This window comes from Myxocyprinus asiaticus, chromosome 39 (assembly GCF_019703515.2).
Source record: "Myxocyprinus asiaticus isolate MX2 ecotype Aquarium Trade chromosome 39, UBuf_Myxa_2, whole genome shotgun sequence".
NCBI lineage: Eukaryota > Metazoa > Chordata > Actinopteri > Cypriniformes > Catostomidae > Myxocyprinus > Myxocyprinus asiaticus.
The window spans coordinates 41519667-41663845 of NC_059382.1; the positions used below are offsets into that span (position 1 = coordinate 41519667).

A 144179-nucleotide genomic window follows, 5' to 3' on the forward strand; every position below is an offset into this window, starting at 1 on the left:
ATTGAACTATTTACCAAAATAAAAGACATGAACAAAAACACATACAATTATGACACATACACACATGCACAGGCACAATCATCAGTCAACCAATATGCTTGAATGGTACTATAGGGAGAATAATGTATAACATTGATTACAGAGATGGCTGGCACGACTGCCAGTGTGACTTTGGGGTTGCCAAGTGTTCTGTTTGATATGGAATCATCCCGTTGTAACGATTCGACATATCGTACACACAATAAAGAGAGGCTCTGATGTTTTTTGCGAGGAGTATGTGTGAGAATAAGGAAAACCATAAACAAAGACGTGAATGTTAAGGCAATTATATTTTTATAATTACAATATATATACAGTGAACCAGACTTTGAAATATATATAAAGATAACACTCAGTCTGTAACAAGGAGTAGAGGCTCTGGCACTGTACCCCAACAGTCTTTGAGTGTCCAAATGTGAAGTCCAATGCCCAGTGGTGTATACAATCCCAAGTGCAATGATCCAATGTGCAATAGTCCCAACTGCGTTGTATAAGTCCCAGAAAGGTAATTACTACCTAAGTTATAGAGTACTCCACAATCATAAGAACAAACGATGATCATCAACAAACACCAGTCCCTCATGTGTGCCATGCTGCTTCCTTATATATCATAGTTTGTATCAAACACTTCCTACTTCCTGTTAGGTGACCTTGACTGACAAGAAGTTCAACAGTTCCCCCAGACATCACATACACTTTTTAAAGGAGTTAAAGTAGACTAAAAAGGAAACACGTAAAACAATATACTGTATAAAATGCTAGTGCATTGATTTATTTTTTTGTACATAGTGTTAAATATTAAACATTTCCCATATGTGGCTTTGCTACACTGCATTTAAGGAAACAAAACTGTGTTCCGTATTAAAGGGGTCATGTCACGAGGAATCAAATTTTCCTTGATATTTTGACATATAAGAGGTCATTCTACTGAAATAACACTGTAAATTTCAGAACTCAAAACTTAATCCCCAATTCAGTAAAAGCATTTGTTGAAACCAAGCTGCAAAAACGCCTTGTTCTCTACTTCTGTGACTCCCCTCCATCACTACGGGGCTCATTAATTCATAACTTCTTCTACAACAATAACATCAACGCATACTTTAAATCATCGCACCCTTGGCCCCATCCACTGGTGCTTCAGTTCATGAACAGAGAGAGAGCAGGAAAGACAGGAGAAGTGTGGCCTACTAACTGTTCCTCAACACCAAAGGGGACCCATCTGGACTATTATGAATTATTTTTGTAAATTAACATGCACTAGATGGACTTTGATGCATTTCCGGCGATGCAAAACTGAGTATTTCAGACAGAGGGCGAGAGCCAAAGAGAAAATTATCATATATTACTAAATTATCACAATTTTTGTGCAAAAATAGCTTTACTAACATTATAAGTGGACCTCAGGGAAGATTGAAATACTTACAGGAATCAGTTTGTCCTGTATTTTAGCAACTCACGCCCAAACTGCTTCACACCCTTCACGTGAGTTGTGTCAGAAATCAGTGGTTAAACGTTACATGAATGACACATTTGACAGAAGCGGCAGGGAGAAAGATCAATGACAATCAGCGCACATCTTCTGTCATGTTTTCTTTCAGAACCAGGAGAAATTTGTCAAACATATAGCATTCAAGTGCTTAATAATGGTTTCTCACCATTGTGATTCTAATAACACCAGTAAACACGCTTATTCATGAAGTTATAAACTTCAAAAAGTAATTTTGCAGAATGGCTGATGTCCACCTCCAGTGTGTGTGATGTCATTTCCTAACATATACAGTATCTTCAATGAAAGGTCATGGTATCATGACATAAGAGGGTCAAATCAAATCAAATCAAATCAAATCACTTTATTGTCACACAGCCATATACACAAGTGCAATGGTGTATGAAATTCTTGGGTGCAGTTCCGATCAACATAGCAGTCGTGACAGTGATGAGACATATACCAATTTACAATAACATCAAATTAACACAGCACAATTAAACATCTGTTATACACATAATTACACTCAACAGTATACAATACGCACTATATAGATACACATTAATCAATAAAAATAAAAAATAAAAATATATAAAAAAGTATATATATATATATATAGAATGTACAGTATTGTACTGTATTGACATGCAGGCTGTCGGTTGATAGTCAGTTGTTAAGAGAGAATATAATATAATAATAATATAATTTATGACAGTCCGGTGTGAGATATAAGAGTAAGGGTAATAAAGTGCAGTGCTGATGTATTTGATCGTGGGAGATAGCTGTGCTATTGCCGTACCAGGCGGAGATGCAGCCAGTCAGGATGCTCTCTACAGTGCAGGTGAAGAACCGTGTGAGGATGTGGCGGTTCATTCCAAACTTCCTCAGCCGTCTCAGGAAGAAGAGGCGCTGATGGGCCTTCTTCACAACGACTTCAGTGCGGATGGACCATGTGAGTTCCTCAGTGATGTGGACACCCAGGAACTTGAAGCTGCTGACTCTCTCCACTGGTGCTCCATTGATGGTGATAGGGCTGTGTTCTCTGTCTTTTCTTCTGAAGTCCACCACAAGCTCCTTTGTCTTACTGACGTTGAGGGAGAGGTTGTGCTCCTGACACCAGTGTGTCAGAGTGTGCACCTCCTCTCTGTAGGCTGTTTCATCATTGTCAGTGATCAGACCTACCACCGTCGTGTCATCAGCAAACTTAATGATGGCATTGGAGCTATGTGTTGCCACACAGTCATGTGTGTACAGGGAATACAGGAGTGGGCTGAGAACACAGCCCTGTGGGGCTCCAGTGTTGAGGGTCAGTGATGAGGAGATGTTGCTGCCTATTCTAACCACCTGGCATCTGCTTGACAGGAAGTCCAGGATCCAGCTGCACAGCAAGCTGTTTAAGCCCAGAGCCCGGAGTTTCTCATCTAGCTTGGAGGGCACTATGGTGTTGAATGCTGAGCTGTAGTCTACAAACAGCATTCTCACATAAGTGTTCTTTTTTTCCAGGTGGGAGAGAGCAGTGTGTATTGTAGATGCAATGGCATCATCAGTGGAGCGGTTGTTGCGGTAAGCAAACTGCAGCGGGTCAAGAGAGAGAGGCAATACAGAGCAGATGTAATCTCTGATTAGTCTCTCAAAGCATTTGCTGATGATGGGGGTCAGAGCAACAGGACGCCAGTCATTTAAGCAAGTTATTTTTGATTGCTTTGGAACAGGCACAATGGTGGATGTTTTAAAGCATGTGGGGACTACAGACAAAGAGAGGGAAAGGTTGAAAATGTCTGTAAAAACACCAGCCAGCTGGTTCGTGCACACTCTGATGACGCGGCCCGGAATGCCATCTGGGCCCGCGGCTTTGCGGATATTCACCCGTCGGAAGGATCGGGTTACATCCGCTACAGAGACGGAGAATGAACTAACCTCTGTAGCTTCGGCCGCGAGACCTCTGTAGCTTCGGCCGCGAGAGCTCTCTCCACGAAGGCGGTGTTATTTCCCTCAAAACGAGTATAAAAAGTATTTAGCTCATCCGGTAGAGAGGCAGCGGTGTTCATGGCGGAGTTTTTATTCCCTTTAAAGTCCATGATAATGTTAATTCCCTGCCACATGCTTCTAGAGTTGGTGGTGTTAAACTGTCCTTCAATCTTGCTCCTGTACTGGCGTTTTGCGGTTCTGATGGTTTTTCGGAGGGCATAACTGGCTTGTTTATGCTCCTCCGCGTTCCCGGAATTAAAAGCGGAGGCCCGCACATTAAGTGCCGTGCGAACATCGCTATTAATCCATGGTTTCTGATTCGGATAGATCCGTATTGTTCTGGTCGGAACGACGTCCTCTACGCACGTTCTGATGAAACACATTACGCTATCAGTGTAAAGCTCGAGTGTGATCAAAACAGTCTTGTAGCGTAGAATCTGTTTGGTCCGACCAGCACTGGATCGTTCTGAGGGTGTGTGCTTCCTGTTTCAGTTTCTGCCTGTAAGCGGGCAGAAGCAGAATGGAAGAGTGGTCCGATTTGCCAAATGGTGGGTGGGGGAGGGATTTGTAGCCATCCCGGAACGGAGAGTAGCAATGGTCCAAAACCCGGTCCCCTCGTGTGTTGAAACTAATGTGCTGGTGATATTTTGGTGCGACTGATTTTAAACTGGCTTTGTTAAAGTCCCCGGTCACAATGAATGCGGCCTCAGGGTGCGCGGTTTCCTGCTCACTTATAATCCCATACAGTTCCTTGAGTGCCCGGTCTGTGTCGGCTTGTGGGGGAATGTACACAGCTGTGATAATGACCGCTGTGAATTCCCTCTGTAGCCAGAATGGTCAACACAGAAGCATGAGAAATTCCAGATCAGGAGAGCAGAAAGACTTGACAGAATGTACGTTCCTCTGATCACACCAGGATTTGTTGATCATAAAACATACACCACCTCCTCTGCTTTTACCTGAGAGGTCTTTCGCTCTGTCCGCTCGGTGCACGGAGAACCCCGCAGGTTCAATGGCTGAGTCTGGAATCTCTGCAGACATCCAAGTTTCCGTAAGGCAGATAATGCAGCAGTCCCTTGTATCTCGTTGGAAAGAGATCTGCACTTTCAGCTCGCAGAGCTTGTTATCCAGAGACTGAACATTTGCCAGTAGAATAGTGGGTAGCAGGGGTCGATTTGTGCGGCGTCTTAATCTGATGAGAACGCGGCTCTGTTTCCCCTTTTCCTCCTGCGTTTCCACGGCCGTGCTGCCCAGACAAAGGGCTCCGCTTGCGTGTTTGTAAACAGCGGGTCGGCATTGAGGAATGTGAAGTCCGGTTTACGGTGTGAGATTGCTGAACCAATGTCTAAAAGTGTTTGTCTGTCGTAGACAATAAGGCAGACAACATCCAAGACAAAAAACATAAGAATTGTGAACAAAACAAACAAAACACTACTATGTTGTGTCGGAGCTCGCAACGCAGCAGCCATACTCGGCGCCATCTTGAGTCCAATCTCAAGATGCACAATAAATCAAGGGACACACAAAAATCCTCCACTCTAAGTGTTAAAATTACACATTTACCACAAATGAACACATGTTAGTAAGAGAATGTAACACTAAACTCTTAATTGTATGTGGGGGAAATAGAAATCCAATGATTTAGCATTTATTTTTGTCAAAGATGTGTGAGTGCAGTTTTTGGGACATGAGGAAGTGAGAAAAGGATTTCAGTTATTTAAAATTTACATTTTAAGCCCACAGAAGTGTGTAACATTATAAAAAGTCTTTATTATTTTTTAAAAGCCATCAAAATTGTAATCGGGTGAAATTAAACAAAATAAATACCACACACACTTGTAATGGGGACTTAAATGTCACAGAATTGTAGGAATGACCCATATTTACAGGCGTTCCTGTGCGAGACGCTGCTTAACAATGAAAAACAGTGTGGATGGACGCAGAAATACGTTCAGTGTGAATGTCCCCTACTAAACTTAAAATGAAAAATGCTTTAATCCAATGACCAGGAAGAAGAGAGAAAGGGAGAGAAAAGGCTTAACATGAAAAGAGTGTATTTCTCATTGGATTAGTGTCGTTGCTTTGGCAGTAAACAGTGTTTATCATAAGGGAAATGTAAGAAAATCATGTTAAGTGTTTTAACTAAACCTGTACTACTGTACTTTTATTTTGAATTAATGCAGTAATGCAGTTTTTCTTACCTCTCTCTCTGTCTTCCAGAACGAGCTCTGACATATGAGGTGCATTTACTGGTATTTTAAAATCCCAGTGGAGGGAAACAATTAACATGCACTCAAATGCTATATGATTTTGACAAAATTATCTTGCTTCTGACAGAAAACGTCCACTGATTGTCACTGATCTTTCCCCAAGCCGTTTCTGTCAAGTGTAGCTGTAACACTTTTCAGTGGAAAGGTGTTACAGCTACACCTCCATAGGACACTGTACGCCTTGTGAATCATAAGCAAGCCAAATGGCATCGACAACCTAGTGAGAAAGCAGACAAACAGCTGATCTGTCAGCCTGAATTGACTCGTATGGTCGATATACATGCGTTACACCCTCACAGGGCAGAGCATGTGAAGTTTACATGCCTTGTCCGAATCAATGGAGGAGGGGAGAAAGCATACAAGGTCACTACCTGAACTCAAAAGAGGGTGGCCAAAATCTTGGGCACATGACCATCCCTAGACTTGAAAATGGCTTTTGACAAGCCAAGTCACGGGTTCCTGTAGCTCAACTGCTAGAGCATGACGCTAGCAACACCAGGGCCATGGGTTTGATTCCCAGGGAACATACAATCTGATAAAACATGTATGTATACCTTGAATGCACTGTAAGTTGCTTTGGAAAAAAGCATCTGCAAACTGCATAAATAAATTCTAATTTTAGATTCTAACCTGATTCTAAGAATCATAGATTATCAGGGCCTGAAGTTCCCCAAACACTTCTAACCTAAGACAAAGCAAGTGACAGCGCCGTCTTCAAAGAGAGCACACGCAAACTTACCACACCAAGTGTTTTGAAAGAGAAAACATGAGCACATTTAATGAAAGCACCAGGTCCCAAACTGGGACGATAGCAGGGCGAGAGGGTCTGAGTAGTCTTGCTCCAAAGGTTGCATACCTACCCACAAATCTACCAGAGGGGTGTGACCTGCTGCTATAGCTGTGACATATACTCTGAGCATGGATGGAGTAAGTCCTGCAAAAAAGTGCTAATGCAAAAGATTAACCATCATATGAACAAGGCAATGTGCTGGGTCCTCACCCAGAAGGGTATACAAGTCTGCAAAAACAAGCCATTTTAAGGCATATACTGTAGCCTCCTCATCTAAGGACTCTGGCTTGTAATATGGTATTGAGCACAGGCTGTGACAACCCGTCTGTGTAAACAAGCCCCATTCCGGGGCCAAACATGATGTTTCCACAGCTCTGGCTGAGCAAGCACAGTCTCCACTCCCTCTGGCTAATTCTCTGACTGGAGAGAAAATCCACTCAACAGTACAGTTGACCGGGGACTTGCACTGCACATATTGACAGGAGATGCTTCTCGCTCCAAAGAAGCTGGTGCACAAAGCTCAACATTGGCCATGACCACACTCTTACCTGGTGGTTTATGTATGCCACCACTGCAATATTGAAGTGATCAGTGATACAGTCTGGATCAGTGCATGAAAGCCCTTCATAACTGACCGGAACGCTCCAAAAAGCTAGGAAGACTGCAAACAGTTCCAGGCGATTTATATATGATGGCACTCGCACACAACACCCTTCTGAAAAAATTCAGGGTTTTTTCTAAATCGCTAGTGATGGGCCCTCTGGTACTCTCCCAGCTTGTAACTCGTCAGCATTTTAGAATAGAGTTAGCGCGCTCTTCAGTGAGACATCGCTGCACATTTAAAGTTCATCTCTGCTCAGATTTGCAATATTGTAACTCACTTAAATAATTAATGACTTCCGATTGCTTTTGTTGTTGTAAATATCCATTAGGGTGAATGTACCTGTAATCTGTGTTTTTGTCCTAAGCAGCCACGACCGCATCAAGCAATGAGTGACATTTTGTAGGTTGCTTGGTTTGTATTTCTGCAATGTTGCGCTGGTTCGCCCCTCTCACAGTGACATCTCATTGGTCCAAAACCCTGCTCCACATAGCACTGTATTAATATCAAGGATGCATCATATGTTGACTTGTGGCCAAGAACCCACTTGAAGTCCCAGATGTCATAGCGGTACTATTTGGCATACAAAAGACATTTGTTGTTTTTCCTGAAGAGTTTCCAGCTGTAAACTTTCGAAAGTCTGGCGGCTCGTGGGTAACCATAATTGTCAACATTTGTTGTTTTGTTGGGCATCATTTTAATAAAGTAATAAACAGACGTTATTCTTTTAATGTGTCATAGTACTGCAAAAGATCACTGGTGTGATTTTAATAATGCTGTCACTGATGTGATACTGCCAGTAGTTCTCTCACTGGCTATAAATGTGATGGGCAATTGGTGTTCTACATCCACATTCTTCCAAGGTAGCTGGCAAGAGTGGTCTTTATAAGAATGCAAGTCCATTCTCTGTGTTCTTAGCATTGAGAAACACCCAACATTTAAAAGAATTATGTGCATTTTGTTTGTCAAAGTCATTTGGGTGAAACACAGAAAAAACAAAAAGAGAATCTACATACAACCCCATTGATGTAGATAGGGGTGTGTGCATGATTCCTCATGGTCTGCTGGTAGTCCACAATGAGCTCCTTGGTCTTCAGGGTGTTGAGGATTATTATCAGCACAGAATACTGCCAAATACTGGATTTCATCCCTGTAGGCCGTTTCATCATCATTGCTGATCAGGCCAACCACCGTGGTGTCATCTAAGAACTTGATTATGGAGTTAGAGCAATGCGCATGTACACAGTCGTAGGTGAAGAGAAAGTAAAGGAGAGGGCTCAGCATGCAGCCTTGTGGTACACCAGTGCTCAGTGTAAGGGTGGAGGAAGTGTGATTATTAAACTTGACAGTTTGTGGTCTGTTGGGGTCCAGTGTTGGGGGTAAACATGATTTCAGATAAGAAAGGACCAGTTTCTCAAAACATTTTGCAGTGATGGAAGTGAGACTGACTGGACGGAAGTCGATGAGGGCCACTGTGGCAGCATGTTTTGGTCCCGGTATAAAGGCCTGTTCACACCAAATCCGTGACGATTTTGCGAGATGAACCTCTAACGGAAGGCCTATTCACACCATAAAAAATTCCATAAACAAATTAACCGAAAAACTATTTCACCCCTGTAAAGTAGGTCATGCTGTTGCTGTTCTACAAACATTTATACAAGTCTTCTCCTGCATCTTCAGCTGTTAAGAGATTAAAGGAATAGTTCATCCAAAAATTAAAATTCCCTCATTATTCACTCGATGCCATCCCAGATGTGCATGACTGTCTTTCTTCAGGAGAACACAAACTAAACATTTTAGAAGATAGAGCTCTGTCAGGTCCTTTTAATGCAAGTACACAGGTGCCAGCACTTTGATATTCCAAAAGTCACATTTAAGCTGCATAAAGGTAATCCATACAACTCCAGTCGATCATTGAATGTCTTCTGAAGCGAATCGATAGGTTTGGTTTATGTAAGAAACAAGTCGATAATTAAAAGTTTTTAACTTTAAACCGGCGCTTCCTTCCAGGGTTCTGATGCTGTTTGAAATGGCCAAACTCTCATGTGACGTTCGTTCTTCTGTTGTAAAGAAAGCGCCACTTCTGAATTCTCGTGTGAACTCGCTGACGCCCTTACATCACACAACAGTTACACGATGCATCAACTGTTTGCAGGAAGCACTTTTTAAAAGTTAATAACATTTTAATTATGGAGTTACACAAACGTATCGATTAGCTTCAGAAGAAATTAATTGATTGACTGGAGTCATGTGGATTACTTTTATGCTGCCTAAATGTGACTTTTGGAGCATCAAATTGCTGGCACCCATTTACTTGCATTATAAGTACCTGACAGAGATCTATCTTCTAAAAATCATCATTTGTGTTCTGCTTAAGAAAGACAGGGTAAGTGAATGAGAGAATTTTCATTTTTTGGTGAACTAGTCCTTTAATATTGAACTCTGTTAATGTCAGAAAGCATGAGACAGAGACCCAATGTAATGGACTCGACATGGAGGCGAAGGTAGAATCCATATGCAAGAAGTTTATTACTATCAGCAGACAAATCCAAGACACAAGGCAGAGACGTAATCGTTGAAGCAGGCAAAGTAGTCGTTACACAGGTAATCAGTCCAACCTGGCAAACACAGCAAAACAGTAATCCAAAATCGGTAATCCAATAAAACAGGCACAATGGTCATAACAAGTAGGCAATAAACAGGCAATGAGAATAATGCTTGGTAAGGCAGTGAAACTGGCAATACTTAGTAACAATGGAAGAGTATGGCTATTTATATGATGCAAACAGGAAGTCACCATAGAGGAAACTGTACAGTGTCAGTATTCAGGAGAGGGCTCCCTCTGGTGGTCGGCTGAAGGGATACCAGCCTCATTTGTTACAGAACCCCCCCCCCCCCCAATGAACAACTCCTGGTGTTCTTCTTCTGGGTCATCCCCTTGGTCGTGGTGCAGGATGATTCGGGTGCGCTCGGTGGAAGTCATGGTTCAATGATGGGTCCAGAATGTCCTTGGCGGCTACCCAAGATCTCAGTCCCAGTCCACCAGGTTCTGCATCTGGCCCCCTCGATGACGTGAGTCTATGATCTCTCTGACCATGTAAGCAGGTGATCCGTCGATCTCCAATGTAGGAGGAGGCTCAGGATCCATGGTTGCGGGGCCAGATGTTGGGTGGACAGGTTTCAAAAATGACACATGAAAGGAAGGAGAGATGCGGTAGTTAGCAGGAAGCTCCAGTCAATAAGTTACAGTATTGATCTGTCCGATAATTCTGAACGGACCAACATACCTGGGGCTGAGATTCCTGCAGGGTAGCCATAACTTGAGGTCACGTGTAGATAGCCAGACTCTCTGACCAGGCTGGTAGTCGGGGTGGGGACGCCTCTGTCGATCAGCTTGGATCCGCTGCAATCTGACGTGCGCACTGTCCCACACCTGCTCGCTCCACCTGATCCAATCATCCACCGCTGGCACCGTAGAGGGTTCACCTGACCAAGGGGACATTGGAGGTTGGTAGCCCAGCACACATTGGAAGGGAGTGAGTCCAGTAGAGGAGTGAGTGAGGGAGTTCTGGGCATATTCCGCCCATGGGAGGAAGTCGCTCCACCTTTGTTGTTCACAACTGCAGTAAGACCTGAGGTATCTGCCTATCTCCTGGTTTAGCCTCTCCACCTGTACATTTACCTGAGGATGATAACCAGATGTGAGGCTGACGTTGATGTCTAGTTGTTTGCAGAAAGTCTGCCAGACTCTGGAGGTAAACTGTGGTCCCCGGTCAGATACTATGTATTCTGGCAGACCATAGATCCTGAAAACTTGGTGGAAAAGAGTGTTAGCGGTCTCCATGGCAGTGGTTAGACCTTTAATGGGGATTAGTCTGCATGACTTAGAAATGATCAATGATAATAAAAATGGTGGTATACCCATTGGAGTTTGGCAGATCTGTGATGAAGTCGATGGACCAGTGGGACCAGGATCTGAGGGATAGGCAGTGGTTGTAGAAGGCCGGCTGGCAGTTCTCTGGGGGTCTTTGTGCACAAACTTGACATGACCTAATATATGCAGTGACATAATTAATGATTGAAGGCCACCAAAATGAGTTACGTACCAGGCTTTTAGTTTACTGGATGCCAGGGTGTCCAGTGCTGAGGGAGGTATGGATCCATTGGATTGTTCTTTGATGTAGAGTGCGTGGTACATACTATTTTGTTGGAGGGCATTCAGGTGGTGCAGGGTCTGCTTGTTGGGCTCTTTGGATCTCTTCCATGATGTCCCAGCTTATGGGTGTGATGACAGATGGTGGGAGTATAGATTCGTTTTGAGGTGTGTTGTGAAGGGGATCATGATGACGGGAGAGAGCATCAGCTTTGCAGTTCTTACTGCCAGGGCGGTAGGTGACTGTGAATTGGAACCTTGTGAAGAAGAGTGACCATCGAGCTTGTTGTGGATTAAGACGTTTTGCTCCCTTGATGTATTCGAGGTTCTTATGGTCAGTGATTACTTGGAATGGATGGACAGAACCTTCAAGCCAGTGGTGCCACTCTTCTAGTGCAGCCTTCGTGGAGTGTAGTTCTTTGTTTCCAACATCATAGTTCCTTTCAGCTGAGTTCAGTTTACGGGAAAAGCACAAGGATAAAGTTTTCCAGGGTTACCATGGCGTTGAGAGAGAATCGCCCCTATGCCACAGTCTGAGGCATCCACTTCCACAATGAACGGTTGGTTAGGATCTGGGTGCTTGAGAATGGGGGCGGTCGTGAAACTTGTCTTGAGGGTGTCGAAGGCTTTTTGAGCAGAGTCACTCCATGGTAGCTTGGATGGTTTTCCTTTGAGCAAAGACGTTAAGGGGGCAGAGATGAGACTGTAGTTGTGGATAAACCTCCTGTAGATGTTCGCCAAACCCAGGAAACGTTGTAGCTCCTTAACAGTGTTGGGTCTTGGCCACACCGTGACTGCCTTGATCTTGCAGTCATCCATCTCAACACCTCTATGGCTAATGATATACCCTAAGAACGTTGTATGGGTAACATGGAACTAACATTTCTCTGCTTTCACATAGAGTTGGTGTTTCAGCAGGTGGGAGAGGACCATTTTAACGTCTTTGTGTTGTGCTTTATCTTGAGTAAATGAGTATGTCATCAATGTAGGCGATGACACATCTGTTGAGGAGGTCCCTGAAGATCTCATTGATGAATGACTGGAACACAGCTGGTGCGTTGGCCAGGTCATAAGGCATCACCTGGTATTCATAGTGCCCCCTAGTGGGGATAAATGCGGTTTTCCACTCGTCTCCCTCTCTGATACGACTCAGGTTGTATGCACTTCTCAAATCCAGTTTTGTGTAGATGCGTGCTTCACACAGTTGTTTCAGGGCAGACGGAACAAGAGGGAGTGGGTACATGTACTTGATTGTAACTGTGTTCAATCCACGGTAGTCAATGCATGGACGGAGCCCTCCATATTTCTTCTCAACGAAGAAGCCTGCTGCAGCAGGTGAGGTGGAAGGATGAATGAACCCCGAAGCTAAAGCCTCTTTGACATAAGTCTCCATGGCCATGGTTTCAGGTCTTGACAATGGATAGACTTTGCTCCTAGGAGGTGCCATGTTGGGTAGTAACTCAACAGCACAGTCCCATGGACGATGAGGGGGTAATTGTGTAGCCTTGATTTTGCTGAATACCTCAGAGAATTCAGAATATTCCCTCAGGATCTGGACTTGAGCTTGATTCCCTGGATTTTCGATGCTGGTAGTCCAACATGGTATGGTGACTGTGACATGAAGACAATTAGACTGACAATAATCTGACCATTGTTTTAACTCACCCTGGTTCCAGGAGATGATGGGATCATGGATTTCCAGCCATGGATGACCTAGGATGAGAGGATACTTGGGTGAGTTGATGATATAAAGAGATGTGATCTCTGTATGAAACAATCCAATCCGTAGTGTCACTGGAACTGTTTGGTGAGTGATGCCTGTGCCTATAGGTGCATTATTCGCAGCAGTAATATTAATGGTGGGTATACAAGGTACTGTAGGGATATGGAGTTCCCGTACTAGACCATGGTGAATTAAATTCAGGGCAGCCCCTGAATCGACGAGTGCAGAAACACATTTCAGTGTATCACCAAAGGAGAGCTCAATGGGAAGAGTGAAACTGTGTTGTGTGGGAGATGAAATATTCATGGTACTCACAATAGTCCTGGAAACTTTTGAGTAGTTCGCTCTGGTGAGCGAATGCAGCCTGGAGCCGAGAAACTTCTGCTGGATTCATTGGTGGCGAAGTATTCTGTAATGGACTCGACATGGAGGCAAAGGTAGAATCCATATACAAGAAGTTTATTACAATCAGCAGACAAATCCAAGACACAAGGCAGAGACGTAATCGTTGAAGTAGGCAAAGTAGTCATTACACAGGTAATCAGTCCAACCAGGCAAACAGAGCAAAACAGTAATCCAAAATCGGTAATTCAATAAAGTAGGCACAATGGTCATAACAAGAAGGCAATAAACAGGCAATGAGAATAAGTAACAATGGAAAAGCATGGCTATTTATATGATGCAAACAGGAAGTCACCATAGAAGAAACGGTACAGTGTCAGTATTCGAGAGAGGGTTCCCTCTGGTGGTCGGCTGAAGGGATACCAACCTCATTCGTTACACCCAATAACAGAAGAACAGTTCAAAGGATTCATTAACAACAATAAATGTCAACTTAAACTGTGCTGACGAGAAATGGCGATCCCAGCACTGGCTGCAGCTACAAGGAATCCTCCACTGGTGATTCGTGGCCAGTGAGAACAGACGTACAGCAAACTGGAAGGTAACCACACTCCCGACATGTGGGCAGAGACAGGCATCCAACAGATACACAAGACAGCACCAACTAGACAAAGAGAGCAAGGTTAGTTGCTTAACAGCACACTTATTCAGCATTAGCTAGGCTACATTCAACATTGAACTACATTAAACAATCCAGCGAAGAACATGACACATGAGGGGATTTAAATAAGCAGGAAACAAACAAGGGACATGTGCCGCTCGCCAGCTAAAAGTTGGCATGATCAGCGTTCCCATGGAAACAATTAAGGTTCCCATGGAAATGCTGACTCTGCATGCCAGCGGCACCTGAAACACATGAGGGCAAAAACGTCAACACGCTTGGAACAAAAACAGTGAACGATGATGCCACGGCCCTCATCAAACAAAAACTCAACCTGCCAAGGTGACAGGACCGTGACATCACCAGAGAGTGCACGGCGGTAACTTGCTCACTGCGGTCACTAACAACTGGACCTGTGCGCTCACACAAAGAACGTAAATGTAAATTAGGCTGATTGTCGATTGCGTTTCATTCACAAAAATTGCCTGGCACAATTTAGATTGCATTATTATCACCAAATAAAAGTAGGCAATAAAATTAATTTTATTTAAAAGAGATTTTTGTGAAAATATTCAAACGATCATATGAGCAGTAATTAATCAAATAATCATCAAATGATGAAGAAGAGCATTATAACCTGGCATTTATCCAGATGTGCGGTGTCATCAAGCACACGTTCTGCATGTTTAAGAGATGATCCAGCTGTCTGGATCAAAGTGATGATGTACAGTCCCAGCAGGGTGTGTCAAATACAATGGTCTGCGGCATCCTCCGCTATATAGCGCTCAGAATTGGGCAGCAAGATTAGAATTGTGCATGCAAATTGCATTCAGCAGGGAATGAAACACCATGTGATATGTTCCTAATAGGCTATTCATAGTAGTTTTAGAGTGGTCTATTCGTAAACTAGTACAATTAATGTTAATTAAAATGTTATTCTCTGTTATGTTTTCAAGGACTCTTATTTTGTAATGGTTTTTGTCCTCTGTCTTTAGTTTCCCCCAAACTACGTTTCCCATGATTCTTTGCTCTCATCACAGCCATTTGTTCCCCATCTTTGTTCCCAGGTGTTCTGTGTTTGGTCATTACCCTAGTTTGTATATATACCCTTTAGCTTCTATCACGCTTGGTCAGTTCTCGAATGTCTATCGGTTCCTGTATGTCTGTCAGTTAACTTGTATAGTGTATAGTCTAGAGTTTATTTGATTCTTTGTGTTCTCCTCGGTGTTTGATATCTTCATCACCTTCATTAAAAGCCTGCGAATAGATCCTTGCCTCTCATCTGTACCACACTACCATGGCAGTTATTCTTTGTTATTAGTGTTATTCTTAGTTTTAGAAATGGCTTTAATAAATCTTAACATGAATATTTATAGTAATAAAATTATGTCATTATATAAAAATGTGTTATGGATATGGGATTGATTATTTTGTACAACTTTATGTTTTGGTTGCTGTATTTGTAAAATATTAAAAAATTAATACAGGAACGTTTCAAGGAGATTTTAATTTGTTCAATGCTTAAGGTTTGTCTCCTACAGCACAAATACCCACAGAGCATGCACGGCAGCAAGCATGATGCATATTGCAACAGAAATGGCAAGAGCTGGTAGAAAAACCATTCTGATTGGCTGGCTGCAATGCCACTCTTAAGGTACAGGGGTGCACAGGTTTTAATCAGTTTACCAGATAACAAAGATTGGTTTATAAATTACCAGTCTGATACAATGAGCACCTTTGAGGAAGAACTAGTCAAAAACTATTAATTTTTTTTTATTAGATTTGCCAAAGTTTGCAAAGTTTATGGCATTGAATCTTTGAAAGAAATTAAAGACTACTGTTTGAAGCAGATTATGTGATTATTTGAATGGGCTTCCACTATGCTGCATGCCAAACCACAATAAATTATAAAAATAAGTTTAAACATTTCGACAATTTAAAAAGTTGGGGAATACATTTGGAATAGTTCACCCTAAAATAATCTTATTATTTTCTTACCCTCTTGCCATCTCAGATGTGTATGACTCTTTCTTCTGCTGAACACAAAGAGTTTTAGAAGAGAATATATATATATATATATATATATACAGGGTTGGGAGGGTTGCTTTTGAAATGTATTCCACTACAAATTACAGAATACATGCTGTAAAATATAATTTGTAACATATTCCGTTAGATTACTCAAGGTCAGTAATGTAATCTAAATACTTTGGATTACTTCTTCAGCACTGGTAGATTTTTTTCACTTGTTTTGACTATAAAAACTCTGTCAGTACAGTAAGACAAAATACACATGTTCAAAATACATTCTCTGAAAAACCGAAATATCTCATGCAGTGTTGTTTCTAAAACAAGATCAATCAAAATTGATCTTGTTTTAAGGATTTTAGATATTTTTATAGGAAAACAATACAAAAATTATTATCAAGAATATGATTTTTGCCCTAATACCAAAGGTCTTACTAGAAAAAAAGAAATTATGATCCAACATGAATTTTCTTGATAAAAATATGATTGTGTCTGGTAACATGTAATAATTAATAATAATAATTAGGGGGCAGTGGTGGCTCAGCAGTTAAGGCTCTGGGTTACTGATCAGAAGGTCAGGGGTCCAAGCCCCAGCACCACCAAGATGCCACTGTTGGGCCCTTGAGCAAGGCCCTTGACCCTATCTGTCTCAGGGGTGCTGTATCATGGCTGACCCTGCACTCTGACCCCAGCCTAGCTGGGATATGTGAAAAAGAAGAATTTCACTGTATATGTGCAAATGTGTGATAAATAAAGAAAATTATTATGTTCAAATGCACTTTGGATCGCATCATTTATATGTATAAATGTTTTCCATTTGAAAGGACAAAATATTAAATGAAACAAATGACAATAAAATGCAAAGTAATCTCTTCAGTAATCAAAATACTTTTTGAATGTAACTGTATTCGAATTACCAATGATTTAAACTGTAACTGTAGTGGAATACAGTTACTTATATTTTGTATTTTAAATACGTAATCCCGTTACATGTATTCCATTACTCCCCAACCCTGTGTGTGTATATATATATATATATATATATATATATATATATATATATATATATATATTAGCTCTGTAGGTCCATACAATGCAAGTGAATGGGTACCAAACTTTTGAAGCTCCAAAATGCACATAAAGTCAGCATAAAAGTAATCCATAAGACTTCAGTGGATTTATCCATGTCTTCAGAAGTGATATGATAGGTATGGGTGAGAAACAGATCAATATTTAAGTCCTATTTTACTATAAATCTCCTCGCTGCCCAATAGGTGGCGATATGCAAAAAGAATACAAATTGCCAAAAAAAAAAAAAAAAAAGAAGTGGAGATTTATAGAATAGACTTAAATATTTATCTGTTTCTCACCCACACATATTATATTGCTTATTATATTATATCGCTATTATAACTTTTCGTGCTTTTAGAGCTTAACATTTTTGAGACACATTCACTTGCATTGTATGGACCTACAGAGCTGAAATATTCTTCTAAAAATCTTCATTTGTGTTCTGCAGAAGAAAGAAAGTCATACACATCTGGGATGGCATGAGAGTGAGTAAATGATGAGAGAATTTTCATTTTTGGGTGAACTATCCCTATAAGCAGTTAGCAGTCAGGCAACGGTGCAAACACACGTGTAGAACTGGCCTTGCTCCAACTTAATGACCGATACATATTCCAATTATATAAATGTAGCACTTGCGTAACACTGTTTATTACTATTAATATTTTTGTGTGTGTGTGTGTGTGTTTGGGGCGGGGGTCACTTGCCTGACTGTTGCCTACCATGAAGTCCTAATATGCCACTGAAAATAACATTAGCAGTATAAAATATTAAAAAATAATATAAAAAGAAAACACTGCCTCACTGTCTTTTCTTTATTTAAATTATTGCAATGCTTTGTCATATTATCCTTGCAGTGAAAATAGCAGTGTGGTTCTGCAATTCTTTTGTCTACAGTAATTGCATGTAGTGAGTCTTTTTCTGGAATATTATACTACAAGCTTAGCGCAAACGAATTGCCGAACCTCACTGCAATTTTTAATGCCATGAGAATATAACAGGCACAGTGATATACATATTAAATTATGTACATTAAGACAAAAAAAACATAAGTAGGCTTTCAAAAACAGACCGGGTTTATGTTTACAGTACAAAGGGTTCATGAATTGAAACTATTTATTTTTAAGTATATAATTTACGAGGGTGTGTATCAGCTGCACATCCAATGCCGGTGTTTGCCAGTTGATTAGCGCCACCAACGTGCTGGACTGAGCAGCTGCAGCGACTCTGGAAAATGACAAAAAGCTCTTATCTCACTGGTAAGTTGAAAGAAAAAAAATTGGACCACTCTCCATAAAAAAACAACTTCGGATTGTCGGCGGACAATTTGCCTGACCCGACTTGGTGTGAACAGGTCTTAATGGTGACTACCAGATGGGGACCACAGCTTGGGCAAGGGACAAGTTAAAAATGTCTGTTAAGTACCTGGCCAGCTGCTCTGAACAGGCCTTTAGTACTCAGCCTAGAATGCCATCAGGGCCAGCACCTTTATGTGCGTTCACCCTGCTAAGGCCGGAGTACACTTTTTGATGACTGCTTTTGTGTTTCCACAGTCAAAGCGGCCATAGAAAGTGTTGAGCTCATCAGGGAGGGAGGAGTCACTGGTTGACACTGGGGACAGAAGACTTCAAAGGACAGTTCAGACTGCTGAGAGGATTACTGGCACTCTCCTACCCACCCTGCTAGAACTGTACACTTCCAAAGTGAGGAAAAGCCCTGTTAAAATCACTCTTGACCCCATTTACCCAGCACACTTCCTCTTCGAAACTGTTGCCCTCTGGCTGGCACTTTAGAGCACTGAGCACCAGAACCGTCAGGCACAAGAACAGTTTTCCCCTCAGGCTATCCATCTCATGAACAGTTAAAACGGCCCCCAAATACTTTCCTTTTTGTCTATACAATGATGAGCAACATTCAATCCATTCCTGCTTATATCCATATTTCATTTATATTCTTTAACATATCCTACTTCTTCTTCAATACATTACATCACCTGCACATAACTGTATATCTATATATATAATATATTCTAACAACATTATTGCGCTACTGTAAATTTCTTTTTTTATGTTATATCATTTTTTTTATTATTTTAATGTCACTATTTATATATATATATATGTATATGTTTGCATGTATGTATATACATTGCATTCTCTTGCACTGGAAGCTTCTGTCACCATGACAAATTCCTTGTGTAAGCATACTTGGCAATAAAGCTCATTCTGATTCTGATTCAACCCGAAGTTTGTATTTATATTTGGCTTCCTTGATACCCTTCCTCTTCCTAGAGCTGGCCGCCTGGCCAAACTGAGCGATCGGGGGAGAAGGGCCTTAGTCAGGGAGGTGACCAAGAACCCGATGGTCATTCTGTCAGAGCTCCAATGTTTCTCTGTGGAGAGAGGAGAACCTTCCAGAAGAACAACCATCTCTGCAGCACTCCACCAATCAGGCCTGTATGGTAGAGTGGCCAGATGGAAGCCACTCCTCAGTAAAAGGCACATGACAGCCCGCCTGGAGCCTGAATGGCAAGCGTCATGTCTGGAGGAAACCAGGCACCGCTCATCAACTGGCCAATACCATCCCTACAGTGAAGCATGGTGGTGGCAGCATCATGCTGTGGGGATGTTTTTCAGCGGCAGGAACTGGGAGACTAGTCAGGATCGAGGGAAAGATGAATGCAGCAATGTACAGAGACATCCTTGATGAAAACCTGCTCCAGAGTGCTCTGGACCTCAGACTGGGACGAAGGTTCGTTGTCCTGTTGGAAGATGAACCTAAGCACACAGCCAAGATAACAAAGGAGTGGCTCCGGGACAACTCTGTGAATGTCCATGAGTGGCCCAGCCAGAGCCCAGACTTGAACCCGATTGAACATCTCTGGAGAGATCTGAAAATGGCTGTGCACCGACGCTCCCCATCCAACCTGATGGAGCTTGAGAGGTCCTGCAAAGAAGAATGGGAGAATCTGCCCAAAAATAGGTGTGCCAAGCTTGTAGCATCATACTCAAAAAGACTTGAGGCTGTAATTGGTGCCAAAGGTGCTTCAACAAAGTATTGAGCAAAGGCTGTGAATACTTATGTACATGTGTGTTTTTTTTTTTTTTTTTTAATAAATTTGCAAAGATTTCAAACAAACTTTTTACGTTGTCATTATGGGGTATTGTTTGTAGAATTTTGAGGAAAATAATGAATTTAATCCATTTTGGAATAAGGCTGTAACATAACAAAATGTGGAAAAAGTGAAGCGCTGTGAATACTTTCCGGATGCACTGTATATAATTTAGAGTTTAAGCAATCACAGCACAGATTTTTTTTTTTTTTAATAGCCTGTAAGATTTATGTTTGAGAAGGCTAATATAAAGCCTTCTTTCTCTTCTGGTGAAATAACATTATTTTGATGAATTGAATCAAAAAACTTATTACAATATCTTGACATATACAAATTATTTAAAAAATTGGAGCAAAAATTCTGTTTCTTTAGGATCAGTTTCAAGAACTCAATATCATTATCATTTAACATCAATATCATTTATTCGAAGGCGGTTAATTGTAGCATTCAAAGCATTGGCTTTTTTCAGTCTAAAAAAGTAGGCTGAATTTTGTTCCCCCTCCTCTAGCAAGTTTTTTTTTTCTAGATCTGACATAGGCTCCATTAACTTTTGATCTACAGTTGCAATCAAAATTATTCAACCCCCCCAAAACAGTAAAGATTTACAAAGGTAAGTGTAGAGCCGAGGAGGGCGGGGCCAGGCTGGAATAACGCACGCCCGGTCCCAATCAGCCTGATGGGGCGCGCGAGGGATAAAGGCGGCCGGGGACGACAGTTACAGAGAGAGAGAATTACAGGCAGCTGCCCTGTGTGTGTTTATGGTTAAGTTGTTCATTAAATTATTATTTAAGTTGTCAAGCTGGTTCTCGCCTCCTCCTTTCCCTCTAACCCCCCTTACAGTAAGCTTTTCTGATGACCCAGAATTTTTAAACATCTATATCAGTTGAGTGATACATTCAACATCATAGTGTGAATATATAACTTAATATTTCTAAATAGCAGGATTTTTAAAAAAATACAGCCATGTCATAATTATTCAACCCCTATTGCATGTATCTGTTTCGTATATATGTAAAGCTACACTGTAAAAAATAATACACTATATCTACTCAATAAAATTGTGGCAACAGATTACAAGCAATGATTTTAATTAAATTCAACAACACTTATGAATTGAGTTAGAATTAATCAGATTAGCTCCTTACAAATCAACCATTCAAAATGAGTAACTGCAAATAGCACACAAAAAAAAATAAAAAATAAGTAAAATTTAAACAAAAATGTTGGTTTCCTTGGACAAAAAAAAAAACAAAACAAAAAAACACTATGCTAATCAATACTACTTAATGGAATTATTTTGATTTAACACAAAAATAAATTGGTATTATTATTTTTAATGAGTGGATTAATTATAATCATTTATCAACAGAATTAACTGCATCTTTTTTTCCAATTACCTTTTAAGGCATATCAATTCACACAGGATGAGAAAAGTGCAAGTTTGCAAAACAAGTCTCTTTTTGTGTTTCTCTCTTTCTAGGCACAAACTGTTCAAAATACACAATGCAGTTGCGTTGTTGTTGTTTAAAATAAAATAGATATAAGAAACAAGGTTTCCACCTTTTCAGGCCATTTTGGCATGAAAAATGTGATGCCTTCAGTGTGTAAATTGAAGCTCGATGATCACTGGACTTTCCAGCAAGACAATAACACCAAGGATACATCCAAGTTGTCCAAAATCTGGTTCAGGGATAGGTCGTGGAATGTCCTTAAATGGCCCTTTCAGTCCATCATTAAAATCCCATTGCAAACCTTTGTTGGGATTTCAAGGAAGCAGTGGCACAGAAACCAGAGAATATCAATGAGCTGGAAGCTTTTGCTCATGAGAAATGTGTAAAAATTCTAATAGAGAGGTGTCCGAAGCCTGAGAACACTTACCCGAAACATTTATTTGCTGTTATTAAGGTTAAAGGATGTTCCACAAATGACTGACTTTGGGAGTTGAATATTTTTGACATGACATTTGTGGAGAGAATTAGTCATTTTTAATTTTTCATTTTGGGTAAACTGAACTCTTTGTTCTCAAAATCACTCAAATGTGTATTAAAAATTAGTTTGACTGTTTACTGAGGTTTTAGTTGATGTGTTTTAATTCACATCACCAGAATGTATTGCTGGTCGGGGGGGTTGAATAATTTTGATTGCAACTGTATACAGCTCATTTAATTTCGTTTGTAGTCTGGATTGTTCACATTTTTCTGTCAGGTAATGGTTCCTTATGAGATAAAGAGGTTAGTTGTGAAAGAACTTCTGCTATCCTATTTTACTTTGCTACATTACTTCCACATTTCCTTAGGAATTTCCCCAATTCATATTTTAAAAGCTCCCTATTCTGTCAATAAGCATTTTGTGTCTCTGTTCTGTTCCAGTAAGATTTGATTAATTCATTAATTTGCTGTTTGACCTGTTCATAGTTGAGGAGAGAACTATTTAGTTCCCAGAGTGATGCTTTTGAAGTAATTGTTAAAAGTATTGTTTTGGGATAAATTTACTGATATATAATTAGCTTTATGGTAAGTTGATGTCAGGGTTGTGTAGGGAAGAGGTGAGAGAGTGAGGACCCAAACGCAGAACTTTTAATCATAAACAAACAGAAGAAAATACAACTATGAAGGAATCTTATGAAGAAGAAGGTAACACAAATAGAACAGCAGTATCCTGGCATTCAAAGTACTACATACAAACAAGAACCAACCAGGAACAAGAGAAACACGAGGAAGAAATATACACAAGGTCTGATAGACTAAACGAGACACAGCTGAAAACAATGAGGAAAGGAAACAGAAAACCAGACATGAATAAGATAGCAGTAATACATTTAAAAAAAATAAGAATCCAAGGAGAAAACACAATAATAAAGTGACAGAGCACCCCCCCTTTAAGGGCAGCTCCTGACAAATGACAATAGTCCAGGTCTCAGAAGAAAAGGAAAAGGCTCAGTGGGTGGAGCCGCAGGAGGCGGAAGCTCAGGGGGTGCAGCCACATGGGGTGGAAGCTCAAGGGGTGGAGCCGCAGGAGACTCATAATGGAGTCTCAGGGGGAGGAGCTGCAGGAGATAGAGCCAAAGGGGGCTCAGGAGGAGGAGCTGCAGGAGGCAGAGCCACAGGAGGCTCAGGAGATGGAGCTACAGGAGGCAAGGGCTCAGGGGGTAGAGCCGCAGGAGGCAGAGGCTCAAGAGGCTGAGCTGCAGGATGTTGGGGGGCAGTGCCGCAGGAGAAGGAGCGGGTGGAGCCACCGGAGGAGGAGCGGGCGGAACAGCAGGAGGAGGAGCGGGCAGAGCTGCATGAAGAAGAGCGGGTGGAGCTGCATGAGGAAGAGCGGGCAGAGCCGATGGAGTCCTGGGGGAGGAGCGGGCGGAACTTATGGAGTCTCAGAGGGAGGAGCGGGCGGAGCCGATGGAGTCTCAGGGGGAGGAGTGGGTGGAGCCACTGGAGGAGGAGCGGATGAAGCCGCTGGAGGAAGAGCGGACAGAGAAGCAGGAGGAAGAATCTTAGGAGCGGGTGAAGCCGTGGAAGGCTCGGAGGGCGGAACCACTGGAGGAGGAGCGGGAAGCGAAAGGGCCTCTGTCGAGGGGGTCTCCAGAACCACCAGAGCTAGGAGCAGAGAAGCCTCCATCAAGGGGGTCTCTGGAACCACCAGAGCTAGGAGCAGAGGGGCCTCTGCCGAAGGGGTCTCCGGAACCACCGGAGCTAGGAGCAGAGGGACCTCCATCAAGGGGGTCTCCGGAACCACCGGAGTAGAGAGCAGAAGGTCAGCCCTTATGATTTCAGTGATGAAATCCTGACTGGCGATCACAGTCCAAAGGGACCAGCTTCCTCACAGGATCATTGAGTCCTAACCAGAGCATGGTTCTCATGCCAGTTCAGTTGAGCGGCCAGTTTCCAAAAAATGGAGCAGTACTCCGCTGCAGGAGTGGACCCTTGGGAGAGTTTCTTAATATAATCTGTTAGATCCATAATGTAGTTTGGTTCTTATTTCAGGGTTGTGTAGGGAAGAGGCGAGTGAGTGAGAATCCAAATTTTTAATCATAAACAAACAGAAGAAAATACAACTATGAAGGAATCTTATGAAGAAGAATGTAACACAAACATAACAGCAGTATGCTGGCTATCAAAGTACTACATACAAACAAGAACTGACCAGGAACATGAGAAACACAAGGACTAAATATACACAAGGACTGGCAGGCTAAATGAGACACAGCTGAAAACAATGAGGAAGGGAACAGAAAACTAGACATGACAAAGAAGGCAGTAATACATTTCAAAATAACAGTCCAAGGAGAAAACACAATAATAACGTGACAAAACTAGTTTTGAGGTCATGAATGCATGAATTAATTTTTTGCCATCAAAAACAAATAGCATGTATTATAATTTAGCAATATTTTGTGGTGGAAGAATGCTAATCTACAAATATTAGAAATTTGTTTTTCAAAGGTTAAATTGCTATCAGATATAACATCTACATTTTCTGCTGTAGAAGTTGACGTTACAGTACATCCATCAAAAGTCTTATTTTGCGCTTGTTTTTTTGTTTTGTTTTTTTAAATAATTAGTACCTCTGGTTTATGGGAATTCAGTAGAAGGACATTTCTAGCCATCCACTCTTAGATATTATTTATACACTCTTAATTTGGAAAATTGTAAAATTTTGTCAGGTTTCAAAGAAATATAAAGTTGGGTATCGTCGGCATAACAGTAAAAACTAATTCCATGGTTCCTGATAATGTCTCCCAGGGGGAGCATATATAGGGAGAAAAGCAGAGGCCCTAAAACTGATCCCTGTGGCACTCCCTACTTAACTTTAATTTGATATGATATTCCTCATTTACAGTTCCTCCTCAAGTGGTAGCGGTCAGAGAAATAGGACCTAAACCAGCCTAATGCCTGTCCACAAATGCCAACATAATTCTCAAGTCTATCCAAGAGAATGTCATGATCTATGGTGTCGAAGGCAGCACTAAAATCTAAGAGCACTAGAAGAGAAATGCAGCCGTGACCAGATAAGAGCAAGTCATTTGCAACTATAATATGTGCAGTCTCTGTACTATGATGGGGCCTAAATCCTGACTGAAATTCTTTATACATACCATTTCTCTGTAAAAATGATCATAGTTGGGAGGACACTACCTTTTCTAGAATTTTCAACATAAATTGAAAATTTTAAATTGGTCTATAATTAGCCAATTCTTCTGTATCAAGCTGTGGTTTCTTGATAAGCAGTTTGATATCTGCCAGGTTAAAGTTTCTTGGGACATGCCCTAAGGATAATGAAGAGTTAATAATATCAAGAAGAGGTTCTGAGATTACAGGAAACACCTATTTTAGGAGTTTAGTCGGTATTGGATCAAACATACATGTTGTTGATTTTTATGTTTTGATCATTTTTGTTAGCTCTTCCTGACCTATATCAGCAAAGGATTGAAGTTGCTTGTAGGGAATCATTTGAGTTTTCTGGGGTGCTGTGGCAGATGGATGCGTAATTCCAATTTTGTTTCTGATGATTTCGATTTTATCAGTAAAGAAATTCATAAAGTCATTACTACTATGTTGTGATGAAATATCTGGTTCAATCGAAGATTTGTTCCTAACCAATTTAGCCACAGTACTGAATAAACACCTAGGATTTTTGTTGTTAATTTCTATGAAAAGACTGTATATATGACCATATACTGACCATATTTTCTGTGACAACATCAAGTTATTCTGAACTTTTTGCCGTACTGAGTATTTGAGACAAATCTGGAAGATTATTGATGAAGCTATCTTTAGTAGTTGAAAGAATAGTTCTACCTGAACGATGACATTGTGTAGATTGAGTTACCTTTGCTAAGCGCAGCATATAAGAGACGAGGTAATGATCTGAGATATCATCGCTCTGCAGCAGAATTTCTATATTAGCAACATCAATTCCATATGAAAAAATTAGATCTAGTTTATGATTTTGGTGATGGGTTGGACCTGCCACATTTTGTCTAACCCCAACAGAGTTTAGAATATCGATAAATGCTAATCCCAGTGTATCCTTTTCATTATCTATGTGGATGTTGAAGTCACAGACGATTAAAGCTCTATCCACAGCAACTACTAGATTTAATAATTGGGGACGCCGAAAGACGGATCGATTATCTGGTGTCATTGGAGAGGGAATTAGCTGCTAATCTACTAGCGACCAAGATAGACTTGCAACGTGTTTTGGAAAAACTGGAGGATTTGGAAAATCATAGCCGGCGAAACAACATCCAGATTGTTTTAATTCCTGAGCATGAAGAAGGTCGAGATATGGTGAAATTCCTAGACGAGCTCTTCCCGAGTCTGCTCAACATAACAGGCCATAATCTGGAAATCAAGCGAGCTCACAGAGTCCCGGCTTGCAGCTCCACTGAGGGAGACAGGCCCCGATCAATTCTGGCCAAATTTCTGAGATCATCCGTTAAAGATCTCATGTTGCGTGAGGCGAGAAGATAAAGGAAAGATTTCTTGGAAGAATCACAGCATTTTCTTTTTCCCAGACTTTGCGAATTCGACAAGAGAGAAACGTGATCAATTCAGGGAATGCAAGAAACTCTTACATCAATGGAAGATCGCTTTTGCACTGATGTTTCCAGCCAAACTGAGAATAGATACTAAGGATGGTTGCAAAATATTTACATGCCCACAGCAAGTATTGCCTTTCATAGAGACAACTGGGTGAGTAAACCAGTTGGTGATTTTCATATGGCCCCCAAGTGAATTGACTCGCTGAGCATACACTCTACTATCTGAGGAAGCTGGTCACCTTTTTGTTTATTTTTGTGTTGGTTACACCTAGCGGTTGGAGTATGTTTTGTGGAATAACACTTTCAAGAAACTTTTGCATCGACAAAGAGTCGCTTTACACTGAAGTTCCCGGCCAAATTGAGAATAGATACAAAGGATGGCCGCAAAATATTTACATGCCCACAACAAGCGATGTCTTTCATAAAATCAGTGGACTGAGTAAGTCATGGTGTGTTTCTCACGTGCCGCCGAGTGAACTGACTCACTGAACATACACTTGACCATCCAAGGAAACTGGTCACCTTTTTTGTTTCTCTTTGTGCTGGTTCCGCCTGGCGGCTGGAGTTTATTTTGTGGAATAACACTCCTTCGGGACAGTTGTGGATGAATCTGCTCGTTCTTTGTGCTTATACCTCCTATTGGATGGAGTTTGTTTAGTGGAGTATTTTTTGCAGGACATTGGAATTATTAGGTCATCTCCTGCACTCATGAACAGCCGGCTCACTGAACATTCGTTTGACTGTCTGAGGAAACTGAATGGCTTTATTATCATTTTTTTGGCGTGCTGGTTCCGCTAGCGGCTGCAATTTGTTTTGTGGAGGGACACACCTTCGAGAATGAATCTACACATTCTTTGTGTTCACTATTGGCTGGAATTTGTTTTATAGATTATCCTCTGTTGTGTAATTCTGTCTCACAAAATTTGTATAGAAGCACCGGACTTGAGCAATCCGATGGCAAAGTTGTCACGGGGGCACTTGTAGGTGTACATGGACTTTTTGAGTTTAGAGGGATGGACGCCGGTTGGCACTGTCGTGCGTGGGGTTAATGCGTACATTTTTCTGTTTGTTTGGTTTGGGGGAAGTTCAGGGTCTGACTGTGGCACTAATGTTGGAATGTGGTCTTTATAATTTTATTTTTGACAATGTATTTTTTCTAATATGTCAAAATGTCAAATGTTAATATGAGTGGATTGTCTCTCTCCACATGGAATGTGAATGGGTTGGGGCACCCCATAAAAAGAAGGAAGGTTATTTATTTTCTTAAACATAAGAAATATGATATAGTGTTTCTTCAAGAAACACATCTTTCCCCACAGGAAGCTGAAAAATTTGGGAAGATATAGGGTGGACAAGTTTTCTTAGGTGCTGGCTCAAGTAAGAGCAGGGGAGACATTACACTGATAAGTAAACATCAAATTAAAGATAAATTAGGAAGAGTAATTATTGTTTTAGCAGAAATTCAGGGGCAAAGGTTGATTTTGACTAACATTTACGCACCTAACACTGATGATCAGGGCTTTTTTATAGATCTTGAAGGGATATTGCACGCTGCTGGCACCCCTCATGATATAATATTGGGAGGAGACTTTAATCTTTTAATGGACTCAGTCCTTGATCATAGTGAAGCAAAAGTGTGTAAGCCCCCTAGAGCAACATTGACGCTTCACAGGATGTGTAAAAATCTTGGTCTTACAGATATTTGGAGACTTTTGAACCCATCTGCTGGGGACTATAAATTTTTTTCCTTAGTCCATTCAATTTATTCTAGAATAGATTTTTTTTTATATCTAAGTCCCTCATTTCATCTGTTGTTGATTGTTCAATTGGAAACATCTTAGTCTCAGATCACGCCCTGGTGAGTTTAGAGATGTTGCCAAATATGGAGAAAAAGAAATCATATAGTTGGCGCTTTAATGTATCCCTTTTGCAAAATCCTGATTTTCAACAAATGTTAAAGGCTGAAATCAATGTTTATATGGAGACCAACTGGTCCTCAGTATCCTCTGTGGGCGTGGCTTGGGAGGCACTTAAGGCGGTTCTTATGGGTCGGATCATACAGAATGCCACATTCATCAAAAAATCCAAAGCACGAGAACTCGTGGAGTTGGAAGGGAATATTAAAAGTGCCGAGGCAGAGCTGAAGCGTCAAATGTCATCTGATGGCCTCAGAGAACTGACCTGATTGAAATACAGATATAATACTATTTTGTCACGGAAGGTGGAGTTTTGGCTATTCAGTGCAAGACAGTCATACTTTGAGTCGGGGGACAAAGCAGGGAAGCTTTTGGTTAGATATATAAAGCAGAGAGAATCTTTTTCTGCCATTCCCTCAGTGAAATCTGCTGGTGGTGAAATTTTACCTTGGCCATTGATATTAATAATGCTTTTGATGATCTTGACATTTACAATTCCACGTCTTCATCTACTGATGAAGATATTAGAAAGTTTGTTGAACCATTAGAACTACCTAAACTGACAACTGAGAAAAAAAAATTTCTTGATTCAAAGAAAACCTTGGAGGAACTCGGCAAGGTAATTAAGGCCTTGCCTACAGACAAGGCTCCGGGGCCAGGTGGTTTTGCCACTTAATTTTTTAGATCTTTTGCTACAGAACTGGCTCCACTTTTGTTAAAGTTTATACAGAATCATTAAAGAATGGAAAGCTTCCACCAACCATGACACAAGCCTGGATCAGTCTGATTCTTATCCAGCTAGATGTAAAAATATTGTCAAAAATTCTGGCTAACCAATTAAGTAAAGTTATGACATCTCTTATACATATAGATCAGGTGGAGTTTATTTGGGGCCGCAGCTCTTCTGATAACATAAGGCGTTTCATCAATATCATGTGGTCAGTGGCGAAAGATCAGACTCCGGTCGCTGTCATCTCACTTGACGCTGAAAAGGCGTTTGATATGGTAGAATGGGATTATCTTTTTAAGATTGTGGAAATATACGGGTTCAGGAATACTTTTATTGGATGGATCAAGTTACTATATAGACACCCGGTAGTGGCGGTACGTACAAATTGATTAATTTCAGAATATTTTACTCTGGATAGGGGCACCCGGCAGGGTTGCCCTCTTTCCCCATTATTGTTCTGTCTTGCCCTGGAACCATTAGCAGCTGGGATAAGAAAGGAGGATGATTTTCCAGGGGTGATGGTGGGAGGTGTGGCGCATAAGCTTTTGCTTTACGCAGATTATATTTTATTATTCTTCTCCGACCCTACTTGATCTATGCCTTGCCTCCATAGAATTATTCATTCCTTTTCTAAGTTCTTGGGATACAGAGTCAATTGGTCTAAATCCAAAGCTTTGGCTCTGACAGCATACTGCCCAGTAACGGCTTTCCAGCCGGGCACCTTCCAGTGGCCCAAACAGGGCATTAAGTATTTGGGCATTTTATTCCCAGCAAATTTGTCTGATTTAGTTAGAGTTAATTTTGACCACTTAATAAAAAGGTTTGAGCGATGTGGGCAGGTGGGCTTCTTTACATTTATCTATGATTGGGAAGGTTAATGTTATTAAAATGAATTGTATTCCAAAATTTAACTACCTGTTACAATCTCTCCCTATAGATGTCCCCCTCTCTTACTTCAAGCAATTTGATAGCATAGCGAAGTCCTTCATTTGGAATGGTAAACGTCCCAGATTACATTTCAGTAAATTGCATAGGCCGATTGACAAAGGTGGGCTAGGCCTACCCAAGATTTTGTTTTATAATTATGCATTCAGTCTCAGACATTTGGCTCATTGGTCATTTCTATCTGAGAGAGCCCCTCCTTGGTTTTGTATTGAACAGGAAGTTCTTGCCTCTATTTCGCCATTGCAAAGCCTTTCTATCAAACTAATCAGAGTTGTTAAATTACACCCCGTTATCTCACATTTGCACTCGGTATGGACAAAAGTGTCCAGAGTGTTTAATTCAGACATTTATTTAAATGTTGCCTGAAGCATATGGCTGAACCCAAAATTATGCATTAATAAGTCCCCTTTCTGCTAGTCAGAGTGGATTGTGAGGGAGGTTAATACACTCTTTGACCTATATGAGAGTAGAGTGTTGAGATCCTTTGAGATTCCCAGATCTCAGTTCTTTAGGTTTTTACAGCTGTGCCACCTGCTCTGTACTATTTTGGGAGTAGCATATACCCCCCTAAAGCAACAGATACTCTGGAAGAGGTGATTACTGCTTTTGGAAAAGGTCATGTGGCATCAGTGTATTACTCCCTGCTAATTCAGTGTCTGGGGGATGGAGCTTTAACTTCTCTAAAGAGATTATGGGAGAAAGATTTAAACTTGGTATTAGAGGAGGGAGTGTGGGCTAGGATTCTAAATAACGTCAAGTCTGCATCTAGAGATGCAATGGTGTGTCTTGTGCAATTTAAGATATTACATTGATTCTATTGGACTCCCTCTAGATTGTATAGGCTTGGCATGAAAGACACACCCACCTGCTGGCGATGCCAGTCAGAAGATGGGGACACAACCCATGTTTTGTGGTGGTGAGGTAAGATCCAAGAATTGTGAAGTATTGGACACTAAAATTTCATTTTGCCCCAGAACCTGTATTTTAGGCGATGGGGCAGTCATTAATATAGGGGATAAACACATAAAAAATTGGGTCCTAGCCAGTGTTATGATCGGCAGACCATTGTTCTAAGATTGTTCACTAAAGAGCCAATTTTTAAATTTTTGGTTGATGCATTTTTTCGAAAGAGCCATATCACAAACGAATAATTTGCTATTTCCAAAAACAAAGTTTTTCAATAAAATAAATTTTTTATATTGCCCATAGACTACTCAAAAACACAAAAACAAACAAATATGCAAAAATTAATAGGTAACGTTGCAATATGGAATTTAGTATACGTGTTTGTTCGGGTCGCCATAAAATTACTTCATTTTACAATTGCTCATTAAAAAACTGTAACTTCCCTTTTGTGCTGGGCGATATGTAAAAAATATTTTAATGATAAACACCTTTAAAATATCGTGATATCCGATTATATGGCCAACCCCCTGCCAAGGGTCGGTGAATATTTTTGCTTTATTGATTTTGCTTTAAAAATGTAATTAATTTATTGAAACACAAAAAACTTAAACAAAAGACATTTCTAAATTCAAATTGCTCTTTAAACAAATCGAAAAAGCAATTAAAATAACGAAGTGATTAAAAAAACCTTATTTAACCACCTCCCCAAATCCAAACATTTACCGTCTCCAACGGCCAAATTTGAAAAATTAAAAATAGCCTACAAATTAAGAACTAAAGACTATTATAAATGTAAGATAATTATAATAATCATCATAATAAATAAGCCTATTAAATTCCCTTGTGTTCCCAAAATAATGCTGCCAAATGTGTCTTCTTATGGAATGTGTTTGTATTGTTTTGGTAATACAGTTAATGCTACTTAAAGAAAAGAAAATAGAACTCAATTTTAGGTTCAAGGTGAACGTGTCTTGTATTACTTTATGATTTAACCACTTTCGTCTTTGTTTCGTTACTACAAAGATACCTGTATATATTAATGAACCTGCAGAGTTGCGTTCACAATGTGTTAGAGCGAACTGCTCTATGCAAATATAGTGAACTAAACTCACAGCACCTCACGAGATGATTGGAGATCATTTGCAGCATTCTCATAGTTGACATTATTGTTGCAAACAGTTTTCAGATGAATAAAACAGAGAAAGAGGAGTGATAACTCTTTACATGCGCTTGTTCCAAAAGACAGACTTGTGCTGCACGCCTCTGAACAAACAGCGAATCAGACACGAGCATTGACGGCTTTTCTTTTGTCTGTTCTTAAAAATATAATAAAGTGTGTTTCTTCAAGCATGTGTCTTTGTGTCTGACAGCATTTCCTATCATGTGTCACTCCGAGATGTCTTACAGGTTACCCGCCTGTTGCAGGTAGATGAGTAAAATTACTCGTGCATGGCATACATTTGAATGAGGAGCTCGCGAACTGGATTGAGCCTCGTCGCATTTGGAGTGTGGCAGGTGCTATTTCACACCCTGGGCACACATAAAAAATAACAAATGTTCATAAAATTGCTCATAGAAAATGCTCTTAACAGCTAAGATCAATAGTTATTGGGAAATGAGGCCCAGAACTCTATGAATGTGCATCTTGGAGAAGCGATTTAATTGCACTCATGAACAGCAGAGCTCACTGCGCACATATTAAATCAGACACGCATCGGCGGCTTTTCTTTCGTCTGTTTTTCAAAATATAATCACGTTTCATCAAACGTGCGTCTTTGTGTCTAATTTCTTGTCATATATCACTCCAAGAAGACTTACAGGTCGCCTTCCACAGTGGCTGGTACATCAGCAAAATACTCCTCATGAAAAATCCACATTTGGCGGGTGTTCATTTCAAACCTTGTTCACCAGGAGTAGGCTGTACGACAAATTCAGGAGAAAGGAAATCAAAACAGTGTCATTGACTTCAAGCTTTACAATCGCACCCACACTTTCTGCAGGAAAATTATCTCTAGAAAGTTTTAAACGATCATGTGTTGGTGAATGGTGAGACACCCCGCGAGCCACTTGATTTTTAACAAAAGCCACTTGTGGCTCACGAGCCATAGGTTCCCGACCCCTGTTCTAAGGGGATGGAAGTCGGCTGGAGCGCCTTCATTTCAAGAGTGGTGCACAGAGATTGGGAGGGTGGCAGCATTTGAGGAAATGTCATGTAGAAGGCCGGGGAACTGGGGATTCATTTGATAGGAAATGGGGCAGCTATTTGGCCTTCTTGGAGGGCTCTCGGGGAGGGGCAGTGGAGAGAGAAGTATAGTTTTAAATGTGCATGATTATTATTATTTTTTAATTTTTTTAATATATTTTTCTTTTTTCTTTCTTTCTTTCTTTTTTCTGTATACTCATGTGTGACCACAGGGATGTTTGTTGAGGGTCAGGGTGGGGTTGGGGATTTGGAGGGGGAGGGGTAATAGCGGGGGTGAAATGTTGATTCTGTGAATATATGTTTTGCTTTGTCAATTGTATGAATCAATAAAAACTGTTAATCAGAAAAAAAAGAAGAAAAAAAAAAAGACTGCAAGCTCATGACTTGGGTATCTTCTTTGCTGTGGTGCTGGAGATTCAGTAGTGGCGGGGCAGGAAACAATGTTGTGAATGGCTTATAAAACTGTCCATTCACCAGCCACTGTGGCTGCTGAGCAAAAAGAGTTAATTTCATACCCTGGAGCAGACTCAATACAAAGTTATCAAGTCATCATCATTTTATTATCAGAGTGTGTTTTTATACTGTCTTTAACGCAGTGCAGTATCCAGGGTTTTTTTCCCCTTCCTGAGCCTTTGCGAGATGGGAGAAATGTGTCTGGAGTTGTTCCTGGCAGGCTACTCAGCCTTACAGGCTCCGATTAGGGTGGGGCAGTGTCAGGGCATCTGCTGCCTGACAGGAACAAACAGAGGCACCTTTGTACAATGGGCAAAACTTCACAGATTTGTTTTTTCCCACTTTCTGTCTAATTGGCATATATACATTTTCTGTTACTATAGACTGTACTTTACTGTTACTGTACACTGTGTAATCTGTGTATAGAAAGCGGAAAAACTGCAACTCTGTACATAATTAATTAATTAATTATAATTATTATATCGTAAATGGGTCATTCCTACAATTCGGTGATATTCCAGCTTTGAAACTTTTGAAAAATAAAACATACTTTTACAAGTTTAAAAAGACGTATTAAAGATTGTATTAGTCATACTGGTCAAGCTAAATTACTAAAAAATTGTCCATCCAGTTAAATGGGCAGCATCAGGGTAGACATTCAGTGGATAAATGAGCCACTACATGGGCTGTGATTGATATCTAGGAAACATATTTGTAAACTAATATTTATGATTTTATTTCAGTTAACATAAATACTGTATATTGACATTTTAAATTATATTAATTTCACATATATCTTCCCATATTAGGGTGGACATGTTATGCTTGACCACATATGACTAACACCACAAAATAAAGGAAAACATAAACAAAACAATAGAGTTATAAACTTCAAATAACTCGAAGTCATTTTGCAGAATGGCTGATGTCCACCTCCAGTGTGTGTGATGTCATTACCTAACATATACAGTATCTTCAATGAAAGGTCATGGTATCATGACATAAGAGGGTGCACAATAAATCAAGGGACACACAAAAATCCTCCAGTATCAGTGTTAAAATTACACATATACCACAAATGAACACATGTTAGTAAGAGAATGAAACACTAAACTCTTAATTGTATATGGGGGAAAAAAAATAGAAATCCAATGATTTAGCATTTATTTTTGTCAAAGATGTTTGAGTGCAAACAAACTCTCTCTCTCTGTGTGTGTGTGTGTGTGTGTGTGTGTGTGTGAGAGAGAGAGAGAGAGAGAGAGTAGTATGTGTGTGTGTGTGTGTGTGTGTGTGTGTGTGTGTGTGAGAGAGAGAGAGAGAGAGAGAGAGAGAGAGAGAGAGAGAGAGAGAGAGAGTAACCCCATCTAACCCCCACCACTACAACACGGAACAATCCGGACAGTACAGTCAACAAAAACGGTAAGGAGTTGGTGCGTCTCTGTCGAGGCCTGGGTCTGTCTATGCTTAATGGTAGGATCCGAGGAGACTCTTTATGTCGATTCACATACTGCTCAGCTCTTGGGGCTAGTGTAGTCGACTATGCCATTACAGACATGGACCCCTCCTACATAGGTGCATTCACTGTCAGACCACAGTCTTCCTTATTAGACCACTGTCAAATTAATGTGTTCCTAAAGAAAATCCAACACCATAGAACAGACCAAGGGCCCAGCAACCTGTTAAACTAAACCCAACATACAAATGGTCCCCAAAACATGAGTCCGAATTCCTTAGTGCAGTTAGCTCCAAAGAAATGTCCAACCTAATCAATAGATTTCAAATAACACAGTTTATGGCTAACAAGATTGACGTAAATTCCACAGTACAACAAATAAATGATATTTATCAAAGGTACTCAATCAAAGCAAACCTACTCCGTACAAACAAGAAAACTAAACTAAAAACTGGGGATGAAATTTGGTTTGATAAAGAATGTAAAATGAAAAGAAAACTACTTAGACAGCTCTCTAACCAAAAACACAGAGAGCCACACAGAGCTGAAACCAGACAAAATTATTGTGAAGCACTCAGGGATTATAAAAATACAATACGCCACAAAAAGCACCAACACCTAAACCACACTCTTAATGAAATTGAAGACTCAATTAATAATAATCAGTTCTGGGAAAAATGGAACAGTCTGAATAAACAACACAGCCAGGACATAGCCATACAAAATGGAGAATTATGGAAAGACTATTTTAAAAACATATTCAAGAAATTTCTCCAGAAAATCTCACACCTGACCAGAAAAACATGCAAAATCAGTCAATTGGAATCTACAATAAAAAAATTACAAAAACCCTTTAGACTATCAGATTAGCAGAGAAGAATTGACAGATGCACTTAAGAAACTAAAACCCAGAAATGCATGTGGTTTAGACAACATTAGAACAGAAATGTTGAAGCACAGCCCTGCAGTAATGCAGGAGGACTTGTTAAAACTGTTCAGTCTGGTTCTGCAAACTGGCTACATTCCTGATACCTGGAGTATGGTCTTAATACATCCATTATATAAGAGTGGAGACAAATTTGACCCCAACAGCTACCGAGGCATTTGTGTGAGCAGTAATCTGGGGAAGACATTTCTGTTGTATCCTGAATGCCCGGATACAGGCCTTTCTTACCAAGCACAATGTCTTGAGTAAGAGTCAGACTGGATTCCTACCAAACCACCGCACCACCGACCACATTCACACGCTACACACCAGTCAACCAGCCCGTTCATCAAAAAAGCAAAGGCAAAATTTATGCATGTTTTGTTGATTTAAAACAAGCATTTGATTCCATTTGGCATGATGGTCTTGTAGGGCTTTACTGGTTGTTTAAATCAGTGTTACTATAAGAAATAATTAATAATTATTTCTTTAGTTATTAATTAATATTTAATTTAATTAATTGAATCTAATTCATTAAAACCTCATATGGGACTCCAGTAAATGTAGTGTGCTACATTTAGGAGCAAGTTTGGTTATTAGCAATAATTAATAATTCTCAAAGATAATTATTAATTATTAAAATCAATAGAACATTGATGAGAATCAATGTTAGCTTTTTTAATCCTTTAAATCAACAATTATCAAAGATAATCGTTAATTGTTAACATCGATGAAACATTAATTAAAATTAACACTAGCTTATTGATCATTCAAATTCAACAATCATCAAAGATAATTATCAATTATCAAAAATCAATAGAATATTAATAAGGATTAACATTGACGGGGCACCACCCTGGAATCAGGGACTCAATATTAGATTGTTTTCTTAGGAAAATCGATATCTGAAGAATATCGATTTTCGGGAAAAAAAAACAATGAATGAAGGCTTGAATCCGAGCACTGACATCCCGTCAGCTTGACACAGGCGTATGCAAAACAAACAAAAACACTTCTCTTTGTAATATAACAAAGTTTATTTATGCAGTAATATCAATTAATAATTAATACAATGCAGTCAATAAACTTCCGACTTACAACTACAAACTAAACATTGATATGATTAGATATGGAAATAAAAATAATTCTATAACACATAAGGTGTGTGTGTGACAGTGTGTGTGTGTGTAAGGAGGGACGCGCACAAAATGGCGGACGTGACTCTCATGGAGAGTATGTCACGCGAGACTTCCGGCCAGGGAATATGACCGCGAATGGTGGCGGCGAGAAACCAGTCAATGGCGTCTACCAGTTACCGCATGTATCCGCTTGTACGATAGCTTAGGGACAAAGCTGGAGCAAAAAATGTGTGCCAAAATGTTTGTGAGGGGTCGCGTGCGTGTGTGTGTGGTTAGTACGAGAGAGAGAGAGAGAAGTGATGGCCCTAAAGCCGATTTCGCGATCGTGGGAGAGAAAGCAGCTGTTAGTTCATCGCTCAGAGACGCGGTGGATGGCTCGTAAACAGTCCCGCGTACTTTGACTCTTTAATGGATGAACTCAGTTTACCTGTCTCACCCGCGATGGCGAAATTGCACAACAGTCCAATTTGGTTGGACCACAGTACAGCAAAACAAATTTGTGAGTATTAATAATGAGCGGACATGGCGGTCCGTAAGCTGTACAAGCAAAAACCTTGAAACACAAGAATAACACACTATAATATTCTATCTCTGTCCAGATGTAAACCTCTTACTTGAATCGCATGAGGATGCAGAATGTGTGTTCATCCGTCCTTTAATTCCGACCCGGTTCCTTGAGGCTCGGGTGATGACGGGAGGCCGTTTCCTCGCTCTGTTGGTGGGCACGGCGGAGGAGAACTCAGAAATGTTGACTTGATTGAAGATGGAAGAGAAATCTTTAATCTCTTCACTTCTGCAGGCAAACGGATGAAGATGCAAATTGCTCGGCGGTCTCCTTCGGATCCGTTAGCGTGTTCGGTTGAACACAGAGTAATCTCAACTCGTCCAGCGAGATGGAGATTGTACGGCCATAGTTTCAAGTCGGACGTTACTTCCTTGTGCCACGAGGTTGCACCTGAGAGCAGCGATGAGCTGTGTCTTCACACTGCAAACAAAGTTGCTGGAAGCAAATCCCAGAAGCATTTCAGAGGTATTTCAACTCCTGATGATGTCATGTTTGAGGGACATTCTGTTGTGTGCCTCATCCAATAGGAGTTGAGAGTTCGATCGTTTAGTGAGCAAGGCTTCATGGGATTTGTAGTCTTTTTTGGACTCCCTTTGTTTGATTTTGGCGTGATTTTTATCAGTATAATTTACGACTTGGAATGTGGGGGCCTGAGTTAGGTTTTTACAACTGTGTTAGGCCTGCCTTTGTCTTCTATCTGAATACATGAGGCCCAACAGTCTTTATTATAAAATTCTTCAATCCGGCATTGGGGGTAAAATGTACGACACTATCAAATATATGTATTCGGACAATAGGTGCGGAGTTAAAATTGGCAATAAAAGAACAGAATTCTTCACTCAAGAGCGTGGAGTGAGACAGGGCTGCAGTTTGAGTCCAACTCTGTTCAACTTTTACATGAATGAGTTAGCAGTGCTACTGGAACAATCTGCAACACCCGGTCTTACTCTAAATAATTCTGAAGTTAAATTTCTTCTCTATGCAGATGATCTGGTGCTACTGTCAGCTACTGCACAAGGGCTACAGCAGCACCTGGACCCGCTGGAGAATGTCATGGTTACTTTCGTAACCTCCGTTCCCTGATGGAGGGAACAACCCGTTGTGTCGATGTAGTGACACTAGGGGTCACTCTTGGGAGCCCCAAACACCTCTGCTTTTTTGAAAAAAGGGCAATGAGAATTGGCGAATGGAATTTGCATGCCACTCTCCCGGACATACGGGTATAAAAGGAGCTGGTATGCAACCACTCATTCAGGTTTTGTGCTGAGGAGCCGAGACCAGGTCCCGGCCATTTTAGCAGGTAGTTCAGCGTTGTGGCAAGAGGGACACAACGTCTTGTTCCCTCCATCAGGGAACGGAGGTTACGAAAGTAACCACAACGTTCCCTATCTGTCACTCACTCGACGTTGTGTCAATGTAGTGACACTAGGGGTCCCTATAAAAAACGCCACAACTATCTGAACTATGTTACGTGAACTGGCAGGGTGTGACGGGCAGACCACTGTGTGCCTCATAGCCAGTGCACTAGGCCATCACATAACCTCCCCCAATGCTCTTATGAGCGTCGAACGGTCCCACAGGAACAAGTCAACTGCCCAAAAATAGGGACAGGCTAGCCCAGCCGAGGCCTCTTTTCATCCAGGGATCATAGTTTGTGAACACTACTGGGAGTCAAGAGAGCACGTCTTCGCCTCAAGGGAGGGTAAAGGTGCTATGCGTAAGTGGTACACCTGGCTAGCTGTCCCGGAACTTACCTGCTCGTGCCTTCCAATACACGGGATGAGACCGGCTCAACCCGGAGATTGTAGAACCTTGCAAAAGTGTTGGGTGTTGCCCAGCTCGCTGCTCTGCAGATGTCTGCCAAAGAGGCGCCACTGGCCAGGGACCAGGAGGTCGCTACACTCCTGGTAGACTGGGCTCGTAACCCCGCAGGGGGTGGCACGTCCTGAGCCTGATATGCCATCACAATGGCGTCAATGACCCAGTGGGTGATCCTCTGTTTGGAGACAGCGCTTACTTTCCGCTGTCCACCAAACAGACAAAGAGCTGCTCGGAGCTTCTAAGGCTCTGCGTGCGATCCAAATAGATGCGTAAAGCTCGCATCTTGGACGGGAGTCTGTGCAAAGCCCAGTTCAGTACTCGCAGGTCCAGGATTGGTCGCAACCCACCGCCTTCGGTACGATGAAGTAAGTGCTGTAGAACCCTTTCTTCATCTCGGCCTGAGGGACAGGCTCTATCGTGCCCTTGCGCAGAAGGGTAGCGATCTCCGCACGCAAGGTTGTGGCGTTCTCACCCATCACCGAGGTGAAGCAGACGCCGCTGAACCTGGGCGGGTGCCTGGCGAACTGAATCACGTAGCCGAGTCGGAAGGTCCGGGTTAGCCATCACGACGGGTTGGAAAGCGCGAGCCATGCGCCCAAACTCTGGGCGAGGGGGACCAAGGGAATGATCATGCTGGACATGATCCGGTGGGTGGGGCCTCGTGGCGGGGAGGAGCTTGAGGTGCCACGTCGAGGGGACTCGAGCCCCGTGGCCATGCTGAGTCCAGGGACATCAAAGCACTTACCTGGCTTCTGCCGCCCACCATTAGATTGGCCGAGGAGGGGGGAGGAGGAATCTCATCCCCGTAGTCCACTGGAACCAATCCCATGTGGGCGTGTTTGTGCCACAGCTGGGTGCACAGGGGCGGGGGGTCTGCCGCTGGAGCGCCATACCTGCCAAAATGGGATGGTGGTCATGACGATGGCCATGCGCACCAGATATGTGACCCAGGAGATGAGGGAACCATTCTTTTGTCAGGCTTTTGGGTGCCGCAGCCTCCTGGGCATGCGGCGACAAAAGATTCTCCTCCCGGCCCTCCACCAGGGGATGGAGTGGTCTGTCAACCAGCCCCAGAGAAGTGGGTCTCCTCGCCCTTGGGTCGCCCGTCTTGGGGGCGCTTCGAAGCCTTCCTTGGGTTCTTTGCGGCCGGCCACGAAACGGGTGGCGTCTGCTTCCTGCGGAGGAAGCCGGTGTTGTTGCTGCAGGAGGACGCACTTGGTGATGAGCAGACAGGGTGAGGCGTCTTAAGCAGCACAGAGGCAGGATATGTTGTAAGGCCTCCGTCTGCTTCTTCACCGCCGAGAACTGCTGGGCAAAGTCCTCGACGGCGTCGCCAAACAGGCCAACCTGGGAAATGGGGATGTCAAGGAACCGTGCCTTGTCCACCTCTCCCATCTCGACCAAGTTGAGCCAAAGGTGGCACTCCTGGACCACCAGGGTGGACATCGCCTGCCTGAGAGACCACGCCGTGACCTTCATCGCCCGGAGAGCGAGGTCGGTCGGCGAGCACAGTTCCTGCATCAATCCCGGGTCAGAACTACCCTCGTGCAGTTCTTTTAGCGCTTTTGCTTGGTGTACTTGCAGGAGAGCCATGGCATGCAGGGCGGAGGCGGAGGCGGCTTGTCCAGCGGCACCGCAGGCCACAGTCGTCAGGGACGACGTAAAGCTACAGGCCAATGAAGAAAGCTTCGGGCGCCCACGTCAGGTGGCGGCGCTCTGTGGACACAAATGCACCACGAGCACCTTATCCACCTGGGGGATCACCGAATACCCCCTGGCCGCTCCACCATCGAGGGTAGTGAGAGCAGGGGTGCTGAAAGACCGGGACCGGGCAGTAAAAGGTGCCTCCCACGATCTTGTCAGCTCCTCATGCACTTCCGGGAAGAAAGGAACGGGGGCCCAGGAACCAATCGTTGAGCTGTGAGGGTTCAGGGGAGAGTGGAGGGTTCCACTCTAGCTGACACTCGTGGCCGCCCGGGAAAGCATGTCCATCATTTCCGCGTCGGCGTGAGACTGGGTGACCGTTCCCGAAGGAGAAAGCCCAGCTGAAGCCTCTGCATCAGACTGGCCGAGCCTGCTCTCCGATGCTGTGCTCAATAACTCATCGTCTTCCTGAGCTCCGAACGAGAAGTCGAACTCGCGCTGAGAAGAGCCGGCGGTCTCGTGCGAGAGGCCGATCGGGGCAAGAAAGCGTGCTGGTGAATGGGAGGTCCGTGGGGGGATACCCGGCAGAGGTGGTCCCATTGATGTCCCCAAATCACCCCCAGTGCTAACTGACGCGGCCTCAAACCCGTAGGTAGAAGGACCGGTGTGGGGAGCCGCTGGGGTGGCTTACTTTCTTACGAATGGCCATGGTCATGTTCTCGCAATAAGGACATGACACTTCCACGAACTACAGTATGTCTCCGCGTGGGCAGTGCCCAGACACGTAAGACAGCGATCGTGGCCGTCGGAAGCGGTGAGATAACGACTGCAACCCGGAATAACACACAAACGGAACATCTTTAAAAAGACGTTCCGTGTGTGCCGCTCTTTTTGTGAATGAAAATATACTTTTAGAATATACTCTCTTATTTTCTCTCTGCCGAAGTGCCCAGGGGCGTTCTCTGGACTCCACGGGTGCAGAGGGGGAGAAGCCGCTGAAATGCGCCGTAAATCCAGCAGTTTTGAGGTGCGTCTTTGGAGGGAATTAAATTCAATGCACTGAATACAACCGCTCAACTCCGAAGAGAAAATCTGAATGAGTGGTTGCATACCAGCTCCTTTTATACCCCTATGTCCGGGGGAGTGGCATGCAAATTCCACTCGCCAATTCTCATTGGCCTTTTTTCATACAAGCAGAGGTGTTTGAGGCTCTCAAGAGTGACCCCTAGTGTCACTACATTGACACAACGTCGAGTGTGTGACAAATAGGGAACATGTTCATCATAGTAGAGGTTTTTTCAAGTCATTGCATTAATGTATTTATTCATAACTGAAAACGAGTTCATCACAGCAGAGGTGTGTTTAAGTCATTGCGTTAATGCATTTATTCATAACTGAAAACGTGTTCATCACAGCAGAGGTGTGTTCAAGTCATTGCGTTAATTCATTTATTCATAACTGAAAACGAGTTCATCACAGCAGAGGTGTGTTCAAGTCATTGCGTTAATTCATTTATTCATAACTGAAAACATGTTCATCACAGCAGAGGTGTGTTCAAGTCATTGCGTTAATTCATTTATTCATAACTGAAAACGTGTTCATCACAGCAGAGGTGTGTTCAAGTCATTGCGTTAATGCATTTATTCATAACTGAAAACGTGTTCATCACAGCAGAGGTGTGTTCAAGTCATTGCGTTAATTCATTTATTCATAACTGAAAACGAGTTCATCACAGCAGAGGTGTGTTCAAGTCATTGCGTTAATTCATTTATTCATAACTGAAAACGTGTTCATCACAGCAGAGCTGTGTTTAAGTCATTGCGTTAATTCATTTATTCATAACTGAAAACGTGTTCATCACAGCAGAGGTGTGTTCAAGTCATTGCGTTAATTCATTTATTCATAACTGAAAACGTGTTCATCACAGCAGAGGTGTGTTCAAGTCATTGCGTTAATTCATTTATTCATAACTGAAAACATGTTCATCACAGCAGAGGTGTGTTCAAGTCATTGCGTTAATTCATTTATTCATAACTGAAAACGTGTTCATCACAGCAGAGGTGTGTTCAAGTCATTGCGTTAATTCATTTATTCATAACTGAAAACGTGTTCATCACAGCAGAGCTGTGTTCAAGTCATTGCGTTAATTCATTTATTCATAACTGAAAACATGTTCATCACAGCAGAGGTGTGTTCAAGTCATTGCGTTAATTCATTTATTCATAACTGAAAACATGTCAACAATATTCCGACTACAAACTGGCCTGTAGCTTTGCCTTTGTTTATTTTGTGACTATTATGTAACTATTATTGTTTAATTAAGTAATAAATTCATGGCACAACAACATGACTCAATAAATGTCATTTTTATGATCATAATCCATTTTTATGTCCATTAAAGTGTTACAGTGTGATTGTCACTCATGAAGAGAACTGATCTAGGAACAGTTTCATCATCAGTCACTGCTGTTAATTCTTTATATAGTTTTGTCTATATTCCTCTGCATGTGTTAGTGTATATTGTGTATATTAGAGAAGTGTTGCTTTATTTCCTCTGATGTAGCTCAGCCCATTTTATTATTAATGATGATCTTCGAGTGTTGAACAAATGTCGGTTCAGATGATGAAACTGAGAGAACACAGATCACAACACTGCAATATAATCAGGGTTGGGGAGTAACGAAATACATGTAACGGGATTACGTATTTAAAATACAAAATATAAGTAACTATTCCACTACAGTTACAATTTAAATAATTGGTATTTAGAATACAGTTACATTCAAAAAGTATTTTGATTACTGAAGAGATTACTTTGCATTTTATTGTCATTTGTTTCATTTAATATTTAGTCCTTTCAGATGGAAAACATTTATACATATAAATGATGCGATCCAAAGTGCATTTGAACAGCGGTGAAACACTTTCTTATGATGTGTTACATTCATACGAGCAGACAGAGAAGTAAGTTTGAAGTAAGTTTGGAGCACAAGAAATAGAAATAAACCTTGTGTCATATATGTATGTATATATATATATATATATGTATGTATATATATATATATATATATATATATATATATATATATATATATTGTTTATTGCGTATCCTATATGTACTTTATTTTCTATTATTTTTTTTTTTATTTTTTTTTTAATTATTATCTATGTGTTGTTGCTGTTTTTGTATTGTTGTGTATTGGAAGCTCCTGTAACAAAGACAAATTCCTTGTAAATGTAAGCATACCTAGCAATAAAGCTCATTCTGATCTCATTGGTCAATACGACGCCGTGTCCTGTCTACTCTGCCTCTGATTGGTCAATACGACGCCGTGTCCTGATTGGTCAATATCACAGTATTGCCGGATGTTGTTACCGGTCGCGCTGCGGTGATAATGGCGGAGGTCAGCTGCTGTGTGAGGACGCGAGCGAACAAACTCAACGCGTTCAAAACACTGTGGATACATTATCAATACCATCATTATCATGGCCGTGTGACGTCACCCAGCAGCTGTACACACATGAGTGACGTCAGTGCTGCAGTGTGTTTGAGTTCAGAGTCAGCGGGATTTTTTATAACTGATCGATCACGTGCTGCGATGAGAATGAATCAACAGACACCGGTCAGATTTCACTGCACACTGACGCAAACACGCGCGTTCAGCTGGCGGAGACACGACGCGCCGCTCTACACGAACAGAAGCGCGTATTACGACGTGCTGAGAGTCTCGCCGAACGCGACGCAAGCGCAGATCAAGAGCGCGTATTATAAACAGTCATTCATCTATCATCCGGACCGGAACGCGGGCAGTGAGGAGGCGTCGCGTCGCTTCGCGCTCATCGCTGAAGCGTACAGTGTGCTCGGGAGCGTCGCGCTCAGGAGGAGATATGACCGCGGTGAACTGTCGCACAGTGACGTGCAGAACGCGGGCAGACCTTCATCATCATCATCATCATCATCATCACACATGTCAAACCTCCACCACCACCATCATCATCAGAGAACGCGACGCGTGTCGGACGCCTCGGGGAAGTCTATGTTTGACTTTGACGCGTTCTATCAGGCTCATTACGGCGAGCAACTGCAGCGGGAGAAACAGATGAGACACAAACGAGATCAACTTCAGCAACAGCAGCGGGAACATTTCCGCAATTGGAAACGCGGGAAAATGACGGAAATGACGGTTGGATTTCTGCTGGTGTTTGGAGGCGTGATACTCATGAGCTTGAGATCGTGAATGATTATTTATTTATGATAGTTATGAACTGAAGCGCTGTATTCCGTCATTTATCTGTTTTCAAGGACTGGATTGAGAACAGCAGTGAAATCACACCAGACTCTGACACGAGCAGCCAATCAGAAACGCCATTGTTGGGTTTGCTCTCATCGGATTGGCTGATGTGTGCTTGAGGGCGGGGTTCACTACTGTCAATCATTACAAGACAACAGAAAACATTAACAATAATCACTCATACTGTTCATTAAGATGCTCTGCGTGAGTGTTCCGTGTTCATATTGCTAATAAGTTTAGTTGTAGAGGGTTTAATAAAAAGCCAGTAAATCTGAAGTTATTTCAGAAAGATTTGGTTTTAATATAAACGATGAAATTTGTTTTCAGCTGCTGTGATGTGATGGTTCACCAGGTGGCGCTATGATCATATAAATCAATTACACACTGCACAGATTTGAATCTTTTCATCACATAATATCCCTCATCATCACCAATATTATTCACAGAAATATAAAGTTCAGTGTGTCCATCACTTCTGGTACTAAATCTCATTTCCACTATTAACGTAAAGGGTTCTTTTGAAAATAAAATTAGTACAGACAACAGCTTGTGACCAAAGCAAAACAACAAAGAGGAATATGTATTGAGAAGTAGAGCAGGTGGAATTAAAATGCAGTAATACATGTCAGTGATTGAAATTATGATGTGAATTGACATTAATGTTAAAAGCGGGTCACAATGGTCCATGTCAGATGTTTTTGTACACAAAATAGGAAACAAGTTTTTCTCTGAACTCACTAAGAAATATAATGATCAACATTAACATGTTCTTATTTTTTCTGGTAGTATTTTTTTTTTAGTTGTAAATCTTCTAAATTAATACATGTAACTCGTTACAGAAGCAGAGATACTGAACTAGTTAATTTAACAAATGATTCCTTTAAAGGGGTCATGAAAAGCTATTTTATTATGTTCCCTGAGGTCCACTGATAATGTTAGTAAAGTTTTTTAGCACTGAAACAGTGATCATTTAGTAATACAGTATGTGATCATTTTCCACCCTGTTTCTGGTCCTCTGTCTCAAACGCTCAGTTTTGGCCTCAGCATCTCCTTTAAACTTCAGTGTGAACACCCACTGTTCTGATTGGCTAACATCGTGTAGCCCTTCAAATACAGCCAAATTTGAAACTCAATCGGAAGAGAATAAACAAGCTCTCCACAACATTATAAAACTAAATTTCAGGGTTTACACATAATGCACATCTAACATATTGCATCCGAATATGTTAAACTGTTCACTCAAGCATATCAGCACCATAACTATCAAACAGTCATATGAAATATTCATGAATTAAACTGTTTACTTACTGTTTTATGATCGGGTCCAGTAGTGTTTTTAACTGCCCCATCCTTCAATAACAGTTCCTTTGCAAAGCTTGAATCATATTATGACTGGTTCACAAGCAGTCCACGCACATACATAGTCCACAGCATGATGAATAGACGCACATACATAGGTGCACTGAGGCGCAGATCGCCGGAAACACATCCAAATGATCAAAGATGCCCAGCTAGTCCATGTTTACACCAATGATTAACACTAGCGCAGATGGGCGAAAGAACAGTATGTTGAAAAGTTTGTGTGCAGTACAGCAAGAGGCAGAAATGTACCTTGACACTGCATCTCTTAAAAGCAGCGCAATAAAAATGACAATGGTAAAAGACTGTCTAATGCATGTCATATATAAAATAAATAAATAAATAAAATAAAAATAGTCCAGATGGGTCCCCTTTGGTGTTCAGGAATAGTTGGTCACACTAGGCCTCTCTCTATCTCTCTCTGTTTACAATATGAACTGAACGCCAGTGGGCGGGGCCAATGGTGCGATGACATGTTGTGAGCCGTGTAAATACAACTGAGCAATGTTTCGTGATGTCACGAACGCAGTTTTTAAAACCAGACATTTCAAATGTGTGGGAACTATAAATGCTCTTTTTAGACTGGGGAAGCTTTGAGTTCTGAAAATTACAGTGTTTTTATAGTACATTTACCACTTACATGTCTAAATATCAAGGAAAATTAGATTTTACATTTCATGACCCCTTTAAATTTCATGACATTTTGGTTCTGTCGTTTTTAAAAGTAGAAAATCTGAGGTTAAATTTAAATCATAATGAGCAGTAAAAACGTATGGATGGAAGACATAAAAAACAATACTATAAATAATTACTGTATAAATCTAATTCACAGCAAACAGAACCAAAATCACTGATGTTTAATGGAAACTTGTGTCATGCTGTGAATGAGATCTGGATATCTGTCAGAAAATATTCATGATCGTCTGAAGAGAGAGATTTGAAGCTGTTGATGGTAAATTATAGATGTAATATGATGAAGCAGACACAGTTTAAAACTGACAAATATTGAAAAGATCTTTATTCACTTTGGACGTGTTCTGAGAAGTGTCCTCAAAATACCACAAGATAAAACCAACATCTCGACAAGAGAATCAACAGAGCATGAACAGATGATGAGAATCACAAGAAACATGCTCCACCTCACTTCCTGTCCATCAAACACTGCAGGGAAAATGTGAGTGAACACCTCCTGAAATCTGAGATGATAGTTTAAAACAAGTCTTGACATATATAATCCATTAGTGATGTTGTTTAATGTTGTGTGTGTTGATGTTCATGACAGATGAAGATCAAGAGCTGTTCATGAAATACACATCAAAGGCTTCAATTAAGAGTTATTACACCTCATTAAAGATTTGTCTTTTACATGTTTGGTCATTAACTGATTGAGTTTTAGCATTTTGCTCTCATTTGTGTAAATCAACACAAAGTCCCCAATTGTATAGCTAAATTGTGTAATATTAGAATAATGTGCTGCATAAAATGATGAATTGCTAATAGACACATCACACAGGTGCGGTTCAGTTTGATCTTCAGGTGCGCGGCTTCATTATGCACAGATGAAAAGAGCTTTTGGAGAAAGACAGACTGCTGATGGTTTATTATGGAAGTGTTTTCAAAGTCACTTACAGAGAAAGTGCAATAAATCATTTACTAATGTCAGTCCATAGATAATAATCACACTAAATCCAGATCATCTGTCTGATCTACAGGTCAATCAGACCACCATCAGTATCATGTGAGGTGAGGAAGATTTCACCGTTCTTCATGAATACAGATCCATAATGAACTGAAGCGTTTGGTTTAGGTGTTTTTCAACTGCTGGTACCAGAGAGATTGTAAGATCATGAAGATGAGAGCTGGAGCGACTCAAAACACCACAAGAACCTGAGCTTTATGGACAGATTGATCTCTTTAACAGACAGCAATGAGACTAAATGGAGACATTTGCTTCTCAGATATTTCTCCAGATCAAAAGACTCCAGTGATCTCGCATGTGTCTCCTTTAGAGTTTCACAAGAGATTTCAACAATGTTTCAAACTGTGCTCAGATTGATAGGAACAAGGAGGAATTTTAGGAGAAACATCTGAGACATCTCGAGCAATGAAAGAGCAACATCTGAGCAACAAGTGTTCCTCTGGAGAACAAAACTGGTGGGTGCACTTACTTATTCCACAGCAGTATTTCTGACTCTAAATGAAATTTCTTGATCTTGTTAAATTAGGTGATCTATATCATTGAAGTTTTCCGTGCAGATATTATATAAAGACTCATTTTCATTGGGTGTTTTATTAAACTTGAACACGCATCAAATCACAAACAACACAAAAGAATTCAAAACAGTCAAACTGTGTTTCATGGTTTTAACGATAATGTCTCTGCAGCTTGTTCAGGGTTTGATAAATAAACAAGAAACGAAACAAACAAACAGCAGAATGTGTTCCAGAAGACTAATAATCACAGGGCTGGACTGACAGTTTGATTGACAGCTGTGAGGTCAGTAGAAGGAGTACTGGTTCTCTACCGCGCGAGTCCGCCGCGAGCCGTCGTTGTCATCGTCTGTGCTGTCGGAGGCGGGTTCGAGCAGTCTCTCTGCGCTGTTGCTGCGGCTGTGCAGTCCTGCAGCACTGGTGGGCGGAGCCATCGGTGATGATGATGCACTGGACGACAAGGGCGTATCTGATGACACAGCGACTTCAGACCGACAGACGGCGACGTCCCGCGGGGAGGGTGACAACACATGAGATGAAACATCTGTACACACACACTGCCGTTAATAAAGGATTATAACACACACTGTCTTCAGGACAATTATTGATGCATTTCAATTTGAACTGATTTTCTGCATTCAATTAACACACATAATGACACAATGAAATTTAATCAAATGTATTTAAAGTTAAGTTTTCAAGTATTGTTTCACACATTGATAGCTGTAAAGTGTCCTGCACCGTCAAGAGTCTGTGATATTCTGCTCTCTACATCTGATCAATGCAAGAGTTTTTCAGGTGAGTAAAGAAACAGCACATCTCTCCTCAACAACACACATGCTTTGAGGGATCATTCATGTCACGCATTACAAATGCTGCTTTATAAAGAGATTGTTGATTTGCATATTAATGTCACATTTAAACTGTGTATAGGCCAATTATTTTTGTCCGGATCAGTTATGTTACTAAAAAACAAAAAATGCTATTCACACAAAACAATTACTTGAAATATATTACAATAATGAACATGATTTCAATTTGTGAATTCAAAGTGATTTTGACTGGTCTAACAGTCCAAACAGAAAATATAGACATATTAAAAGCTGAAATCATTGAATTGTTGATATAATAATATGGTTCATATTTGGAAAAACTTTTGTCCACCAAATCAAAGTCATGTGGTGTAACCAACATTTAGGTTGTCATTCTGTTTTCATGCGACAAAAAAAACAAAACAAACAACAACAACAACGAGAGAAGACCCCTTTAGGCCCTCAGGACCAGTGTGAAGTTTAAAAAAAAAAAAATCAGATATAAAAAAAAAAAAAAAAAACAATTATCAAAAGGGCACATTTTGCAGAAAAGGCACAAAAATATAGCTGTAAAAAAAAAAAAAATCTTCTTGAAAATTCTGAAATTAATTGTGTACACATGTATTTGTAACGGGACAGCTGTGCAGTAAACCTCACTCCCCATCCTCAAGAGCAAACTATTTTAAATCAAATCAAATCACTTTGTCACACAGCCATATGTGCAGTTCCGATCAACATAGCAGTCGTGACAGTGATGAGACATATACCAATTTACAATAACATCAGATTAACACAACACAATTTAAACATCTGATATACACATAATTACACACAACACATTATATAAATAATAACATACACTGTACAGTATACAATACGCATAATATAGATACACATTATACAATAAAAATAAAGAAGTATATATAGTAGTATATATAGAATGTACAGTAGGCTGTATTGTACTATACTGACATTCAGGCTGTCGGTTGATAGTCAGTTGTTAAGAGAGAATATAATATAATAATAACATAATTTATGACAGTCTGGTGTGAGATATAAGAGTAAGAGTAATAAAGTGCAGTGCTGATGTATTTTGATCGTGGGAGATCAAGAGTTCAAAAGTCTGATTGCTTGGGGGAAGAAGCTATCATGGAGTCGGCTGGTGCGGGTCCTGATGCTGCGATACCGCCTACCTGATGGTAGCAGTGAGAACAGCCCATGGCTCGGGTGGCTGGAGTCTCTGATGATCCTCCGAGCTTTTTTCACACACCGCCTTGTATATATTTCCTGGAGGGAAGGAAGCTCACCTCCGATGATGTGTCTGGCAGTTCGCACCACCCTTTGCGGTTGTGGGCGGTGCTATTGCCGTACCAGGCGGAGATACAGCCAGTCAGGATGCTCTCTACAGTGCAGGTGTAGAACCGTGTGAGGATGTGGCGGTTCATTCCAAACTTCCTCAGCCATCTCAGGAAGAAGAGGCGCTGATGAGCCTTCTTCACAACGACTTCAGTGTGGATGGACCATGTGAGTTCCTCAGTGATGTGGACACCCAGGAACTTGAAGCTGCTGACTCTCTCCACTGGTGCTCCATTGATGGTGATGGGACTGTGTTCTCTGTCTTTTCTTCTGAAGTCCACCACAAGCTCCTTTGTCTTACTGACGTTGAGGGAGAGGTTGTGCTCCTGACACCAGTGTGTCAGAGTGTGCACCTCCTCTCTGTAGGCCGTTTCATCATTGTCAGTGATCAGACCTACCACCGTCGTGTCATCAGCAAACTTAATGATGGCATTGGAGCTATGTGTTGCCACACAGTCATGTGTGTACAGGGAATACAGTAGTGGGCTGAGAACACAGCCCTGTGGGGCTCCAGTGTTGAGGGTCAGTGATGAGGAGATGTTGCTGCCTATTCTAACCACCTGACGTCTGCTTGACAGGAAGTCCAGGATCCAGCTGCACAGTGAGCTGTTTAAGCCCAGAGCCAGGAGTTTCTCATCTAGCTTGGAGGGCACTATGGTGTTGAATGCTGAGCTGTAGTCTACAAACAGCATTCTCACATAAGTGTTCCTTTTTTCCAGGTGGGAGAGAGCGGTGTGTAGTGTAGATGCAATGGCATCATCAGTGGAGCGGTTGTTACGGTAAGCAAACTGCAGCGGGTCAAGATTGAGTGGCAATACAGAGCAGATGTAATCTCTGATTAGTCTCTCAAAACATTTGCTGATGATGGGGGTCAGAGCAACAGGACGCCAGTCATTTAAACAAGTGATTTTTGATTGCTTTGGTACAGGCACAATGGTGGATGTTTTAAAACATGTGGGGACTACAGACAAAGAGAGGGAAAGGTTGAAAATGTCCGTAAAAACACCAGCCAGCTGGTTCGCGCACGCTCTGATGACGCGGCCCGGAATGCCGTCTGGGCCCGCGGCTTTGCGGGTATTCACCCGTCGGAAGGATGGGGTTACATCCGCTACAGAGACGGAGAGTGAACTAACCTCTGTAGCTTCGGCCGCGAGAGCTCTCTCTGCGAGGGCGGTGTCATTTCCCTCAAAACGAGCATAAAAAGTATTTAGCTCATCCGGTAGAGAGGCAGCGGTGTTCATGGTGGAGTTTTTATTCCCTTTAAAGTCCGTGATGATGTTAATTCCCTGCCACATGCTTCTAGAGTTGGTGGTGTTAAACTGTCCTTCAATCTTACTCCTGTACTGGCATTTTGCTGTTCTGATTTTTCAGAGGGCATAACTGGCTTGTTTATGCTCCTCCTCGTTCCCGGAATTAAAAGCGGAGGTCCGCACATTAAGTGCCGTGCGAATATCGTTATTTATCCATGGTTTCTGGTTCGGATAGATCCTTATTGTTCTGGTCAGAACCACGTCCTCCACGCACTTTTTGATGAAACACATTACGCTATCAGCGTAAAGCTCGATGTCGTCATCATTTTAATACCTTTTATTGATGCTTACACCACATGACATTTTTAGTCATTAAATTAAATTTTTTTGAAAATGTTTTTTTTTTTTTCTTCAACAAATGAATGACAAGGATTACATTTTTTTGATATGTGATTTAAACTAGATTTTGTACAACCTTATCTGACTCAAATATTCTGTGTTTATATGCTGATGGTTAGAAGTGTTTCTGTGACACTACAGTACTGATGTCTCATGTCTGCTGAAGCAAATCATTACCCACAAACACATACACACAGATGACACAATGATCCATTATCACCGGAAGAGTACAGTGTGTGTGTGTGTGTGATAAGGTACCTGTAGGTGATCTCTGAACCTGTACATATGATCGTAGCGTGATGTCGGTGGATCCACCGGACTCCAGAGGAATGGGATGTGTGTGAAAGTGTCGTAACATGTCAGTGATGGTGTGAAACCACAGATGATGGACGTGACACTGACCGTTATCATTCACTGATAATCTCAGGTGCTGCAACACACACACACACACACACACACAATGAAATCTTGAGCAATGACATCATTACAATCACTCCGCTTCATGTCATGATTACACTTTCTTAACAGTTCCGGTAAAGCTGATGTGTGTCTTTTTTTTTCAATGTTAAAATACTTTCTACTATCCCAGCTTAATATGCAGCATTAACTATAAGAAAGCCATTCATAGGTGATTTTCCACGAAAACTGTAAGCAATCTGTGGCACTATAAAAAAAAATCCTGTTTGTTTTGATCGACCCAACAACAACATTGACTCAACCATCTATTCTAATGAGATGAGTTTTCTGGAATCTATCTGAAAACAGTAATTAGTTTTACAGTTCCAGTTGGTGACAGTGACACTAGTGGTGCAGAAATGACTTGTGAAAGTGAAAGTGGAGATTCATAGTTAAAAAAGGACTTAAATATTGATCTATTTCTCACCCACATCTATCATATCTCTTCTGAAGACATGGATTAAACCACTGGAGTCTTATGGGTTACTTTTATATTTCCTTTATGGAGCTTCAAAAGGTCTGATCACCATTCACTTGCATTGTATGGACCTACAGAGCTGAAATATTCTTCTAAAAATCTTCATTTGTGTTCTGGAGAAGAAAGTAAGTCATACACATCTGGGACGCCATGAGAGTCAGTAAATGATGAGAATTTTCATTTTTGATTGAACTATCCCTTTAATTAAAACAAAAAACAAAAATCAATCTTTATTCAAACATATTGCTGGAAGGAGAATGAAAACGTCGCTGAATGACATTTCATTGTCCCGCAAAAAAAAAAAAAAAAAAAAAAAAACATTTATACAGTACATGAATATTCAATTCATGATTTCTCTTAATTTTGAAAACATTTAGTATGACATGCATACATTTTATTTAATAATTTCTTTTATTTGGTCTCACAAATGGAGACATTGTGTAAATGAGAATTTTAAGGACATTTATTGAAAAGGTATGAAAAAAATATACATTTTTAGGTCTGACTAAAAATGGCAACATGACTATGTTTAATTGTATTGTAATTTAATTGAATTCTTTTGTTTTAAAGGAGTCACTTTTACTGCAGTGAATATTTCTCAGGGTAGGGGTGTATATTATGGAATATGTTCATTTAATCATTCAGTTAATCAATTTTGATAATTTAATATGTATGCAATATGCAATGATCTAAAAATGACAATGTGTAATCAATGTACTATGAATAACTGCATTATGAAAGATATTTAATCATTCATTTATTGATTTAATTATCTTTTTTTTTTTTTTTCAGTTTAATAATCAAAGTGCAAATCAATGGAAAAATACAACTTAACTTCTCTATGTAGAATTACAGCCTCTCTCTGTATCTCTCTGTATGACCCTTTCTGTGAATAACCCAGAAGTGATGATACTAAAAGGATGATCTAACGTTTTAATTAGAGAAGAGTCAGACACTACCTGGTGCCTGAAAGATGCAGATAAATATATGTGCGTTAATTAGAGCTAGAAACGAGATGAAAAATACTGGAGAGATGGGTGTGTGTTGAGGATCAAACACTTCCTGTTGCAGTGCACACATTTCTCCATCTTACAGGGATATTTTGTGTAACCAACGACAATAATAAGGGAAATCATTCACTATACTAAATCAAATTAATGCAGAAAGTAATGATTGTTAGTTAATATAAAATATGTAACCATATGAAGTGATTACAGTGTGTTTTATGCATGTAAAATGAAATAGTCATGCTTTTGCCACCATTGAAGCAAGTTGGGACAGGATGACCAGCTAGAAGGGAGATGGTGAAGATGAAACTAGGGGGGCATAAGATGATTTTACTGGATGAAGAGGCCATCACCCAAAGAGATAAGGAGAACAGAAACTGTATAAAATATGCATGTTCTAAAGTGTAATTTCAGATGCTCTATGGACCACCTCGGCTTTGTTAATCTGTAATAAAAGTCTATTTTTGGAATCAGAACTTTGCATCTCCGAGAAATCTTTGACTTGACTGTGCTTCGATGGCTGTTTTAGGGAATCTGCCAGGACAATATTTGAGTTGATTTCTGCATTGCCACATACTTTAAAGTTTTGACTACAAAAAAAGCTATTAAGCTATTATTAAAAAGCTATACCGCTGTTGCCCAGGAAAAAAGCTAAAACTTATGTGACAACCTGCTCCAATAGCAGCACGTTTGCACACTTTGTGGGGTAAGTTGTCACATAAACAGCCTATCATATAGGCTTTTCAGCCAAATATACTGTATATACTGTATATATACAATTATGCGACACAAAACAATTCATGAAATAACAAATGTAAAAGGTAACATATCAAAACGTTGTTTTGGCCAATATGCTAATCTCTCTTAATATTACCAATCTAACTTCAGCAGCATTCCTCTCTATTTTAACTTAGATAACAGCATAATGGATTAATAATATTGAAATGCATTCATGTTGGAACTAAAAGACAATTTTAAGTTAAAATACTGAAAAAAAGAATAGTTTCTCATTACCGAAACAATTATACAAATGTTGCAGTAATGATAAATTGTGTCGAGGTGACAAAACACAAAAACCCTAATAATAGGGGCACCCATTACAAGTGAGCACAAATTATTGCTTCATCTTACAGAGGCATTTAATAGTCCTAATTTTGAAGCTGGATGCATTGCGGTAATGAGAATTTAACCAAAAAATTCTTAAAGATTTAATATAAAACATGATATCCTTTGTAATCTTTATGTCCAAAATGAAGCACATGTATAACTATTGTGTTGAATTATCAGAATAGAATTTTATATGGATTGTTATATAGAAATCCTCACTGCTGTGGTTCAAGCTCAGTTTTCTCGAGAATTACCTAGATGTGTATATTCTCTATATCTGTACATCCTCTTGTCACCACATGACCGCACTGTTGAGTCAGTCCACTCGGTGGTCATCTTTGGAACGCTTCCGGGAAGATCTATTCTATGTAAACAAGCGGCATGGCACTGCAGCTCCTATCTACTTGAATGAAGAAAGACCAAAATCTCAAAAACAGTTGGTCAAGATTACGATCTAAGAACATATTTCAAATCAGCAATAAAATCGGACAATACTGGTATCATAAAGTGCTAAAAAAAAAAAACTGGCTTTTATAGCTAATGCGCATGTGCGTTCTTGAGCTGATTGACAGGCATGTCTGTATCTAAAAGGTGATTGGCTTTTGTACCCAGGGGCATTTCTAGGCATAAGCGAACTAGGCGGTCACCTAGGGCGCCACTTGCTGGGAGGGTGCCAAAGAGGAGGCCTCTGCCATAACACCCCCAACTTATTAATATTATTAAAGTGACCCATCTCTGTTAACAGTCTCTGTTTTCACTCACTGTGATACACACTTGTGTGTATGGTGTAGTGACAATAAAGTACTTTGACTTGATACTATTTTACAGTGTTCTGGCAGCATCGGTGGAAGAATGCAGTTGTTTAAGAACCGTTAAAAGCCGAACGTCATGAAAATCATTCATCTTTATTATTTTTAAATAAAGTGAAAAGAAAGTTGGTCAAAGAATTTAAGGCAGGTGGTGGTCAGGCACACGAATAGTATGTGACCAAGCAGATACTATTTAGCAGAGACGGGCCACTTCTACTTAAATGAATGGGAGAAATTGGAACGCCCAACCAAGGAGCTAGTGCCCAACAGTCAACGGATGTAGAAAAGAAGTCCTGCCTTACAGTTAAAAGAGCCAATCACCTTTTAGATACAGACATCACCAGTCAATCAACTCGAGAACGCGCATGCACATTAGCAAAACAAGCCAGTAAAAAAATTTTCAGCATAATCTGAGGTAAAGAAGCACAATTTATGATACCAGTTTTGTCAGATTTTATTGCAGATATAAAATATGTTTAAACGTAAGCTTGGTGAGCAGTTGAGATTTCGGTGTTCCCCCATTCAAGTAGATATGAGCTGTACTGTCATGACCGGAAATAACCTCCCGAGAGCATTCCAAAGATGGCTGACAGTGGACTGACTTGCTAGAAAGACTTTAGACCAAGTCAGCGAAGGTGTCGTTTGACAATCACTGCCTACATATAGAGAGGGTTTGTGGTGGAGAGGATCTCAATGTGAGGTCTTCCCAAAACAGGCCAAGGATCTTTGGTTGACTGTGTGTCGCTTGTATTGCGTCCTTGTCTCCACCTCATCGAGCAGAATGGAGACACTCAACATTAAAAATGGGAACTTTTGGTGCTTGTCCTCAGGTTTTTGTTTTCTAAGACTCTTGTTTGGAGGCACCCAAAGGTCAGGGAGGCTTTATTGATGCGGTTGTTTATTACATAAATGATGGAGCACTCCAAAGAAAGCATGGAGGCAAGGTAGGTCAACTGATCAACAACTTTCCATGGGACACCATGGATGGTTGTGCTGCAAGCTGGGTAATCACTTGTGTTATCTATATATTGTCCTGGAGGCCAAAGGACTGGTGAAGTGTGGCAAATGTTTTGAGGGCATTTTGCACTGATTGGTCGGTGTGCTGTAATGACTGCACAATCATCTGTATACAGTAACTCATGTATTTGTCTTCCCTTGGTTTTACTGTGGGCCTGAAAACACTGAATGCTAAAAAATGTTCCATGAAAGCAGTACTGGATATGGACTACATCCTCCTGTCCAAGGGTACGGTGGATCAGGTGAGTAATGGCTGACAGCAGGAGGTTGAATAACACCAGGACGCAAACACTCTGATTGGAGATCTCCGGTGAAGACTCTGGCCAGCAGGGTCGTTTCTAGGCATAAATGAACTACAAGGTTGCCTAGGGTGCCACCAGCTGGGGGACACCAATGAGGAGGCTGCCGCCACCAAAAATTTGCCACACGACGGGGGCGCTAGTAGAAATCTCACCTAGGGTGCCAAAATGGTCAGAAACAGCCCTGCTGGCTTGCATACCACAATGCAACTGATGGAAGATGGAAAGAAACCTGCAGTGAGTTTCGAAAGCATTTTTTGAAGCAAGATTTGATAGGTCAATAATGGCCATTTACAGGACCTTTGACTGCTCACCTCTTTTTTCCTGTATCTGTCATATGACAAAGATCATGTCAGTGATGCATCTTCCATTCCTAACACTGCATTGTGTATCTGGAAGGGTGCTTTCTGATATGTGCTCCATTAATCTATTGAGCATCACCTTTGCTGCAACAGAGAGGAGTGAAAATCCCCTGCTGTTTCTACACTCCACTCTGTCCTCCTTCTGTTTGTAGATCACAACAATATTGGCTTCTTTCCACTCCTGAGGGAGCGTCTCAGACTGCCGATGATATGATGAAGAGGTAAAGGTGATATGTGAGGAGATCCACCATTTTTAAAGATCTCGGCAGGGATGCCATCAGGTACAGTACTCTTGTGTTCAAGCACCTGATTGCATGAAGTTCTTTGCAGAACTGTGGTGCAGTTTCGACACTGTCATGAAGCTCATTGAGGATTTGTCTATCAGTTGGGTTTTTATGACTGATAAGGCTCTTGAAATGCTCTGCTTATTGATTCAGGATCTGGTGGAGAACTTTAAGAAGGCTGATTGTAATAATTGCCTGCTTTTGGGGGCCTTACAGTGCTTTGGAATCACAGAAACCCTGTTTCTGTGTATCGTTACAGTTTTTGCATTTCCTTAGACTTTTCATTCCACCAGGTATTCTGCATCTCCCAGAGAGCATGCTGGGTTTAAACTCTCACTGCAGTAAAGGTGCCTTTCAGCATGACATGGGCTGGACCAGAAAGCTTTGTGGGCACTTTTTTTACTTTCAGTATTTTGACAATTACAGTCAAACCATTCCTGGGGCATTTTCTTTAAAGGGATCATGACATACTCTTTTTTTTATTTTATTTTTTTATTGCATTATCTTCCCTGGTGTCCACTTATAATGTTAGAAAAGCTTTTTGCAACAGTCATATTTGTAATTTTTTTTGCCAGTTTCTGGCCCTCTGTCTGAAATGCTCGGTTTTAAGCTCTCTAGCCCTTTAAGCCTTCAGTGTAAGCTGTTCATTGTTCTGACTGGCTAACATCATGCAGGCCCTCAAATACAGCCATATTTAAACTCAGAAGAAAATGAACAAGCTCCACACCATTATAAAACTAAATTTCAGGGTTTACATATAACATACACCCAACACATTGCATCCAAATATTTTAAATTGTTCACTCAAGCACAGCAGCATCATAAACTAACAGTCATGACATTTGAAATATTTGTGAATGAAAATGTTTACTTTGTGGTCCAGTAGTGTTTTTAACTGCTCCATCCTTCAATAACAGTTCCTTTGCAAAGCTTGAATTGTATTATGACTGGTTCACAAATAATCTACGCTGATATGAGCCAAAAGCACATACAATCCAAGCTGAAATGTTCTGAATATGCGAACGTAATTCAATCCATGGTGATGTTGGGTGCTTCAATCAGCTTAAACAGGCCAAAGCAGAGACACTGGTTTTCACATCTCACATCTTCTGTGTTTGTTTACACACAGAACGCCATGTGTTTCTCCCAGTCAGTTTCAGCAGCAGAATGAGAAGGGTTTTTAAAAGTTGCGCTTGTACTGTTTTTAAAACTCGATGCATATTGCCGGAAACCCATCAAAACGATTAAAGATGTCCATCTAGTGCATGTTTGCATACACCAATAATTAAAAATAGCCCAGATGGGAGTTGCATAACGCCATGCGAGGGTTGGACGTGTGAACGGCGAGCTCTGCGCACTTTGCTGGTTTTTAATACTTTGTCATAAACCGGTGAGATTCGATACACCCTGATTCTTAACTGTTTTATGAAGACAATATGTCAAAAAATTCAAAATCCTCGGGCTCTGGAGATATTAAAAGACACTTACGTGCTCAAGCTGATACCCCAGACAGGGCCGCAGACCAGGGACTCAGTTTGGACGGTGACGAGCATGTCTGTAATGCTGGCAAAGGTCGTCGCAGACTTGGAGGATCTTGCTGTAATACGTCAATCGATCACTTCCATGGAGACGAAATTCTCAGAGTTGGTTACAAGATTGTCGGACGTTGAGAAACGGATCGATTATCTGGAGTCATCGGAGGGGGAATTAGCTGCTAACCCGCTAGTGACCAAGACAGACTTGCAACGCATTTGGGAAAAACTGGAGGATTTGGAGAATCAACGAAACAACATCCAAATTGTTGGAATTCCTGAGCACGAGGAAGGCAGAGGTATGGTGAAATTCCTAGATGAGCTCTTCCCGTGTCTGCTCGACATAACAGGCCATAAGATGTAAATCAAGCGAGCTCACAGAGTCCCGGCTCACAGATCCACTGATGGAGACAGGCCCTGATCAATTCTGGCCAAATTTCTGATATCATACGATAAAGATCTCGTGTTACGCAAGGCGAGGCGTAAAGGCAAGCTTTCTTGGAAGAACCACAGCATTTTTTGTTCCCAGATTTTGTGAATTCGAGAAAAGAGAAATGTGAACGATTCAAGGAATGGAAGAATCTCTTACATCAATGGAGGATCGTGTTTGCTCTGATGTTTCCGGCCAAACTAAGAATAGATGCTAAGGATGGCCATAGAGAATTTACATGCCCACAGCAAGCACTGTCCTTCATAAAAACATTGGAGTGAGTAAGCCATTTGGTGTTTTTCATGTTGCTGTTCAGTGGGCCTTCTAAACATACAATCAACAGCCCGAGGAAACTGGGCGCCTTCTTTGTTTCTTTTTGTGCTGGTTCCGCCTAGCGGCTGGAGTTTGTTTTGTGTAATATAATTTCTTCGGGACAGCTTGTGAATAGATATGCACATTTTTGGTGCTTATGCCTCCTGTGGTATGGACTTTGTTTTGTGGAACTTCTCTTGCAGGACACTGGAGTGATTGGGTCTTTTGTTGCACTCATTTATCGGTCGAATGGGCTGGCTTACTGAACATTCGTTTGACTGCCCGAACAACAAAACTTTTTTTTTTAAAAACCGCTAGCGGCTGGAGCTTGTTCTGTGGAGGAACACACCTCCGGGACAGTTATGTGGATGAATCTACACGTTTTTTGTGTTTATTCCGCTTACTTAGAGTTTGTTTTATAGACAATTTTTTTCTATCTCACAAAATCTGTATAGAACATCGGACTTGAGCAATCCGATGGCAAAGTTGTCGCGGGGTCTCTTGTAGGCGTACATGGACTGTTTGAGTTTAGAGGGATGGACGTCGGTTGGAGCTGTCGTGCGTGGGGTTAATGCGCACGTTTTTCTTTTTTCTGTTTGTTTGGTTTGGGGGGAAGTTTGGGGTTTGATTGTTATACTAATGTTGGAATGTGGTCTTTATAATTTTATTTTTGACACACAATCTATTTTTTCTAATATGTCAATGTCAAATGTAAATATGAGTGGATTGTCTCTCTCCACGTGGAATGTGAATGGGTTGGGGCACCCCATAATAAAAGTTATTTCTTAAACGTAAGAAATATGATATAGTGTTTCTTCAAGAAACACATCTTTCCTCGCAGGATGCTGGAAAATTTGGGAAGATATGGGGTGGACATGTTTCTTTAGTGCTGGCTCAAGTAAGAGCAGGGGAGTCATTACACTGTAAACATCTACAATTCAAATGTCTCAAACAGATTAAAGATAAATTAGGAAGAGTAATTATTGTTTTAGCAGAAATTCAGGGGCAAAGGTTGATTTTGACTAAAATCTACACACCTAACACTGATGACCAGGGCTTTTTATGGATCTTGAAGGGATGTTGCATGCTGCTGGCACCCCTCATGATATAATATTGGGAGGAGACTTTAATCTTTTGATGGATTCAGTCCTTGATCATAGTGAAGCAAAAGTGTGCAAGCCCCCTAGAGCAACATTGAAGTTTCTCAGGATTTGTAAAAATCTTGGTCTTACAGATATTTGGAGACTGTTGAACCCATCTGGTAGGGACTATACATTTTTTTCCCTCAGTCCATAAGATTTATTCTAGAATATATATGTATATAAGTCCCTCATTTCATCAGTTGTTGATTGCTCAATTGGAAACATCTTAGACACCCTGGTGAGTTTAGAGGTGTTGCCACATACGGAAAAAAATTAATCATGTGTTTTTCAATCAGGTGAAGTTTTGGCTATTCAGGGCAAGACAGTCATACTTTGAGTTGGGGGACAAAGCAGGGAAGCTTTTATTTTAAGCTAGATATATAAAGCAGAGAGGAGTCTTTTTCTACCATTACCTCAGTGAAATCTGCTGGTGGGGAAATATTTACCTCAGCCATTGATATTAATAATGCTTTTAAAGAATTTTATCTTGATATTTATAGTTCCACATCTTCGTCTTCTGGTGAAGATATTAGGAACTTCGTGGAACCTTTAGAACTCCCTAAACTGACGACTGAGCAAAAAAATTCTCTTGATTTTGAGATAAACTTGGAGGAGCTTGGCAAGGTAATTAAGGCCTTGCCTACAGGCAAGGCTCCGGGGCCAGATAGTTTTGCAGCTTAATTTTTTAGATCTTATGCTACAAAACTGGCTCCACTTTTGTTAGAAGTTTATACAGCATCATTAAAGAATAGAAAGCTTCCGCCAACCATGACACAGGCCCAGATAAGTCTGATCCTTAAAAAGGACAAAGATCCAAGCGAGTGTAAGAGTTACCGTCCAATTTCCCTGATCCAGCTAGACGTAAAAATATTGTCAAAAATTCTGGCTAACCGATTAAGTTATGACATCCCTTATACATATAGATCAGGTGTGGTTTATTCGGGGCCGCAGCTCAACTGATAACATTAGGCATTTCATCAATATTATTTGGTCAGTGGCGAATGATCAGACTCCAGTCACGGCCATCTCACTTGATGCTGAAAAGGCGTTTGATATGGTAGAATGGGATTATCTTTTTAAGATTTTGGAAATATACAGGTTCGGGAATACTTTTATTGGATGGATTAAGTTACTTTATAGACACCCGGTAGCGGCGGTACAAAGAAATGGATTAATTTCAGATTATTTGACTCTGGATAGGGGCAGGGTTGCCCTCTTTCCCCATTATTGTTCTGTCTTGCCCTGGAACCATTAGTAGCCACGATAAGAAGGGAAAATGATTTTCCAGGGGTGGTGGCGGGAGGTATGGCGTATAAGCTTTTGTTTACGCGGATGATATTTTATTATTCGTCTCTGACCCCATTAGATCTATGCCTTGCCTCCATAGAATTATTCATTCCTTTTCTAAGTTCTCGGGATACAGAGTCAATTGGTCTGAATCCGAAGCTTTGGCTCTGACAGCGTACTGCCCATTAATGGCTTTCCAGTCGGGCGCCTTCCAGTGGCCCAAACAGGGCATTAAGTATTTGGGCATTTTATTCCCAGCAAATTTGTGTGATTTAGTTAAGAGTTAATTTTGACCCCAAAATAAAAAGGTTTGAGCGATGTGGGCAGGTGGGCTTCATTACATTTATCTATGATTGGGAAGGTTAATGTTATTAAAATGAATTGTATTCCAAAATTCAACTACCTGCTACAGTCTCTCCCTGTAGATGTCCCCCTCTCTTATTTCAAGCAATTTGATAGCATAGCAAAGTCCTTCATTTGGAATGGAAAGCATCCCAGATTACATTTAAATATGTTACTTAGGCCGATTGACAAAGATGGGCTAGGCCTACCCAAGATTTTGTTTTATTATTATGCGTTCAGTCTCAGACATTTGGCTCATTGGTTGCTTCCACCTGAGAGAGCCCCTCACTGGTTTTGTATTGAACAGAAAGTTATTGCCCCTATTGTGCCATTGCAAAGCCTATCAAACTAATCTGAGAAGTTAAATTACACCCCATTATCTCGCATTTGCACTCGGTATGGACAAAAGTGTCCAGAGTGTTTAATTCATACATTTATTTAAATGTTGCCTCAAGCATATGGCTGAACCCTAAATTATGTATTAATAAGTCCCCTTTCTGCTGGTCAGAGTGGATTGTAAGGGGGGTTACTACACTCGGTGACCTATATGAGAGTGGAGTGTTGAGATCTTTTGAGAATTTGGTTCAACATTTTGGGATTCCCAGCTCTCAGTTTTATAGGTATTTACAGCTGCGCCACTTGCTCTGTATTGTTTTTGGAAGTAGCAGACCCCCCTCCCCAAAGCGGCAGATACTAGGAGAGAAGTGATTACTGCTTTTGGAAAAGGTCACAAGGCATCAGTGTATTACTCCCTGCTAATTCAGAGTCTGGGGGACGGAGCTTCAACTTCTCTCAAGAGATTATGGGAAAAAGATTTAAATTTGGTGTGAGGAGGGAGTGTGGGCTAGGATTCTAAAAAACGTCAAGTCTGCATTTAGAGATGAAGGGTTCGCCTTATCCAATTCAAGATTTTACATAGATTCTATTGGGCCCCCTCTTGATTGTATAGGCTTGGTCTTAAAGTCACACCCACCTGCTGGTGATGCCAATCAGACAACCCATGTCTTTTGGGGGTGTGTTAAGATCCAAGATTTTTGGTTGAAGATTCAGAGTTGTTTGTGTGACATTTTGGGCACTCAAATTTTACTTTGCCCCAGACTTTGTATTTTGGGCAATGAGGCGGTCATAAATGTGGGGGACAACCATATAAAAAATTGGGTTCTGACCAGTATTATGACTGGTAGACAAATTATTTTAAGGGGTTGGAAGTCGAACGGAGCGGCATCATTCCCGGAGTAGTGTGCGGCGATGGGGAGGGTGGCAGCTTTCGAGGAGGTGGCAAGTAGAAGGCTGGGGTTTGGGGACTTGTTTGTCAGAAAATGGTGTAATTATTTAACTGTTTTGGGGGACTCTCAGGGAAGGGATGGGGAGAGAGATGTCTAGTTTAATTATGTATGTTTAAAAATAATAATAATACATTTTTCGTATTATTTTATGTGACCACAGGGGTGTTCGTTCGGGGTTAGGATGGGGGTTAAATGTTGATTCGGTGTGTATGTGTTTTTCTCTGTTGTTGTATTTTTTTTAATCAGTAAAAAAAAATAGCCCAGATGGGTGCAAAAAAGGTCCAGGACGCGTTTTATTCAAAACAACAAGACGCAGAATGAGGGTTTCATTGTGTCTTTTAAAAGTGGCACAAGATGCATGATAACGGTCAAAGCTCTTCGTCTTGTGCATGATGATGTAGAAAAACATTTAAATCCAGATAGGCACATGAATGTGTCCTTTGGATGAATCTCCCATGAATCTCTCTCTCCTCTTCACCTGTGTGACTGACTGTGAACACCTGAGGTCGGGGCCAAGGGTGCAATGACGGAAAATAGGTGTTGATGTCTTGCTGAAGAGGCAGTCATATGCAGATGTATTTGGTCCTTGTGTCATCAAAAGTTCCACAAATTCCAAACGAGCCATTCTTGCAGCTTGGTTTAAATAAATGCTCTTTTTCTACAAGTCAGAAGTTTTCAGTTCTGAAACTTACAGTATGTTTTTTTATAATACGACCTCTTATATGTCAAAAGATCAAGGAAAATTTCATTCCTCATGTCATGACCCCTTTAAAAATCTAAGCGCATCTGAGACTGCACTATGAACTTCTGAGCTCAGGTATGACCTGTCCATGGATTTCTCAGGAATCTGGGAAATCAAATCTAGCCTAACCTGTCTGCCAGAGCTAATCTCTAGTGATGGTATTGTCAAGTGCAGTTCAGTGTTCTACTGGGAGATTTCTTTGGGGAACGAGGTTAAAGTTCCATGAAGAGCTTGGATTTGACCATATGATGGTCAGTCCAAAACTTGGCCCGTCACATAACACGAGTAGAAAGAATATCCTTTCAATTCTTCAGTTGAACAATGATGTGGTCCAGGAGATGCCAGTGCTCTGAGTGGAGGGGCAGCCAGGTGGTCTTGAATTTGTTCTTCATCTGGAAGAGAGTTTTGGTGGTGTTTTGAGCTCACGCAAGAGAGGAAATTAAGGCGAGAGCTGCAGGGGACTGCCGGAGGTCTGGTCTGCTGAATCCTGCCTGTCCCTAACTCCAGATTTGTGGTCTGGATTCACTCCCCTACCCATCGTACCATTCCTGGTTCACCCACATGACAGCGGGACAGGGGTTGGTGAAACACCTCTGGGGACCTCTGCAGCACCAAGATCCCCTACCTCTGATTGCAATAAAAAACTATTTAAAAACTGTGTGTTTCTATAATTGTGTTAGTGAGATGTCGCTCCTGCTCATCAAAACAGCAAGGACCAACAAAGTCGAGCGGAAACGGCGGTATGAACAGACTTCATTGACAACCATTGACCTAATAACTCATCGAAATTATGATAACTCATCATCACCTTATTTTATTAACCTTATATTTAAGCTTTATTGTTATGTTGCAATGTAATACATGGTGTTTAATGTGCCTGCAAGGAAATAATCATCTATTAATCAGTACAGTGGTAAAGGGCAGTTTCTTTCATCTGAGATCGGTTGCGAAATTAAAACAGTTTCTACCCCTGAAAGATTTGGAGACTGTAATCCACGCTCTCATAACATCATGCCTGGACTATTGTAATTCCCTATACTGTGGCCTGCCTCAAATTGCGATCTCTTGCCTGCAAATTGTCCAAAATGCTGCAGCGAGATTTCTTACCGGAACAAAAAAAGAGAGGAATCACATTTCTCCCATTTTAGCGACTTTACATTGGCTTCCTTTAAAGTTTAGAATTGATTTTAAAATTGCTGTTTTTGTGTACAAGGCTTTATCTGGTGTCACACCAAAATACATTAGTAAACTTCTGATTCCTTACTCTCCCCAGTGAGCACTTAGGTCTAGTAATCAGCTTCTCTTAACCATCCCACGTTGTCCGTAAATGTGAGGTTTGCTCCTTCACTAGCCAGTTTTAAATCGGCTCTTAAATCTTATTTGTTCTCTCTGGCTTTTGATTAAGATTAGTTTAAGGGTTTTATGTTGAAGTTTTCTGTTTGTATTTTATTTAATGTGTTTATATTTTGTACGCTGCATGTCTTCCTTTAATGCTTTCTTTTTATATGCTCAACGTTTTATTGTACAGCACTTTGGCACAACTCTGTTGCTTTTAAATGTTCTATAGAAATAAATTTTGACTTGACTTGACTTAAGCCACATACACACTACACGATTTCCAGCGACAAAGTGACCTCATCTCAATCGTTTTCAATGAGAGCTGGTGACTTCCAGCGACACGAGCGTCCTCTAGTGACTAGATGTAGGCGTGTCCATCAACTTGAGAAAGTTATGAAAAGTTTAACTTTATGCAAATGAGGTGCGATGTTTGACAGCAACAACCAATAGGAGTGAAGACTGTGTTCACTGGAGCTCATGTCACCTGTCTCCTGATATAATGGAGTCAAGTGCAGGAGAGGAATAAAAGTTAAAGTTTCTTTGAGCGAGAATTTTCAAGAGACATGTCCAGACATACAGTCCACCAATAATGCTAGTGCGACAGTAGTAGGAACGCCCACTAGCGACTTCACAGTACAGGGACGAGTGACATAAAGTGATAGTCGCTGCATGTGTGAACGGGGCTCAAGTTGTAGGTATGGGATAAGTTGAGGGGATGTAAAACATGAATACATTCAATGTGTCTCCTGTTAATCTGCTGTTTTGAGCATGTTTTCATGTATTCTGATATGTACTGTAACTCTTTTACCACCCCTCTGAGTGTCAATTAATTTATACAAACACTTTCAATGTCCATTGTTCTGTTTGTTTTGTTGTAGGCAAAATAAAAAGTTAAATAAACAACAAAATCAAATACAGACAGATTAAAGTGTGTCACCTTTGCTTTGCCCTGGAAGTTAAATGTGAGCACATATTCTCCAGGTCGTGTCTCACTCTGACGGATCACAAACAGGCCGTGACTGCGAGCGCCACCGGCTAGAACGAGTTGTGCCGCACGAACACGTGTCAGTGTCCCGTGAAACCACGGGTAACCTGCCAAACTGACATCAGCTTCTGCTTCTCTCTGAGCTTCAGCTGGACTTCCTGAATGACACGAGCAATGAGAACAGAGTAAACTAACAGACAGATAATGTGTGTGTGACACAACGCTCAGTGTGTGTATGTGTGTGTACCTGCAGTTGTGTTAGTGTTGTGGGCATTGGGCGACTGCAGGAATCGCTCTAAGGGCACGTGTGAAGGGTTTTGTGTAACTGGTGTCTCTTGACAGTAAGCTGCAGTGTGATCAGCTGCATTACTGCACTGCAAGCGCTCCGACGGCCGCTGTGTCTCTGAACAAAAAACACAAAATAAATAACTAACATCACAGTACACTAACACATTCAGTCCACGTGCACACTACAAAGACAACTGCATTTAAATACAGGAGTGAATGTGTGTGTTCAGGATACAGAGTCACTGCTGAACTAATGACGGTTCATAGTGATGACCATAGCAACGGTTTGGCCTCTCCTGCCGGTAAACGGGAAACATGGATGGAAACAGTTTAACACTTTTGGTGTTTGACTTTTTAAATTTGGCCACATTAATGTCAATATTTAGTAACTTAGTGTCTGACGAGCTGTCAGTGTAAAAAGTCCAATAAAATTAAATTATGCCTCAAAACAAAGTATTAATAGACCATATAGATATCATCTATTTAATCTAAGCATCTGTAAACAGAATATGACTTGTATGTTGTCTATCGTTCATGACGTACCATCACAGAGCTGCTCACAGCTGCATGATGACACCAGTGAGAAATCTCTGAGCGCTTGACTGTGAACACAAGACGAGAGCTCAATATCGTCTCCACTGTCCCTGTGCACATTTAAAAAACACAAATATTTAAACATTGTGGAGCAAACGTTGAACATTTGTCAAAACATCTCAGGACACATAATAACTCTAATTCACACCTCAGAGCTCAAATAATGACAAACAAGGGCTGCCAATCAATAACAATATTTAACCACAACTGATGTAAAATGCAGATTCTATATTTCCCAAAACACACAGGAAGAGAGTCAGGGGAGCAGCCCAAGCTTCATTATTCAAACAGAAAGATGGATTTGCTGACATTGAATTGGACAACATGTCATGAGGGTTTTGTCGATGTTAAGGTCGAAAACAAAATAATGTCAGATTGAATAAATGCAATAACAGCAGTAAATCGACCAAAATACAGTACTGTGCAAAAGTTTTAGGCACTTGTGAAAAACTTTCAAAGTGAGGATTTCTTAAAAAAATAATGACATAAATAGTTTTCATTAATCAATTAACGTCATACAAAGTCCAGTAAACATTAAAAAAAAGCTAAATCAATATTTGGTGTGACCATCTTTGCCTTTAAAACAGCCCCGATTCTCCTAGGTACACCTGGACACAGTTTTTCTTGGTTGTTGGCAGATAGGATGTTCCAAACTTCTTGGAGAATTCACCACAGTTTTTCTATCTATTTAGGCTGTCTCAATTACTTCTGTCTCTTTATGTAATCTCAGACTGACACGATTTTCAGTGGGGGGCTCTGTGTGGGCCATGACATCTGCTGCAGGGCTCCCTGTTCTTCTATTGTAATCTTTTCTATTTGCAAAAGTAATGTTTGGGAGTCTAAAATGTATTTTTCCTATTGACACACTAAAGCTGAAAATATAAATAACCATCTTAAGACAAATGCTTTTGTGAAACATCTTATGTGCCTAAGACCTTTGCACAGTACTGTACATTTGACCCTAAACAACTCCTAACAAAGCCCGTTTCAGTGCAGGGCAGATGTTGATGGCTCAGTTTACCCCGGGTCTATACAGTCCTGGATATCAGCTACCCACGAGTTCTTCTGCAGTGAGTCAATGGTCTCCAAGATGTATTCAGCACCATTTTCTACCTGCAATACACAAAACCACAAATTTATACAACTTACAGGACTGTTTTATATCAACTAGCTAACATAAATTATTCTCTATTTCTCTCAATAATTAGTCTCTTAGTTCAGTGCTTCTCAACTGGTTTTGCTTCAGGAACCAGATTTTACATTTTACATCAAGTAGTGACTTAACATAGTACTACAATTGAATTTGAATGGTTTCAGCTAATAATTCACTGCACATTGTGGTCGACACAAACCATGTTGATCCATGTTTTTTTTTTTTTTTTTTTAAGTGAACCCATATTTAATGTAATCTGGGTGGTATTTTCTTTAACCTTGTGTTGATGTTTTTTGAGGATGAGTTCATGTCACACAACCTGTCCATGTTAACATCTGTCTAATTCGATGAGCTTCAACCAAGTGTACACATGTACACATGGCATTTGTTATCAACAACTAAATTTTAACAACAGTATACATGATTAAATGGTTAACTACATTTTGTTATTGGATTTTTCCTTGTTTATTTTTATCCTGCTGTCTGTGACTCTGTGACAGAACAGATGAGAACCACCATCTTAAAAGGAATATTCCGGGTTCAATACAAGTTAAGCTCAATTGACAGCATTTGTGGCATAATGCTGATTACCACAAATTTATTTTGACTCATCCCTCCTTTTAAAAAAAAAAAAAAAAAAAAAAGCACAAATCTTTGTTCCAGTGAGACACTTACAATGGAAGTCAATGGGGCCAATTTTTGGAGGTTTTAAACAGAAATGTGAAGCTTAACCTTACAACAATTGAGAGTTCACTGCAAATTTGCCACAGATAATATTCACATGCAAATGAGCTTTGCAGCAAATCTGCGGCAAATTGTCCATTGTTGTCAAAGGTTTAACGGAGGTTCTCCACTACCGGTGATGAGCTGCAAACTTCTGGCAAACATTTGCGGCGAATCACAAGCTCATTTGCATGTGAAAATAACGAGCTGCAAATTTGCGGCTAGTTTAGATTTTTTTGTAAGGGTATAATTTTATAAAAGCACTTGCATTAATTCTTCAGTTAAAACGTGTATTATTTGAGCTGTAAAGTTGTTTAAATTGTAGTTTGTACAGTCGTTTTAGGGTTTGTTGACATTACATCGTCATGGTAACGAAGTTGTAAAATTGGCTATAACTTTACACAGATGATATTAGTAAGAGATTCAATCACATTAAAGGGACGAGTCTAAATACATTTTTGTGGTAATCAATCTAAACTAGCCACAAATTTGCTGCTCGTTATTTTCACATGCAAATGAGCTTGTGATTCACCACAAATGTTTTCCAGAAGTTTGCAGCTGTTTCCCAGTAGTGGTGAACCTCCGGCAAACCTTTGGCAACAATGGACAATTTGCAGTGAACTCTCAATTTTTTTAAGGGATTGCCACAAATGCGGTTGATTGAGCTTAACTTGTAATGAACCCGGAATATAAATATGAAAATATGTTGACACAATTCCAGTAGGTCAGAAATTTACATACACTAAGTTAACTGTGCCTTTAAGCAGCTTGGACAATTCCAGAAAATGATATCAAGCCTTTAGACAATTAGCTTCTGATAGGAGGTGTACTGAACTGGAGGTGTACCTGTGGATGTATTTTAAGGCCTAACTTCAAACTCAGTGCCTCTTTGCTTGACATCATGGGAAAATCTAAATAAATCAGCCAAAAAAAAATTGTGGACCTCCACAAGTCTGGTTCATCCTTGGGAGCAATTTCCAAACGCCTGAAGGTACCACGTTCATCTGTACAAACAATAGTACACAAGTATAAACACCATGGGACCATGCAGCCATCATACCGCTCAGGTAGGAGACACATTTTGTCTCAGAGATGAACATAGTTTGGTGCGAAAAGTGCAAATCAATCCCAGAACAACAGCAAAGGACCTTGTGAAGATGCTGGAGGAAACAGGGAGACAAGTATCTATATCCACAGTAAAACAAGTCATATATCGACATAACCTGAAAGGCTGCTCAGCAAGGAAGAAGCCACTGCTCCAGAACCACCATAAAAAAACCAGACTACAGTTTGCAAGTGCACATGGGGACAAAGATCTTACTTTTGGAGAAATGTCCTCTGGTCTGATTAAACAAAAATTGAACAGTTTGGCCATAATGATCATCGTTATGTTTGGAGGAAAAAGGGTGAAGAACACCATCCCAACCATGAAGCATGGGGGTGGCAGCATCATGTTGTGGGGGTGCTTTGCTGCAGGAGGGACTGGTGCACTAAACAAAATAGATGGCATCATGAGGAAGGAAAATTATGTGGATATATTGAAGCAACATCAAGACATCAGCCAGGAAGTTAAAGTTCGGTCACAAATGGGTCTTCCAAATGGACAATGACCACAAGCATACCTCCAAAGTTGTGGAAAAGGACAGCAAAGTCAAGGTATTGGAGTGGCCATCACAAAGCTCTGACCTCAATCCGATAGAAAATTTGTGGGCAGAACTGAAAAAGCGTGTGTGAGCAAGGAGGTCTACAAACCTGACTCAGTTACACCAGTTCTGTCTGGAGGAATGGGCCAAAATTCCAGCAACTTATTGTGAGAAGCTTGTGGAAGGATACCCAAAACATTTGACCCAAGTTAAACAATTTAAAGGCAATGCTACCAAATACTAACAAAGTGTATGTAAACTTCTGACCCACTGGGAATGTGATGAAAGAAATAAAAGCTGAAATAAATCATTCTCTCTACTATTATTCTGACATTTCACATTCTTAAAATAAAGTAGTGATCCTAACTGACCTAAGACAGGGAATGTTTTCTACGATTAAATGTCAATAATTGTGAAAAACTGAGTTTAAAAGTATTTGGCTAAAGTGTATGTAAACTTCTGACTTCAACTGTATCTTATATATATATATATATACACACACACATACATACATACATACATACATACATGCATACATACATGCATACATGCATACATGCATGCATACATACATGCATACACACACAGGTTTGGGAGGGTATTCCACTACAGATTACAGAATACATGCTGTAAAATATAATTTGTAACATATTCCGTTAGATTACTCAAGGTCAGTAACGTATTCTAAATACTTTGGATTACTTCTTCAGCACTGGTAAATTTTTTCACTTGTTTTGACTATAAAAACTCTGCCAGTACAGTAAGACAAAATACACATGTTCAAAATACATTCTCTGAAAAACCGAAATATCTCATGCAGTGTTGTTTCTAAAACAAGATAAATCAAAATTGATCTTGTTTTAAGGATTTTTAGATATTTTTATAGGAAAACAATACAAAAGTTATTATCAAGAATATGATTTTTGCCCTAATATCAAAGGTCTTACTAGAAAAAAGAAATTATGATCCAAAGTGAATTTTCTTCATAAAAAAATATGATCATGTCTGGTATCATGTGCATGTAAAATGGCTAGAAATAGCATTTTAACTTAGTGTAAAGCTGACAATTTACACAAGGTTTATTTCTATTTCTTCTGCTCCAAACTTACTTCAGACTTACTTCTCTTTCTGCTCATATGAATGTAACACATCATAAGAAAGTGTTTCACCGCTGTTCAAATGCACTTTGGATCGCATCATTTATATGTATAAATGTTTTCCATCTGAAAGGACTAAATATTAAATGAAACAAATGACAATAAAATGCAAAGTAATCTCTTCAGTAATCACAATACTTTTTGATTCTAAATACCAAATCTAAATACCAATGATTTAAATTGTTACTCCCCAACCCTATGTGTGTGTATAATATATATATATATATATATATATATATATATATATATATATATATATATATATATATATATATATACACACACACACACACACACACACACACACACACACACATACACACACATACACACACATACACACACACATGTGTGAATATACAGTGCATTCAGAAAGTATTCAGACCCTTTCATTTTTTTTTACATTTTGTTACTGTATTTTGCAGTCTTATGCTAAAATGCTTTAAATAATATTTTTTCCCACATCAATCTACACTCCATACCCTATAATGACAAAGCAAAAAACAGATTTTTGATAATTTGTTAAAAAGAAAAAACTGAAATATCACATAAGTATTCAGACCCTTTACTATAACACTTGAAAATTAGCTCAGGTGCATCCCATTTCTCTGGATCATCTTTGAGATGTTCTACACTTCGATTGGAGTCCACCTGTGGCAAATTCCATTGATTGGACATGATTTGGGAAGGCACACACCTGTCTATATAAGGTCTCACAGCTGAAAATGCATATCAGAGCAAAAACCAATCCATGAGGTCAAAGGGACTGCCTGCAGAGCTCAGAGACAGGATTGCGTCGAGGCACAGATCTGGGGAAGGCTACAAAAAAAAACAAAACAAACGGCTGCATTGAAGGTTCCCAAGATCACAGAGGCCTCCATAATTCTTAAATGGAAGTTTGGAACAACCAGGACTCTTCCTAGAGCCGGCCGCCCAGCCAAACTGAGCAATCGGGGGAGAAGGGTCTTGGTATGAGAGGTGACCAAGAACCCGATGGTCTCTCTGGTTGAGCTCCAGAGATCATGTGTGGAGATGAGAGAAAACTTGCAGAAGGACAAACATCATTGCAACACTCCACCGATCTGGGCTTTATGGCAGAGTGGCCAGACGGAAGCCTCTCCTCAGTGCAAGACACATAAAGCATCTAAAGGACTCTCAAGACTGTGAGAAACAAGATTCTCTGATCTAATGAAGCGAAGATTGAACTGTTTGGCCTCAATTCCAAGTGTCATGTCTGGAGGAAACCAGTCACAGCTCATCACCTGCGCAATACCATCCCAGCGGTGAAGCATGGTGGTGGTAGCAACATGCTGTGGGGGTATTTTTCAGTGGCAGGGACTGGGGGACTAGTCAGGGTTGAAGGAAAGCTGTACGCAGCAAAATACAGATGTATCCTTAATGAAAACATGGTCCAGAGCTCTCAGGACCTCAAACTGGGCAGAAGGTTCACCTTCCAACAGGACAATGACCCTAAGCACACATCCAAGACAACACAAGAGTGGCTTAGGAACAACTCTGTGAATGTCCTTGAGTGGCCCAGCCAGAGCCCGGACATGACCCCAATCGAACATCTCTGGAGAGACATGAAAATGGCTGTCCACCAACAGTCCCCATCCAGCCTGACAGAGCTTGAGAGGATCTGCAGAGAAGATATCCCCAAATCCAAAGCTTGGTCGCATCATACTCAAAAAGACTTGAGGCAGTAATCGCCACCAAAGGTGCTTCAACCAAGTAGTGAGTTAAGGGTCTGAATACTTATGTCATTGTGATATTTCAGTTTTTTCTTTTTAATAAGTTTGCAAAGTTATCAAAAATCTGTTTTTTGCTTTGTCATGATGGGGTATGAAGTGTAGAATGATATGGAAAAAAAGAAATAATTTAAAAGCATTTTAGTAGTGGTCGACCAATATATCGCCACAGCCGGGCGGCCGATAAATTCTCTCGTAAGGCCGATTATTTCACGAGCCATATTGTTGCTGGTGTGAAGACTGCTGCTTGCACTTCCTTACTCTGGCCAAGAACCACCCACTCAGATATGAAGGAGCTGTCTGACAGACAGGTAAAATGACCCACAACAGTTAGTATTGTGACATCACATGAGCATATCGATGGACCGGCTCACTCAACAGCTTTTGTCAGTAGCCTAGTGGTAGCACACAAGCTTGTTTTTACATATGCATAAGTGCTCCTGCGGGGACACAGACTTTCAATTACTTCAGATAACTCATATATTTTTCCTTCACCAACAATTGCAAATCTTCCTCGGAACTGTGCATCATTTCGGACCGCAAACTTGTAAACATGACACTGCTTCCCAGTGGAAAAACAATAACATGCACCATTGGATCAAGAAAGTTATGTCAAGACAGAAGTAGCAGATTTGAGATGGAGGAGACCACAATTTCGGAGAAATTCCCTGTGCACACGTTGTAACGATCCGCTTAACGAGTGTAGCTACACAAGAAAAAAGGGACTTGTCCTTCCTACCATGAATGATTGTTAAAATGGAGAAATAATATAACCAGGCACAAGCTGTACAAAAAACCCAAGTTGTATTAAACATTTAAATAAAATAAAACAAACAGTGATCACAACATTTACCAGTACCATACATAAAGTGTGAGTGTGTATAAAGTCTTCTAAAGTCCCAATGTACAATATTTACAAGATGAGTAGATCGTGTGGAATATTTTTATCAAGTTAAATATAAATTAATCAAGTATAATCAATGTAAATATAGCCATTTTTGTCTACAATTATTTCTAAAGGTCAAGCATGGACTTTACTGTGTGTTTGGGTGTGTTTAGTGGCCTGTGGGAGTGAGGCCCCTGAAAATGGAATGTGTAATCACATATGGTACTCATATATGGTAAACTTGAGTCTCATGTTTTGACACTAGAGAAAATATAGGATAAGGCCCTGTAAAGAGGTTCCCGATGGGGAGGGTTCTCTCTCATAGTTTAATGTTTTCTAAGCAGACTAAAGACACAGAACAAAATGTATGGGGTGTATTGGTCACGCCCTAGGTGAATGTGTGTATATAGGCCTGTTTGAATACAGAAAGTCAGTTGTGCTGGGAGCAACTCGGCTTTGCTATCTCTGATAATAAAGTCTATCTTCTGGCATCAAAACCCTAAGACTTCAAGAGTGATGTTTCACAGAGGTGGCAGAAGCCACAACAAATTGGCGCCCCAGATGGGACACTGGAAAGGAGCAGAGTTGAAGCCACAATGGGCTATCTAGACAAGAAACTCAAACAGTGGCCACTTAAAAAGGTAAGCATTTTTTGCTTATATAATTAGTTTGTGTTGCTTGCCAGAATCTGCCCGTGGTGGTAAGGACATTCAAAAAGCTCCTCCAAATTCAAAGAACAAAGGGTTCTGATTCCAGAAGAAATAATTGCATGCAATGATCTGTTTTTACTGTTAAGAGGGCCTTGACGGATAACAGTAAATGAAGAGCAGATATAATTGCATGCAATGATCTGTTTTTACTGTTAAGAGGGCCTTGACGGATAACAGTAAATGAAGAGCAGATATAATTGCATGCAATGATCTGTTTTTACTGTTAAGGGGGCCTTGACGGATAACAGCAAATGAAGAGCAGATAAAAATTGCATGCAACGATCTGTTTTTACTGTTAAGGGGGCCTTGACGGATAACAGTAAATGAAGAGCAGATAAAAAACCTAGGTAGGCAAATCCTGCAATGATCTGTTTTTACTGTTAAGGATGAATAACAGTAAATGAAGAGCAGATAAAATTTTAAAACTTTAAAATAAAAAAGCCAGGAAGGCAAGAGAGGCAAATCCTGCAGGACACCAAAGAGGGGTGTTTGGATAGTTGCGTTTAAGAATTTTATAGTATTTTTTGTTTTTTGAGAGCTCTGTGTTTATAAAGACCTTGTGTTTGTAAAAAGTGTGAAAGTTTCTGTGTCTGTGAGAGTGTTTGTGTCTGTGTTTGAAAGTGTGTGAAGTGTGACTGAAGTGCAATTGCGTATGGAAGTGTATGATTGAGTACAAATATGAGCCCAGTAGAGGGACTGGAATGTATGATGTGTCCTTAAAATAAAAGGAACACAAAGTGTATGTTATAGGAGTCCTATAAATAAGAAGACAAGTGTGAATTTGAATGAAATATGAGCCCTAAAAATAAAATAAAATATTTTTTAAAGGGACATGATGAATGGAGTAAATTTTGTCTAATAAAGAAGGATTGTCTTTTATATGTTGAATGAATGTTGGGAATTGTGAAAATTTGGAAAGGAATTTCCTTTGTTAACACAGAGAAAACTAAAATGTTTCAAGATATTGGCATTGTAGATTATTCTAGAAGCAAATAAAGTAGTACGATATAAGTTTATCCTCTAAATTTAATGATTTATCTAAATGAATGGTGATAAAATAATTTTCCATTCTTTATATGCCAAGTAAAAATAACAGTGAAAGAAATAAAGACTCAGCTAATCTAAGATAAAACAGCTGTTATTGTGATTTGGCACTATTTGGATACAGAGTGATCCTAAAAGTAAATTGATAACATGTAGAATATTTGGACATGTATGTGGCATAATAATTATTAAAGTGCATGTTATAGAAGAAGAAAAGGGAAATTGGTTGATAAATAAATGAAAAAAAAAATTGAATTTCTTTGGGAAGATGATGTTATTCGAACAAATAAAAAATTGTTACAAAAACTGATACATTGGTAAATTTGTAAGGGTTTGTTGTATTATAGGAAAAATCATGGCAGCCACTCCTGTGGACAAATTAAAGATTAAAATATCCATTGTGTAGAGAACTCATAAATAAGCTCTCAAGCAAATGGCAAAAGAGAACAAAGATATGATGACAGAATGGCCAAAGGAAGGGACATCTGATGTAGCATTGTGTGAGAAAATGGAAACTTTGATAAACAATTATAAAACTAAAGATAAGAGTAAAAAAGTAAAAATAGAAATGTGCTAGCACTGAAAGGAGAAAATTCTAAGAAAAGATATAAGACAGGCAAGAAAAATACTGAAGGATGCAGAAAAAGAGATAAGTAAAAAAGGAGAAGCCCTTGTCAAATCACCTCCATATGTGCCCTCAGAAGGTCAGTTCCCAATACTCAAGGGAACTGTAGAAGTTTTAGGAGAAATGCAGATGGAGGGTCGTGTGGAGTTAGAAAATAAAGAAAAACAAGGCTGGGACCAAAGAAGGGAAAGGATAGAAAAAATTTCTAGAAACAGAAAAATGTATACGAGACACAGACAAATTGGTGAGAAATAAAAGTAGACTATTAGACAGTAGGGAGAGAAAAAGTGAAAAGTATTCATCATTTGATGGAGGAAGGTAAGCACAGGGAAGAGAAAAAGGCTACAAATCAGACTCCTGTTAATGTGTTAGGGAGAGATGCATTATGTAAATTGGGAATGTTTTTTGGAATTGCAATAATGATAGGAGGGCTATTGTTTTGTTGTGTACTTCCTTTATTGAGGTCACTAGTTATCAAAGCCATGGTTAAGCAAATGGAAATGTAAGATGTCAAGAAAATGAGGAAGAGAAATTAAAAAGGGTGAAAATGACTAATAAGAAAATTGTATTTTGTAACTTGAGTATGAAAAGTAAACCATAAATGTGAAAACTTCACATTCATGTGTCTGTTTTATGTTCTGTCTGGTCCAGTTTATGAGAGAATACAATATTTAACAATATTAAATTAAACACTATAAAGTCTTGATATCTAAATGTAAGAACCCATGTTTATTTGTTTTGTTTTTGATTTCCTATGTGTTTAAATATGTCTGGAGAACTAATTTACATGTGAGTTGCAACTTTATCGGTGTAAACTTGATCAACCAACAAAACTAAGATAGGTAGAGTTTATTATTTTTGTTAGGGACTGTCTGGTGGAGAGATTGAGTGAGACCTGTTAGAGCCCTGAATAAACAGGGACCTATGACCCTATGCTCTGTAAGGAGAATGAGCGGGAGGGGTTATACCCCTTACTCTCTAAGGATGGTGTCTGCAGACTTTGAATGGGAGAACTCATCTCTCTTGATGTCTCCACTCAGACAGGGGCACCCCGAATTTAGAAAAGAAAAAAAAAAAAATAGATAGATAGCATATTGTTTTAGTTAAGATTAGATATTTTTTCTTTTATTTTTTTGTTTTGTTTTATATAACAGTGTAGGCATTGGTTGATCATGTGTATACTGAAAAGATGCCTTTGAAACAAAAATTAAAGGAAAGAACATTAAGAATAATTTGGATCGTTTCATGTTCTCTGTTTTTTCAATTTGCTGAAGTTGTGCTCTTAATATCTGTTCTCATGATCTTTGTGTGACAACCTTACCAACATTGTGATGCATTTTCTTAGGTTTGTTCTGTGACCAATCATGCCAGATAAAATGGAAAATAAAGTCCCAACCTCCAATAAGGAGGCAGAACTAAGCAAACATTGTAAACAGTTTTGCTCAGATGCTCTGATATCTAACAAAATAGAAGTTTACTCGTGCTAGAAGTTCTGATTTGAAGATGTAAGAAATATCTTGGACCTATTTGATTGTAAAAATTATTGATAATGCTAAGGAAAAAATTGGTGATTTGTGACATTAAGTTGGTGACATTAAGATTAAAATTGAACATCATAAATAACTTCATACTCATGCATCTAGTCTTTGATACTAACTATGTTGTATTTCTGTTATCATCATTATGTGTATGTTGTTTCATTAACTCAGTCTGGAACCAGTCTCTCACTATTGCAGATGGCTAGGCCAGATGATTTATTGAAGCTGATAATACTGCAGGAAGAAGTCCGGAGAAAAAACACTGAGAATGATGTGGGCTTTTATACGATTGATCCTCCCGCTCACATGACTGCTGGTAATCATTACTGATTTAACATTTCAAATGTGGATTCAAATCTCTCTGGATAAGTTGATTTCAGTCTTATACCATCAATGAGATGTATAGTTTACCAGACTGCCATCAATGGGTTGAATACCCTGGTCTAAATTGTTCTGAGGGTCTAAATTTAAATCCAGCATCTAACCGCTGATTTATTGATTTAAAGAGTAAATATTACAAACTTGATGGCAAAGTTAGAGTTACCTATTGGATTGGTTACTCCCCCAAATTTTCCAGAGAGTACCCTCACTTTAAAGAAAAAGGTTAGTGGGTGCTACAAAGAGTTGATTGAGTTTCTTTTTCTAGTAAACTATTTCTATTTGGAGATTAATCCATGAAAGTATCACTTTAGAGGCCTACAGTTTCTGCACTGTGAATCTTGGTTTTGCCATTTAACTGAATCGTTTGTCAAAAAATGCTGAGAAGTATAAAAGAATAATAACTGAAAAATCTTATTGTTAAATGATGCTAAAACAGTAAATAAAATATAAAAATAAAAAAAAAACAAGAGAATGACGGGAAAAAGAAAGTTGTATTGAATGTAAAGAGAATGTTGGGGAAAGAAAGGCAAAGGTTGTGTTTTACTAAAGATTTGATCATTTTTGTTTTAGGGATCATTTGGGAAATCATGCAAGATAAGCAGTTGTGAAAAAAGACAGAGATTATTTTCACAATATTGCATTCGATCTTGTTCTGCTCAACTAACAGAATTAAAATCTCTTACTACTGCATGTCAGTTAGCTAAAAGACAAACAGTTCACATTTTCACTGACTTGGCTTATGCTCATGGTGTTTGACATCTATTTGGAGCAATATGGAAACAAAGAGGTTTCAGAAAAAGTAATTGAAGCTTAATTTAACATGTAGAACAGATTGAACAGTTGATTTCTGCAATGATGTTACCTAAAAGATTGGCTATCATTAAATGTCAAGCCCACAAAAAGGGCAATGACTTTGTCATTAAGGGAAATAATGCTGTAGAGTTAGAAGCCAAGAAGGCTTTGGCCTGTCAATTGAAGTATTATTGAATTACAACCACAATAGGATGATATAATTCAAAATAAAGGTCCATATGAACATACTACATGGGAAAATAGGGGTGCAAAGAAAATTCACAAGGTTTATGGCATTCTCATGAAGGACAGATTGTTTCATCAACTACATTTCTCAATGTTTTTATTTACGATGCGCATGGTTTGACCATTGCTCGAGGGGGAAGTGATAAGGAAAATTAAACAGCAGGGATATTGGTCTCCATACTTATATGCAATGATAGATGATTTTCCGTCCACATGTGAAGTCTGTACTCAAAACAATGTCAGAAAAGAAATAAAAACACCTATAGGTCACATACCAGTGCCAGAAGGACCATTCAAGCATTTGGTTATGTATTATGTGGACATGATAAAGAAAGTGCATGGAAAGCATTATATGCTTGTAGTAATATGCAGACTTAGCAGATGGCTGGAAGCAGTACCATCAGCTGCTCAGGGGTCAGGAACACTAATCAAATTTATAACAAGAGAGGTAATACCTAGATTCAGAATACCAAAAGTTTCTAAAAAATTTTTAAGTATGTTGTTTGAATGGACAAAAGAATGTAGGGAAAGAGTAGATTGAAAGATGATTTAAGATGGGAAAGTTTGAAAGCAGTTAATATAATGAATTATTATAATGATCACTATTTTTACTGTTGAAGAATAACTTAAATATATTATTGTTGATGTAAAATGAAAAAGAAGGAGTGACTGTAATGACAGTGGAGACAGTGTGGGGGAGTGGAGTGTCCCCCTCCGAGTTCCTCCTTCACCCGGCACTCTTTCACACTCTCAGTCTAAGTTTGATAAGTGTCTGCTTGAGACAGAAACACATAAGCAGATGTTGAAGAGTGTGCTAAAAGCACATCTCTAAACTGTTTTATTTTCTTTTGATTTTCTTTTCTTTTCTTTTCTTTTTATATGTAAAATGATGTGATTTGGCAATGATGTTAGATACAGTGAAATGAAGGAGAGGTTCAAACAGCTTTCCTCATCATGATTAAAGATTTTATATATTCAGAGGACATTTCGAAGTTGTGTTTATACTAAAGATAAGAGATTCAGTGTTCATCTAAAAGAATAAATGTACCTTCAAAAACTATCTAGAGACTATTATTGAATTAAGGTTGTTTTTTAATTAAGCTTCCTAGAAGTTTGACAGAGGCTACCCTTTATTTTGTTTTGTTTTGATGTTAGTCCCCACCATGATACATGGTCTTTTGTGATGTTTGCTAAAGGAGCAGAAATACAACTTGAATGAAAATTAATGATCTGTAAATGAGTTCAATTGTAGCATTCTTACATTTACTTTTAATTTGGACAATTTTAATAGATTGTTGAATTTTGAATAATGCTTTGTGAATTTAACCATGTTTAGAACTGTCTCCATATTTAAGCAGTTGTAGATGGTTCTATTGGCTGTGACGGTTCTCAGGTGATACTCCCTGAAACAACAGAAAATATCTGTTTACTGATACCAAATTATTAAGGATTGGCTAATAGGACTGAGCGGTATCAAGACCAATGGCAAGAGGTGATGGCCCAATGACGGGTAAGACTCTCCAATGGCAAGAAAGGGGGGCAACCTAAGGCAGGGCATCACAATCCTGGAAGGGATGATATGGGTTTAAGGAAGTGGATGGATGTTTTTAGGTCGGAAGCATCAAAGGGAGGTATAGAAGAAACCTGCCTGAAAATTGTAAGTTCCACTCAACCCAACTGCATTTTATTAACCGCTTTATTAAAACATCTTATCATAGTGTTAAATACCAAGCATTCTGTCACTGTGCCATCAGGGGATCATACCCTGTGTGGAAGATTAATTATAGAATTTGGGGGTAAAGTTTTGAGAACCGTTGCAGACAAATGAGTGCCTGACTTATTAAAGAAGTATTAAACAAACCTGGGAATATTTGTATGATGAATTAAGATTGAAAGATGATTTATTACTTTTATTTATGCTTTTATTGAACTCATATACATTTTAATATTAATGAAGAATGGAAAAAGAAGACATGGTGGTGACTAAAGATTAACATTGCCTGTCTTGTTTGTTTATAACCATTTAAATAGAATTGTTTAAGAAATGGGGTACACGATTGGCTAAAAGTAATATAATGATTGGAATAATGATTGGAATAACAATCCTTGTGGGAGGAATAATATTCTGTTGTGTGTTACCATTAGTAAAATTATTCTTGATCCAAGCAACAGTGAAGCAGATGACACTGATCAATGTGAATGATCCAATGCAATGCAATTACAACTACACTGAATGGACAGAAAGACCAAATTGGGAGGAAATTGATTCCTCCAATGAATATACTGTATATGATGAAATGAATGATGAGCCATGCCCCAGGATGAAAGTGCTAGCCTAACCTCTCCCCGGAGGTGACCCTCTATGATGTGCAAAGTATCTGGGTTGAAGATATCTACACTACAAAAGAGAACTCTTAATATGATAATGAATATTTGTTTTTATGTACTCTACATAACTGTGACAACCACAGGCAAGGCTGAACCAATTGCACGCTCATGATTACAGTATAACATGCTTATAGGTTTCATTTATTGAATGAAGAGAATAAGAGAACAGAATCTTTTACTCCGTTCTTAATCAAAATTGAATGGAGACGTTTGGTTCTGTAATCTCCACCGGAGTGTGGTTGCATAATCTGGTCATTGGTAATGAAGCTGTGTGACTTAATTTAGTCACTAGACTTAATTTAGTGCACTCTGGATAAAGACAGTGAAGGTGAGACTTGTAAGTCTCAGAGGGGGGATATGTGGAATATTTTTATCAAGTTAAATATAAATTAATCAAGTATAATCAATGTAAATATAGCCATTTTTGTCTACAATTATTTCTAAAGGTCAAGCATGGACTTTACTGTGTGTTTGGGTGTGTTTAGTGGCCTGTGGGAGTGAGGCCCCTGAAAATGGAATGTGTAATCACATATGGTACTCATATATGGTAAACTTGAGTCTCATGTTTTGACACTAGAGAAAATATAGGATAAGGCCCCGTAAAGAGGTTCCCGATGGGGAGGGTTCTCTCTCATAGTTTAATGTTTTCTAAGCAGACTAAAGACACAGAACAAAATGTATGGGGTGTATTGGTCACGCCCTAGGTGAATGTGTGTATATAGGCCTGTTTGAATACAGAAAGTCAGTTGTGCTGGGAGCAACTCGGCTTTGCTATCTCTGATAATAAAGTCTATCTTCTGGCATCAAAACCCTAAGACTTCAAGAGTGATGTTTCACAGAGGTGGCGGAAGCCACAACAATCGGTCTCACCGTAATGGCGGTTTATGTCCCGAGAGCGCACAATCCAACCGGCGCTGCGTTGGAAAGTTCCTCTTAGGTAAGTAATCCAACTTGTATGAAAACTCCTCTAAGAGACAAATACAGTTCTCTATCCTCCAATATCCAAGCGCCACATGAGTAATCCTTAGAATGATCGATAGCAAATCCCACTAGTGAATGTCAAACACCTCCCCCCTTCACGGCGCTTTACCAGCTTCTTTTATGACACTGTTTACTTCCGCATTCATGGCTTCATTCATCACGTGATTGCACATAACTGAAGTATCGTGGTAAGTAAATACAGGAACCAATCACCATAGCAGGGCAAACAGACAGAAACAGGGAAAGCAGAATAATCATCTTAACCACTAACAGACACATTTATCCATGGTTTATACATGTGAATCCCATTATGTGGCTTCGCTACAACATGTTTAGTCTAAAAAGATAAGCTATCATGCATTCTGTGTTATCTTTGTGTCATCCCGGCTTGTCTTTACTTTTCAATCTTAAATTTGTGCAACCAGATGGACCAGCAAACACAGTAGATATGCAAAAACAACGGTTCCCTAAACTTCGAAGCTTTTATTCAATTTAAACTTTGTTGACATTTTGAAATGACATAATTTTACTGGCCAAAATAACTATATTAGATTGTATTGTTGATAAAATGATGAAAATATTTGTGGCATTTGCTAGTCTTTAATCTAATAAATGACTATGAAACAAATCAGTCTATATTAACCGTACAGATTATTATAATGAATTGCAATGAATATGTAGAAATATCGATAGTTCCATAGCTTTTTTTTTTTTTTTTAAATTGATTTATTTTGAGAGTTACACATCTGTCCGTAAAAGAGAATGGTAAAAATTATTAAATTTACTGGAATGGTGCTTTACTTTCAACAAATGTTGAATTTGTTGTCATAGAAAACACAGTGGCATATAAACAGGACAGTCATAAATAAACTAATTAAAATGTTGTCTTTGAATTTTCTTTTTTTTATTCTACTAGATGCTGGACATAAATCAAATCCTATATGGCAGTACTTCACTGAGCAAACACCAGGGAAGGCAAAGTGCAATGTCTGTAGTGAGGTGGTGAGCATGGGGGCTGCAACTGGAAATAAAAAAAAACACAAACTTGTGGAGTCACCTAAAGATTCGCCACCCGCCTCCCTTTACAATGGTTTCCGATGTTGGCTTCAAGCGGTTGATGGCAGTAGCTAAACTGAGGTGTAACATGTAGCAAGAGAAATACTACCACACAGACATGTTTAAAAGTGTCCATACAAAAGTCACAGATAGATCAAAACTTATTGCCCATTGAGAATGCTGGCACCGGTCTGGCTGTCACAACAGACTGTTGGTCCAGGGAGGCAGAATCATTGATGAGTTTCACATGTCATTTTATAGACAGTAACTGGCAAAGAAAACAAGTCATCTTGAATGTTAAGGCCATGTGTGGCTCCTATACCAGAGATTACATCAGTGAGATGTTCCTAGACATGATGACACAGTGGAGTATCAAACGTGAAAGGGTAGTGCTTGTGCTCAGGGATGGTGGTGCAAACATTGTGAAAGGCATGAGACTAGCTGAAATGCCAGACTTCAGCTGCAGTACTCATACACTGCAGCTTGTGGTGAACGATGGCGTCGCCAGTCAGAGAGCAGTTGGGGATATCATTGCCAAGTTAAGGACATGTGCAGCACACTTCAATCACTCAGTGCAAGCAAAATAGCATCTGAGAGCAATAAAAGAACAGCTTGGCCTTCGCAAGCATGGCATCATTCAAGCTGTTCCTACACGCTGGATCTCAACTTTGCACATTGTGTGATGAGCAGGAAGGCGTGGCCGGGTCATGAGGATACACGGCCAGCACTGAATCAGATGATCAGCGGGAGAGCAAGATAAGGGGCAGCTGGAGATGGCGGTTCGAGAGAGAAAGACGCACGCGGCCGCACTGTGTGTGTTTGTCTATTGTTAAGTTATGTTTGACATTAAAAGTTACATTGACTGTTCTGCCGGTTCCCGCCTCCTCCTTGCCCGACCTTTACACACATTACAGAGGATGTTGGAGCAGAAGTGAGCCCTGAATTTGTATGCAAGGGGACATGGGAAAATTACATGCCTTACTGCAGAGCAATGGGATACAATTTCAAATCTGATAGAGACACTGGGCCCAATCGAAGAAGTGACTCTTGAAATGAGAAAAGCAGAGGCCTCTGCTTCTTGCATTATTCCAAGTGTTGCAGTGCTAAAGATGTTGCTTCAAGTAGAGGGTCCCACAACCAGAGGAATCAAAACACTGCAGCAATGTTACAGAACTTGGAAAAGCGATTTGCAAAAATTGAGGACAACAAATGTTTGGTGCTGGAAACACTGCTGGATCCTTGTTAAAACGGTCATGTCTTCACAGCAACAGACACACTGAATAAGTCCAAACAATGGTTAATGGAGGAACATGCAACTACCTCAGAACAACCACAAACTACCACCGCACATGAAGGAGACCAAGGATCAACAAGTCCTAAACAAGTAAGGAGAGAGGTAGAGGAACCCACTTGTCTTGTTGATCAGATTTATGCAGACATTCTTGGAGCTCATCATGGAACTTTTGCTGAAGGCAGAGTAAACATCTCTGATGAGCTGGACCGTTACCTCCGGGAGCCACTGATTGACAGAAAGACTGGTCTGTCACTGGAATGGTGGAAACAAAATCGAGCATGACTAAGTCTTCTTGCACCTTTGGCAAAAAAAATATCTCTGTTCTCCAACCTCCACTGTTCCAAGTGAATGTGTATTCAGTGAGCTTGGGGCCATTTTTGACAAGAAGAGGAGCAAGCTTTCTGGAGAAAATGCAAAGACACTTTGCTTCCTGCATTACAACTTGCCACTGTTAAACTGGGAATACTAAAAAGAGTCCCAGTAATACTAACTACACTGTGTACTGTTGACTTTTTTTTTTTTTTTTCCATTTCTTTTTGAGTTCCAAAAACATGTGAATGTTTTTAAAGACAAAAGAGAGGCTACTGAGTTTATAAAAAAAGTGCACTAAAACATTAGTTTTTCATTTTAAAAGTTAAAAACGTTTTTTTTTTTTTTTTTTTTTTATCATTACAGAGTTCTTGAGTGGATAAGTTTTTGAGAAAATATTATCTAAATATAACATGCAATAAATGTTTGTTCAGTTTCAGCAATGTTGTTTACATCTTATTTACCATGATTAAATTCTGTGTTATATTTTTTTAATATCAGCATTAATTCAGCCTATCGGCCACCCAGCTCTCCAGATTTCGGCCACTGAAAAACCCATATCGGTCGACCACTACATTTTAGCATAAGGCTGCAACATCACAAAATGTGGAAAAATGAAGGGGTCTGAACACTTTCTGAATTCACTGTACATGTAGTAACTCCTCATGTGTAGTATAAAATAAAAAAGTAATAAAATACCTTGAGCACAAACGTGTTGTCTTTATCAGGCATCTCTAGCGGCATCGTGGTCCTCACCTCCACAATGGCAGACAGAGGAACATTCACTTTGGGTTTGGATGACTATAAACACAACACAACAAAACCATCAACACCATTAATATAAACTAGGGCTGTCAATCGATTAAAGGTTTTATCAAATTAATTACATGATATGCTGATTAATCACATTAATCGTATATATAAATATTTGCTGAGAAAACAAATAATAATTCAATATATAATTAATTCTATTTAAATAATTATAAATACAAGATATATTTAAAAATAATAATTCAGATAATTAAAATGGATTCCATTATTGTGGCAGACCAGTAAAACATTGATAAGACAATACAAAAAGTGGGTTTAGAATCCAATATATTGTTTATTTCCATATTATTAAACACATGCCTATCATTGGCTTACAGTCCACAGTAATCCATTTTGCAATTGAATTAGTCATCAATCTGAGATTTATTATAAGGGCAGGACACGACAATGTACACGAGTCAGATGAACATTTTTGGAGTGTCTCACTTTGGTTGCGTCGCATCATAAACAGCATTTTTAGGTCACTGTGTCAAGTTAAAAATTGTTTGAAACTTAGAAAAACATGTCTCGAGATCCCTGCATTCAGAATTGTGCTCCATCATGCGGAGTTTGAATGCAAGAACGTGTTCTCATCTTGTGCTGTCCGAGTGTGTTTTGTTGTCTGTACAGCTGGAATTTCATTTACTGCCCCCTGCTGAAAGTTTGAATTGCTCAGATAGTAGGAATTTTCCTTATTACGGTCTGAGGACATGATTAATTGCATTCATTTTTTAACATGTTATTTTTAAGGGGGGTCACATGACGCCATGCGAGGAGCAGACGTGTGAGCCACTAGCTCTGCGCACTTTGCTAGTTTCTTAATTATTTTCATGTTATAATCCGGTGAGATTCAATACACTCAGTTACATATTTGCTCTTTGGGGTAAACATGGCAAAGTAGTCAAAATCCTCAGACTCTGTAGACATTAAAAGACACTTACGTGCTCAAGATGAAACCTCAGACGGGCCTGCAGACCGGGGACTCAATTTGGATGGCGTGGCCGGGTTAATTCAGCGTCAACTGCCCAACATGTCGGTGATGCTGACGAAGGTTGTTGCTGACTTGGAGGATCTCGCTGTGATACATCAATCGATTACGGCGATGGAAACAAAATTCTCTGAGTTGGTCACAAGAGTGGCAGATGTTGAGAAACGGATCGATTATCTGGAGTCATCGGAAAGGGAATTATCCACTAATCCGCCCACGTCCAAAATAGACCTGCAACACATTTTGGAAAAACTGGAAGATCTCGAAAATAGGAGCCGAAGGAATAACATACGAATTGTTGGAATTCATGAGCACGAAGAAGCCAAAGATATGGTGAAATTCCTAGACAAAATCTTCCCAAGTCTGCTTGACATAACAGGCCATAGTCAAGTCAAGATGGCGCTGAGTATGGCTGCTGTGTTACGAGCTCCAACACAATGTAATTTTTTGTTTGTTTTGTTTACAATTCTTATGTTTTTTGTCTTGGATGTTGTCTGCCTTATTGTCTACGACAGACAAACACTTTTGGATATTGGTTCTGCAATTACACACCGTAAACCGGACTTCAAATTCCTCAATGCCGACCCGCTGTTTACAAACACACCAGCGGAGCCCTTTGTCTGGGCAGCCCAGCCGCGGAAACGCAGAAAGAAAAGGGGAAATAGAGCCGGCGTTCTCATCAGGGTAAGACGTCGTGCAAATCGACCCCCACTACCCAGTATTCTACTGGCAAATGTTCAGTCTCTGGACATCAAGCTCTGTGAGCTGAGAGCACACATCTCTTTCCAAAGAGAGACGAGGGACTGCTGCATTATCTGCCTTACAGAAACTTGGATGTCTGCGGAGGTTCCAGACTCAGCCATCGAACACGCGGGGTTCTCCGTGCACCGAGCAGACAGAGCGAAAGACCTCTCAGGTAAAAGCAGAGGTGGTGGTGTATGATCAACAAATCCTGGTGTGATCAGAGGAATGTACATTCTGTCACGTCTTTCTGCTCTCCTGATCTGGAATTTCTTATGCTTCTGTGTCGACCATTCTGGCTACCGGTCATTATCACAGCTGTGTACATCCCGCCACAAGCCGACACAGACCGGGCACTCAAGCAACTGTATGGGAGTATAAGCAAGCAGGAAACTGCGCACCCTGAGGCTGCGTTCATAGTGACTGGGGAATTTTAACAAAGCCAGTCTCAAATCAATCGCACCAAAATACCACCAACACATCAGTTTCAACACACGAGGGGACCGGGTTTTGGACCATTGCTACTCTCCCTTCCGGGATGGCTACAAATCCCTCCCCCGCCCACCATTTGGCAAATCGGACAACTCTTCCGTTCTGCTTCTGCCCGCTTACAGGCAGAAACGGGAAGCACCCACCCTCAGAACGATCCAGTGCTGGTCGGACCAATCAGACCCTACGCTAAAAGACTGTTTTGATCATGTGGACTGGGAGATGTTCCGGTCCACCTCTGATGACGACATCGAGCTTTACGCTGATAGCGTCACGTGTTTCATCAGAAAGTGCATAGAGGATGTTGTTCTGACCAAAACAATACGGATCTACCCGAACCAGAAACCTTGGATTAATAGCGATGTTCACGCGGCACTTAATGCACGGACCTCCGCTTTTAATTCCGGGAATGCAGAGGAGCATAAACAAGCCAGTTATGCCCTCCAAAAAAAGAGCAGAGCAGCAAAATGCCAGTACAGGAACAAGACTGAAGGACAGTTTAACACCACCAACTCTAGAAGCATGTGGCAGGGAATTAACATCATCATGGACTTTAAAGGGAATAAAAACTCTGCCGTGAACACCGCTGCCTCTCTCCCGGATGAGCTAAATACTTTTTATGCTCGTTTCGAGGGAAATAACACCGCCCTTGCGGAGAGAGCTCTTGCGGCCGAAGCTACAGAGGTTAGTTCACTCTCCGTCTCTGTAGCGGATGTAACCTGATCCTTCCGACAGGTGAATATCCGTAAAGCCGCGGGTCCAGACGGCATTCCGGGCTGCATCATCAGAGCATGCGTGAACCAACTGGCTGGTGTTTTTACGGACATTTTCAACCTTTCCCTTTCTTTGTCTGTAGTCCCCACATATTTTAAAACATCCACCATTGTGCCTGTACCAAAGCAATCCAAAATCACCTGCTTGGAGGTCACGTGATGCCATGCAAGGAGCAGAAGTGTGAGCGATGAGCTCTGCGCACTTTGCTGAATTTTCTATTAATTTCATATTATAATCTGGTGAAATTTCATACACACAGTTACACATTTGCCCTTTGTTGCAAAACATGGCAAAGAAGTCAAAATCCTCGGACTCTGGAGACATTAAAAGACACTTACGTGTTCAGGATGAAAGCCCCGACAGGCCTACAGACCGGGGACTCGATTTGGATGGCGCGGCAGGAGAAGGAATCCAGCGTCAGTTGTCCAACATGTCGGTGATGTTGACAAAGATTCTTGCTGACTTGGAGGATCTCGCTGTAATACGTCGATCGATCACGGCGATGGAAATAAAATTCTTCGAGTTAGGTACAAGAGTGACTGATGTTGAAAAACGAATCGATTTTTTTGAATCTTTGGAGAGGGAATTAACCGCTAATCCGCCCGTGACCAAAGTTGATCTGGAACATCTCCTTGAAAAGCTTGAAGATCTTAAGAAAAGAAGCCGCAGGAATAACGTTCGAATTGTTGGAATTCCTGAGCATGAGGAGGGCAGAGATATGGTGAAATTCCTAGACGAGTTTTTCCCTGAGTCTGCTCAACATAACAGACCACAAGCTGTAAATCAAACGAGCTCACAGAGTGCCGGCTCGGAGAACTGCTGAGGGAGAAAGGCCCCGATCGATTCTGGCCAGATTTCTGAGATCATCCGATAAAGATCTTGTGTTGCGCCAGGCGAGGAGCAAAGGGAAGCTTTCTTGGAAGAACCAGTATATTTTCTTGTTCCCGGACTTTGCGAGTTAGACAAGAGAGAAACGCGATCAGTTCAAGGAATTTAAGAATCTCTTACATCAGAAAAATATCTCGTTTGCTCTAATGCCAAACTGAGAATAGAAAAGAAGGTCGTCGCAAAGTATTCACATGTCCAAACCTGGCAATGTCTTTTATAGAATCAATGTCCGAGTAAACCATTGGATGTTTCTCATGCGAGTGGGCCTGACTCGCTGTACCTAACTCTTGAGGAAACTGGGCGACATATTAGGTTTTTTGCGTTGGCTCCGCCGAGCGGCTGGAGCTTGTTTTGTGAATAACACTTTTCCTTAAAGAAACTTTTGCATTGATGAAAGATTACATTTGCATTGAAGTTCCCGGACAGATTGAGAGTGGACACTATGGATGACCGCAAAATATCTACATGCTGCTCACACAAAGGATGTCTTTTATGAAGTCGACGGATTATGTAAGTCATGGTATATACTTTTATGCAGCCTCCGAGTGAATTGACTCGATCATCCGGGGAACTGGGATGCCGGTTTTGCCTCTTTTTGTATTGGTTCCGCCTAGAGGCAGGAGCTCGTTCTATTGAATAACACTCCTTTGGAACAGCTGTGGATTAATCTGTTTGTTCTTCATGCTTATTCCTCCTGCTGGCTGTAGTTTGTTTTGTTGAGTTTTTTTTTACGAGACTTTGGAATGATTACGTCATCCGTTGAACTCATAACAGCCGGCTCACTGAACATTCGTCTGTCTGTCCGAGGAATCTGAATGGTTTTATATCAGCTGGAATTTGTTTTGTGGTAGATCACATCTTTGAGACAGTTCTGTAAATGAATCTACACATTCTTTGTGTTCATTCACATTCTCAATTCAAATTTGTGAGGCAAAATTGAGCAATCCGATGGCAAAGTTGTCGTGGGGACTCGAGGGCGTTCATGGACTTTTTGAGTTTAGAGGGATTGTCGCCAGTTGGTGCTGTCGTGCGTGGGGTTAATGCGCAAGTTTTTCTTTTTTCTGTTTGTTTTGTTCGGGGGTTGATTGTTTCACTAATGGGGAATGTGGTCTTCATAATTTTGTTTTTGACACACAGTTTATTTTTTTCTACTATATCAAAATGTCAAATGTTAATATGAGTGTACTATCTCTCTCCACATGGAATGTGAATGGGTTGGGGCACCCCATAAAAAGAAGGAAGGTTATTTCTTTTCTTAAATGTAAGAAATATGATATAGTGTTTCTTGAAGAAACGCATCTTTCCCCGCAGGAAGCTGAAAAAATTGGGAAGATATGGGGTGGACATGTTTTCTTTAGTACTGGCTCAAGTAAGAGCAAGGGAGTCATTATATTGGTAAATAAACATCTACAATTCAAATGTCTCAAACAGATTAAAGATAAATTAGGGAGAGTCATTATTGTGTTAGTTGAAATTCAAGGGCAAAGGTTGATTTTGGCTAATATTTATGCACCTAACGCTGATGATCAGGGCTTTTTTATAGATCTTGAAGGGATGTTGCAAGCCATTGGCACCCCTCATGATATAATATTGAGAGGAGACTTTAATCTTTTGATGGATTCAGTCCTTGATCATAGTGAAGCAAAAGTGTGCAAGCTCCCTAGAGCAACATTGACGCTTCACAGGATGTGTAAAAATCTTGGTCTTACAAATATTTGGAGACTTTTGAACCCATCTGGTAGGGACTATACATTTTTTTTTTTCATCAGTCCATAAGATTTATTCTAGAACAGATTTTTTTTTTATATCCAAATCCCTCATTTAATTTGTTGTTGACTGCGCAATTGGAAATATCTTAGTCTCAGATCATGCTCTGGTGAGTTTAGAGGTGTTGCCATATATAGAGAAAAAGAAATCATATAGTTGGCGCCTTAATGTGTCCCTTTTGCAAAATCCTTATTTCCAACAAATGTTAAAGACTGAAATCAGTGTTTATATGGAGACCAACTGGTCCTCAGTATCCTCTGTGGGCGTGGCTTGGGAGGCACTTAAGGCGGTTCTTAGGGGTCAGATCATACAGTATGCCTCATTCATTAAAAAATCCAAAGCACAAGAACTTGTGGAGTTGGAAGGAAATATTAAAAGTGCAGAGAGAATTGACCCGATTGAAATATAGATATAATACTATTTTGTCACGGAAAGTGGAGTTTTGGTTATTCAGGGCAAGACAGTCATACTTTGAGTTGGGTGATAAAGCAGGAAAACTTTTGGCTAGATATATAAAGCAGAGAGAGTCTTTTTCTATCATTCCCTCAGTGAAATCTGCTTGTGGTGAACTATTTACCTCGGCTATTGATATTAATAATGCCTTTACAGAGTTCTATCTTGATCTCTATGGTTCCACATTTTCATCCACTGATGAAGATATTAGGAACTTTGTGGAACCATTAGATCTCCCTAAACTGACGACTGAGCAAAAAAATTCACTTGATTCTGAGATAACCTTGGAGGAGCTTGTTGAGGTAATTAAAGCCTTGCCTATAGGCAAGGCAACGGGGCCTGACGGCTTTGCTGCTGAGTTTTTCAAATCTTATGCTACAGAACTGGCTCCACTTTTGTTAGAAGTTTATACTGATTCATTAAAGAATGGAAAGCTTCCGCCAACCATGACACAAGCCCGGATCAGTCTGATTCTAAAAAAGGACAAAGATCCAAGCGAGTGTAAAAGTTACCACGCAATTACCCTTATCCAGTTAGATGTAAAATTTTTGTCCAAAATTCTGGCTAATCGATTAAGTAAAGTTATGACATCACTTATACATATAGATCAGGTGGGGTTTATTCGAGGCCGTAGTTCTTCTGATAATATTAGGTGTCTCATCAATATCATGTGGTCAATAGCGAATGATCAATCTCCGGTTGCTGCCATCTCTCTTGACGCCAAAAAGCCATTTGAAATGGTAGAATGGGATTATCTTTTTAAGATTTTGGAAAGGTATGGGTTCGGGAATACATTTATTGGTTGGATTAAGTTACTTTATAGACACCCTGTAGCAGCGGTGCAAACAAATGGGTTAATTTCAGATTATTTTACTCTGGATAGGGCACCTGCCAGGGTTGCCCTCTTTCCCCATTATTGTTCTGTCTTGCCCTGGAACCATTAGCAGCCGCAATAAGAAAGGAGGATGATTTTCCAGGGGTGACGGCGGGAGGTATAGCGCATAAGCTTCTGCTTTACGCAGATGATATTTTGTTATTCGTCTCCGACCCCACTAGATCCATGCCTTGCCTCCACAGAATTATTAACTCCTTTTCCAAATTCTCAGGATACAAAGTCAATTGGTCTAAATCCGAAGCTTTGGCTTTGACAGCGTACTGTCCAGTAACGGCCTTCCAGCCAGGTGCCTTCCAGTGGCCCAAACAGGAAATTAAGTATTTGGGAATTTTATTCCCAGCAAATTTGTCTGATTTAGTCAGAGTCCATTTTGATCCTTTAATAAAAAGGTTTTCGAATGATGTGGACAGATGGGCTTCATTACACTTATCGATGATTGGGAAGGTTAATGTTATTAAAATGAATTGTATTCCAAAATTCAACTACCTGCTACAATTTCTCCCTGTAGATGTCCCTCTCTCTTATTTCAAGCAATTTGATAGCATAGTGAAGTCCTTCATTTGGAGTGGTAAACGTCCCATGTTAAATTTCAGTAAGTTACATAGGCTGATTGACAAAGGTGGGTTAGGCCTACCCAAGATTTTATTTTATTATTATGCATTCAGTCTTAGACATTTGTTTCATTGGTCGCTTCCACCTGAGAGAGCTCCTCCCTGGTTTTGTATTGAAAAGGAAGTTCTTGCCCCTATCTTGCCACTGCAAAACCTTTCGATTAAACTAGCTGGAGAGGTTAAGTCGCACCCCGTTATTTTGCATTTGCACTCGATATGGACAAAAGTGTCCAGAGTGTTTAATTCTGATATTTATTTAAACGTAGCCTCGAGCATATGGCTGAACCCTTAACTATGTATTAATAAGTCCCCTTTCTGTTGGTCAGATTGGATTGTGAGGGGGGTTAATACACTTGGTGACCTGTATGAGGGTGGAGTATTGAGATCTTTTGAAAATTTGATTCAACATTTTGGGATTCCCAGATCTCAATTTTATAAGTATTTACAGCTGTGCCACCTGCTCTGTACTGTTTTTGGGAGTAGCATACACCTCCCTAGAGCGGCAGATACTCTGGAAGTGGTGATTGCTGCTTTTGGGAAGGGTCATGAGGCATCAGTGTATTACTCCTTGTTAATTCAGAGTCTGGGGGATGGAACTTCAGCTTCTCTTAAGAGATTATGGGAGAAAGATTTAAACTTGGTATTGGAGGAGGGAGTGTGGGCTAGAATTCTAAAAAACATCAAGTCTGCATCTAGAGATCACAATATTTTCTTGTTCCCGGACTTTCGAATTCGACAAGAGAGAAACGCGATCGGTTCAAGGAATGTAAGAAACTCTTACATCAATGGAAGATCGCTTTTGCACTGATGTTTCCGGCCAAACTGAGAATAGACACCAAAGACGGCCGCAAAGTATTTTTATGCCCCAAAAAAGCACTGTCCTTCATTGAATCTATGGGTGAGTAAACCATTGCGTGTTTCTCATGTAAGTGGACTGACTTGCTATACATATACTCGACTGTCTAAGGAAGCTGGGTGCCATTTTTGTTTCTTTTTGCGTTGGCTCCGCCTAGTGGCTGGAGTTTGTTTTGTGGAATGACACTTCTCCTTCAAGAAACTTTTGCATTGATGGAACATCGCATTTACACTGTAGTTCCCGGCCAGATTGAGAATGGACACTATGGATGACCGCAAAATATCTACATGCTCACATAAAGGACATCTTTTATGAAGTTGATGGACTGAGTAAGTCATGGTGTATTTTTTTTTTTATTTTTATGTGGCCTCTGAGTGAACTTAACTCTTGACTATCCGAGGATCTGGGATGCCTGTTTTGTTTCTTTTTGTGCTGGTTCCACTTAGAGGCTGGAGTTTGTTATGTGGAATAACACTGCTTTGGGACAGTTGTGGATGAATCTGTTTGTTCTTTATGCTTATGCCTCCTATTGACTGGAGTTTGTTTTTGTGAAGACTTTTTTTACGTGACTCTCGTGGAGAGAACGGCTCGTAAACAGTCCCGCGTTCTTTGATTCTTTAATGGATAAACTCAGTTTGCCGGTCTCACCCGCGATGGCGGAAACGCACAACAGCCCACTGTGGTTGGACCACAATACAACAAATCTCATTAGTGATAATTAATACCCTGAGTATTAATAATGAGCGGACATGGCGGTCCGTAAACTGTACAAGCAAAAACCTTGAAACACAAGAATAACACACTATAATATTCTATCTCTGCCCAGACGTAAACCTCTTACTAGAATCGTATGAGGACGTACAATGTGTGTTCATCCGTCCTTTAACTCCGACCCTTGAGGCTCGGGTGATGACGGGAGGCCGTTTCCTCGCTCTGTTGGCGGGCACGGCTGCTGATTCTCGGCGGGCTGGCGGAGAACTCACAAATGTCTACTTGATTGAAGATGGAAGAGAAATCTTTAATCTCTTCACTTCTGCAGGCAAACGGATGAAGATGCGGATTGCTCGGCGGTCTCCTTCGGATCCGTTAGTGTTCGGTTGAACACAGAGTAATCTCAACTCGTCCAGCGAGATGGAGATTGTATGGCTACAGTTTCAAGTCGGACGTTACTTCCTTGTGCCACGATGCTGCACCTGAGAGCAGCGATGAGCTGCGTCTACACACTGCAAACAAAGTTGCTGGAAGCAAATCCCAGAAGCATTTCAGAGGTATTTCTACTCCTGATGATGTTACGGTTTGAGGGACATTCTGTTGTGTGCCTCATCCAATAGGAGTTGAGAGTTTGATCCTTTAGTGAGCAAGGCTTCATGGGATTTGATTTGGACTCCCTTTGTTTGATTTTGGCATGATTTTTATCAGTAAGATTTACGACTTGCTATGTGGGGGCTGAATTAGGTTTTATGACTGTGTTAGGCCTGCCTTTGTCTTCTATCTGAATACATGAGGCCCAACACCAAAATTCAATTACTTGCTGCAGTCTCTCCCTATAGATGTCCCCCTCTCTTATTTCAAGCAATTTGATAGCATAGCAAAGTCCTTCATTTTGAATGGTAAGTGTCCCAAATGACATTTCAATAAGTTATAGGCCGACTGACAAAGGTGGGCTAGGCCTACCCAAGATTTTGTTTTATTATTATGCATTCGGTCTCAGACATTTGGCTCATTGCTCACTTCCACCTGAGAGAGCTCCTCCCTGGTTCTGTAATGAACAGGAAGTTCTTGCCCCATTTCGCCATTGCAGAGCCTTTTTATCAAATTAATCTGAGAAGTTAAGTTACATCCCGTTATCTCGCATTTGCACTCGGTATGGACAAAAGTGTCCAGAGTGTTTAATTCGGACATTTTTTTAAATGTTGCCTCTAGCATATGGCTGAACCCCAAATTATGCATCAACAAGTCCGCTTTTTGCTGGTCAGAGTGGATTGTGAGGGGGGTTACTACACTTGGTGACCTTTATGAGAGTGGAAAGTTGAGATCCTTTCAAAATATGGTTCAACATTTTGGGATTCCCAGATCTCAGTTCTATAAGTATTTACAGCTGCGCCACCTGCTCTGTACTGTTTTTGGGAGTAGTTTACACCCCCCTAAAGTGGCAGATACTCTGGGAGTGGTGATTACTGCTTTTGGAAAAGGTCATGAGGCATTGGTGTATTACTCCCTGCTAATTCAGAGTCTGGGGGATGGAACTTCAGCTTCTCTTAAGAGATTATGGTAGAAAGATTTAAACTTGGTATTGGAGGAGGGAGTGTGGGCTAGAATTCTAAAAAACATCAAGTCTGCATCTAGAGATGCAAGGGTTCAACTTATGCAATTCAAGATTTTACATAGTCTATTGGACCCCCTCTAGATTGCATAGGCTTGGTCTTAAAGACACACCCACCTGCTGGCGATGTCAATCAGAAGATGGAGACACAACCCATGTTAAGATTCAAGAAATTTGGTTGAGGATTCAGAGTTTTATGTGCAAGGTTTTGGCCTCTCAAATTTTATTTTGCCCCAGACTCTGTATCTTAGGAGATGGGGCAGTCATTAATTTGGAGAATAAGCACATGAAAAACTGGGTACTAACTAGTATTAGGAGTGGTGTTCAGAGATGGCCAGAGTGGCAGCTTTTGAGGAGGGATTCTGTATTGATTCTGTACGTATATGTTTTGCTGTTCTTATTTAATAGCTGAATCAATAAAAAAAATGTTAAATCACAAACATGTTATTTTTAATAATTAAATCACACTCAATTAACGTGTTAAATCAACAGCCCAAATATAAACACACGCTGTCCTGTGAATCGCATGACCACTGCGTGACCCCTGAACCTACATGAAGTTCAGTGACCTCTGAATACTGTAATAGCGTGTGTTTGTTACGTTTACTGTGTTTCATGTAAGCTACTACACACATTTACATTGATACATCCATTCACCTGACTTGTAGTTTGTCCATCTGTCTAAATGCTGCTTTCATTATGAAGGTTTCATTTAAAGAGGATGTTGTGCGTGAAAGATCTGCACATGAGCAAGAACTTGACTAACTGAAGATACAGTGCACAATATATAAACATTAACATTACTCACTATATAGAGCACAATAACTCTTTATTATAACTTCTGATCCACAATCTGCAACTATGTGCTTTTGAGTGCATCATTTCTGGATGGCATGTAATTTCAGATTACAAATATCCTGCTAACAGTCATGATATGCTTTATAATATCAGTTCCACATGTACAGGGAGGAGCTTGTCTCAGCTCAAACTCTGTTTATAGGGATGATATGTTTATGTTGTAGCAACTAAAGCATACAGTTCTCATTCCTGTTATGTTTTTTCCTGTCTTTAATTTGTTTAGGAAGAGGAAGTCGTAAGTCGAGTCTTCAGGGACTAAAACTGCATGAGATCTGCAGGATATACACTCGATTATTTGACCACTCCTGTTTCAGAATGTGCAACCTAACCCCAACCCAAGCCTTTAACCCTACCTTTTACTTAAACCCTACCTCAAACCTTTATTTGGTTATATTAAATATTATTTTCTTTATGTTTACCCCCTAGTTGTAGTTAATCTTAACCCTGACTCTACTCCCAATCTAACCATTTTTACAGACCTCGCTTTACACATGCCTTTACTTTTTTATATATAGATACCTACCTGCCTTTTCCTAATTTGAATTATAATTAGTTTCCTCCTGTATATTAAATTAGTGGTATTCCACTGGTGCATTTAATTGCCATAAAGTTTTAATCTGGAGTTTAGTTCAATTTTATTGTACCTTTCAGGCTAATTTTGAGTTGACCCACTATGTGTCCATGCTGATCCCAAATTTTGATTTGAGGCAAATTTTATTTACCAACCCTAACCCACTGACACATATCACACACAGAGGTTTGAGTGAGTGTTCCTCTACCTTTGGTGGTACGTAGAACTCCAGCAGGAACTTCTCTCCACTGTCCATGTATGCAGCACTTTTCCTCAAGAGCAACCTGCATTTATGCCACTGCGCAGCACCCATGCAGTGAGTGTCATCGGCCACCATGTATCTAAGCGCGCCCTCACGCTGGATCTCTAGCAGTTCCGTCCTGTGACCCTGAGTGCCACGTGGCAGACGCAGCTTCTGACTCCAGTGCTCCACCCCCGTGGCCTCTGCACCGTTGGATCTCCTGGAGCCACTCGAGAGGTCGGGTTCTGGAGATGCCCTGCGGTGCCAGATCTCCTTCATCCCATCCACCACGCTCAGACTCATGTTGCGCAGAGAGAAGCCCTTCTTGAAGCGCGCCTTGCGATGACTGAGCGACACATCCTCTGAACTCCTCGACTGACTGACACCAGCCATCTTACGAGTGGGTGTCTGCTGGTCCAGTCCACAGGCTGCGCCCTCTCCGCTGTCCATACTGTTCAGTGATTCGCTCGACACCCCCACGTCTTTGTGATGCCAGTAAAGGTTGTGGGTGAAGGGCAACGTGCAGCCCTGGATGCCCACGAACGGAATAATGCTATACTTCGGGGTGGTGGTGTTGCCCGGTGACACAGCACCTTGCACTTGCTCAAGGGTGGCAGAGAAGCAGGTTAAAAAGTGTTGGGCGAAGTGTTGCGAGAAGCTGGCGTCCGCACCAGGCAAGTCGTAGCAGGGATTCTCGCTGATGAATCGGCGGAACTTGTAGGCAAAATCGGTGGCAGAAGCTTGCGCGTGCAGCTCGCAGAACTCCCTCCAGTCGGGCAGCGGGCAGCAGGAATGATCCAGGCTGCTGGGAGCCCCGTCACCATTCATTACTGGCCCATTCCAATGCCCTGCTAAAACACTGACACACACACACACACACACACACAGAGAGAGAGAGAGACAGAACGAGAGGTGAATGTATGTTAGGATAACAGACAGTAACGCCTCCTTACACCTGGAATTAACATACGTTTTTGGTGATCAGATCACAATCAGATAGCACCTGAGCACATTAAATGGCAAGTGCAAATGCACCCATGACACACTGTGATTTTCACAATGTAAAAAACACAACAGACACTGCAGCCTTGCGATCTGATCACCCCATTTAATAAACAATATCCCATGAATTATTCCACTGGAATACACTTGGAGTCTTCTCCCCTTTTCTTCACAGACCAGTGCCCGGTTGCATAAAACCCCTCAAGTTTTTCCATCAAGTATAACACTTAAAGCGTGATTTCCCCTTACCCGAGGGGATGAGGGTGTTACATACAATCCCTTAGACACTTCTATCCTGTAAGGTAAGGGAAACCGTTAAGGGATTTACTACAGTGAGCCAGATTTTACCATAATAAAATTCTACGGTTACCATGGACACAAAATTTCTCGGCAATTTCACAACATAGAAAATACTTTAACTTTATAATATGTTTTTATTTGAAAGACTATTAGTTTCTCAGTATCATTATTAATGTGTAAATTATTGTCTGACCTCTTCTGAAGCAGCACTTAAATGGCGTCGTCACGTGTTCGTTTTCACAGCACTTTTCAGGATGTACCAAATCGCAGTCATTTGTGATAACTGCATAAATATTTTCTTAAACTCATTTTCTGGAGGATACACTGGTAGATTTCCATTTGTATGTGAGGTACAATCCTTGAATTTAATGGACTCAAAACGCTTTTTTTGTGTTCACATTTTTCCTTTGTAAACATCCTAGGTTTCACATGCAGACCAATTAATGGAAGATTCAGTTTTTTACAGCCGGCTGGCAAGAAAGTTTTTGAGAAAGACACCTTTGAAAGACTGTGTAAGGTAGGGGTGGATTAGAGGTGCAAGACATTAAGATGCTTGTATAACTGTGCAGAGAACTGACTGCCATCCCAAATTAAGAATATTAGTGGTGGTCAGAGGAGTGTAGGATATATATAAAAATTCACGATATATTGCAAATGAACTTGTGGTATGATTTTAATTCAACCACTTGTACAGTTTATAAAGATGCAGAGAGCTGATAATACTGGGCACACTTCTGGTTTGAGTGTGTTCCTATTAGATCATCCTCCAGCTTGTTAATGATTTCTCGTATTGCATGACCATCAAATCTCCTGCAACAGTTTTTCATCACTAAAATTGTTTAAACTGGGTTCTCCCAACCACAAAAAATTTGCCTAGGCACACTATACTCTTCAATTGGTTGTATAAACATATCTATTTCTTCATTTTTATAAACTTTGTAACTCTTAACCTACACTTAAGGGGAATTTTCCTAACCTTAAGAAATACTTAGGGAAATGGTAGTTAAGGGCCTTTATGCAACACTTAACGGTTATTGAGGGCGCCCTTAAGTAAAAAATAAAATACTTAAGGGAAATCGCAAGGGATTGTGACATTTTACCTATAAATAACACTTAGCGGTTATTTTCTGCAATATACTTAATTTTAAGTGAAACTTTAGGGTGATCTTAAGGGAAAATTACACTTAAAGGAATAGTTTACCCAAAAATTAAAATTTGCTGAGAATGTACTCACCCTCATGCCATCCAAGATGTATCAGAGTTTCTTTCTTCATCAAAACAGAACTTAAGACTTTTAGGATTTCATTTCAGTCCTCCTCCTCTAAACAATGCAAGTGAATGTCCTCCATTTTTTGACGGTCCAAAATGCATATTTAGTGTGCATCAAAATAATCCACACGACTCCAGTCGACAAATACATTTCTTCTGAATGCAAATGATTGATTATTTTGAGAAACAAAACAATACTTGTATACTATTTAACTACAAATGTTTGCTTCCGTATATCTCTGTGACGTGCGCTCATGAGAGGGATGACGTAAGCTCGTTGGTAAGGTCACGCGTCACGTGGAGGAGGAGTCAGGAAGTGCGTCATTGTTTACATTGTTTACAGTGATACAAGATGTATCTGAGTTTTTCTTCATCAAAACAATGTTTTTTGGCTTGTAGGCCTCCATGTGACGCGTGACCTTACCAACGAGCTTACATCATTTTATCATTTTTACTAAAACAAATTATTAATAATATATTTGTTTTCTAGCTTTGTATTTTTTTTATTATACTTAATGAATTTTGTAGCAAAATTTTCAAGAAATCTGAATTTCATTAACCTATGTAACAGCAACAATATACTAAAACAAAACTAAATCAAGACGACTAGTAGATGGAGACTGAATTTGGAAAAGTTGGTCTCATACAAGCTAGGCGGCTCTTGAGTTACTAGGCCGGTTACTGAACCAAAGAACCCTGTAGAAATGAATGAATCAAACCTACACACCGAATCGGACATCAGCATTTTCGGTCGAGAACCAAATAAGCCGGTCCAACTAACTGTCGAAGTTTGCTGAGGATTACTGAGGAGCTGCTGATAATACGAGAATGCATGAACCAACGACTTCAACGAGCCTGGGGAAAAATGTAAGTTTCTCTAAAGGGTCATGACATAAGGAATAAAATTTTCCTTGATCTTTTGACAAATAAGAGGTCACTGTACTATAAAAACACTGTAAATTTCAGAACTGAAAATGTCCTCCTTAACAGAAAAAAAAAAAAAGCATTTATTTAAACCAAGCTCTAGGAACGTCTCGTTTGGAATTTGTGCATTTTGTGATGTTACAAAGAATACATCAACAAAAGGCTGCCTCTTCAGCAAGACATCAACACCAATTTTCTATCACTGCACCCTTGGCCCCGCCCACAGGTGTTCACAGTCAGTCACACAGGTGAAGAGGAGAGAGATGGGCCTGTCATGGGAGATTCATCCAAAGGACACATTCATGTGCCTATCTGGATTTAAATGTTTTTCTACATAAACGTGCACTAGACGAATGACTTTGACCATTATCATGCATCTTGCGGCACTTTTAAAAGACGCAATGTCAAGTTATAACTCTAAAAATTAGACCTCTGTTCCGTTTCATTCAGCTGTCATGCTGTTGTGCTGTTTTGAAGACCGTTTTTGCACCCATCTGGGCTATTTTTAATTATTGGTGTATGTAAACATGCACTAGATGGACGTCTTTAATCGTTTAAATGGCTTTCAGTCAGAGGGCCAGAGACAGGTGGAAAATGTAAATTCATTACTAAACTATGACAGTTTCGTGCAAAAACGTTACTTTCATTATCAGTGGACCTCAGGGAAGATAATAAAATTATTTTTTAAAATGGCATTTCATGACCCCTTTAATGACAAACAAAATGTACTGGAAATATGCTTATGACTAGTTTTATTAAATAACATTTTAATTAAAATGAGCAAAAAAAACGTGTCAGTCGTATTTGACATGTAGGATCACAGAATGAAACACTGATGAAAAACACCATTATTATAATAACTTAATTGAATAAAAGGTAATAATCAACAATATGCATTTACATATGGCTTTATTTAAATATCATGTGAAGACCTTGACACCGGGATGTTAGAATTACATACTAGTGATGTCATTACGTGACAAACAAAAACAACTGAATCCATTCTTTGAACTGGTTCATGGAAAAGAACTGCCCCCCCCCCCCAAACAAAATGGTTTGCGGAAATTAATTGGACTTTCCATCATTTTTTAGATTTTTGCTGACTCTTACTCATCCCATCAGTCCCAGTAGTACTTGTTGTTTTGGAGTCTATACTTACTGACAACAATCGTCCTGGAGTGCTGCCGCATCACACTGAAGATGTTTGTTTATCTTCTGTTTTGTTACTTTTAGTCTGTGTTTTTCTCCGTCTCATACTACACACATCCCTATTATGGACATTCTTGGATTTAATCCAAATAAATTTTCGTGCGCTGATGTGATCGATCGCGAGCTCTCTGCTGGCTGAACACCGCCTTATGCTCACGATTGCCATTTCATATTGCACCTTTAATCCATGATCGGCACTCTGAGAGCTGCAGGACGTAGTGGTTTGTTCCATGACTCCAGCAAGGACCTCTTGTTTGGACATTTTTTCTTTCCACTCACACTCATTCTGTCCGGACTGTCAGATGGACCACACTCCTGTGTGTCTTCTATACAGAGCCTGTGAATAGGAACGCAGCTACAATTATCAGACGAGCCACGTTATTGAGCTTGATTACATGCACTTAAGAAAACTGTATATTCCAGGGATTGCAGAAGGTCATGTTCTAAAACGTCATGTAAACTCAGCAAAAAAAGAAACGTCCCTTTTTCAGGACACTGTATTTTAAAGAGAATTTAGTAAAAATCCAAATAACTTTACAGATCTTTTTTGTAAAGGGTTTAAACAATGTTTTCCATGCTTGTTCAATGAACCATAAACAATTAATGAACATGCACCTGTGGAACGGTCATTAAGACACTAACTGCTTACAGACGGTAGGCAATTAAAGTCACAATTATAAAAACTTAGGACACTAAAGAGACCTTTCTACTGACTCTGAAAAACACCGAAAGAAAGATGCCCAGGGTCTCTGCTCATCTGCGTGAATGTGCTTTAGGCATGCTGCATGGAGGCATGAGGACTGCAGATGTGGCCAGGGCAATAAATTGCAATGTTTGTACTGTGAGACGCCTAAGACAGCGCTACAGAGAGACAGGAAGTACAGCTGATCGTCCTCACAGTGGCAGACCACGTGTAACAACACCTGCACAGGATCAGTACATCCGAATATCACACCTGTGGGACAGGTACAGGATGATGACAACAACAACTGCCTGAGTTACACCAGGAACGCACAATCCCTCCATCAGTGTTCAGACTGTCTGCAACAGGCTGAGAGAGGTTGGACTGAGAGCTTGTAGGCCTGTTGTAAGGCAGGTCCTTACCAGACATCACCGGCAACAACGTCGCCTATGGGCACAAACCCACCTTCGCTGGACCAGACAGGACTGGCAAAAAGTGCTCTTCACTGACACTCGCGGTTTTGTCTCACCAGGGGTGATGGTCGGACTCGCGTTTATCGTTGAAGGAATGAGCATTACACCGAGGCCTGTACTCTGGAGCGGGATCGATTTGGAGGTGGAGGGTCCATCATGGTCTGGGGCGGTGTGTCACAGGATCATCGGACTGAGCTTGTTGTCATTGCAGGCAATCTCAACCCTGTGCGTTACAGGGAAGATATCCTCCTCCCTCATGTGGTACCCTTCCTGCAGGCTCATCCTGACATGACCCTCCAGCATGACAATGCCACCAGCCATACTGCTCGTTCTGTGTGTGATTTCCTGCAAGACAGGAATGTCAGTGTTCTGCCATGGCCAGCAATGAGCCCGGATCTCAATCCCATTGAGCACGTCTGGGAGCTGTTGGATTGGAGGGTGAGGGCTAGGGCCATTCCCCCCAGAAATGTTCGGGAACTTGCAAGTGCCTTGGTGGAAGAGTGGGGTAACATCTCACAGCAAGAACTGGCAAATCTGGTGCAGTCCATGAGGAGGAGATGCGCTGCAGTACTTAATGCAGCTGGTGGCCACACCAGATACTGACTGTTACTTTTGATTTTGACTCCCCCTTTGTTCAGGGACACATTATTCCATTTCTGTTAGTCACATGTCTGTGAAACTTGTTCAGTTTATGACTTAGTTGTTGAATCTTTTTATGTTCATAAAAATATTTACACACGTTAAGTTTGCTGAAAATAAAAACAGTTGAACAGAGGACGTTTCTTTTTTGCGGAGTTTAAATGCAAACACTGTTTAAGGGACTCAAAAAGCTATTTAACACACCAGGGCCTGTATTCACAAAAAATCCTAAGGCTAAATGTAGCTCCTAACACGAAAATTTAGGAGCAACTCTTTAAAAATTAGGCCCGCGTCACTCCTAATTTTAGGACTCATTATATTTACATGTAAGAGTAATTCATGAAGCATTTCACTGAAAAGGGGCATTTATCTGCGACATCCTCGCCTTGAATTATGATCATTGTACATTAAATATAGAACATGACACGCATTCAACATTAGCGAATATTTAATAGACATATTTATTGAAAACAATTGAATGAATAGTGCAGGATCAATGGAACAACCCTAAAAGCCTGTTCTAAATGGAAATCACCAAGTAAAAGTTACTTAACATATTAAAACAGTCAGGACAATGTTGAAAATAATTAACAGGTAGACTAAGCCAAATCTATGAGAGAAAAAAATGCGCTGAAAAGTTGCGCGTATTTCACAACATTAACCATTGATCTAATATGACAGCTGTTCGGTAAAGAACGTTAACCAATACGATGTAAAAAATAAAATAAAAAAAATGGCTATAGGATAGCAAAACTAGGCCTGTGATGTAGCCTACAATAATCCTAATGTATTCTAAACATGATGTGTACACAGAATGATATATAATTCATCCCGTTAAGCAGTCGGCACCTCGTTGAAAATAGCCTTCTTAATCAGAAGATTAAAAAAAATTACATACCTAGTCTAAAACTGTTATTTTCTAGGCTACTTACTCAAAAGCATAAATGTTTTGATGAGTAAAATTAACACGTCGACATGGTCCGTTGAAAGATGGGACTTGACTCACCTGAGGCGGCTATCCTGCGCTTGAAAAAGCCCGCTCATCGGAAAAATAACGTACAAACATGCACAGATGTAAAGAAGACTCAAATGTGAAAACATCCTTAGGGACTTTCAAACATTTGGAAAGCCGATTCCCGCACCACCGAAGTGATTTCATAACTACTTTGCTGAGTTTGCGTGTCTAGAGAGGACATTTTCCTGCGCGGCGCGAGTGAGAGAGGGAAGAAGCACGTGCAGCCTGAGGTGAAATTAAACTCTGGATCTGCTCCGGATATCCTCCTCTTTAATATTTGTATTATTAATTCTATTTAAAATATGTAACATTAATATGGCAGTAATTTAAGTGCAGGCTCTGTAAAACTATAAAGCCAAACGTAAATGTGTAAAAATGATGATCAGTTTAATGGGGGGAAATATTAACCGACTAGTAATTCCAGTGTCGACTAGCAGCATCAGAACCGTTTAGTCGACTAGTCTCGCATATCCCTAGTTAGTAATTCAAAAATGTCACTTCAGAAATAGTATCACGGTTTGTGCTGTTTCTAACAAGTTATTAGATAAACAAGGATGGACGTGTGTGTGTGTGTGTGTGTGTGTGTGTGTGTGTGTGTGTGTGTGTGTGTGTGAGAGAGAGCGAGCGAGAGAGAGATGGAGCGAGTGCGATCACCTGTTGCCACTCCCAAACAGAGATACTGTCAGCTTTCTGAAGATCAGCTCAAAGTAGCCGTCCAAGCGGGGGTATTCCTCTCTGTTTCGTGGTAGCTGGTGCGCAAGAGTCGATCACTATAGAAACCGCATACTCCTCCGCCATTTTAAACGGTGTGTATCCAATGTGGAAACTCCGGTAAGAGGTAAGCGCCTTGAGTTTGTGTAATTAATCAGTCTGTTGTGTCTCTCAGCTGTGATGAGCCTTAATGCTGAAGTTGTTCGTTTAAAGCCGTTTAAAGCTATTTTCTAGCTTTTGTAGTGTAGTAGTAATAGGAGCAATCACGAAGCGCTGTTGTATGTAAACACTGACTGATGCTTCACATCACCTAACTGGTTGATATTACATGCAAAAATTATCTTCTGCCACCACCTGCTGGCTAACATATGTAATGTAAAAAAAAAAAAAAATAGATGTAAAAAGAGACACATAGCCTACAGTAGCTCTTAACACATATGCACTGCTCTTACACTTTAGTTTAGAATGGCACAAACACAAGCGGAGTGATACACACAGTGAAGCGTCCGAGTGCTGATGTGTCAGACCAAAAGTGCTCATGGAACGTCTCTCGTCCAATCAGATTCGAGGACCAGAACTAACTGTTGTATATTTTCCGCCATCTGTCTCTTATATTATATATGTTAAATATATTCTGCTATCTGTGTATGAGGAATTTGCAGAGAAATTGTGCTTCCCTGTCTACCAATCACATTGGGAGATCTAAAAGAGCATGCTCATAAAATGTGACATCCATAGCAACGAGGTCAACTCCGACTTACTCTTACATTAAGATTTCCTTGGTAAAACTTGCTCTTAGCAGTTTTGTGAATAGCTTTTAAGCAAAAACTCCTAGTTAGGAACACTTTGGAGAACTTCTAGTGGTAAGATAAAAATCTTTGTGAATACGGGCCCAGGTTTTTGCTTCTAAGACCATGTAAAAGCATAATCGGTGCTCTTCAGAGTATGCATATGCGCTCAAGTGCGCTGGGGGAATCCCAGAGTCAGGATAGTAAATTAAGAAAACAAGCACAACAACAACTGCGGGACATCTGGAAACAAAATGTGAACTGAATTGGACTCATTTTAACTTTGCAAGGAAAACATTTATGCATTTTTCTTTTGAATCCAGCATTTTGAGTGTGACGTCAGCTCCCGAGGGATTATGGGATCGTAAAGTGTCCAGTCCATCAGCACTTCAGAATCTCGCTGGTCATCCGGGTATTTCACACTCACTGTTTTATGAATACTGAGGAGTAACACATACTACTCCACTGGCATACTGTTTCTGGCATACTATATAATAGGAAAGTATGAATATTCAAATGCAGCGTGTGACTCACTGTGACATCCCAAACAAAATTATACTGCAGTACCATAATACAGTGATGCATATCAAATATATATCAGACATGATCTAAAGATCTCAATCTAAATAGACATGGAGAATAAACACTGATCCAGACAGACAGATAGACGTTTATTCTTTTCAAATAATTTTCTTTGCCTCATTTGTTTGGAGGTGTTTATATTAACATTTCTCCTCACACATTCACCCTCTCCTTAAATGTGAAATAAATAATTAAAGTGATGTGTGTGGGAGACTCCTGTCGCGTGTGTGTCGCAGCATCACATACACACACACACCGCAGCATCACAAACACACACGCGCGCGCACACACACACACGCACGCACACACACACGCACGCACGCACGCACGCACAGGGCCTATAGATCCATGAAACACATACATTTCAGTCATTATTATTATTATTATTATTATTATTATTATTATGCAAGCGCGATACAGACGTAGACTGCAGCAGAATCAGCGCGTGTGACCCACATTATCACTCAATCCATCAGTTACTACATATAAACACACATTTAACGCCATATACATTCTGGCGTCGCGTCGAGCTGTTGTTGAACGCGTCCTGTGTAAATCAAACGTGTCGTTCATTCTCACCTCCGTTAAATGAGTCAGCGCATCAGACATCAGTGATGTTCTTCCAGTGATCCCGCACATCGCATCGCTGTATGATCCATATGAGTGCGATATAAAGAGACTTTAATACATGACGCGCGCTCATCCATTCTCCAGCCAATGCAGCTGCTGTTAAAGGGGAAGCGCCGCAGTTTCTCATTGGTCTTTAAATGGACCACGTCATGAAGTCACTGGTCATCACTGACTGAAGGTGATTCGCAGCATCAGTGTCAAACTCACTGGGGTCACGTCACGTGTGTGTGAATATATTAATTAACACCACAGAAAGCACATGAATGTCTCTGAGATGTGTTTAAGAGTGGTTCATCTGGAAAGCATCCCAATCTAATTAACATCTGCTATACATTTAAAAAGATCAGATTTACAAACATTTTAAATCATAAACATCTGCTGAATGTCTTATTGACATCCGAGAGGAGACGTGTTGCAGACGCCCAAACAATTTCTAAACACTCTGTAAGTTTAACATTGCGACCTCTTGCTGAGGAAAGTTTAAGTTACATGTGCTTCCAAGTATAGAGCATGCATTTAAAAACATTATAATGAAATTATTAAAAAATATATATATATATAAGTAATAAATGTCCTGAGTATACACATTTCCTTTACATTTAACTTTTCCAATATTTTTATTATTATGAATTTCTTAATTTTTAACGTAAAGATGACTTTTGTATGTAAGTCATGTTTTGTCCCTTATCTCCAGAATCAGTGACTCATTAAATAGATGTCTGGGCGATGTGCCAGGGACACCATCCGTTTCCATTTAATTTCTAATCACGTATTCTATTCTTTTGCATCTATTTCTATTCAAGTAAATTACATTTAATTTTTTTTTATCTCTATGTGGTATTTCAGTGACTATGTTCGGAATAGTATACTGACACACTACTAGCACACTATGCAGGGATTACTGATAACTGTCAGAAAATGCTTAACAACCATGTTTATTGTTTTTGGTTGTTTAGTAAGCATTACAGTAGTATTCTGAACACAGCAAGAGTGTTATATTTTAATACCCAAAACATATATTACTTTATTTAGCTGTTCTATTATTACCACTTTTATTTTGTCTCACACATTGTCTTCATAAAACTGATTTATAACTGGTCAATGAGCAGTACAACATGAAACACATGCGGAGTAACATGTCGGTTAACATGCACTCTTATAATGTCATTAAAGCAGTGCTACTGTTCATTTGGAGCTGATTTAAAACAGTCATAATCACACACGTTGACTTTCTGAAGGAAATTACTGACGCAAGCAGCATCTAAACAGGTTTTCTCATGTCATGTGAACATCTTAATCTGTAATAATTCCATTGATCATTGTTAATAATCAGACTATTGCTGTACATTATGTGAACAACCTGGATCTCATCACAACAATACAGAGAAGACATCACTGACTCACAACATCTCACAGTGAAGTGTGATTGTGTAAGGGTCAGTGACAAAATGTTGTCCAAGATGATAAAAATCTAGTTTAAAACACACGTGTCAAGCTCGTAGAAATGTAATCTTTGTATCATGTTGGTTTCATACAATTTTGAAAAACATTTATAACATTTTCTAAAGAAACACTGATTTAATGACTTGAAGAATGTCTAATAGTGTAACCATCAAGTAAAAGATATTTAAATACTTTCCTAGACTTCAATTATTCATTATTAACTTGATTTCAGACAATTCTTCATAAACATGTTTTCAAAAATATAATTTTCAAGGTAAAAATATCTATATTTTTTACGAATATGATTTTTTAAATCACACATATCAAGAACTTTTCTTAGGGTTAGTTTATATTACCTGAATTATTTCATTGATATGTTTATGCGGCAGTTCGGCTACAATTAACAAAAGTTCATTATTGAGGGAGTACATAAAACATCTGTGTTCAAAACCATGTCCTTGTCTTCCCCCAATTCACTATATTAAGTCTACAATAGAGATTTTTATTTAGAGCTGTCAGGATGGATTTGGTGTGAAATCTCAGGCATACGTTATTCATCCTTGCGTGTTTACGTGTTTACTGTGGCGTGTGAGTGTCGGGGAAGCGATTGCAACAGCTGTTCAACAGTTGTGTGAAATCACTCTCAGACCACTAAAAGCTCTACCTCCTCACTGTAAGGTCCACTACCGTGGTGTCATCTGCAAACTTGATGATGTGGTTTGTTCTGTTTTTGGCAGTACAGTCATGAGACATCAGGGTGAACAACAGTGGGCTGAGTATGCAGCCTTGCGGGGCTCCGGTGCTCAGTGTGATGGTGTCGGACCAGTTATTGCCCCTCAAAAAGAAACAAGTCCATGATCCAGTTACAGAGGGAGGTGCTGATGTTGAGTGAGCTTAGTTTCTCTGTGAGGTTTTGAGGGATGATTGTGTTGAACAGCATTCTGACATGAGTGTTCTTCTTCTCCAGATGTGACGAGATGAAGGGCAAGGGATATGGCGTCATCAGTAGAGCGCTTTGGGCGGTGTGCAAACTGGAGGTGACCTGCTGTAATGCTTGTGTATGTTTTCTGGTAGGGTTGTTGAAGCTTATTTTGGTTGATATGCTTTAATGAATCAAACATTACTTATGTGCGACAATCACAATGTGTTTATAATATTATTATTTTTTTGTTGTTGTGAAGTTTCTGTTAAATTCATGACTTCTTAGTATTTTACTGCTGCAGTTTCGTGTTGTTTATCTTCCTCAAAGTAAGTAATATATCTGTTATAAATGTTTAAGTGAATAGCATAATATCAATATGAATGCAGCTCGTCATGACTCTGCTCTGAAAGTAAATATCTCAGAGTTCTCAAACCATGAGATTCATCTGCCACAATAGCGGTGCCAAATCACAGCTGATGTAAAGTGTTCCTCCACAAGTAACATACAGTTTTATCCTTCAACCGCTAGAGAGCCAAAAGTTACATAGTGTAGCTTTAACAAGAGTGGAGAAGAACGGCTTCTTTACAGCATCTGTGCGATGTGTGGTTAGAATTAAATCTAACATTTTTATTGTTTTTGATCTACAACTGACTGTAAAGAACAGAAAGGATAATAAAAGAGAAATTGTTCAGTCTTTAGACACACATTACACAGAACGACTCAAACCAAACGTTTACTCTTAACATACAGTGAAAAGATCTCACTGCTGAACTTCACATTCACATACTGCATTCAAATGAAGATCATGATTAACTGTAAAAACAGTATTTTTACCCAGCCCTAAACCCTATTATTTTTATTTTAAAGGAAAAGTTCACACAAAAATGAAAATTCTCTCATCAATTACTTACACTGTTGCCATCCAATTTGTTTATTAATTAATTTTCAAATTTGTAATTATTTAATACGTTTAAAAACATCATGGTTACTTGTGTAACCTCCGTTCCCTGATGGAGGGAACGAGACGTTGTGTTGATGTAGTGACACTAGGGGTCACTCTTGGGAGCCCGAGACACCTCTGGTCTTTGATAAAAGGCCAATGAAAATTGCCGAGTGGTATTTGCATGTCACTCCCCCGGACATACAGATATAAAAGGAGCTGGTATGCAACCACTCATTCAGGTTTTATGCTGAGGAGCCGAGACAAGGTCCGGCCATTTCAGCGGGTAGTTCAGCATTGTGGCAGGAGGGACACAACATCTTGTTCCCTCCATCAGGGAATGGAGGTTACACAAGTAACCATGACATTCCCTATCTGTCACTCACTCGATGTTGTGTCGATGTAGTGACACTAGGGGTCCCTATACAAAATGCCGCAACTGGCTGAACTGTGTTACGTGAACTGGCGGTGTGTGATGGGCAGACAAATGTGTGCCTCGTAGCAGCGCACCAGGCCGACACGTAACATCACCCAACATAGTTATGAGTGTTGAACGGCCCTTTGGGGACAAGTCGACTACCCAAAAGATAGAGACAGGCAAGCCCAGTCATGGCCTCTTTTCCCCTTCTTTTTTTTCACTCCCTAAAAAATAGGGGGATTATCCAACTGGGCAGACCAGGTCTAGTCAGGGGGTGTCCCTCCCAAGGTCCCATGAGGGAACGAGGCACGGTCTGGAGGGGTTCAGCCTCCTGATGCCTCTCAGGAACCAGATGATCAGGTCATGCTTCCCTAAGGACTTACCATCTGCTGTGTCATGGTGTGCTGCTATAGCAGCAACATATACATTCAAGGTGGAAGGGGACAGCCGCCCTTCCAACCTCTCCTGCAGGAAGGAAAGCACCGATCTGACTGCGCATCTCTGGGGGTCTTCCCGTCGGGATAAACACCATTTAGCGATCAGACGCCACTTAAAGGCATATAGGTGCCTCGTATAGGGGGCCCTAGCCTGAGTGATCGTGTCTACTACCGCGGGTGGTAGACCACTTAGGTCTTCCATGTCCTGTCCAGGGGCCAGACATGGAGATTCCAGAGGTCTGGTCGCGGGTGCCAGATGGTGCCCCGTCCCTGAGAAAGAAGGTCCTTCCTCAGAAGCCAGTCTGAAGACAGTGCTGAAGCGATCTCATATGCATCAACCCGAGCGGGGTGGCCACCGCTGAGGATGCCATATGTCCCAGGAGCCTCTGAAAGAGTTTTAGTGGAACCGCTGTTTTCTGTTTGAATGCCTTCAAACAGGTCAGCAGCGACTGTGCGCGCTCGTTCGTGAGGCGTGCCGTCAACGAGTCTGAGTCCAACTCCAAACCGAGAAAAGAGATGCTCTGAACCGGGAGGAGTTTGCTCTTTTCCCAGTTGACCCGAAGCCCTAGTCGGCTGAGGTGTGAGAGCACCAGGTCCCTGTGTGCACACAACACATCCCGTGAGCGAGCTAGGATTAGCCAACCATCGGGATAGTTGAGGATGCGAATACCCACTTCCCATAGCGGGGCAAGGGCTGCCTCTGCGACCTTCGTGAAGACACGAGGGAACAAGGACAGACCGAAAGAGAGGACCTTGTACTGATACACCCGACCCTCGAATGCAAACCGCAGGAAGGGTCTGTGCTGAGCTAGAATCGAGACGTGGAATTACACGTCCTTCAGGTCTACCGCCGCAAACCAATCTTGATGGCGGACGCTCGCTAGAGTGCGTCTTTGTGTCAGCATCTAGGACGAGAGTCTGTGTAAAGCCTGGTTCAGTACTCGCAGGTCCAATATTGGCCACAACCCACCGCCTTTTTTCAGTACAATGAAGTAGGGGCTGTAAAACCCCTTCTTCATCTCGGCCGGAGGGACAATCTCGTCAGACGTACTGCCGGGTGGGGCCTCGCGGCGGGGCGGAACCTGAGGTGCCAAACCGCGTCGTGGCCGTGCTAAGTTCAGGGACATCGAAGTACTTACCTGGCTCCTTGTGACCATCCCGGAACAGCCTGGGACAGGGGAGGAAGAGGCCTGTCCTCGTGACCCATGGAGACTGTCACATCGGGGGTGGATTTGTGCCTGTAGGGCTTTACTGGTTGTTTAGATCAGTGTTACTATCAGAAATAATTAATAATTATTTCTTTAGTTATTAATTAATATTTAAATTAATTAATTGAATCTAACTCATTAAAACCTCATATGAGGCTCCAGTAAATGTAGTGTGCTACGTTTAGGAGCAAGTTTGGTTATTAGCAATAATTAATAATTATCAAAGATAATTATTCATTATTAAAATCAATAGAACATTGATGAGAATCAATGTTAGCTTTTTTAATCCTTTAAATCAACAATTATCAAATATAATCGTTAACTGTTAACACCGATGAAACATTAATTAAAATTAACACTAGCTTATTGATCATTCAAATTCAACAATCATCAAAGATAATTATCAATTATCAAAAATCAACAGAATATTAATAAGGGTTAACATTGATGGGGCACCACCCTGGAATCTGGGACTAATAACCAAATAGTAAAACAGTCTCAATATTAGATTGTTTTCTTAGGAAAATCGACATCCAAAGAATATCGATTTTCGGGGAAAAAAAAACAATGAATGAAGGTTTGAGTCCGAGCACTGACATCCCGCCAGCATGACACAGGCATATGCAAAACAAACCAAAACACTTCTCTTTGTAATATAAACAAAGTTTATTTATGCAGTAATATCAATTAATAATTAATACAATGCAGTCAATAAACTTCCGACTTTCAACTACAAACTAAACAGTGATATGATTAGATATGGAAATAAAAATAATCCTATAACACATAAGGTGTGTGTGTGACAGTGTGTGTGTGTGTAAGGAGGGACGTGCACAAAATGGCGGATGTGACTCTCGTGGAGAGCATGTCACGCGAGATTTCCGGCCAGGGAATATGACCGCGAATGGGGGCGGAGAGAAACCAGTCAATGGCGTCTGGTGTCTACCAGTTACCGCGTGTATCCACTTGTACGATAGCTTAGGGACAAAGCTGGGCTTTAGCATTTAAGCTATCTACAAGCCAAAATGTGTGCCAGAATGTTTGTGAGGGGTCGCGTGCCTGCGCGCGCGCGTGTGTGTGTGTGGTTAGTACGAGAGAGAGATAGAAGTGACAGCCCTAAAGCCGATTTCGCGATCGTGGGAGAGAAAGCAGCTGTTAGTTCATCGCTCAGAGACGCGGTGGATGGCTCGTAAACAGTCCCGCGTACTTTGACTTTTTAATGTATGAACTCAGTTTACCTGTCTCACCCGCGATGGCGAAATTGCACAACAGTCCAATTTGGTTGGACCACAATACAGCAAAACAAATTTGTGATAATTAATACCCTGAGTATTAATAATGAGCGGACATGGCGGTCCGTAAACTGTACAAGCAAAAAAACCTTGAAACACAAAAATAACACACTATAATATTCTATCTCTACTCAGACGTAAACCTCTTACTTGAATCGCAGGAGGACACAGGTAGAATGTGTTTTCCTCCGTCCTTTAACTCTGACCCGGTTCCTTGAGGCTCGGGTGATGACGGGAGGCCGTTTCCTCGCTCTGTTGGCGGGCGGTACGGCTGTTGATTCTCGGCGGGCTGGCGGAGAACTCAGAAATGTCGACTTGATTGAAGATGGAAGAGAAATCTTTAATCTCTTCACTTCTGTAGGCAAACGGATGAAGATGCAGATTGCTCGGCGGTCTCCTTCGGATCCGTTAGAGTGTTCGGTTGAACACAGAGTAATCTCAACTCATCCAGCGAGATGGAGATTGTATGGCCACAGTTTCAAGTCAGACGTTACTTCCTTGTGCCACGAGGTTGCACCTGAGAGCAGCGAAGAGCTGCGTCCACACGCTGCAAACAAAGTTGCTGGAAGCAAATCCCGGAAGCATTTCAGAGGTATTTCAACTCCTGATGATGTCATGGTTTGAGGTGCGTTCTGTTGTGTGCCTCATCCAATAGGAGTTGAGAGTTCTATCCTTTAGTGAGCAAGGCTTCATGGGATTTGTAGTCTGTTTTGGACTCCCTTTGTTTGATTTTGGCGCGATTTTTATCAGTATAATTTACGACTTGGAATGTGGGGGCTTGAGTTAGGTTTTTACGACTGTGTTAGGCCTGCCTTTGTCTTCTATCTGAATACATGAGGCCCAACATTCCCCCCTTTGTTCTGAAAAGTTGGTTGTTGTCCAGCATCTTTAGAGCAACTGAAGGGCCGACCAGTTCTTGTCGGTTCACAGTAACCTGTGGGTTATGCCGTCCATGTATTCCTGATAGGAAAGAAAAATGGTTGCACAGTCCATACAGTTCATTAGAGTTCACAGAGGCTTTATCATCTGGACAGAGATTGAGGCACATCTGGGCATAGAACTTCTAGCTAAATCTAAAACTACATTCATCAAACATAAACATTTCAAGTTATTGGAAGTCACAGCATTAACTGTAACACAATCCTTTGTTGTTCTTTGGTCATAACACAAAATCAAAGTTGAACCTGACATTGGTTACTAGGAACAAAATGTTAGAGGAAAGGAGGGTTAAAGGTTAAAAGGCTTATCCTTGGAAATGATGGGGTTAACCTGTGGGATGGGCTCAGACTGGTGTGTAAAACACGGCTGTATGAGAAATGAGTCCAGTCTGGCCGGTAGGTGTTGAATGTACCTGTACATGGCATGTGGAATAATTGCGATGACGATCCAACCACTAAGGAGGAGCCAGAGGGCAACCAAACTGATAGGGTGTTCTTGGTAAGATGACGATCTGCTTATGTGACTAGGAAATATAGTGGTCAAGCCAGTTGGTTTGAGACTGAACTTCACTAATTTCGTCCCTTCAGCCTGAAGCTGCTGTTGAAGGATGTCATCAACGGTGAGGCTGTGACCTCTAAATGCGTCCATGATCTCAATTTCTGTGTCATTTTTGTCGACGTTGAGATGATGGAGGACAATATCGTCAATGTGCACGGTGGCTCCTTGGGGAACCATTAAGAACACCTTTTGGTTTGGTAGCCTTAGTTTAGTAGCCTTAGTTTAGTGGCTGTATCATGGCAGTCGTATGACTTCGGTGGCTGGTGTGTTAACGAGCCAGCAATTGCCTGCTCACCCTACCTTTGTCTCTGTTCCTTCATCTTTGATGGACATGCTACCATGACACTTGTTCATGGAATTTGGCTCTTTGGCCGCAGAGGTATTTAGTCACCTCTCTAACAAAGGGGTTGCGTTTTGACAAACCCAATGAATGTACTTTGTCTTGGTACACATGTTTAGGTTAGGGATAAGGTAGAGCGAGGGGTCCTCATCATGGAAGGTGAGTGTTGGTGGTGTTTTTAGGTGAATGTGTGCATTACCTCTCTGAAAACCAACATTAAATATGGACTTTAGTCTGTATATATTCTGCCTATGATGGAAGATTGAGGATAAATCCTATTTTGAGGTTCTGAGGATTTACATGGATTGGAATTTCAATGCCAAAACTATATGCCAGGTGTATCTGTGAAGGTTGCACAATGGAGATAGTAGCAGATCTAAGGATTTGTTCGACAAGGTCTAGGGAGACCAGGTAAGCTGGAATCCTTCCACCACTCAGACTGTTGACTGAGGAGCTAATTTCCTTGAGGTCCTGCATTAGATCTCTAACGATACACGCATAAGTTGTTTTCTCTGACAAAGTCCCTAAAGCGTGCAAAGTGTTATTGATAAGAACGGATTGCAAATTTACAGTGACTATAGTACCCTGAATGGTTTTACCCAGGCCCTGTAATTGTTCTTATTGGAGTCGTCGTCTCTGCTGGATTTTTGGACGATGGCGACGTGTGCATCTGAAGCTGGCAAACTGTTTTCTGGACCAAGTGGTCTCGGTATGTCAACCTGAGCCCACACGTGTCCACGACGGCAGTCAATGAGCGGAGCCAATCGGTTCAGTAGGTCCTGGCCAACTAACAGTGGTTCCGTATTAATGGGACATATGTAAACAGGGTCTGTTAGCATCATCCCTTGAAAGGTGTCAATTCAGGCCCGTTTTGTGATAGACAACCTATCTTGCATGTAGCTTGTGATGCTTACGTTGTAGGTCTCTGTCTATAATGGTTTGCCAAGGGAGAGCTTTGCTCTAGCCACCTCTGCGAAGGTGTTGGAACCATTAGACCATTTTGGAACCGGTGTCGAGTAGTGTGTGGGAACTGAATGACCCATTTGTCAGGCGTTGCCCTTACGGTACAGATTGCCCAAGAAGGTCAGAAAAGGAGGGTGTGGCATGTTAGGAGTGACTGTTTTGGGGAGCAACTTGGACACTGTTCCCCTTTTCCCGACCTACAAAGTAAACTTTGGCATTAACGGGAGGGGGTACATCGTCTAGTCATACTGATGGGGTTTCAGTGCCGTGTTCCTTTGAAGAGGTCGGCAGACCTGGTGAACAACAGAGCACGTCAAGCTTAGATACTAACTCAGTCAAGCATCTCCTTATATCCTCCATTTCCTCTCTCAAATCTTGTTCTCTGAGGGCATTTGAAACCTTGCTTATCCACTCACCTTCTTGTTTGGGTTTTCATTCAAACTGCACATTTCCTTTCGGCCGGCGAACGTTTTGTTGTTTAAGCCTGCCGTGACCCTGGGGGTGTGTCTGGTTACCACACCCCTGGTTCTGTTGCCTACCCTGCTGGTGGGGTGATAGGCGCCTCTGGGGTCCGGTTCTAGCATTCACCTTAACGCAAGGCATTTTGTTGCCTTCAAGCACTAGGTCTGCATATTCTGAGGCTTGGATCCCCAGGGGTCTGGCATCGCCTTCGTGCCCTCGGGCAGGGCGCAAGCGTGTCTCCCATGCCAGTTGTGCATATCTTCTGATTTCCTGCATGGTGGGGTTGCCCATTCTACAGTGCATCGTGACATCATATCGCACGCACTCGTGGAGGTTGTGAAGGAAAAGAGACTTGAAAGCTCGTTCCTCCTCCAGGCCTGGTTCGTTACTTCCTTGGAAGTACGTGGTTCTCAGGCGTCTATAATACTCACGTGGAGGCTCGTGCCTCTTCTGGGTGATGGCGAAAGCAACTATGGTAGCGGAGGCTTTGTCGATATACAGCGAATACTCCTCGCGTAGGGCTTTACACAGAGCTGAGTAGCGGTTTCATGTACCAGTCGGTAGTGTTTCCATGAACGCATGGACACTCCTTACCGTGGTCTTCCATATGAGCTTGAGTTTTCATGCGACGAAGGGTAAGGCAAGTCAATCAGGCAGTGCTCAGTTTCCCTAAGATAATTGTCGATGTTTGAATCTTGATTACTTGGGTCAAAGCATTCTATGTCCCCTGCGAGGGACTCGAGTTGTCAGATGCGCAAGCGTTGGTGTCGGTATGACCACGGGTCATCCGAGTCATCCAAAACATCACAGTCACTCGGATCGCTATAGCGATGAGGACGACTTCCTCCCCTTCGTGGTGGGGAAGGAGTCCAGTTGATGTGTGGGGGTGGACCCCGGGTTGCGTACAGCTCCCTGGCTAATGGGATATTTGAGCCGCTTACACCACTCTGGGCTTGAAAATAATCGTCCCCCCTTCGTGGTGTGGAATCAGTCGGTTTGAAACGCACGGTGGCGTGACTGAAAACTGACTGAGGAGGGCAACTATAAGGAGGGGCACCTGCATCCAACCAGCGGGCCGCTGGAGGATTTTGAAAGGTGTCTTGGAGTACGAAGTCAGAGACTGTACCACTAGGGGCAGCTCGGCTCCTAGCGTGTGTCCCTGGGTTTCTCAGGGGCACATTTCTATGCGTATCGCTAAAAAGGGAGCCCTCTTCTATGTCAGATGTCGTTCAGTGCGTTTCAGCTGCACTTACCTGATCTGACTCTACTTTTAGCTGGGCAGCTTGAAGCTGCCTGTGCAGGGTTTCGTTTTCCTCCTGCATCCAGGCATTATCTTCCTGTGCCTGGACTTTCTCAGCTTGAGTGCACCTAATTTCTTGGTGCAAGCTGAGATTTTCCCTCTGCACCGCATTGTAGCTGCTCTGCAGCTGGGTGAGCTGGGCCTGGTGCTCTGCGGTTTACAGTTGGGTTTTGCGGTGATGAAGAAGGAACATTTGGCCCACAAGATCCAGGATTGTGCGCATTGGCTTCCCGACCGGGTTGTTGACATAATCAACTAGTTCCTGCAATGCTTCATCACAACGACTAATATTGTAGCCGTTAAGGTTATCTCTCTCCTCTATGGAGAGATGAAGGACAGCAGCAACTACATCTTGCAGTGCTGGGTCGACTAACCTCTGTGGAGCTTCAGCTCCAGTCACGCAGGGCGACTGGTGACTCATTTTACTGGGGCCGTAAAAATTCTTGTGATAGTGGCTCTGACAGCTTGTTGTTTTACAGTTGATATAATGCTAACACGAAAGCACAGTTGAGAGGCTTTGACCTGTGGCTTACGGTCTACTGTTATGTAATGTGCAAATTTCACTGTGTTCTCTCTTTGGTGGACGTCAATGAAGTGACTTGGCACCTCTTTGAATCATTTAGATGAAAGCGTTAGGAGTTAAATAACAACAACAGCAGGTTTTAAGCAGACTATAGTAAATTTACCAACCCCTAATTCACCCTTAAGAGCACTTTCACACCACACTGGCTTATGTTTGGCAAGTTTTGAGAAGTAAATTGTCAAACAGAACAGAATTAGTTGGCTGTTCTTTGGCCATTCTGTTCCCTTCTGGCTGTGCCGGTGGTGCTCTTATGAGTCTGTGATTGTCTGCTTTTGTTTTTCTTTCTTGTTTTTGTTGTATTGTGATTTGTACACTGAATTGGTTTATTTTTTTGTTCTATTTGAATTGAGTAATGCTAATTATTTTGGTGACGTGCTTTCTTTGCACGTGTCGAAATTGATCACATTTACTTTATTTGTTTAATTTGTTAAATTGAGTGTTTGTGTAAATTGGTTTAAGACTTGTTTTCTTTTGTTTAAACCACTGATTTACTTGGTTCTAGTTAGCACTGGTTAATCATTGGTGTTTATGTATGTGATTTCTTTTTTTTTTTTTTTTTTGTTTTTTTATTTGTTTGGTGTATTCATAGGAGTGGGAGGGGTTGGCTGCTGTGATCCTTTAGTGTGTCCTCACTGAGTGCTGTGTAATATTTTTGTATTTAGATTTATAGGTGTGTGCTGCGCTGTGGGTATTAAGTGTGGGGTGGAAACTGGGGGGTTGTGGCTAGCCTTCCCTCTCCTTTTACCTTTTGATTTGTTACTGGTAAACTGGGGTTTGTATGTGATGTCTGGTACCAGTCTTTTGTGATGTGTATGTTGAAACTGTTTAAATAAAGGGATTGAATGTTTTAAAATTTTGTATGCTTCAATAAAGTGGTCCTCTTTGTATACTCTCTTGCCCACATCCCTGTGCTCACCCTACCTTTGGCTAACGAACCTGTGTGCCCCTATATAGGGCTGATTATTTCCAGGTGTATTCCGGGTGGCTTAGTCGACTATAGAGTATCTCATTAATGGTTTTGGTTTTCTTCCCTGTAATTGTCCCTACCTGACCGCCACGCCACACTTGGTTGTCTTTTAATGATGGGTGTGCTGTCTTTTTTATAACTTTGTTTCAGGAATTCGCAACTCCGTCTGACGTCCAGCAAACTCTACATCTTCAAGGGAGTCCATGACTTATAATTCTTGGTGTGTAAACATTAGGAAAGTTCATCTCTGTCTCTCAGCCTGATGCAATCCACATCTTGATACATTATGAATGATCCAATTAATTTAACAAAAACCAGCCCGGATCAGTCTGATTCTTAAAAAGGACAAAGATCCAAGCGAGTGTAAGAGTTACCGTCCAATTTCCCTGATCCAGTTAAATGTAAAAATGTTGGCTAACCGCAGCTCTTCTGATAACATTAGGCGTTTCATCAATGTCATGTTGTCAGTGGTGAATGATCCGACTCCAGTCGATGCCATCTCACTTGACGCCGAAAAGGCGTTTGATATGGTAGAATGGGATTATCTTTTTAAGATTTTAGAAATATATGGGTTCGGGAGTACATTTATTCGTTTGATTAAGTTACTTTATAGACACCCTGTAGCAGTGGTACAAACAAATGGATTAATTTCAGATTATTTTACTCTGGATAGGGGCACTCGGCAGGGTTGCCCTCTTTCCCCATTATTGTTCTGTCTTGCCCTGGAACGATAAGAAAGGAGAAAGATTTTCCAGGGGTGGTTGCGGGAGGTATGGCGCATAATCTTCTGCTTTACACAGATGATATTTTATTATTCGTCTCTGACCCTACTAGATCTTTGCCTTGCCTCCACAGAATTATTCATTCCTTTTCTAAGCTCTCAGGATACAAAGTAAATTGGTCTAAATCTAAAGCTTTGGCTCTGACAGCATACTGCCCGGTAACGGCTTTTCAGTGGCCCAAACAGGGCATTAAGTATTTGGGTATTTTATTCCCAGCAAATTTGTCTGATTTAGTTAGTGTTAATTTTGACCTCTTAATAAAAAGGTTTGAGCGATGTGGACAGGTGGGCTTCATTATATTTATTAATGATATTAAAATGAACTGTATTCCAAAATTCAACTACCTACTATGGTCACTCCCTATAGATGTACCCCTCTCTTATTTCAAGCAATTTGATAGCATAGCAAAGTCCTTCATTTGGAATGGTAAGCGTCACAGATTACATTTCAACAAATTACATAAGCCGATTGACAAAGGTGGGCTAGGCCTACCCAAGATTTTGTTTTATTATTATGCGTTTGGTCTCAGGCATTTAATTTTAAGTGGTTGGAAGTCAAATGGAGCACCGTCTTTTTCAGAGTGGTGTGAGGAAATGGGGAGGGTAGCTGCATTTGAGGAAGTGGTAAGTAGAAGGCTGGGGTTTAGGGACTTATTTGATAAAAAAATGGGGCAAATATTTAGTTTTTTTGGGGGGACTCTCGGAGAGGGGATGTGGAGAGTGTAGTTTAGTTTAATCATGTATGTTTATTATTTATTTATTTTTTGGGTTGTGTGTGTGTGTTATTATGTGGAACCATGGGTGTGTTCGTTGGGGGTCAGGGTGGGTTTGCATTTGTGGGGTTTAAATGTAAAATGTTGATTCTTTGTATATGTGTTGAGTTTTTCTCTGTCATGTGCATATGAATCAATAAAAAAAAAAAAAAAAAAAAAAAAAACCAAGAACAAATTTCAAGAAAACAACCATACGATATGATTCAGTGCTTTTCTAAAATGAGGCGATGCATTATAACACAATTTGACTGGATACGATGTGATGCAAACAGTTAGTTTTTAACTCTCTTTTTACAAATTTAATTATAGAATAGCTCTTATTTGCTCCTTTTTGCAGGTCATCTTAGCAGCACTCTTGTCACGCACTGTGACAAGCATGCAGGAGCACTTCACTCACTTTAAAAACACTTGTGCATGAAAGCTCACTGACCTGGTTCATAAAAAAAAATGCACAGTTTACACTATTTACTTGATAAAAAAATGCTAGTGTTTAATCATCTAATATGTTCTTAAATCCATATTTATATGTGCATTACTAATACACAGTCTAATGCGCTGCCTACATGTGTTTTTAAATGTAACTGTTTTTATAGCACATAACTGCGTGTCTTTGTGTGTTTAGACAGGGTCTCTGTCACAAATAGACAGGCAGGGAGAGAGCACTGATAGTGTGAGAAATATAAAATAAATGTTAATTTGCTACTTCATTTGTATTAAATAATCGGTACATCGTGGTTTCAACTCACAAGCTCTGATATTTAAGTTACGTCACAATGGAACCCACAATAGCTTATCGTATTTAAGTATTTTTAGTATTCATTTTCAGGTCAACCTCAAAGCAACCAGCAGTGGATGTTGAGCATGGAAGGTCAAGTTGTGTGTGAAGGAGCACAGCCTAACTTTGTCTCTGGCCTTGTAGCGCTGTTTGCCGCATTCTACAATTTCAACCTCCAGTATCAGGAAGAAGCAGCGTGCACCCTTGAGTTTGTTCAAAGGATAGACATTAGCATATTTGCCAACCATATATTTTAATGTAGTGTGAATTGTCACTAGCCTTGTTTGTAAAGAAAGTTCAGTATTCTTTCACAAAAGTTTAATACAGTTGTTTCTGAACAATATATTGCATGTTTAACATTTTCATCTAGTAATTTATGTGATGCACACATCGCAAAGTATACAATAAAATTAAAGGAATAGTTCACCAAAAAATGAAAATTTGCTGATAATGTACTCTCACTCCTCAGGTCATCCAAGATGTATATGACTTTCTTTCTTCATCAGAACACAAATGAAGATTTTTAGAAGGAAATCCGAGCTCTTACAGTGCAGACAATGTAAGTGAATGGGTGCCATCAATTCGAGAGTCCAAACCAGATAAAGGCAGCATCAAAGTAATCCACATGAATCCAGTTGCTCAATTAATGTCTTCTGAAGTGAAACGCTACGTGTTTGTAAAAAAACGAATCTATAATTAAGATGTTTTTAACTATAAACAATCACTTCCGGTCATAATGTGATTGATCTGTGGCATCTGTATTCCCGTTATCTTATGAGGAATGTGGATCACTGACCTGGAAATGAGCGTCACGTAAGCATGCACATAAGCACCTGACATAATTGCTTATGTGCGTGCTTACGTGGCATTCATTTCCGGGTCAGTGATATGTTCTTCATACGTTTACTTGCATTTTATGCATTGTAAGAGCTGGGATTTCCTTCTAAAAATCTTGTGTTCTGTTCTGATGAAGAACAAAAGTCATCTATATCTTGGATGGCCTGAGGATGAGTATATTATCAGCAAATGTTTATTTTTGATTAAAGTCACAGAGTGCCACAGACAATACTGTTAATAAACCAATGGTGTAGGGGGCCTGGGTAGCTCAGTGGTAAAAGAAGCTGGCTACCACCCCTGGAGTTCGCTAGCTCGCTAGTTTGAATCCCAGGGCATGCTGAGTGACTCCAGCCAGGTCTCCTAAGCAACCAAATTGGCCCATTGATAGAGAGGGTCACATGGGCTAACCACCTCATGGTCGCTATAATGTGGTTCGTTCTCTGTGGGGCGCGTGGTGAGTTGAGCGCAGATGCCGCAGTGGGTGGCATGAAGCCTCCACACACGCTATGTCTCTGTGGCAACGCACTCAACAAGCCACATAATAAGATGCATGGGTTGATGGTCGCAGAGGCAACTGGGATTCATCCTCCGCCACCCGGATTGAGGTGAATTACTACGCAACCATGAGGACTTAAAAAGCGCACTGGGAATTGGTGAAAAAGGGAATAAATAAATAAATAAATAAAATAAAAAAATAAACAAATGGTGTGATAAGGAGACAGCGAAGACGTACAGTAAACTTTAAATCTGGCAACCTGACTTCCAAAAGTTAAACAGCCACAGGATGGTTGTTTTCAAAAATAAATGTGTAAAAGAGTGAGTATTTGAAACATTATTCAACAAACAGCAAATTTCAGCATGTGACTTTATGGTCTATACTTGCAGTATACAACTGGACACCCCATATAATTTATTGCATTATTCATCATTACCACATCTAAAATGTTATTGCATTTTCCTCTTATTACCGTAGTTGATTACGTGAGAGTTACTTAAAAGTAGATGACCTGATTGGATGCAAAAATATAGTTTGATAACTAAATGGGATGTTTGTGTTTGGATCCATGTTTTGTACATATACATAATATTAAATTTTCTCTCTCTCTTTCTCTCTCTCTCTTTCCCTTTTCTGGTTTTGTGAACCTGCACGTTTCCTCTCTTCTGCGAAAACTAATGGACTTTGAATAGGATTTTGTTTAGAGCTTTTTGTTTTTTTTTTCAGGCTCTAAGTTTCTGGGTAATTTCTGGATGTTTCATATTACATGAAATGGGTTCAACACAAGAAGACACATTCTGAAGATGTTTAAATTTGGGTTTCAACTGGATTTTGACCAAAATCTAATAGACTTACAGTAACAGTCAGTGATTTGGGGATTTAGTGGTGTTGGGCCTCATGTATTCAGATAGAAGACACACTCCTAACATGCCACACCCTCCTTTTCTGACCTTCTTGGGCGATCTGTACCGTAAGGGCAACGCCTGACACATGGATCATTCAGCTCCCACGCACTACTCGACACCGGTTCCGAAATAGTCTAATGGGTTCCAACACCTTCGCAGAGGTGGCTAGAGCAAAGCTCTCCCTTGGCAAACCATTATAAACAGAGACCTGCAACGTAAGCAACACAAGCTACACGCAAGATAGGTTGTCTATCACAAAACGGGCCTGGATTGACACCTTTCAAGGGATGATGCTAATAGGCCCTGTTTACATATGTCCCATTAATACGGAACCACTGTTAATTAGCCAGGAGCTACTGAACCGATCGGCTCCACTCATTGACTGCCGTCGTGGACACATGTGGGCTCAGGTTGACATACCGAGACCACTTGGTCCAGAAAACAGTTCGCCAGCTTCAGATGCACACGTCGCCATCATCCAAAAATCCAGCAGAGGCGACGACTCCAATAAGAACAATTACAGGGCCTGGGTAAAACCCTTCAGGGTACTATAGTCACTGTAAATTTGCAATCCGTTCTTAACAATAACACTTTGCAGGCTTTAGGGACTTTGTCAGAGAAAACAACTTATGCGTGTAGCGTTAGAGATCTAATGCAGGACCTCCTCAGGGAAATTAGTTCCTCAGTCAACAGTCTGAGTGGTGGAAGGATTCCAGCTTACCTGGTCTCCCTAGACCTTGTCAAACAAATCCTTAGATCTGCTAATATCTCCATTGTGCAACCTTCACAGATATACATGGCATATAGTTTTGGCATTGAAATTCCAATCCATATAAATCCTCAGAACCTCAAAATAGGATTTATCCTCAATCTACCGTCATAGGCAGAATATATACAGACTAAAATCCGTATTTAATGTTGGTTTTCAGAGAGGTAATGCACACATTCACCTCAAAACACGACCAACACTCGCCTACCATGATGAGGACCCCTCGCTCTACCTTATCCCTAACCTAAACTTTGTGTACCAAGACAAAGTACATTCATTGGGTTTGTCAAAACGCAACCCTTAGAGAGGTGACTAACTACCTCTGCGGCCTGTAGGGGTTTACTGGTTGTTTAGATCAGTGTTACTATCAGAAATAATTAATAATTATTTCTTTAGTTATTAATTAATATTTAAATTAATTAATTGAATCTAACTCATTAAAACCTCATATGGGGCTCCAGTAAATGTAGTGTGCTACGTTTAGGAGCGGGTTTGGTTATTAGCAATAATTAATAATTATCAAAGATAATTATTAATTATTAAAATCAATAGAACATTGATGAGAATCAATGTTAGCTTTTTTAATCCTTTAAATCAACAATTATCAAAGATAATCGATAATTGTTAACATCAATGAAACATTAATTAAAATTAACACTAGCTTATTGATCATTCAAATTCAACAATCATCAAAGATAATTATCAAAAATCAATAGAATATTAATAAGGATTAACATTGATGGGGCACCACCCTGGAATCAGGGATTAATAACCAGATAGTAAAACAGTCTCAATATTAGATTGTTTTCTTAGGAAAATCGACATCTGAAGAATATCGATTTTCAGGAAAAAAAACAATGAATGAAGGCTTGAATCCGAGCACTGACATCCCGTCAGCATGACACAGGTGTATGCAAAACAAAACAAAACACTTCTCTTTGTAATACAAACAAAGTTTATTTATGCAGTAATATCAATTAATAATTAATACAATGCAGTCAATAAACTTCCGACTTACAACTACAAATTAAACAGTGATATGATTAGATATGGAAATCAAAATAATCCTATAACACATGAGGGTGTGTGTGTGTGAGAGCGAGGGTGTGTGTGTGTGTGTGTGTGTGTGTGGTTAGTACGAGAGAGAGAGAGAGAGAGAGAATTAAGTGACGGCCCTAAAGCCGATTTCGCGATCGTGGGATCTTTCGATCCTTTAGTGAGCAAGGCTTCATGGGATTTGTAGTCTGTTTTGGACTCCCTTTGTTTGATTTTGGCATGATTTTTATCAGTATAATTTACGACTTGGAATGTGGGGGCTTGAGTTAGGTTTTTACGACTGTGTTAGGCCTGCCTTTGTCCTCTATCTGAATACATGAGGCCCAACAGGCCTAAGAGCCGAATTCCCTGAACAAGTGTCATGGTATCATGTCCATCAAAGATGAAGGAACAGAGACAAGGGTAGAGCGAGCAGGCAATCGCTGGCTCGTTAACACACCAGCCACCGAAGTCCCAATGTTATACAACCGCCATGATACAGCCACTAAACTAAGGCTACCAAACCAAACGGTGTTCTTAATGGTTCCCCAAGGAGCCACCGTACACATTGACGATATTGTCCTCCATCATCTCAACGTCGACAAACATGACGCAGAAATTGAGATCATGGACGCATTTAGAGGTCACAACCTCACCGTTGATGACACACTTCGACAGCAGCTTCAGGCTGAAGGGATGAAATTAGTGAAGTTCAGTCTCAAACCGACTGGCTTGACCACTATATTTCCTAGTCACATAAGCAGGTCGTCATCTTACCGAGAACACCCTATCAGTTTGGTTGCCCTCTGGCTCCTCCTTAGTGGTTGGCTCATCGCAATTATTGCACACACCATGTACAGGTACATTCAACACCTACAGGCCAGACTGGACTCCCTCCTCATACAGCCGCGTTTTACACACCAGTCTGAGCCCATCCCACAGGATAACCCCAATCATTTCCAAGGATAAGCATTTTAACCTTTAACCCTCCTTTCCTCTACCATTTTGTTCCTTGTAACCAATGTCAGGTTCTACTTTGATTTTGTGTTATGGCCAAAGAACAACAAAGGATTGTGTTGTGGTTAATGCTGTGCCTTCCAATAACTTGAAATGTTTATGTGTGATGAATGTAGTTTTAGATTTAGCTAGAAGTTCTATGCCCAGATGTGCCTCAATCTCTGTCCAGACGATAAAACCTCTGTAAACTCTAATGAACTGTATGGACTGTGCAACCATTTTCTTTCCTATCAGGAATACATGGACTGCGTAACCCACAGGTTACTGTGAACCGACAAGAACTGTTCGGCCCTTCAGTTGCTCTAAAGATGCTGGACAACAACCAACTCTTCAGACCAAAGGGGGGAATGTTGGGCCTCATGTATTCAGATAGAAGACAAAGGCAGGCCTAACACAGTTGTAAAACCTTACTCAGCCCCCACATACCAAGTTGTAAATCTTACTGATAAAAACCGCACCAAAATCAAACAAAGGGAGTCCAAAACAGACTACAAATCCCATGAAGCCTTGCTCACTAAAGGATCAAACTCTCAACTCCTATTGGTTGAGGCACACAACAGAACGTCCCTCAAACCATGACATCATCAGGAGTTGAAATACCTCTGAAATGCTTCCAGGATTTGCTTCCAGCAACTTTGTTCACCGGATATAGACGCAGCTCATCGCTGCTCTCCGGTGCAACCTCGTGGCACAAGGAAGTAATGTCCAACTTGAAACTGTGGCCATACAATCGCCATCTCGCTGGACGAGTTGAGATTACTCTGTGTTCAACTGAACACTCTAACGGATCCGAAGGAGACCGCCGAGCAATCCACATCTTCATCCGTTTGCCTACAGAAGTGAAGAGATTAAAGATTTCTCTTCCAACTTCAATCAAGTTGACATTTCTGATTTCTCCACCAGCCCGCCGAGAATCAACAGCCGTGCCCGCCAACAGAGCGAGGAAACGGCCTCCCGTCATCACCCGAGCCTCAAGGAACCGGGTCAAAGTTAAAGGACGGATGAACACACATTCTACGTCCTCATGCGATTCAAGTAAGAGGTTTACGTCTGGGCAGAGATAGAATATTATAGTGTGTTATTCTTGTGTTTCAAGGTTTTTGCTTGTACAGTTTACGGACCGCCATGTCCGCTCATTATTAATACTCAGGGTATTAATTATCACGAATTTGTTTTGCTGTATTGTGGTCCAACCAAATTGGACTGTTGTGCATTTTCGCCATCGCGGGTGAGACCGGCAAACTGAGTTTATCCATTAAAGAATCAAAGAACGTGGGACTTTTACGAGCCATCCACCGCGTCTCTGAGCAATAAACTAACAGCTGCTTTCTCTCCTACGATTGCGAAATCGGCTTTAGGGCCGTCAATTTATTCTCTCTCTCTCTCTCGTACTAACCACACACACACACGCGACCCCTCACAAACATTCTGGCACACATTTTTGGCTCGTAGATAGCTTTGTGCTAAAGCTCAGCTTTGTCCCTAAGCTATCGTACAAGTGGATACACGCGGTAACTGGTAGACACCATTGACTGGTCTCTCTCCGCTCACATTCGCGGTCATATTCTCTGGCCGGAAGTCTCGCGTGACATACTCTCCACGAGAGTCATGTCCGCCATTTTGTGCACGTCCCTCCTTACACACACTCGCTCTCACACACACACCCACCCTCATGTGTTATAGGATTATTTTGATTTCCATATCTAATCATATCACTGTTTAGTTTGTAGTTGTAAGTCGGAAGTTTATTGACTGCATTATATTAATTATTAATTGATATTACTGCATAAATAAACTTTGTTTGTATTACAAAGAGAAGTGTTTTGGTTTGTTTTGCATATGCCTGTATCATGCTGACGGGATGTCAGTGCTCGGATTCAAGCCTTCATTCATTGTTTTTTTCCCGAAAATCGATATTCTTCGGATGTGGATTTTCCTAAGAAAACAATCTAATATTGAGACTGTTTTACTATCTGGTTATTAGTCCCTGATTCCAGGGTGGTGCCCCATCAATGTTAATCCTTATTAATATTCTATTGATTTTTGATAATTGATAATTATCTTTGATGATTGTTGAATTTGAATGATCAATAAGCTAGTGTTAATTTTAATTAATGTTTCATCGATGTTAACAATTAACGATTATCTTTGATAATTGTTGATTTAAAGGATTAGAAAAGCTAACATTGATTCTCATCAATGTTCTATTGATTTTAATAATTAATAATTATCTTTGGTAATTATTATTTATTGCTAATAACCAAACCCGCTCCTAAACGTAGCGCACTACATTTACTGGAGCCCCATATGAGGTTTTAATGAGTTAGATTCAATTAATTAATTTAAATATTAATTAATAACTAAAGAAATAATTACCAATTATTTCTGATAGTAACACTGATCTAAACAACCAGTAAAGCCCTACAGTGGGAAGATATTACAGTAGCTCTGTGTTCTTAACCAGTAACTGTATTGTTCGATAATGTCATATTAGCCATGTACTGTTGTTAGTATCCATCTTGCTATTATATAGTTTTAGTCTGTTGAAGGTTAAAGATGCCATTTGTCCCATAATGTTTACACTAGAAAACACTACTGGCACCAATGTTTCCTACAACTTGCTATACCGATACTGGGAGGATGTTTTAAAGCAGAAGGCAGGTGAGAGTGATACCTTGTCAGTGTATGTACTGGGTAATTTTAAAATATATTTCTGAAAAACTTATCCATTCTCAATTCACTTGTACTATCTGTTCACATTTGTAAGAACCTTGAAAAGTAAATAAGTTTACTGCACTGATAATTGTTAACTGTTAATTGCATTTTAACTGTTTTTATACAACATTACAGCTGAATTTTTTTTTTAAAAACTCAAGTATATTGTTTTCCATTTCCTTTTGCCAGTACTGTTGTTAAAAATATCAAGTATGATATTTTTTATTATTTAATGACAAATAATTTAATGTAAATATACAGTATGAAAAGCAGTAATTACAGTATTCCCCTGTAAAAATACAATATATTGCTGAAGGCAACACAGTTTAGTACTGTAAAATTACATGATATTACAGTAGGATATGTATTTGGTAATAACAGTTCTATACTGTAAATGTTGATTACAGTAGTAGACCTGTAAAAATACTGTAAGTGGCTGGCAACCCAGCTGCCAGTATTTTATTGTAAATTTACAGCGAAAAGATTTACAGCTCTTCAACTTAGACCATCGACTCATTAGAAGACCGTATGGATGTGTTAAATATATATTTCATGCATTTGATATGAATGACAATGAAAAAACCTAAGCTGCCCACAAACCTTTTTGGTTCCCTGTTGGCTGTAAACGTATACGTAAATGTTTAAATAAACATTACTTTTCATTGTTTTTAAAATGGTTTGAGGATGTTTGAGTCAGCCAATACAGTAACTTTGGTTCCTCTATGATAAGTTCTAGAGTTGTTCCTAATTTGTTACATGCTTTGGATAGAAGCATCTGCTAAATGATTAAATGTAAATATTCATGAACGTGCACACCCAAAGCAGGAACTGAATGGTGTTCATTCGAAAGTGATTTTAAGGAAACATTCATAAAGAAACTCCTTCCCTGACAGACACCTATAGCTGTGCTCAATGTTTTGAGGTATGCTCTATCAGTTTCATATTATTTATAACAGTGTATACATATATGTGTAAAATATGTCATTGAATAAAATGTACACATAGAATGCACTGTGAGCTGCTTTAGATAAAATGATTCTAACAAATTAATACATGTAAAAAAAATTACTTAATTACTATATTCATAGTGGCACATAAATAGTGCTACTCAAATGGCAGATAATCCTTGTTTAAAGTTGACATTGCCTATATCATTCTGGAGGATGAAGTGATTTTGAACTTTTTAAGCAAACCGTATAAGAAGCATTTGAGTGTCCAGGAAAAGAATGTATTTTGAGTGCACTGTAAGTTATTTTCCCTTACCCAAATCCTAAACCTAACCATTATTTTAATGGGAAAATAATTTTGTGTACTATGGAAGAAAAAAAAATATATCAGGGTTTGGAACAAAACTAGGGAAGCCTATATGATTGGTTAGTCTAAAAGTCAGATGAGCCAAGGTGTACGAGATCTTACAATTTTGCCATCTTGTACAAACTCTTAGTTTGTACATTAGTATAGTTGTCATGTGACTATGTTGCCAAAAATACCTTCATTCATAACACAATTACCTTACAAACACTAGATTATAGATCCATAGGAAGTATTTTTTATCGAGACAATTTGCTTTTATTAAAATCAGTGGAAGAAACTGGCACTCACAATATGGTGGATTTTGAAAAAAAAGTCCCGCCTACAGGTAAAAGAAACAATAATCTATTACAAACAGAGGTCGCCTGTCAGTTAACTCGAGAACGTGAATGAGCATTAGCTGAACCAGCCTGAAAAATAGCGTTTTTAGAATGATCTGAGCTGAAGAAGCACAAATTGATACTATTGTTGTATTGTTGTATAATATTTCAGATTTGAAATATGTTTTTTGGTTTTTTTTTATCGTAATCTTGACCAACCATTATTAAAATTTCGGCCTTTCCCCATTGGCGTGGATAGGAGCTGTACTTTCATGCCACTTGTATCCATAGAAAATAGCTGCATGGGAAAATGGTCGCAGAGTGGACTGACTTGCCTTGTAATGGACTTTGAAGTATTCTGGATTTTACAGAAACCGAATTCCTTTATAAAATATACTGTAAATGTGTTGTGTATATACTGCAGCACTTAACAGTACAAGTGTCCTTTTTATCTTTCAATATTCTTTACTTTTTCATGGGGTAAATTAAACATACAAAAAATTTAACTTCAGTAATTTGAATACTGTAAAATCAAAAACAAATAGTGTCTTCGCATATCCATACAACATACAGTATTTAATATAACATATACTACAAATATGTGGTCATTCAATGCATTTTGTGTCAAAGCAAAGACAAGATGTTCCACATTTTAGTCCACAATACTATGCACTATGACCACGCTACAACGTCTAATCCAAATTCTCACTGCACTAATTCTCAGTGCAATTTTCATGGATGGTATCTGTGGGTGTATGTGTTCAAACGGGTGTATTGTATGTTAATGAAGTGGCACAAAGCGCATTTTGCTATTTTCTTGAGAAATAAGTAATTAGACATGTCAAAAGCAGGTCTGTTTTCAGCGCAAAGTCTAAACTCAGTTCCTGGTTTGAAGTTTGGAGATTCCACCAGCAGGTGGTAACAAAGTCCATCTCCAAACTCTAAAAATAAAGTGGAATTTGGTATGATTTTTTTTTTTTTTACCACTTTGTTATTTTGATTATTTTTTTGTTTCATTTGAAGTGTATTATAATTTAGTCACATTTTTTCATGTTTCAATAAATTAATACAATTTTTCAAAATCAACTGGTAGAAGTGAAGTACGTGCAAAAATCCCTCGATCCCTCAGGAAGTGGTCTTAGAATGGATCGTTTGTGGGTTCTTTTGTGGTTCGATTGCTTTGTGCAAAGTGAAAAGGTACCAGTCCGCTTTGCATTTTATGAAATAAGTACCTCGTGGCTTGCCATACATAGCTGCATTACATACTTCATATTCCAGTCACAATTTACTGTCCACATATGAGAATTTTAAGCGAACACAAATATACCATGATTACCATGACGTGTTTTTGTGTCTCATATTCCGTTCTTGTATTATTTGAGCACCTAAAATTAACGGACCGGCCGCATTCAGAGCAGAGCAGCACGTGAAGATGAACCGCTTTAAAGTGCTCTGATGGGCGTACCGTCTACGGAAGTTCACGCCAAACTCCCACAAAAATACAGGCAAGGATTTTTATAGTTTCACTTACATTTTATTTGTGCAATGGCGAATGTTCTTGGCTCATACACACAATGTAAATGACACACAGGAGGAGACGCCTGCTTGCTCCATTACTCTCGAGATGATAGATAAAGAAACATATTTTCAAATCAATATAGAAATTCAAATATTTTCCTTCATGCGAAATAAGAGCTTGTAGGTTTTTTCAGACAGACTTAACATAATGTGAGAATAATTGTGCAATAATTTTTAATGAAAAATTAAATATTTCTTAAAGCCTTAAAAGTAATCTTATAACCCAGTTTTATTATATTATTTCAAGTTAAATATCAATAAATTACTACTTACTAGGCCTATCTGTCATAAGCATACGTGAACTTTAAGAAATATGACAATTTGTATGACAATTGCTTATAATAATCACAATTATTTATGAAAAAATATTGTCAGCCAAATTTCATAATTGGGACAGCCCTAGCTGCAGTGGGGTCTGAGTCCTTAAGGAGCTGTGGAGTGAACAACAAGGGGTCTGAGACCACATTAATGTGAAGAAGACCAAAAAAAGAAACTGGGTCCTCTTTTAAGTCCACTGTGAACACCAAAAGCACTGAGGTCATTTGCAGCTGGTTCCCTTTCTGGTTCACTTTAACCCAACTAGGTTTGGTTCACTTAAAGCGTACTATATGTGAAACCACCCATAAATTAGGGCCCAATAATTGCTAGAAAATGATAAAAAGGCTCCTTTTTATTAAATTTTATGTTTTAGACATTAACTGTTGGAATGCAGTACTGAAACCGCACTGTGGCCATAAACACATTGCTATATAAATATATAACTCCCTCTGGTCTCAAAATTAGATGAGCAAATATATCTTGGTCTTTCACTTCTGTAAAATGTAAGGAAGTGACTTTCCAGCAGTCAGAGGTGACAGAAGTGCTCTTATGTCAGCTAAACATAGACTTCAAGTTCAATACGTGTCTCAGTGGACATGAACAAAATGAAATCAAATATTTCAAAAATGAAGTATAAGTTACTGTATAGTCATGGGTTGATTTTCAGTGCACATCCAAACTGATACATGTACATTGAGTGCACTGTAATTCACTTTATAGCATCTCAATGAATAGAGCTGATGAAGTTGTAGTCCAATAACCCATGAGAGAATTCGCCATGGGTTCCATCTTGATTTTCCTATGGTTTTTATAATGCCAGTTTGGGATTTAGGAGTATAAATTTGTTCTGTAGTGCTTTTAATTTGACACAGTCGGTTTTGGGTTCTACACATCATCAAGGTCAAACATTTATTATTAGGCCTTCCTGTTTTTAATTTAGACATAGAAGATATGATTCTATCTGATCATAAGTTCATTATGTTTAAAACTGTCCTCTCTAATCCATTATTGAACTCCAGGCCTGTTGGTTGTCATGTTCGTTCTATTAATTCAGAAACAGCCAAGCATTTTGTTGATGCTTATGTTCCTTCTCCACATGCCTGTACTGTTGAGTTTCCCCCCCTCCCTGTTTTGGTTCCAATGAGCTGGTTTGCATGTTTAACTCAGTCTGTTCTGATATCCTGGACTCTATAGCTCCTTTTAAAATTAAGAAACCTAAAACTAGAGCACAACCCTGGCTTAATAATGACACTCGTGCGCCTAGACAGGAGTGGCGGAAGGCTGAGAGGAAATGGAAAAAAGATAAACTTCAAGTTCCTCCTTATCTTCTTTTGGAAGCTTTGGACACTATTGGCCCCAGCATTCTCTCTATAGTAAACAGTTGTCTAATTAATGGTACTTTCCCATCCAATTTTAAACATGCTGTGGTCAAGCCCTTGCTTAAAAAGGCAAACCTTGATCCTTATGTTTTAAATAATTATCGGCCCATCTCAAAACTTTCTTTTCTCTCCAAAGTTTTGGAGAAGGTTGTTCTCCATCAGCTTTCTTCATAATATTTGACAAATTATGGTTAGTTGGTTTTTGCAAAAAAAAAAAAAAAAAAACATTCATGTCTCCAATGTGAGACTTTTTAGGCCTCGGAGATCTTTTGGCATAATTTCATTGAGAATATCTGACAAATGATGTTTTGTAATAAAACTAATGCAACAGATGTTTAATGGGTATATTTTATGTTTGTGTGCAGGAACTGAAGGATGCATCTGATTCTTTTCTTCCTGTTGATGTTCAAACACACACTTGCAGAGTATCCTGCATTTAAAGTTGCTCTGTCAGAGAAGGGTCTGACAGATGATGAGATCTCCACATACACAAAACACCAGGGACACTGCATTCATCTGAAATAACATTTGAGTCTTTACTGTGGCATCTTGTAATGTCTGTTAAATTGCTTTTGTTCCTTAACTTTGAATTGACATGTTCATATGACTGTGTGTCGATTAATTAAGTGAATCGCATATCGATATTTACTGAGAAAGGCCCCCAAAAAAGATAATTTAGTGATAGTAATTAAAATATAAATTAAAATTATAAATATATAATAAATATTATAATTCAGATCATTCATATACAGTACATAAAATACATATAATAGACATGCATTCAGAAAATACAAAAAGTGGCATTAAAAGTCAACATTTTTGTTTTATTTCTATGAACATAAATGTCGATGCTACTGGCATAATGCCGTCTGCACCATTTTTAATTACTGATGTAGGCCTACTAATGTGTCAGACGGATGCTTTTATATGAAAAGAAAACAGTCTCAAAAACCTTCCACAAATGCACACACCAGATGCACACACACACTACATTTACAAATACACGCAACAGAACACACAAGTATTCTATTGTCTTTGCTCACAACACAATCCACAAATGCACAAATAAATGCCAAGCCTTTTTCTATTGCTGTTGTGCTTTGAGAATGTGAATGTGTGTCTATGAATGTACTTTTACATTTGAGGATCCTTTTGAGATTGTTGTTCTGTAGACTTGATTCACAAATAAGCAAGCCTGGAATCAACACTGAGCAAGCTGATTTTCAATATATAAGGATAATCCTCTACATTTATTTGATGTGATGATGTGTGATAAAGTTCAATCCACCATATTTAGCAAAAAGCGGACGTATTTCGCGGTTGCCTGAGAAAGGATAATGACATATAATAGTGATGTGGGGTTATTGTCTGTCACACAAGCACAGAATGTGCAGTCGAATGATATATTAATATCTAAATATGGGATGATTTTCTAACAACTGCCGCAGTGTGTTTAACCTTATATAAACTCTGTGGTCCATTGCTGGAGGGTGCAATTGGGTGACAGGTGAATCATCCTACTTATGCAGAATTCGAGCGCATCACTGTTATCACTCCCGGAGTGGAAAGTTTGTCGTTGTCCTTGTCGAAACTTGAGTTCATCCTTTTTTGTCATGCAAAAATTTTTTGACCGTAGTCGTGGGCATGGGCAGAGACTCTGAAACGACCTCCGTGGTCGTGTACATGGGATAAGACTTGGGAATGACCTCCGTGGTCATGGGCATGGGAGGAGACTCGGAAAATACCTCCGTGGTCGTGTACATGAGAAGAGTCTTGGGAACGGAAACTTTTCTTCTCTTCCTCCTCCTCTGGATGACCAAAGTTGGCAACGCTGGCTCTGGGACGGGCGAGGCTGGCAACGCTGGCTCTGGGACAGACGAGGCTGGCAACTCGTTGGCCGTGGCAGGCATGGACGTTGGCTCATTGACCTTTGCAGGCGTTGGCGCTGGCTCGTTGACCGTGGCAGGCTTTGGTGCAGACAATTATTGAGGTAGGGTATTCATGGTCCTACGCACTGACATCAGTGGCAGATCATGCAACTTGGAGACAGGGGCCGTGGAAGGCTTCAAGACAGGGGCCATGGACGCAGGTTTCCCAGGATTCCTGCCATAATCCACTGTATAAGGGGAACCGCTAAGTTCCAGAGCCTTCTCCACATAATCGCCGAGCGTCCAGTGAGGATCAGCCGGAGGCATGAGTTCCCTCAGTGCACTATTCAGACCGGCCCGGAAGAAAACCACCAGAGAGCGGTCTGGATAGTGCACTACATTTGCCAGCTCTAAAAACTCACGGGCGTGATCCTCAACTGGACGGTTCCCTTGCTGAAGGAGTAGAATCCTGACGGCCGCTAGATCCGTTTCTTAGTCAGTCTTTCTGTGACGAGACAGGAGAGGAATGAGGATCTAAATGCAGCCTTTTTTAATAAAACAAAAGTAAACCAGGTAACTCAGAACATAATGAAACAAAACACAGGGAACAAAGCACAGCATAACACAGATGAAGACTGACAAAGAAACCAGGGGAAAACAAGGGCTTAAATACACAAGGGAAAACAAAGATACGAGGAACACCTGGGGAAACAATCAGGCGAAAACCAATCATGAAAAGAAACTGCAAAGGACTACAAAACTAACAGGAAACAGGAACAGGGAACTAAACCAGAATTGCAACATAAAAATCAAGACAAAAAACAGGGAATATGTGACATTCTGCCGCGATCACAGCATGAATGTGTCATTAGCAGATCTTAACCGCTAAGGGACACTATAACCTTAGAATTTCAACAGGCCAGAGCTTAATGCCACAAAGCTCTTTCTCCCAATGTAACGAAAGTCAACCGCCATAAAAGAGAAGAAAAAGAGTAAGAAGAAGAAGAAGAACAACAACAAACGTAAAAACACCACAAAATTAATTTGCTGGCTAGACGCTGCAATTGAGATGCATGATAAAGACTTTCCTGCAGCATTCAGCGTTCATGAGGACGCACACAGATCGGAGAGGTTTTGTTTGCATTTATTCATTCACATTTCATTAGAGATAATTATCATTTGTAAGTATTTTTTATACATATGCACAGACGTTATGAGCGAGCATCACTAGACCTCATATTCAAACAATTGTAACTTCCAAAACGGTCAAGTCTCTAAACCTGTGCTTTCTTGTCTCTAAACCTGTGCTGATAGGCTCGCCCATATTTTCTGTTTTTAAAGAGGATTATCAAATGTGAATAAATCCATTCATATGTATACCATTGTGTCAAATTATGTGATATTCATCTGGCAATAAAAACTGAAGAAAAAGTGAACAGAATAAGTCTTTATGGGAGTATTATCATCAAATGAAATATTGTAAATATTTTTAATAAGAAATGCAATTTTCCATTTCATGAATTAGGCTGGAAGTATTGTGACCACCTTATTTGTATAATATTTGTCTCAAAACATGCATTTGAGTTTTACTCTACATGTAATAACATGATGCCAGGCAAGATCAAACATGATCCATTAGATTAGCAACATACATTGTAAAAATATATTTATAAAAAATAAATGTAACAAAACACACAATTTTATATAACTGAGTAAAAAAAAAAAAAAAAAAATACTGATAAACAGCTGCAATGACCAACACACTCTCACGGCGAAATCGTCAGGATTTTTCTAAATTTGGCTAATTCGTATGATATCATGCGACTGCACTATATTCCTATGAATTTTACTACAGCCAATGACGTCGCTGGACATTGCTTCCATCTAATACACAACAGTCACTTGCTTCTGTCACACATAACAGCTTCCTATCAGGTTTACACACTCTACTGATCGGTTAGGTTTAGATAAGGGGTTTGGGTAAGGGCATAATATCAATAAGTTTGTCCTTAACGCCTTGCACGCGGAACTCACGCTTATTTCCGCATTACACATCCGGGTGATCCTGGTGATCCGTGATGAAGTCGTACGAGTTTATGCAAACAACATCATGCGAGACTATACGAAATAGCCAACTCATAAATTATGTATGATTTTTCATGACCTAAATAATTGTATTAAAAAAAGTATGACAGCGCAGTTCACTTTAAAGGGCTAAAGAGAATCTATGTTTTTTTATTTAACTGTTTAATTTATATGAACTGTCCAAACGAATCACCAGAACACATCATTTTTTTAAAAATCGACTACTGTCCCGTGCAACCGCATTTGCGCGCAAGTACGCAGGGTTATCTCAGTCAATGGGCAGCAATAGGTTATTTTGGCTACTTGTTTTTCTGTTCTTATGATGTTGGCTTACATTAATGTCACTATTTAGACCTAAGCCTACTGAGCATGTCCACACTAATAACAAACAAACTCAGTAGGGCTTTATTAATTCTGGGAGTTTGTTGTTCATTCAATTGAACTGATGATTTTATAATGTCGCATAATATTTGGGAGCAGTTTTTCGGCAGAAAGAGACGTTCAGATTTTATACAATGTCATAATCTGGCAAGACCATCATATTGTGAACCTGAGGCACTGAAGTTAACATGGACATATTGATGGATAATGTGCATTGCATACCCAATTAAGAAACACTCGTAACTGTTATCATGGATCTGGCAGTATTTGTAGTTGATATGAGAGTCGAGCGCACAGCCCCTGAACTATCAGTCCACATGTGTTTTCAAAGAACTTGAGCTTTAAACTAATTCACACCAACCACTGTAACTTTAAAGGAATATAATTTAAAAACAACAAAATAAGCACACACACACACACACACACACACACACACACACACATACATACATACATATATATATATATATATATACACACACACACACCGATAAGCCACAACATTAAAACCACCTGCCTGATATTGTGTAGGTCCCTCTCGTGCCACCAAAACAGCACCAACCCGCATCTCAGAACAGCATTCAGAGATGATATTCTTCTCACCACAATTGTACAGAGCGGTTATCTGAGTTACCGTAGATTT

At 40.3% G+C, this 144179-nt stretch overlaps 3 protein-coding genes across 11 annotated transcripts in view; 2 read left to right on the forward strand and 1 right to left on the reverse strand.

The window, feature by feature from the left end:
• The first annotated feature begins 44864 nt into the window (after nt 1-44864).
• Nucleotides 44865-49252, forward strand: dnajc30b (DnaJ (Hsp40) homolog, subfamily C, member 30b). Its single transcript, XM_051679560.1, has one exon. The coding sequence runs from the start codon at nt 44878-44880 to the stop codon at nt 45718-45720; it is 843 nt and encodes a 280-aa protein (XP_051535520.1). The 5' UTR covers nt 44865-44877; the 3' UTR covers nt 45721-49252.
• Nucleotides 49253-49404: 152 nt separating this feature from the next.
• LOC127430091 (SH2B adapter protein 2-like) lies at nt 49405-111512 on the reverse strand. Of its 4 annotated transcripts, XM_051679556.1 has the most exons (10): nt 111371-111512; nt 105852-106238; nt 101165-102056; nt 88632-88733; nt 70280-70371; nt 69208-69308; nt 68624-68779; nt 68329-68534; nt 53420-53591; nt 49405-49888 (listed from the first exon to the last, which is right to left on the reverse strand). In XM_051679556.1, exons 3-10 carry the CDS (start codon nt 102023-102025, stop codon nt 49632-49634), a joined length of 1947 nt encoding a protein of 648 aa, XP_051535516.1. In that variant the 5' UTR covers nt 102026-102056; nt 105852-106238; nt 111371-111512; the 3' UTR covers nt 49405-49631. The 4 variants fall into 4 exon arrangements, with proteins under 4 accessions (XP_051535516.1, XP_051535517.1, XP_051535518.1 ...); XM_051679557.1 differs by lacking the exon at nt 105852-106238 and having other exon boundaries at nt 101165-102048; XM_051679558.1 differs by lacking the exon at nt 105852-106238 and having other exon boundaries at nt 69208-69266.
• A 23636-nt stretch (nt 111513-135148) lies between these two features.
• Nucleotides 135149-144179, forward strand: part of LOC127430122 (bactericidal permeability-increasing protein-like) — a 71484-nt gene continuing 62453 nt past the window's right edge. For 2 of the 6 annotated variants that reach the window (XM_051679625.1, XM_051679627.1), the window contains exon 1: nt 135149-135218. The gene's annotated coding sequence lies outside the window, so the exon portion shown is untranslated. Of the gene's footprint in view, nt 135219-143957 lie in introns of those variants that run through there. The other 4 variants (XM_051679628.1, XM_051679629.1, XM_051679626.1 and 1 more) reach the window with 4 other exon arrangements.

What these genes read in the sequence shown, in the direction of transcription:
- dnajc30b (XM_051679560.1), top strand. Translation starts at nt 44,878, where the DNA reads ATGGCGGAGGTCAGCTGCTGTGTGAGGACGCGAGCGAACAAACTCAAC.
- LOC127430091 (XM_051679557.1), bottom strand. Translation starts at nt 102,025, where the DNA reads ATGAATGGTGACGGGGCTCCCAGCAGCCTGGATCATTCCTGCTGCCCG. An exon ending in AGTTCTACGTACCACCAAAG is followed by an intron (nt 88,734 to 101,164) that starts GTAGAGGAACAC and finishes TTGTGTTTATAG; the next exon opens with TCATCCAAACCCAAAGTGAA. An exon ending in CTGTGAGCAGCTCTGTGATG is followed by an intron (nt 68,780 to 69,207) that starts GTACGTCATGAA and finishes TTTTTTGTTCAG; the next exon opens with AGACACAGCGGCCGTCGGAG.